This window comes from Sus scrofa, chromosome 12 (assembly GCF_054392235.1).
Source record: "Sus scrofa isolate SSC_HxYL_T2T_F1_AM1 chromosome 12, Sscrofa_HxYL_maternal_Yorkshire_Landrace_v2.0, whole genome shotgun sequence".
In the NCBI taxonomy this organism is placed as follows: Eukaryota; Metazoa; Chordata; class Mammalia; order Artiodactyla; family Suidae; genus Sus; species Sus scrofa.
Window position 1 is genome coordinate 34,648,756 of NC_139394.1, and position 144,179 is coordinate 34,792,934.

The following is a 144,179-nucleotide window of genomic DNA, read 5'->3' on the forward strand; positions in this document are numbered from 1 at the left end:
CTTAAAATGCTCTGTTTGATCTAGCCCTGACTGAATTCCTATCCACCACCTATCACTCTCCCACTCATTCAGTGAATTCCAATTGTCATTTCTCAGTCATTTAGAAGGACAAACTCTGTCTCAAGGAGTTTGCTCATGTAATTTTCATTGTCTGGAATAATTTTCCTTATATTTAGCTAAATGTCTCACCTTAAAACATCACTTTCATGTTCCTGAAAAATAAATTGAGTACTTCATTTTATTCTGTTGTAGGACTCATACTTTTCTTAGATGGAAATCGTGTTAATTTTTCTCATGTAGTGCCTTGTTTCTGCCCACTACTTGATTTATGTGTAGGACACATATTTGCATCTGTTTTCTTTGCCATTTTTCTATAGTTTCCTAGAATTGCCATAAAAAATACCAGAAATTGAGTAGTGGAAACAATAGAATTTCATTTTCACACAATTACAGAGGCTAGAAATCAAAAGACTAGAATCCTGTAGGTCAATGTGCTTACAGGATTGATTTCTTCTAAGGGCTCTCTGCTTGGCTTGTAGATGCTGCCTTCTCCCTAGATCTGAGCATGGACTGCTCTGTGTGTGTGTTTGTGGCCTAATCTCTTCTTCATATGAGGACATCAGTCACACTGGATTAGGACCCATCCAAAAAATTTCATTTTAACTTCATTACCTATTTAAAGACCCTTGCTCTAAAATGTAGTCACATTCTGAGGTCCTGAGGGTCCTGACTGCTTTGGCAGCGGGATGTAACTGAACTCATGATACCATTGTATTACTAGTGTGTTTCTTAGAACCTAGTACATAATATAAGCTTTTATTTATTTTTTTCAAGATACTTAGAAAAGATGTGAATAATTTAGTGCAATATATCTTTGTTCAAATAAAATAATTTAAAAAAAACACTTTTGGTGAAATCCTGTAAAACAACTTCTAAAAAACTGTACTTCCAATAAAAATAAAGTGATTTAAATATTAAACAGCCAAATTTTCTCAGATAGATTCGGGTAAATTTTTCTTAAATGAGCACCTCAAAAAGGGACAATCCAATAAAGTTTTCATCTGGAAAAGAAAAAGAGAAAAATCCTGAGGAAATAAGTCAATGTGTGATTTTAAAGATTCAAATAATTTTATTTTCATTTTTTAATTTTTATAATGATTTTTATTTTTTCCATTATAGATGATTTACAGTGTTCTGTCAATTTTCTACTGCTTAGCAAAGTGACCCAGTAATATACATGTATGCATTCTTTTTTCTCACATTATCATGCTTAATCACAAGTGACCAGACACAGTTCCCACTGCTATACAGCAGGAAACCATTGCTTATCAATTCCAAAGGCAAAAGTTTGCATCTATAAATCCCAAACTCCCAGTCCCTCCCACACCCTCCCACTCCCCCTTGGCAACCACAAGTCTGTTCTCCATGTCCATGAGTTTCTTTTCTGTGGAAAGGTTCCATTGTGCCATATATTCGATTCCAGATATAAGTGAAATCATATGGTATCTGTCTTTATCTTTCTGACTTACTTCACTTAGTATGAGAGTCTCTAGTTCCATCCATGTTACTGCAAATGGCGTTATGTTCATGTTTTTTATGGCTGAGTAGTATTCCTGCGTGTGTGTGTGTACACATCACAACTTCTTAATCTATTCATGTGTCAGTGGATATTTGCATTGTTTCCATGTCTTGGCTATTGTTAATAGTGCTGCAATAAACATATGGGTGCATGTGTCTTTTTCAAGGAAAATTTTGTCTGGATATATGCCCAAGAGTGGGATTGTCAGTTCATATGGTAGTTCTATGTATAATTTACTGAGGTACATCTATACTGTTTTCCATAGTGGTTGTACTAATTTACATTCCCACCAAAAGTGCAGGAGGATTCCATTTTCTCCACACCCTCTCCAGCATTTGTTTGTGGACTTAATAATGATGGCCATTCTGACTGATGTGAGGTGGTATCTCATAGTAGTTTTGATTTCCTTTTCTCTAATAATCAGTGATGTTGGTCATTTTTTCATCTGTTTGTTGGGCTTCTGTATAACTTCTTTGAAGAAATGTCTATTCATGTCTTTTGCCCAATTTTCAATTGGGTTGTTGGCTTTTTTGCTGTTGAGTTGTATAAGTTTTTTATATATTTTACAGATTAAGCCCTCATCCATTACATTGTTCGAAATTATTTTTGTCCATACTATAAGTTGTCTTTTTGGGTTTTTTAAATGGTTTCCATTGCTGTACAAAAGCTTGTCAGTTTGATTAGTTTCCATTGGTTTATTTTTGCTTTTATTTTTGTTGCATTGAGAGCCTGACCTAAGGAAGTATTTGCAAGGTTGATAGCAGAGAATGTTTTGCCTATGTTCTCTTCTAGGAGAGTGTTGATAGTGTTTTGTCTCACGTTTAAGTCTTTAAACCATTTTGAGTTTATTTTTGTGCATGGTGTGAGGGCGTGTTCCAGTTTCATTGATTTACATGCAGCTGTCCAGGTTTGCCAGCATCACTTGCTGAAAAGCCTGTCTTTTTCCCATTTTATATTCTTGCCTCCTTTGTTGAAGATTAATCGACAAGGTGTCTGGATTTATTTCTGGGTTCTCTATTCTGTTCCATTGGTATGTCTGTCTGTTTTGAAAAAGTACCACACTGTCTTGATGACTGTGGCTTTGTAGTATTGCCTGAAGTCTGGGAGAATTATGCCTCCTGCTTGGTTTTTGTTCCTCAGAATTGCTTTGGCAATTCTGGATTTATTGTGGTTCCATATAAATTTTTGGATTGTTTGTTCTAGTCCTGTGAAAAACATCATGGGTATTTGACAGGGATTGCATTGAATCTGTAGGTTGCTTTGGGTAGTATGGCTACTTTTACAATATTAATTTTTCTAACCCAGGAACATGGAATATCTTTCCATTTTTTGCATCCTCTTTAATTTACTTTATTAATGTTTTATAGTTCTCAGCATATAAGTCTTTCACCTCTTTGGTCAAGTTTATTCCCAGGTATTTGATTTTTTGAGGTGCAATTTTATAAGGTATTGTATTTTTGTATTCCTTTTCTAATATTTCAGTTATGGTATACAGAAATATGACTGACTTCTGAATATTAATCTTATATCCTGCTACTTTCCTGAACTTGTTAATCATTTCAAGTAGTTTTTGGGTTGAGTCCTTAGGGATTTCTATGCATAGAATCATGTCATTTGCATACCATGACAATTTTACCTCTTCTCTTCCAATTTGGATATTTTTATTTCTTTTGTTTGGCTGATTGTTGTGGCTAGGAAATCCAATACTATGTTGAATAAAAGGGCTAAGAGTGGGCATAATTGTCTTGTTCCAGGTTATAGTGAGAAGACTTTAAGCTTTTATCCATTGAGTATTGTATTTGCTATGGGTTTGTCATAAATGGCTTTGATTATGTTAAGTTCCATCCATACCCTCTTTGATAAGAGTTTTGATCAAAAATGGATGTTGGACTTTGTCTGCATCTATTGAGATGATCACGTGGTTTTTGAATTTTCTTTTGTGAATATAGTGTATGACATTCATTGATTTGCATATGTTGAACCATCCTTGTGAACCTGGAATGAATCCCGCTTTGTCATGGTGTATGATCTTTTTTATTTGTTGTTGGATTTGATTGGCTAAAATTTTGTTTAGAATTTTTGCATCTATATTCATCAAAGTTATTGGCCTATCATTTTCTTTTTTGGTGGTATCTTTGTCTGGTTTTGATATTAGGGTGATGGTGGCATCATAGAGTGACTTTGGTAGTGTTCTTTCTTCTTCAACCTTTTGGAAAACTTTAAGGAGTATGGGTATAATTCTTCTATGTATGTTTGGTAGAATTCACCTGTGAATCCATCTGACCCTGGAGTTTTATTTGTAGGCAGATTCAATTTCATTTCTAGTGATTGATCTGTACATTTGATTTATTTCTTCTTCATTCAGTTTTGGAAGGCTGCAAGTTTCTAGAAAGTTGTCCATTTTTTCTAGGTTGTCAAATTTGTTGGCATACACTTGTTCATAGTATTCTCTCATGATTTTTGGAATTTCTAAAGTGTTTGTTGTGATTTCTTCTTTTTCATTTCTAATTTATTTATTTGGGTTTTTTCTCTCCTCTTCTTGGTAAGTCTGGCCAGAGGTTTGTCAATTTTGATTACCTTTTCAAATAACCATCTCTTGGCTTTATTGATTTTTTCTATTTTTTTTTTTGAATCTCTATTTTATCAATTTCCTCTTTGATATTTATGATTTCCTTTCTTCGGCTGACTTTAGGATTTGTTTGTTCTTCTTTTCCTAATTCATTTAGGTGGCGAGTTGAATTGTCATTGTTAAGGTTTTCTTCTTTTTTTGAGGAAGGCCTGTAATGCTATGAATTTCCCTCTGAGCACTGCTTTTGTGATATCCCATAGATTTTGAATGGTTGTGTCTCCATTAGCATCTGTCTTGAGGTATTTTTTTAATTTCCTTTTTGATTTCCTCATTGACCCATTGGATTTTTAGTAGCATATTTTTTAGTCTCCTTGCAGTTAGTTTTTTCTTATTTCTTTCTTATGGTTGATTTCTAGTTTCATGCCATTGTGGCCAGAAAATATACTTGAAATAATTGCTATACTCTTAAATTTGTTGAGGTTAGCTTTGTGCCCCAGTATGTGATAGATCCTTGAGAGTGTTCCATGTGCCCTTGAGAAGAATGTGTATTTTGATTTTTTTGGATGTAGTGTCCTGAAGATGTCGATTAAGTCTAACTTTTCTATTGTGTCAATTAGGATCTCTGTTGCCTTATTGATTTTCTGTCTAGAGGATCTGTCCATTGATACGAGTGTGTATTGAAGTCTCATACTATCATTGTATTCCTATCAATTTTTCCTGTCATGTCTGTTAATATTTGTTGTAGGTACCTTGGTACTCCTATATTAAGAGCATATATAATGATATCCTCTTCTTGAATGGATTTTTTCCATTAAATAATCTCTTTCTTTGTCTTTCTTTATGGGATTTATTTTAAAGTCTATTTTGTCTGATATGACTGTTGAAACTCCTGCTTTCCTGTCTTGTCCATTGGCATGAAATATCTTTGTCCAGCACCTCACTTTCAATCTATGTGTGCTTTGCCCTAAGATGAGTCTCTTATAGACAGCAGATTGAAGGTTTTTGCTTTTTTATCCAATCTGCTACTCTGTGTCTTTGATTAGAGAATTCAGTCCATTGACATTTAAGGTAATTATTGATAGATATGTGTTTATTGCCATTTTAAACCTTGTTTTCCAGGTAATTCTATGTTTCTCCTTTCTTCCTTTCTTTTTTTTTTTTTTTTTTTTTGTTGGATGATTTCCATTTATTTTATGCTTGAGTACTTTTCTTTTTAGTTTTTGTGAATGAAATGTTTGGTTTTGATTTGCGGTTGCCCTGTTTTTTAAGTATGTTAACCCCTTCCTGTATCTGCTCACTTTAGCCTGATGGTCAAATAGGCTCAAATACATTTTAAAAAAAAAAAGAAAGAATCTATATTTTCTTGCCTTCCTTCCCCACATTCTGTGTTTTTGTAGTCCTTTTTTTAACATCTTCATGTTTGTTCTTTTGCTGTTCCTTGTGTTTTTAATCACTTTTACAGTAGTTTTTTTCCCCTCTTTTAGGTGTATATGCTGGCTTTTTAAATGATCACTTTCCAATTGTGGTTTCCTCCATCCTATTTCTTTTCTTTCTTTTTTTTTAGAGAAGTCTTTTCATTAATTCTTTCAGAATGGGTTCAGTATTTCTGTACTCTTTTAGCTTTTGTTTCTTGGAGAAATTCTTTATTTCCCCTTCTATTTTTTAATGCTATTCTTGCTGGATAACGTATTATAGGCTGCAAATTTTTTTTCATTTCAGAACTTTAACTATATCTTGCCATTCTCTCCTGGCCTGTAATGTTTCTGTATAGAAATAACTGATAGCCTTATGGGGGTTCCCTTATAATTAATGCTTTGCTTTTCTCTTACTGCCTTTAGAATCCTCTCTTTGTTTTTAACTTTTGACATTTTTATTATAATATGTCTTGGTGTGGGCCTATTTGAGTTCAACTTGTTTGGGGCCCTCTGTGCTTCTTTGCCTTCATATCAGTTTCCTTTAGATCTGGAAAGTTTTCAGCCATAATTTCATCAAATATATTTTCAATCTCCTTTTCTTTTTCTTCTCCTTCTGGAATTCCTATTATGCATAGATTGGCCTGCTTTATATCCTCCCATATATCTCTTATATTGCTTTTGTGTTTTTTCATTTGTTCTTCTTTCTGCTGTCCTAATTGGGTGATTTCCATTATTCTATCTTCCAAGTCACTAATTCATTTCTACACATTATTCATTGTGCTGTTTATTGCCTTTAGCTCAGTTTGCATCTCTGCAAATGAATTTTCTAATTTTTCTATGTTCCTCCTTATATTTTCTAGTTCCTTACTAAAGGAATCTGCAGTATTTTTATCCCCACTCTTTTTTATACATAATTAATTTTATTTTATTTTTTCATTATAGCTGGTTTACAGTGTTCTGTCAATTTTCTACTGTACAGCATGGTGACCCAGTTACACATACATGTACACATTCTTTTTCCTCATGTTACCATGCTCCATCCTAAGAGACCTGACTTAGGTCCCAGTGCTACACAGCAGAATCTCATTGCTAATCCATTCCAAAGGCAATAATTTGCATTTATTAACCCCAAGTTCCCAAGCCATCCTGCTCCCTCCCCCTCCCCCTTGGCAACCACAAGTTTATTCTCCAAGTCCATGGTTTTCTTTTCTATGGAAAAGTTCATTTGTGCCATTTATTAGATTCCAGATATAAGTGATATCGTATGGCATTTGTCTTTCTCTTTCTGACATATTCACTTAGTTTGAGAGTCTCTAGGTCCATCCATGTTGCTGCAAATGGCATGATTTTGTTCTTTTTATGGCTGAGTAGTATTCCCTTGTGTATATATAAAACACCTTCCGAATCCAATCATCTGTTGATGGACATTTGGGTTGTTTCCATGTCTTGACTATTTTGAATAGTGCTGCAATGATCATGTGGGTTCATGTCTCTTTTTCAAGGAAAGCTTGTCTGGATATATGCCCAAGAGTAGGATCAGTGGGTCATATGGAAGTTCTATGTATAGATTTCTAAGGTATCTCCAAACTGTTCTTCATAGTGGCTGTACCAGTTTGCATTCCCACCTTTTTTCCACACCCTATCCAGCATTTTTTATTTGTGGGCATATTAATGATAGCCATCTGACTGGTGTGAAGTGATATCTCATGGTAGTTTTGATTTGCATTTCTCTAATAATCAAAATAATTCATTGACATTCAGTCTTAATTCCTTCACTATCTCCCCTTTGAACTCAATATCTATCAGACTGCAGAGGTCTGTTTCATTGTTCACTACTTCAGGTGAATTCTCCTGTTTCTTTAACTGTGGATGGTTTCTGCACCTCATCATCTTGCTTTTCTTTTTCTTTTTCTGTGAGTTTAGGGAAGACAAACTGTAGTCTTGGGGAGCTTCTCTATGCAAGCTTCTCCCTTTGTATTTTGTGGTCGGTTACTATTTATTTTTGTTGTGGGAGTTTGAATATTTACTGTCTCTTTCTTTGGTGTGAGCAGGCTGTTATCCCCAGGGTGCTGAGTGTTTTTCCAGGGAGGAGGCAACAGGTAGGGCAAGCCATCAGTGCCTGGTTGCTGGGCTCTCAACAGCAAGAAGGACCTGTAGGAAGGTGGCACAGGCTGCTCCTATTTACAGGGCCCTGGTTAGTGGTACTGAGCCTTACGCAGATTGACACGGTGCCCAGAGCATTTGGCAGTAGCAGCAGCAGGGTGTGTGAGTGTCCAGGAGAGTGAGAGCAACAACAGATAGTGTTGACAGCAATGCCCTCCTCTGAGATGGTTGGAGCTGCAAGTGGTGCCTGTTCAGTGGCCCCTTAACTGTAATAGGCCATGCCCACTTCTGGAGTCAGTGATAACTGACTTGGTTTGCCCTTATCACCTATAGACCATGCAAAATGCACCCCATCTCACTTAGCCCACATAGGAGGTGTTACACAGGCTGCTCCTACTTGCATAATCCTGGGAAGTATCAGAGATTAAGCCTGAGGGAATTTCCCTGGGCATTCAGCAGTGACAGCAACTGGACTTGTGTGCCACTGGGGGTTTGAGAGCATAAACGGTAGTTTTCAGTCACAATACCCTCCTCTTAGGTCCCTTGGAGGTAACGGTGCTGCAGGTGATGCCTATTCATGGACCCCTAGTGGTTGCAGGGCACACCCACCTCTGCAGTCAGTGATAACTAGTGATTTGCCCCAGCCACCTGTAGACCATGCAAGAAGCACCTCATCCCACTTGGCCCCCTGAGGAGGTGCTGCACCAGCTGCTCCTACATGTAGGTTCCCAGGAAGGGACAGTGATCAAGGGACTAGGCACTGCCCAGAGCATTTGGCAGTGGCAGCAACTGCACGGATGTGCTCCCAGGGGAGTGAGAGCAACAACAGGTGCTGTTCCATCACAATGTCCTTTTCTGTGGTGCCCTCTGATGCGGTTGGGGCTGCAAGTGGTTCTTGGTCAATGATCACCAGTGCTAGTGGGGCATGCCCACATCTGGAGTCAGTGATAACTTCAGTGGTTTGCTCCTACCACCTGCAGCCTGCGCAGGAATCACCCAGTCCCACTTAGCTCATGCAGGAGGTGTTGCACCAACTGTTCCTTGTTGTAGGGTCTTGGGAAGGACAGTGATCAAGCATCTGGGTGCCACCCAGAACCTTTGGCAGTGACAGCTGCAGGGTTGTTGTGTTCCCAGGGGCATGAGAGAAAAAAATGTGTGGTGCTTGGTTGTAGTGCCCTCTCTTTTTTTTTTCACCCCCTGAGATGTCTGGGGCCACAGGTGGAGCCCACCCACAGGCCCCCTTTAGTGGCAAGCCACGCCTCCCTCCAACCTCCAAGACGACCACCATGGTCTATCCCTGCTGCCTATAGATCACACAAAAGGCACCACATTGTGCTTAGCCCTCTGCTGCCCCCAGCCCACACAAGAGGTGTCCAGCCAACCAGAGCCAGCACAAGAAGCTCCCAATCTCCCTTAGCCTAAGCAAGTGGATTTTTGCCACTTGTAGCCTGCACCAGAGGCACCCAGCCCTCCAAAAGCCTGCACACAGGTGCACAGGGAGTCTGCCCCTCCTTCTCTCACTCTCCCCAACAATGGCACCTTGGTCAGGGATCACCAGTGCCAGTGGGTCATGTCCACATCTGGAGTCAGTCTGCCCCTCCTTCTCTCACTCTCCCCAACAATGGCACATTGCTTCTTCTAAGGGCACAGACCTTCTCCTGGGTTCTCTCTGGCTTGGCATTCCACTCCCCAGCCCATAGCATACCATTCTCCCACCTATGACACACTACTCTTCAGCCCCTCAGGCTGTCGCCACACAGCCAACATCAGTCTTCTACCTGGGACTGACCTCTGGAGCCTGAGTCTCAGCTCCCAGCCCCCACCTGAGCATCTCAGGCTGTGGTGTCTGGGTGGTGGCTCAGATGGTCTGTGCAGCTCTCACTCTATTTTGCCCTTCTCAGTCCAACTGATGCACTTTTCTTAGTGACTTTGAGGTCCCTCCATCTCAGCTGATCTCCCCAGATCAAGATGGCAGAGGAGTAAGATGAGGCACTCATCTTCTCCCACAAACATATCAAAAAAAAACAAATCTACATAAAAAAATAAAACAAAACAAAACAAAAAACTCACACAGAACATCTACTGAATGCTGACAGAAGAATGTAAACCTCCAAAATGGGCAAGAAACCCTTGACATAACTGGGTAGAACAAAAGAAAAAAGAGAGAGAAAAGGAATCAGGATGGGACTAGCATTCCTGAGAGAGTGCTGTGAAAGAGAAAAGGAACCCACATCCTTGGAAGCCGCCTAAATGACAGGAAGAGTCAAATATTTTTAAGTACAGTGTTTCATTATAACAGACATTTGAAGAGCTTGTAAATTGTACCTCCCTTGTAAATTAAGTCATTGCTTCTAAATTTGTGAAGTAAATACACTTGAAGTTGGATCTTATTATTAGGTCAATAATCAGATTCCTCATGTTTTAGAATAATTATGGGAATAACCATAAATATTAATTCCTGTTCAATATGTATGTACTCTGGAATCCCGAGGTGTGAATAGCAATATCTTATTACAGGAACCAGAGTATTCATTAAGTGCTTTTGGTGAATCTTCAGAGAGTACATTAAAATTCAAGTGTTACTGTGCATGTGAGTAGTCTGTAAAACTCAAAGAAAGATTTTAGAAGTAACTGGTGAATAACTTCCTAGATACATTTCTGTATTAATGATTTTATCAGCATTAAAGAAAAGATGATCAAGTGCTTACAGGGAGCCAAGTCTCTTAATGAAACCAAAAGAAGAATATTTTGATAAAAGATTGCTGTCATGAACTATAATTACAAAATTCCAACAGTACTTACAGTGAAATTCACTTGTAAATTCTTTGTTGTTGCTGTTACACTTTTCATTGTTATTTCGTTCTTTTTTATTTTGTTTTGCTTATATGGTGGTGTTTATATAGGGTGTTTATATAGAGTGTTTTCATATATTTGGAAATATCAGAAAAGAGGCATTTCAGAAACACTACTATGAATTTTTATGATTTCAATGTTTTGAAATTTTATTTTTTAAATATCGCATAAAATATACATTCTCTTTTGATGTCCGGTTCTATGAATTTTAGCACATGTATAGACACATGTAACCATGCCCATAGTAGGACTGAAAGCAGATCCATCACCCCGAAAAATTCTCTTGTGCAATCTCTTTATCATCATACTCTTTCCCCAAACCCAACTCCTTGAACACGATGATGTTTTCTCTCACTAGAGTCTGTCTATTTGAGAATGTCATATAAATGGAAGCATATCTCATTCAGCTTCTTTCACTCAACATAATACTTTTGTTTCATCCAACCTGCATGTATCAATAGTTCATTATTTTTATTGCTTAATAGTTTTCCATTTTATGTATTTATCAAATGTTTACTCATTCTTCTATTGAAGGTCATTGTGTTGTTTCTGGTTTTGACAATATGAATAGAGCTGTTATAAACATTAATATGCAGTTTTATGTGAATGTAAATTTTAATTTCTCTAAGGTAAATGCTTACCTAGGAGTAGGATTGCTCAGTTATATGAATGGTGTATGTTTAAACTTATAAGAAACCATCTAATTATTTTCCAGAGTGTCTGTGAAATGTTGAGCTGTTGCTTGCCATGTCTGAGAGATCCAGTTATTCCACATGTTACTAGAAATTTTTGTCAGTATTTTTTCAATTTTAGGAAAATATTTCTAATAGGAAGTACAATGGTTTCTCATCCTGGTTGTAACTTGTATTTTCCTAAAGATGAATAATGCTGGACATCTTTTCATGTGTGTATTTACTAGTCTCATATTTTCTGTGATGAAGATTTTGTTCAAATTCTTTGCCTGCTTTTTCATACTGTTGGTTATTTTCTTATTGCTAAGCTTTATTTATCATTATATATTTTTCATACAAGTCTTTTGGTGGACATGTGACTTGCAAATATTTTATCTGATTTGGAGGCTAGCCTTCATTCCTTAAACATATTTTCTGCAAAGAAAGAAATTTAATGTTCATGAAATCCAATTTGTCATTTTTTATGGGTTACACTTTTGGCTACCTAAGAAGTTTTTGCCTCAGCCTAAGTCACAAAGATTTTTTTTCCTAAATCTCTCTGTAGGAGTTTTATGTTGTTATGTTTTATATTTATAATCCATTTTGAGTTAATTTTTGTATAGGTATGAGGTTTAGTTTGAGTTTTATTGTTTTAAATATGTATGATCAATTGTTCCAACATTATTTATTAAAAAAAAAAGCTAACCTTTTTTTCATTGATTTGATTTTGTACTTTGTCAAAATCAGTTGTCCATATTTGTTTGGATCTATTTCTTGACTATTTTCTCCCATTAAACTATGTCTTCAGAACTTTGACAATACTAGAGTATTTTGATTATTTCAGACCTTATAATAAGTCTTGAGATTGGTAGTATGATTCCTTCCACTTAATTCTTTTTTTCCTAAGTTATTGTAGTTGTTGCCATTATTTTTCCTTTCCATGTAAATTTTACAATCACCTGGTGAATATCTACAAAATTATCTCCTGAATACAAATATCCTTTCTTTCTTCTCAGACACTTTGAATAAGACTGCCACTTTCAACATACAAGGCTGTGTAAGAGAATCCAGTAACCAGTTGTTTCTTTTTTCCCAGAGAAGCGGTCTTTAACAAATGAGGGTTGTTATAGTTGACGTAATTTCTCTCCCTTTCGGATGACACCATGAGATCCGACCCTATCTCTCCAGTACTTTCAAGGGAAGGAAAGAAGACAATCCTCTCAAGCGACCAAAAACTCAAAAGGGGCTGTTGACTCCTACAAACCACATCTTTCTTGATTATAAACATATCCATGTTCAAAAGAATCTTCTAACCTGGGGTCAGTATTCATTTTAATCTATGATTTAGGAACATATTCTCTTTTCTAAACAAAGCTAAACTAAACAATTTTTTTATCTTTTCAAATACCCTGCAATAAATATGACTTAACTCTTTTGAACCATTTTATGGTCTTGAGATAATATACTACGAGGTTTAAATAAGCCACAAAAAACAATTCTTCAACAAATATTAACATATATGCATGGGATACATGAGATGCATGTTTCTATATATACATATATATATATACTATGTTATATGTTTACATTCATATTAAATGTATGATATGTATATACATATATATATAATATGTGAATGTATTTGTAAAAACTCTGAAAAACAGACACAATTGTACTTAATACAATAGGTCTCTAACTGGTGCTCAAAAATAATAAGGACCTTTTGAAAGAACAAATAAAGCATATAATAATACAAAGTCCCCCTCACATTTCAGGATTGTGTTAAAGACAGTAGAAAATGGATACAAGGCTCTTTAAATCCTTAAAGAAACTTTTGTGTAAGTAATTTTTGTATTTGCATACCCTATATATATGCTAATAAGAAAGTTTCTCTGGAGATGATTTTTCTGCTTGGGGCACTATATATTAAAAGTGATATCAAGTTATGTTTATCTTGTGAGAAAATAAATCAGCATTACTGTATCAAAAATAAAATGAAAATTCAAAAATAAGGTCACAAAAGAAGAAATGATGTATTATTTCAATAACACTTTACATTCTTATTGCACATTTCATCATAAAGATCAGTAAAATGTTCCAGCTAATAATAAATGCAGGAATTATTCAACCTCCAGTCTTAACAAATTGTCTCAGGAATGGAAGACAATAACTATATTATAACTCATCCAGCCATTCAATTAAATTATTTATGATAGAAAGTCAGAATCTCAAGAATTATGGACTTTTCAGGAGTCATGTCAATTAGAGTTTGAGTCAGGGAGAGATTGATGCAAGAAAATAACCAAAATCCACATACTAGGTTTATGCCTTTGGTTTTTCACAAATAAAAAATAAGATCTACAATTACTCAATGTAATTCTCTTAATTTTTAAAATGGGTATTTTACACGTGTTTCACAATTATTGACAAAGATGTAAAAGGGAGAGAATTGAGATCTTTTCCATGGTTAGCCTAACTTCTTTTAGAGAAAGGGGTGATATTTTTCCATGAGCTCTCCTAGCCCATAAAGAATGTGAGTCTTACACAATTTATCCATTGCAAAGATTTCCATCTTCAGCGAAATAATAAACTCCTTCAGGCATGTTGTTGCTAGGTTACTATTAAATAGAATTTCTGTAGTGCAGCATATTCATAAAGGAAGAGTCAGGAGATAAGTAAAGAAATAATTATAATAACTTTGTCATGATGATGCAACTTGATGCATTAATATATATCCAGAGGCATTATGCTAGGTGGAGGGAAGAAAGATTTATTTTCCTTCTTGAATAGAATTATTGATTCACTGAATATCTTTCATACATCCCAAACACCTTGAAAGCATTTAAAGAGACTACTTAATCCACAAGTCTAGGTCCCTGGGTTTCTCAATCACTATTGCAGCTGACTGGCCCAAAAGCCAACAGGGAAAAACAAGATGTTGTTATGGAGGAGAACTTCAGTTAAACATATTCTAGCCTAAAAACCTAAAAATAAGTGCAAAGTTCTTCCATTTAAGGGGTTATGGGTTTTATTATTGAAGTGTTCCATCAAATAATACTTCTGCAAAGGGCTGAGTGTAGTTAATACTTTTACTTGCATTTGCTATACAAACTAATGATCACTTATGTATTATGTTCATTGGATAAAATTTTAGACACGAGATGTCTAAGTTAGGAACTATTTTTTCGGTCTTTTGTCTTTCTAGGGCCATACCTGTGGCATATGGAGGTTCCCAGGCTAGGGGTGTAATCAGAGCTGTTGCTGCCAGCCTATGCCAGAGCCACAGCAACACCAGATCCGAGCCATGTCTGCGACCTACACCACAGCTCACAGCAATGCTGGATACTTAACCCGCTGAGTGAGACCAGGGATCAAACCCACAACCTCATGGTTCCTGTCAGATTTGTTTCCACTGTGCCAAGACAGGAATTCTGAAATTTTTTTGTCTTTTTTTTTTCTGTCTTTTCTAGGGCTGCACCCACAGCATATGGAGGTTCCCAGGCTAGGGGTCTAATCGGAGCTGTTGCTGCCAGCCTACACCGCAGCCACAGCAACACAAGATCCAAGCCGCATCTGCAACCTATACCGCAGCTCATGACAATGCTGGATCTTTAACCCACTGAGCAAGGCTAGGGGTCAAACCCACAACTTCATGGTTCCTAGTCAGATTTATTAACCACTGAGCCACAACAGGAACTCCCGAACTTTTTTTAAATGATTTTTGTATTTTTCCATTATAGCCCAACTTATAGATGGAGACTGGCATCAATATGTTTTTAAAAGTTCCATTGGTCAATTTGATGAGCAATTTGATTTGCAAATTAAAGACTGCAAGTCTCTAGTCTGTCAAATAAATAGCACATTCTTCTTTCAGAAGGTTTTAAGATGAAAGAGTAGAGGAGTGTATACCTTTAGAATTGTGCATCAATTTTGTTAAAATTAGTAAAATATTGGAATCACAATATATAATTTATGCTCAAGAGGAAAAAATTTAACTGGATTATTTCTTGCACCAGGCCTCTCCCATCTTTCTCATTCATACTCCAGAAATTACATTGTTTTAAAGAAAAATAAAAAGATAGATTGAGCAACTAATTCCATCAGTAATTTTACAAAGCACTGCTAAAACCAAAAATTCCACCTCTAAAGTATGATTTTTAGATTTGGACGTTTTTGCAAATGAAGGATAAAATAAAACCTGTCAGAAAATAGAAAATAGAATTTTTTTCCACTTACCACTTTATGGAAGTGATGGCAAAATGTAAAAATCACCATCAACATTCAGGCAACCCCTGGAAAGTAAGTTTGAGGAAGATGGAGGGTTAAATATGAACTAAATTGTGTTAATCATGCATCGCAAAAAATAATCCAAAAGGGTATAGAATGTACTGACTTTTTAAAATTCTATTTTCCTAATCTGATGGTTTAGAGAGCAGGGACAAGTGTTATAAAAATTTGTTCTCTACTTCACAGACACACACACATACAAACACAGTTTTATTGTTTGGTGTCTCATCATAGACACGTGGGCTAACAATTAGCAATGTATATTGATATACTTCATTTCAGGACAATTTGGAAAAGTCAAGATCTAGTAGGATTCTCAACATTTGAAAGAGAAATTTTTTTGAATTTCTACTTTTACAATCCTTAATTTTCTTTTTTAACATCTGGGCTATAATCCTGCAAGATAAAGACCAAGTTTTTTCTCTAATTCTTAGATAGGAACAATCAGTGTGTGATCTTCCCTTGCCTTTCCTGCCCACTGTCAACCTCAGGCTAACCAGCCAGCTGCTTCTGGAAGAGAGCTGAATTGTCTTGGGGCCCGTCGGGGTGGCCTCTGATTCCTCCAACCCTCAGGCAAAGTCTTCAAAGTCAACAGTCCCAGACTTGTTGCCATGTTCTTGCATGTTTTTGAGTATTTTCCCAAATTTGAGATGGAATTTTAGCATAAACCAGTTAGTGATGCCAATAAAAAAATGAGTATTCTTTACTGGCAACTGTTCCTAACAGGGAGCCATCTATGTTTCAGAGTTTGTTATGAACATTGAATTTTTATAATGCATAGAAAATTCTAGGACATTCCCATCATGGCACAGTGGAAACAAATTCGACCAGGAACAATGAAGTCATGGGTTTGATCCCTGGTATCGCTCAGTGGGTCAAAGCTCCAGCATTGCCATGAGCTGTGGTGTAGGTCACAGAGAGGCCTCGGATCTGTTGTTGCTGTGGCTGTGGTGGAGACTGGGGGCTACAGCTCCAATTAGACCCCTAGCCTGGGGACCTTCACATGCCACAGGTGCGGCCTTAAAAAGACAAAAGACAAAACACCAAAAAAAAAAAAAAGAAAGAAAATTCTAGAAGAATAATGACCTCACTGATCACTGTGGTTATCTCTGGGAAGAGAAATTAGACTGAGGTTTGTGGTCAAATGTTCCAAGTAACATTTGTTTTTTCTATAACATTTTAATTTTATGTAAATAACTTATAATTTTAAATGGGTAATATTTTATTTTATATAAATAGTTAATATGAATTTAGTGTAAATTAACATTTAATAGAATAAAAAGTTCTACGGAATATTCTGTAAAATGAGAACTCCAATACTGGAGACATAATTATTGCAAAGATAATCCCTTCTCTTTGAGAATGGGAACATATTCAAATTTATTATGATTGATTCCAGTCAGAATATATGTATTCCAGTCAGAATATATGGGTTGCCTAGTGACCCAAATGATCAGATACTGATTGCAGATTTACAACATTGCTAATCTGCTGAAGGTAACAGGGAGGGAGGATAAAAAATATGCTAAATTCTCTATTTCTGTGCCCAAGGTAGACAGCATTGAGATGGTACATGCCTTCAAAATCCTCTGTAAGTTTTGGCTCAAACTACCCTCTAACATCTCTGGAAGCCAAGGTTTCTTAATGAAGTAGACACTAAATTGCTGTACTGGGTCTTCTTACCATAATAGTGTATCTGAATAGCTTTCCAACTTATACTTACTCAAGTTCCAACACGGGAAAGTTTGACTTTGTATAAGTATGATAGGACCTTAAGATACACATGATGAAAACAAAACCTCCAGCTGATTCTGATGAATGGTTATAACTTGCAGTGTAATATAATTGCCATTATGAGTTCATCAATATTGCTGGTAGTGTAGATCTATACTTGTAACTGCAGATGATTTGGTTGTAATTCTGATCCTTAAACATATTAGCCTTGTGCATTATTAGCCTTAGGCAGTTATATAGTTGCCCCAGGGTAGGATTTTCACTGACAAATGGGGTTAATAATATGTTGCCTCTATTCCTCATGGTTCAAAGAATGGCCATCTTGGCTGCATACTATCTGAAGATGGATCACTGCACCTCCTTGTCCACAATATCTTCATCTTAAAAGTTGAGATTGTGTTACTGGATCAGTGGTTCCCAGTCTTTATTTTGAATAAGAACCCTCAAGGCCAAAGTAGGCTTTGGGGATAGAGGGTGGGATAAGGGGGAATATAATTAACATGTATCAAGGTCCCGAGTCTTCTTCCTCATTTCACCCACAGCATCTAAAGTTTGCATATTGGATCTTTGTATGAGTTTCTTTTGTAGCCAAATATAGTTCAAAGCACTGAACTCTAGGGTCAGATCTTGTTCAAAATTCTTTAAATCTAATTATCAGGAATGTTGGGCTCAAATTAGATAATTGTTGTTAATGTGTTTTGTTAAATGAAAAGCTATCCAGGTGAGTGGCCTTGGAAATATTATAGTATGGACTTAAATTTTCTCAGCTTATAAAGTAGACTAAACTTCATTGGATTTGTCATGATTTCTCTTGCTCTTGTACCCTCATAAAAGAACCCACAGTTTCCTAATCACACCCTTCACCAGACTTTGCTCCCAACCAAATGCTGGCCTCAGCCAATTTTAGCAGAGTAGAGCATATATATCCATGGTAAACCTGCTCCCTATGGTTTTCCATCTAGCAGATCTAAGAAAATAGCCACATGCCTCCACTGGGAATATGGGTATTCAGGGAAGATTGCTGGATCACCATATTAATGATCCTAACCTCTGTGGACACTTGCATGGACCGAGGCCAGACCAGGTTAAACAAGGCACTGCTCATTCACCTGAAGGTAGGCAGGCAGGTAGGCAGGACGGGGTATAGATGACTGGCTTTCCCTACTCTGAAGAGGGTGTTATCATATTGATCATTTTTGGAGTCCATAGAAGTTATTACTTTGAGCAATGTGAGTGACCAATTTTGTCTTGGGAATGGAATATCTTCAGGGTACTGCACAACCTGCCCTTCTCATGAGCTATATTTTTATACCCATAAGGCCTCACCCTGAGGATCCTCAATATGAAAATACCTAATTTTGAATCTAGCCATTGTGTACTAATGACAGTGACAAAATTATTTCACACATGTGAATTAGGAATTAATTATGAAGATTCAGTATAACAAGTATATAATTTATAATGTGCCTACTATGCATCAGATTTATGGGTTACATAGATGAATACAGTGATTGTCTGGATTAGCAGAAAAACTTGAGGAAAAGCCATACATATAAACCATTACTGTACATGCAATGGAATCCATAGAAAGAATCTATGTGGGATGTTATGAAGTATGGGGAGTCATTAGCTAAATTTGAATGCTTTTGGTAAATATCATGGAACTGCATGTTTATTCATGAAAATAAAAATAAAAAAAAAAGAATTAGCCAAAGAGTTGAAATGGATTTTTGTAATTTATTTTTTTATTTTTATTTTTTGCTTTTCAGGGCAGCACCTGTGGCATATGGAAATTCCCAGGTTAGGGGAATGAATCAGAGCTGTAGCCTCAGGCCTATGCCAATGCGATAGCAACTAAGGATCTGAGCTGCATTTGCAACCTACATGAACAGTGCAGGGCAATGCCTGATCCTTAACACACTGAGTGAGACCTGGGATCTAATCCACAACTTTATGGTTCCTAGTCGGATTCATTTCCACTGAGCCATGATGGGAAATCTGAAATGGATTTTTTCAATTGAAGTAATATCATAAACTATAAAGCAGGTAAAACTACAGTCAAATTGTTATTTCTAAAGCACAATATGTAAAGACTATGCAGAATAACTGGGAACTTCTTTGAAGAATGAGAATGTACCCTGGAAGGAGTTTATGCTAATGTTAAAGCATTTGGACTTTATTCTGCAAGTTACAAGATAACCCTGGAAGCATTTTAGGCTGAGAAATAATCTACCTCCACAAATTCTGCTTATTTTTACATATGTCTTGAAATGGTTGTTTGGGTAAACCTCTGCTTATAATTTGCTATTTATATTTGCACATCAAAAGATTTTTATGGAAAAGTATATGTAAATTATATGATACCAGTACTATAAATGCAACTACTCTGAAAACACTTTTCAAATACTGCTGTGGAATATTTTAAAGCATATAGTTTTATATTGAAATCCAGATTCCTAAATGTTAAACACTTTCTGAGTGTTTGCAGTGACAAACACATAGCTCATTTACTAAGGCTTATGTTTTAGTGATTCTGGCTTAATAAGGCACTAGAGGCTTTAGTTTACATTTCTCCTTAAAATGCTGTTAGAATTATGCAGCTCTTTCATTGTCACTACCATTGCTCTACCTAATTATTTTTTGCATATTCATTTAAATGCTTGATTCATTTTCTTCCAAATGTTCTCTGACTTTGAAGTGTTCTGACGTCCCCCCACATATTTTTGATATTTTTCTCCCAACTAGATTCCAAAATGTAGCAGTTGGCTACCTTTTATGAGGTGGTTTGACAGTTTTTTATCCTTTGCCTTTGTAGGTTGAAGGGATGGGGTCTCAATATCCTCTCATGTGTGTTAACAAGAAGAGGATGATAAATGTTCAGCCTAGTTCTCCCTCCCCTGTACATATTCCTATTCTTTTTTTAATCCCTGGCAGCCCTTCCCCATCTACTTTTGAATAGTATGAAAGAAGAATGATCTAAATTATTTCTTCCATTCCTTTTCCACATGTGCTCTGCTATTTGTTTCTGCTCCATTTAAGACTATCTCCTCAGAGAAGGGAGACATTGCAGTAGAGAAGAAGAAATCTGACTCCATATTTGATCTGTTTCTTTTACTTTAACCTTTGTATTCTATTGCCTTTATTACAAGTTAATCACTAAATTGATGCCATCTTTGGGAAACTGGTTTCTATACCTGAATATTAAGTTAAAATACTAAGTTCATACTAAGTTAATACTAACTTAACTAATATTAAGTTCAACTCACAGGAAACATCTTGACCCAGCCTACTTGAGAATATCTACAGGAAAGAAGAAATAAACACATCCCCTCTCAGAATCTGTGCAAAAACCAGGGATATCTGCCAATAATAATGGCCTATTCACTTTATCACCACACCTTCCCCTATCTTTGTTCTATAAAAGAAAGAAGCATCCAGACACTGGTAAGATGGTTCTCTAGGACAATAGTCCAAATGAAGTCATTATTCCTTACCCCAGCACCTTGTCTCCCGATTTATTAGCCTGTTGTGGGGCAAGCAGAATGAGCTTGAACTCAGTAGCAATATTTGGACTGACAGCAACACTGAAAGATTGGAAACACAAAAAGAGTTCATTCTTCTAAGCTACTGCTTTAAAACAGTATCTGAATAATTATCAATAATGATAGTAATAACAGCTGTCACAGATGATTGAGCAGGTATTGTTATGACATATAAAACTATCTCACTTAATTTTTAAAACAAAATTATGAGGATGTCATAAAAGTTGTCTTGAATTTGCAGAAGGGTAAACTGTATTTATTCAGATTGTATAATTTCCCCCAGATCAGACATCTAGTAAGTGGGATAGCTAATATTCATCCCCAATCAGTTTTGTTATCCCTACTCTATGTCAGCTCAGAAAACCACACCTTCAGACATTCATTGATTCATTCGATAAAAAACAGATAGCTTGCCACTAGGGACTGTTCAAAACCACAAAAGATATAGAGAGTAAAACCTGCATTTTTCTCATGTTTCCAAATGCAATTCTGGTGCACAATGCACAGTGAGGCCAAACAAATCAAAATTCTGGAGTTTGGAGCAGAGAAAAGTTAATTGCAGGTCATGCAAGAAGATGGGTCTCACATGCCCCAAAATCCAAAAGTCCCAATCTTCTTGAAGTACTTTTAAAGGCAAGGTGAAGGAGGGAAGTGATTAGTTGTTTCAAACTTCATGGTGTAGAAATCTTCTGTTATTGCACCTGCCCATATAGGTCAGGTCAAGATGTTCTTGTAAACCTCCAGTAAGACAAATATTATCATCTTATTCTCTGTTCTGTAACTATAACTGACTATAGCTATAGCTATAACTATATAACAACTATATAACTGTATAACTATATAATTATATAACTATATATATATAAAGAGAGAGATTCTCAAAGGTCATGACTTGAGAGTAGGTAATCTGTTATATTTCAGGCTATAGGCAATATAATTTTACAAAAGGTGACTAATGCCTTATCAACAATGCATTATTAAATATTAAATGAAAAAAGAAGATCACAAAATAACCCAGGTGATTCCAGTTATAAAAAATTCTAAAAGAGAAAAAAATCAAGCTAGTTTTGAAAAAAAAAAAATTAATGCTTTTATTAATTTTTTTTATTTTTTATCTTTTCTGGGGCTCCACCCATGGTATATGGAGGTTCCCAGGCTAGGGGTTGAATTAGAGCTGCAGCCTCCGGCCTACACCACAGCCAACAGCCCCAGCAACATGCCATATCTGAGCCACATCTGCAACCTATACCACAGGCCACAGCAACGCTGGATCCTTAACCCACTGAGCAAGGCTAGGGATCGAACCCCAAACCTCATGGTTCCAAGTCAGATTTGTTAACCACTGAGCCACAACAGGAACTCCTGAAAAAATTTTAAAGTATATTTGACTTACAGTGTTATGCACTCAGCTGTACAGCAACGTGACTCAGTTATACATATATACATATTATTCTTTATATTCTTTTCCATTATTGTCTATCCCAGGAGATTAGGTATAGTTCCCTGTACTATACAATAGGAAATTTCTATTTATCTTTTATAAATGTAATAGTTTACCAATTTCCTGTGTGATTCAAAGGGTTAAGCATCCAGCATTATAACTGCCGTGGCTTGGGTGGCTGCTGTGGCACAGGTTTGATCCCTGGTGAGGGAATTACTGCATGCTGTGGTCAAATAAATAAATTAATAAATATAATAGTTTACATCTACTAACTCTAATCTCCCAGTCCAACCCTCTCCCTCACCCCTCCCACTTGGCAACCACAAATCTATTCTCTATGTCCCCGTGTCTGTTTCTGTTTTGTAGATAGGTTCACTTGTGTCATTTTTTTTTTTTTTTTTTGTCCATTGGTGAAATCCTAAGTATTTATTGATTCAAAGATGAGATTTGAGCTTTGAGCTTGCAACCCAGGATCTCTTAGCTCATTTGTGGCATTTTTATTAAGAAACTGGACAATTTATTTTCTGCATAGTCTTGACATGTATGAAGATGTTAAAACAATAAATGAATCTAGAAAAAAGAACTAAAACCTAGAAATAAGAAATGGAAATAACCTTAGTGATACAATAATATGAAAAATGTTAAGTAAAATTATGACACATTAAGATGTTGAAATAGAGGCATCTTTAAGCCAATATTAAATTTTGTGACATCAGAACATGTTTAAAATGTATAACAGGGAGTTCCTGTCGTGGCGCAGTGGTTAACGAATCCGAATAGGAACCATGAGGTTGCCGGTTTGGTCCTTGCCCTTGCTCAGTGGGTTAACGATCCGGCGTTGCCCTGAGCTGTGGTGTAGGTTGAAGATGCGGCTCGGATCCCGCGTTGCTGTGGCTCTGGCATAGGCCAGCGGCTACAGCTCCGATTCAACCCCTAGCCTGGGAACCTCAATATGCCGCGGGAGCGGCCCAAAGAAATAGCAAAAAGACAAAAAAAAAAAAAAAAATTGTATAACAGGTAAAAACACAGATTAGAAAAATTTACATACAGGATGATATTAATTATTAACTGATGTGATATATAAAAGGCTACTTGGGTATGAGGATAAAATAGTTATTTTTAATTACACTTTGTATATATCCTCATTTATATGCTAAATGCTTGTTATAATTTATACTTCACTTTTTCTTTTTTTAAAAAAAAAATGTTATACGTGATTTACAATGTTCTGTCAATCTGCCATACCACAAAGTGACCCAGTCATATATGTATTCTTTTTCTCACATTGTCCACCATCGTGTTCCATCACAAGTGATTAGATATAGTTCCCTGTGCAATACAGCAGGGTCTCAATGCTTATCCAGTCCAAATGCAATAATTTGCATCTACTAACCCCAAAATCCCAGTCCATCACACTCCCTCTCCCTCCCCCAGGCAATCACAAATCTGTTCTCCATGTCCATGAGTTTCTCTCTTTTCTATAGATCCAGGATCATTTGTGCCATATATTAGATTCCATATATAAGTGATATCATATGGAGTTTGTCTTTCTCTTCCTGACTTACTTCATTTAGTATGAGAGTCTCTAGTTTCATCCATGTTGCTACAAATGGTATTATTTTGTTCTTTTTTATGGCTGAGTAGTATTCCATTGGGTATATGTACCATATCTTATTAATTCATTCATCTGTTGATCAACATTTAGGTTGTTTCCATGTCATGGTTATTGTGAATAGCACTGTAATGAACATAGTGGTTCATGTATCTTTTTCAATGAAAGATTTGTCTGGATATATGCAAAGGAGTGGGATTGCAAGATCATGTGGTACTTCTATATCTAGTTTTCTGAGGTACTGCCATGCTGTTTTTTATAGTGGTTGTACCAATTTGCATTCCCACCAACAGTGTAGAAAAATTCCCTTTTCTCCCCAACCTCTCCAGCATTTGTTATTTATGGACTTACTAATGACGGCCATTTCGACCTGTGTAAAGTGGTACCTTATTGTAGTTTTCATTTGCCTTTCTTCAATAATTAGTTATTTTGAGAAATTTTTCATGTGCCTGTTGGCCATCTGTATGTCTTCTTTGGAGAAATGTCTATTAAAGTCTTCTGCCCATTGTTCAATTGGGTTGTTTGTTTTTTTGCTGTTGAGTTGTATGAGTTGTTTGTATATTTTGGAATTTAGCCCTTATCAGTTGCATCCTTTGAAAGTATTTGCTCCAATTCAATAGGTGGTCTTTTTTTTCTTTTTTTAATGGTTTCCTTTGCTGTGCAAAATCTTGAAAGTTTGATTAGGTCCATTGTTATTTATTCAGTTAGTTAGTTAGTTAGTTAGTTAGTTAGTTAGTTAGTTAGTTTCTACTGCTTTTGGAGACTGACCTAAGAAAATATTTGTACAGTTGATGTCAGGGAATGTTTTGCCTATGTTCTCTTCTAGGAGTTTTATCATGTCTTATTAGTACTTAAGTCTTTAAGCCTTTTCAAGTTTATTGTTGTGCATGGTGTGAGGGTGTGTTCTAGGTTCATTGATTCACATGCAGCTGTTCAGTTTTCCCAGCACCACTGGATGAAGAGACTCTTTTTCATATTCTTGCCTCCTTTTTCAAAGGTTAATTGACCATAGGTGTCTGGATTTATTTCTGGGTTCTCTATTCTGTTCCATTGGTCTGTCTGTTTGTTTTTTGACCAGTACCACACTGTTTTGATTACTGTAGTTTTATAATATTGTCTGAAGTCTGGGAGAGTTACTCCTTCTGCTTTGTTTTTGTTCCTCAGGATTTCTTCGGTAACTATTGGTCTTTTATGGTTCCATATAAATTTTTGGACTCTTCATTCTGGTTCTGGGAAAAATGTCATGGGTAATTTTATAGGGATTGCATTGAATCTGTAGATTGCTTTGGACAATATGGCCATTTTAACTATATTAATTCTTCCAATTCAGGAGCATGGAATATCTTTCCATTTCTTTGAATCCTCTTTAATTTCCTTGATTAATGTTTTATAATTCTCAACATATAAGTCTTTCATGCTCTTGGTCAGGTTTATTCCTAGGTATTTAATTTTGGGGGATGCAATTTAAAAGGTATTGTATTTTTATATTTCTTTTCTAATATTTTTTGTTGGTATTCATAAATGCAACTGATTTTGGAGTGTTAATCTTGTCTCCCACTACTTTGCTGATCAGTTACTTTGTTGATCAGTTCAGGTAGTTTTTGGGTTGAGTCCTTAGGGTTTTCTCTGTATAGTATCATGTCATCTGCTTAGAGTTAAAATTTTACCTCTTCTCTTCCAATTTGGATACTTGTATTTCTTTTGTTTGTCTGATTGCTGTGGCTAGGGCTTCCAATACTATGTTGAATAAAAGGGGTGAGAGTGGACATCCTGGTCTTCCAGATTTTAACAGGAAGGCATTTAACTCTTATCCATTGTTATTTTAACTGGGAATGGTTCCTGAGATTCTTCATTTGCTTATATTTTTCTTTACTGTGAGTTTAGGGAAAACAACTACTGTAGTCTTGGAAGACTATTCACATGTGAGAGCACACTTGGGTATTTTGTGTAGGCTTACTATTTTCTTTAGGCCTAGGGCTGCTTTTGGTTTGGATGCTTGCTATCTCTTTCTTCATTGTGTGTAGTCTGTTATCACCTTGATAGTGTGTTGAGTATGCTTCTAGGGAGATGGATGCAATGGGCAATGCCAGGTTGCTGGGCCCTTGACAGTGGCAAGGACCCATGGGAAGGAGGTGCAGGCTGCTCCTAGTTGTAGGCCCTGAGAAGTGGCAGTGACATTCAGGCAGGTACAGGAAGCCCCTGGAACATTTGGCAGTGACACATGTTAGACGCACAATATGTTATTAATCAGATCACCTGAAGGTGGCACTTAGTGATTCCCAAAGTGAAGCATCTGAACTTCTACTACTATTCAATGAAATCATATGGCTGGTTTTACTTCTAAGAGTAGTCGCCACTAAAATCTAAGATAGAAGAAGCAATAATTGCTTCCTCACTTACCAGTTAAAAAAAATAAATAAATAAAAAAATAAAGGGCTTTGGAAGTATCATTTAAACTCTTTGAGATTTACTTGAATAATTTATAATACAAGTCCCTAATGGAAAAATAATAGCATAGTAAAAGACAAGGAAACCAACTGGGGAAGATTGGCTGGCCACAAGGACAAATGAATCCACCTCTCCCAAGGTCATGCATACAGTTGATCAGGCTTTATTCAATCTTTCCAAAATTCCAGAGTTGGTCATGATTTACACTAGCAAAACGTGCAAGACATAGAACACTGAAAACAGTTCGTGACAATGATATTATGAATGAGAAACAGTCCCTAAGTACAATGTAATCACCACAGAGTCTCTGTCAAAAGTACTGTTCATGCTATTTAAATGGTAAATTTCACCATATGTGCTCAAAATTTACCATGGGTTTATTCATCTTTTTGTGGCCAAATAGCATCCAGAAGCCTAATAAGATGTTACACTCTCTAATATGTATGCCCAAGCCAAAAACTTGTCTCTCCATTGGTGGACCTCTTCTGCTTACACAAAGACTGAACCAATACTTTGTAGTGACTACTTTTCTATACTTGGTCAACTTCAGCTCTTAGAGTGTCCCATAATATTCTTTGTAAAGAAGAATATATTGCTTCATTTTTAAAATATATTAACAATGAAAAAAATAAAAATAAACACAAGTATAGAGAATAACAATACTGAATCCTTCTGTATCTATCCACCCAGCATAAACAATTATCAACATGTGTCTGATCTCATTTATCTATAATCCCTCCACCCTGTTATCTCCTTTAATAGCCACAAAAAATACCTATGGGTTTTTGAGTGCCAGAATGACAAAGACAGTTCTGGATAGTCCAGAGTCTTTTGTTTGGTCTACTTTTTTGTACCCCATGAAAGTTAATGGAGTCTAGAGCCATATGCATTGCCATAGCAGTCAAAGTACTGCCATAAAATAGATGGCACACTTAAATTGGGTAATTTGAGGAAAGATTAATAAAGTGACTACTTATGAAAGATTAAGGAGGTTCCCGGAGTTGGTAAAGTCAAAAGGAAGTGTAATTAATCCTAGGCCCAGACAGGAAAGGGAATGAGTGGTTACAGGAATCTAGATTTAAAAATGGTTATGTCTATAGAGTTGCTCGATAGGAGCCCCTTCATAACGGACATAGTCACCATGGATGAGTCCTTAGAGAATGACCAGGGCTATCTTACACTCCCTTCCTTTATTTCTTTACCTCCAAAATGCAAATCCAGTCAAATACCCGAGGTCAGTGTTACCCATTGATATAGTCCACAGAGGTCAGCCTCCTTAGGGTAGAGAACTGAATGAAAATGGTGGATTTGTAGGGGACGAAATGTGATCTCCAGCACAAAGGTCTGTCTATAGGCAGGGAAGATATGGTGTGTTAATTTTACAGGACCCTATTCTTATCAGAAATTAAGGTACTTGATAAAGAGTAAAAATGACACTTATCTTTCTTTTTTTAAAAAGCCTTCATTACTTGTTACACGGATAAAGCAGAGAGAAATTATTCAATAATTTCTAGTACTCATTAAATCAAAATCTGAGTCAGCTACTTAAAAATATGCTTGCACACCAGACTTAAAGCAGCATTTAATTAACAGGAAAGTATGCAATACATTTTATGTATTAAGTTATGTACTTAATAAATACTTGTTGAATATATGTGGATATAGAATAGCCCAGTGGGGTTTGAAAGACCATGCTTATGATATCAGAGAGGAATAGAAAGAGAATATAGCAGTCCTGCTCCTTTCTTACAGGACCCTATTCACTGGTGAGCCAGTGGCAGGTGTTTACTGCAGCGGCCCCACCCCAGCTGCACTTCAGATGTCCTGGAGGAGGTTTAAAAATGTGAAGATGTTTAAATCCACCCAGCCGCCCCTACTCAATCAGAATCACCAGAGAGAGGGCCTGTTATATATACTTATTAAAACTTCGGATGTGATTGTCAAATATAATCAGGGTGAAGAAGCCCCGACTTATCTTTTAGCTCTTGATAATGAATTTATGTTGTATCTAAAAGTTTGAACGTGAAACAAGGAAAATGGAAATCCAAGATGACTGTGTTGGAATGTAATCTCTTTGGAGGTAGAGATCTGTGTCTTTTTTGTTCTCTCAAATATTCTGAATGCTTAGAATGGTGCCTGAGAAGAGGGTAGTGAGTATACAATAATAAAGTAGAGTAAAGGAATGTTTAATTCCAAAATGAGGAAATACATACAAATAATTTAGCACAGTGACCACCAAGTTATTGCATAATAACAATTAACTCTCATCTTTCTTTTTATTTTTCGTCTTTTTGCCATTTCTTGGGCCGCTTCTGCAGCATATGGAGGTTCCCAGGCTAGGGTTCCAATTGGAGCTGTAGCCACCAGCCTACGCCAGAGCCACAGCAACGTGGGATCCAAGCCGCGTCTGCAACCTTCACCACAGTTCATGGCAATGCCAGATCCTTTAACCCACTGAGCAAGGGCAGGGACCGAATCCGCAACCTCATGGTTCCTAGTCGGATTCGTTAACCACTGCGCCACGATGGGAACTCCCCCTATCTTTCTAATTAATTGATTACGCAACTAATATGCTGTTATTAGCAAACTATCCACATTCTCCTTTTGGGGATTTCTCAGACTAGTGATATATCCAAACACTAGGCAGGCAGAGAGAAATAAAGAATCATATAAACAGCTATTAATTCTCATAGCTGTGCTGTCATTTCGCAAGACAGCACTTTATAGTCAATGGAGTGGATACTATTTGCCTATTTCTGGGTAATGTGCTTGCTAGTCCAAACTTGTGCACTATGCACAAAGATTCCTCTTATCCATTTCCTATATTGAGTATTCTTATGCTTATCAACCTCAAAATATGCTGGGATGGCCAGATAATAAGGAGCATTAATGCTTCATTGAAAAGATCCCTTCTTGATTAAAGTTGAGAATCCTGTGCATCCTAAGTCACCAGGTCAGACACTCCTTTCCTATCTTCTTACCAATTTCCTAGTAAGTTCTTAACAAATGTTAATTAGCTTCCTCTTTCCTTTTGTCTCTCCCCTTCTACAAAAGAGCTCTCCTATTTTGTAGAGGCAAAAACTATTTGAAATATCTAGTGTTGACCATTATCTAGCAATGTAAGTCTGTAGTATATGCTGCAAAGTTTTTTAAATTTATTTTTTATTGTTATTTCCCCAAAAACTCTTTTTTTCCCACTGTACAGTGTGGGGACCCAGTTACACATATATGTATACATAATTTTTTCTCCCATTGTTGTGCTGGGTTGTAACTATCTAGACATAGTTCTCATATTTACACAGCAGGATCTCATTTTAATTTCATTCCATGAGCAATAGTTTGCATCCATTGACCCCAAGCTCCCAATCCCTCCCACTCCCTCCTGCTCCCCCCAGGCAACCACAAGTCTATTCTCCAAGTCCATGATTTTATTTTCTGTAGAAAGGTTCATTTGTGCCACATATTAGATTCCAGATATAAGTGATATCATATGGTATTTGTCTTTCTCATTCTGACTTACTTCACTCAGTATGAGAGTCTCTAGTTCCAACCATGTTGCTGCAAATGGCATTATTTCACTCTTTTTTATGTCTGAGTAGTATTCCATTGTGTATATATACCACATCTTCCTGATCCGATCGTCTATCAATGGACATTTGGTTTGTTTCTATGTCTTGGCTCTTATGAATAGAGCTGCAATGAACATACGGGTGCATGTGTCTTTTTTAAGGAGAATTTTGTCCTATTATATGTCCAAGAGTGGGATTGCTGGGTCATATGGTAGTTCCATGTATAGTTTTCTAAGGTACCTCCATACTGTTCTCCATAGTGGTTGTACCAGCTTACATTCCCATCAACAGTGAAGGAGGGTTCCCTTTTCTCCAAAACCCCTCCAGCATCAGAAATCAGTCACATTTCTGTATACTAAAAATGAAATATTAGAAAAGGAATACAAAAATAAAATACCCTTTAAAATTGCACCTCAAAAAATCAAATACCTGGGAATACACCTGACCAAGGAGTTAAAGGACTTATATGCTGAGAACTATAAAACATTAATTGAAGAAATTGAAGAAAATGTAAATAAATGGAAAGATATTCCATGTTCCTGGACTGGAAAAATCAACATTGTAAAAATGGCCATAACACTCAAAAAATCTACAGATTCAATGCAATCCCTATCAAATTACCCATGACATTATTCACAGAACTAGAACAATCCGAAAATTTATATGGAACCACAAAAACCCAGAATCAGCAAAGCAATCCTAAAGGAACAAAAACCAAGCAGGAAGCATATCTCTTCCAGACTTCAAAAAAATATTACAAATCCATAGTCATCAAAACAGTGTGGTACTGGTACCAAAACAGACAGACAAAACAATGGAACAGAATAGAGAACCTGGAAATAAACCCAGACACCTATGGTCAATTAATCTTTGACAAAGGAGGTAAGAACATAAAATGGGAAAAAGACAGTCTATTCAGCAAATATTCCTGGGAAACCAGGACAGCTGCACACAAATCAATGAAACTGGAACACACTCTCACACTCTGCACAAAAATAAACTCAAAGTGGATTAAAGACTTAAATATAAGACAAGACACCATCCAACTCCTGGAAGAGAACATAGGCAAAACATTCTCTGACATCAACCTCATGAATATTTTCTCATGTGAGTCTCCCAAAGCCACAGAAATAAGAGCAAAAATAAACCAATGGGACCTAAGCAATCTGAGAACCTTTTGCATGGCAAAGGAAACCCAAAAGAAAACAAAAAGACAATTTATAGAATGGGAGAAAATAGTTTCAAATGATGCAACTGACAAAGGCTTAATCTCTAAAATATAGAAGCAACTTATACAACTCAACAGCAAAAAAGCCAACAACAACCCAATTGAAAAAAGGGCAAAAGACCTGAATAGACATTTCTCCAAAGAAGATGTACAGATGGCCAATAAGCACATGAGAAAATACTCAACATCCCTGATTATTAGAGAAATGCAAATCAAAACTACCATGAGATACCACCTCACACCAGTCAGAATGGCGATCATTAATAAGTCCACAAATAACAAATACTGGAGGGCTGTGGAGAAAAGGGAGCCCTCCTACACTATTGGTGGGAATATAATTTGGATCAACCACTATGGAGATCTGTATGGAGATACCTTAGAAATCTATACATAGAACTACCATATTACCCAGCAATCCCATTCTTGGGCATGTAATCGGACAAAACTTTCCTTTAAAAAGACACATGCAGGAGTTCCCGTCATGGTGCAGTGGAAACGAATCCGACTTGGAACCATGAGGTTGTCGGTTTGATCCCTGGCCTTGATCAGTGGGTTAAGGATCTGGCATTGCCGTGAGCTGTGGTATAGGTTGCAAATGTGGCTCGGATCCTGTGTTTCTGTGGCTGTGGCATAGGCCAGTGGCAACAGCTCTGATTAGACTCCTAGCCTAGGAAGCTCCATAAACTGTGGGTGCAGCCCTAAAAAGATAAAAGACCAAAAAAAAAAAAAAAAAAAAAGACACATGCACCCGCATGTTCATTGCAGCTCTATTCACAAGAGCCAAGACATAGAAACAAACCAAATGTCCATTGACAGACGATCGGATCAGGAAGATGTGGTATATATACACAATGGAATACTACTCAGACATAAAAAGAGTGAAATAATGCCATTTGCAGCAACATGGTTGGAACTAGAGACTCTCATACTGAGTGAAGTAAGTCAGAATGAGAAAGACAAATACCATATGATATCACTTATATCTGGAATCTAATATGTGGCACAAATGAACCTTTCTACAGAAAATAAAATCATGGACTTGGAGAATAGACTTGTGGTTCCCAAGGGGGAGGGGGAGAGGATGGGGGTGGTTGGGGAGCTTGGGGTTAATAGATATAATCTATTGTGTTTGGAATGGATTAGCAATGAGATCCTGGTGTGTAGCACTGGGAACTATGTCTAGTCACTTATGATGGAACCTTATAATGTTTGAAAATAGAATGTGTACATGTATGTGTAACTGGGTCACCATGCTGTAGAGTAAAAAAAAAAAAATTGTATTTTGGAAATAACTATTAAAAATAATAATAATAAAAAAACTTTTATGGAAAAACCAAATTAATAAACTAAAACTGAAATGTCAAACAGATATGAGTTAACTACCAAATGAAGTGTTGAATATTATGAAGATTATTATACAAGTCATGTTATGACCACTCCCTGTACTTTTATGTCACCATTACAAAAAGGGCTGTGAAATTTCTGCATTATAAAAGAAATGTTTGTGGTATAACAAGAAACACAATTATTTGTACACCATGATTATAATTTGTGAATTACATAGGCAGGAACACCCTAAGATGTGCAGATCCTGGACAAATATTTTTTGCGGGTCCTTGTTTATGTAAATAATTTTATTTTAAAATGTTTTAGAAAATTCTTCTGTCTATGTGATATATAAAGATTAATTGATGATGATTTGGAATAATGGGTCAAGAAGAGGTTGCTATGAATTTATAATTATGTCATCAGTCCATGTCCAGGTACCCTACCTCTTCCCACTCAGGTTTTAACAACTATATCTTTGTGCTCTTCATTATTAAATACTCCTTTCTGTCTGCTTTCCCAACTCCTGTTTTTAGAAAAAGGTAGTGATGTTGTTATTGCTCACTATGACTGTGTTTGGCTGGACCCTCATTATCCCAGAACACTGACTCCATCCTGAGATAGCAAAAGAAAGCAAAAAACTCATTGGTAAAGATGAATATCTAGGCAAAGAAGACTGTGCTAACATAATGGCAGTGGAGGCATAACTTCTAATTATGGTATAAAACTTAAAAAGATAGGAGTTCCCGTCGTGGCACAGTGGTTAACGAATCCGACTAGGAACCATGAGGTTGCCGGTTCCATCCCTGCCCTTGCTCAGCGGGTTAACGATCCTGCGTTGCCGTGAGCTGTGGTGTAAGTTGCAGACGCGGCTCGGATCCCGCGTTGCTGTGGCTCTGGCGTAGGCCGGTGGCTACAGCTCCGATTCAACCCCTAGCCTGGGAATCTCCATATGCCGCGGGAGCGGCCCAAGAAATAGCAACAACAACAACAGCAGCAAAAGACAAAAGACAAAAGGCAAAAAAAAACTTAAAAAGATAAAAGTATTCAAAATATAAATTATGTTAAGTACAAAAATAATTAGATATATATTGTGATATCAATAGCATATAATGTGAGCAGGAAAGGAAAAGTGTACAGTTTTTGTATGCAAGTAAAATTAAATTGTTATTAGCTTAAAACTGTCTGTTATAACTAAAGATATTTTATTTAAGCCCTGTGGTGATAATTGCCCTTTATATTTTTTTTTATATTTTTCCTTTCAAGATCTTGACATTTTGTATTATACAGAAGCCACACACATAGCCATTGGAAGCCTTTTCAAAATCCCAAATCAAGGGCATTTCTTGGATTTTCCTCATGTTAAGTACTAACAAAACAATAGACATTAAAATTTTATAAAACATATATTCTATAGGAGGGAAGATTCATTTATTTAGTCTATATTCACTGTTCTAGATACAATGGATACATGAAGAAAAAAAAAAAAAACAGAACAAAAAAAATTGTGTGCTACCTGAAATTTACACCTATGGAAAGAGAGAGGAAGAGAGAGAGAAAGAGAAGGAGGGAGAGATAAAGAAGGGTCATAAGTGTGAAATAATTTGATGAGCAGACTCTGCACTGAAGAGCCTTGAAGGAACACTCATGACTACTTTTTACTTGAGGTTTCTGAAAGTGAGAAATTGATGGAATAACACAAGAGAAGGGAAGAAGGTATGGGCAAAATCACTTCTAATTCAAAGTCTCTCTGTGTCTTTGGGGGCCATTGAAAAGAACCTGAGCAGTTTGTATAGCTCCATGTAGAGCAACACTGGTCTGTGTAGGAAATCATAAAGCCAGGAAAGTGAATCTCCTACTCAAAGGACCGCTATTGGGTGATAAACGGTGGTGGCCAGACATCAGGGTGCTTTCTTCAAATCATATTAATTGAAATTTCCCATCATCTCTAAAAATTTGGAATAGTACTATAAAGCACAGAGACAATTTTTTTTTTTTTTTCTTTTTAGGGCTACACCTATGGAATATGGAAGTTCCTAGGCTAGGGGTCAGATCAGAGCTACAGTGACTGGCCTATGCCACAGCCACAGCAACAAGGGATCCAAACCATATCTATAGCTCAGGGCAATGCCAGATCAGCAATCCACTGAGCAAGACCAGGGATTGAACCCACATCCTCATGGATACTAGTCAGATTTGTTTCTGCTGTGTCACAAGGGGAACTCCCCAAAATTCTTATTTTTAGGAGAATCCATGGTGAAAGTATAAAGAAATTTCATTTCTCAAGCTCACTATTATACAGCAGGATGAAAATGGTGTCAGATTTCTTTTCAAGTTCTGAAGCTTGATCATAAAGGGAAACTTCAAACAAACAAAGAACATAATGGTAGCAACAAAAACTTGCACTTGGTTTGATCTTTGCAAAACTTCCCAGAAAGAAAGCAAAGGTCATAATTAAATTTGTCTTATATGAATCAATATTTTATGCTGTCTCTTGTACATAGCATGATTGTAGTAACAGCTGGTTTTTAAAATATAAATATTGGAACTTACATGATCAATTGAGTGTTTACCCAGCCAAATAGTGTTTTGCCAGTGTTATTTTTGAAATTCAGAATAATTTTGAAATTGCATTTTATAAATCTGGGCTACCACATACATTATCTCATTCACTACCTTTCACGAAACCTAGATTAGATATTATTATCATCATCCCTAGTTTGTTGCAGATGAAATTGTACCCCAAGGAGGCCATTGTGGCTGGAGTTAATGAATGAGGGCAAATTACAAGAAGATAAAAGCAAAAAGTAAATGTTGGAGGGGAAGATTTTAATAGGGCATTGTAGCTCACAGTAAGAACTTCAGCCTTTTGGCCTTTTCTCTGAGTAGAAACACAGTTATGACCTCTGTTTTTCAGGAGATAAATGTGGCTACTGTTAACTGAAAAAAAATGCACAATATAAAATTTGAGATGTTTTATTTAGGTCTTCACTAAGCACTATAGCCTAGGAGATAGCTTCTCAGATTGCTGTGTGGGACTGTTTAAAAGAGTTAAGGGAGAAACTAGGATATATACAAGAGTTTTTGCAAACAAAACAAAACAAGAAACTCAGATAGCCAAACATCAAAACATTACTACAAATGAAAGAAAAAAATCAGCAATCCCAAGTAAATGAATTTAGTGCTGTTCTATGTACAGGAAGATAGAGTCTGGGCCTCATTAAATTATTCCTTTAATATGAACCTTAACTATCTAGGGCTGTATCCTGTTTTTCTCCATCTTGAATCTCCTTGGGGTAATGATGGGGGTGGCTACAGTGGCTGAAGTCTTGATGGCTTTAGCATTCTTTGTTTACTGAAAGGGGAGGCAACATTCTATGGCCACACTACTGTTTTGAGGACAGGCTTAAGGGACAAGAAACAGAAGCAGGGAGATCAATAAGACCCTACTACAATAATCATGGTGAGAGATGACAGAGGCTTAGATCAGTGATGACAGTAGAGATGCTGGGAAGTGGTCAAATGATAAATATTTTGAAAATTTTAAATGACAGAATTTGCTGATTAATCATTTGAAGAGTTTGAGAAAAATGAGGAATTAAAAATGACATCAAATATTTCACATAAACAATTAGAAGAATGAAGTTGGCTTTAATGAATGTGGAACAGTCCAGAAAAGGCTATTTTTATGGGGGAATAACTCATATGGGGCTTAATTTTGGACATGCTGAGTTTGCTAAGTCTACTAGAGTCTTATAGAGATGTCCAATAGAAATGTAAAAGAGGCAAATGGAGGGGCAGACTGTAGTTTGGAGAAGTAGTTTGGGCTAAAGTTATAAACTATGAGTCATTGATATGCAGATTATATGAGCTTCCAGATGTTAATTAACTTGTTCCAGGCCCCACAGTAGTGTGTCTGACTTTGAAGCTCATGATCTTTCTATTAAAATAAAGCATGCTGCCACTTACAGAAATCTTAATATTTTTATCTCAAAATTCACCCACTCTGTTAAATCATTCACTCAACAAGCGTTTATTAGACCGTCCTATGTCCTGAACACTCTACAAATTGTTGGGGATGGAGTGATTAAAACAAGCTGTGTAATTCTGGACTCAAAACTTGTATAGTCTAGTTAAGAGTCAGTCTCAGACAATATGGAGAGGATCACAGCTTAAAAGAATCAATAAGCACTACAGTCTCAATGACAGAGAAGGTGACAATGAAGTGACTTTAGGCCAGCTGTTGTATTTTGGAGTCAAGATGTAAAATTAAAATTCAACACTTATTTTGATTGAATCAAATAGATGAATTCCTGGTGGTGAACTGCTTTTGGAAAATAACCAAGCTATCATTAAATTTTATGTTAACTATTAAGACGTAATGGTCTTACTTGAGTGAGATCCCTAACAAATAAGAATATCAATATTTATTAGGTGAAAATAAACAGTTTTATACACAAGAGGAGAATTTTCTTTGCTTTTGGATTAGTTCTGGGCCTTGGCATCTGGCCAAAGCTGTTTTTTCTCATGCCTGCTTTCTAGTTCTGTTCCTGTTTCCCTCCTACTCTCTCTCAGGGACTCTTAAATCCACATTGGCTGCTCTTTTTCTATCAAAATCTGTTCCAAAGAAATGATGAACATTTATAATAAATAACTGAATGTGCATTTAAGTAAGCTACCCCGTCCCTGGTGTTATATTTAGTTTGTAATGTGGCATCTCTGAACAAGTTTCAGGCTATTATATACAAATGTGGGGTCTTTGAATTGTGTTAACTCACCTGTGCTCTCCAGAATTTCCTTCCTTGTAGGCTTCTGTTTAGGGTGAACCATAGGCAGGTGAGGTTCTTGTGTGAGACTTGGTGGGCAGAACTGGAGCAGCAACCATATTGTAACTCACTCCTGCTATCATTTACCTACTGGCCCATTTCATTGACACAGCAGTGGACAAGCCTGCAATTCCCACCCCCCACCACCAGCTTCCTCAGGATCCTTCTCCAACTTCTCTGACTCATGAGCATGTGTCTGTGGCTCCTTGGTGAGGACCTCAAAACATAGGGCCCAGACAGGCCTATGTGACCTTCGAGGTCAAGGGCAGTAAGAACTGACATGTCTCAGGTCCATCTTTGTGTGTCACAGCTTATGCTGTGTGTTCCAACTCATTCATTCTTCTTTTTTTTAATAAACTTTTAATTTTAGAAACATTTCAGAGTTATGAAGTTATTGTGAAGTTAGGATTTCTACATACCAAAAACTCAATTTTCCCTATTATGAAGGTCTTACATTAGAATGTACATTTGTTACAATTAATAAACCAGTACTGATATATTGTATTAACTGAAATCCATGCTTTATGCAGATTTCTTCACTTTTTTTCCTATATTCTCGTTTTGATCCCTGGTCTCCTCCAGAATACCACAATATACTTAGTGTTAGTAAATTCTTAGTTTCCTCTTTGTTATAACAATTCCTCAGTTTTTCCTTGTTTTGGGTAATTTTGACAGTTTCAAGGATTACTGGTCAGGTTTTCCACAGAAAATTCTTCTTTTGGGATTTTTTTTTTTTTTCTAATAATTATTTTAGAGAATAATTATGGGTTCTGGAGAAGAAGAGCCCAGAAGTCATGCAGCACACTCATCACATGATTTCAAGTGTACGGACTATCAAAATGAGTTATCACCACTATTAACATTTATCAGCTGACTTTTGGTAGCATTTGTCAGGCTTATCCACTGTAAAGTTACTCTTTATTTTTTATTCCCTCTTCTATACTGTATTCTTTGAAAGAAGGCCACTATGCTCAGCTCACACTTAAGGGTGAGAGTTAGGCTTTACCTCCTTAAAGGCAGAATAGCTACATCTATTATTTGGTATCATTCTGAACAAGAAATTTGTCTATTTTCCCTTATTTATTTTTTGTTCAATTATATTCTTGTATTAATATGAACTCATGAATACGTATTTCATTCTTTGAGTTATAATTCAACACTATTTTATTTTATTGCCCAACATGTTCCAGTGTTGGCTATCAGGAACTCTTCCAGTGGCTCCTGTATCTCCCTAACATATCCCCCAAAGAGTGAATTTTCTTGAAGAACTTTATTTTTTGACACTAAAAGATGCTTCAGGATCGTATTGTATATTTTCTGTCGTGGCCCTAGAATAAGCCATTTCTTTAAGGAGTTCTGGTTCCTTTTATTAGAAAATGGTATTAGAAATCAAAGTCTGGGCACTTGGTATGCTCATTATCACTGAGGTGTTTTTGCTTCTTGGCCCTCACAACTGATTGGGCCAGAAGATATCTGTGTATATACTAACAAGTCTATGGAAACATACCTATAAATGTAGGTAACCTTCTGTATCTATGTTAGGCTAAACTTGAGTTCACATTGCTGTCACCAAAGATCGAGCTTGCTCTTGCTCTGTCCACTCTATATTCACCTTACTTTCCTAATCACCTGCCGTATGCACTTCAAGACTCAGCACCAGATAGGAAGATAACAGCAATATAGAGAACATTAAACCAGTTTTCATGATTGCATAAGGTTAAATCCCTGTAACAAAAATAAATGCATCCATCTATATCCATATTTATCAGGAAACACACACACACACACAGAGACACACACACAAGACCCTTAAACAATGTGAGAGTTAGTGGTACCAACCCCCTGTGTAGTAGAAAATCTGTTCTCTGTATCCATGGTTCCTTTCCTGCAGAGTCAACCAATCTTGGATCATGTAGTACTGTAGTACATATTTATTGAAAAAAACTTCACCTATAACTGGCTTTGTGCAGTAAAAACCCTTGTCAATTTTATACCTATGGAAAGAGAGAGAATGTATAGTGATTATCTTCATCAAAAGACTACAGGGGCACCTAAAGTTAAAGAAGTTTTATTGCTCAGTGCATTGAGAGAGACTACATACCACAGAGAAATGTGGGATGTTTCAGTAAGAGAATGTTAGGAAGATCTATTAAGGTATTTGCAATTCGGCTGAGTAATTTTTGGGAGGGTCTAAGGAAGAAAAATGTTCAATATAAACTGGGTGTTATTGGAAAGCAGAGGGAATTTTGGAACATAGAAAGGCAGGAATTAAGCTGTCCTTGGTAAAGAAGCAGTAGTCACTCACTTAATGAGTGGAATGTTTGCAGAGTGACCTTGTTTGAAGTAGATGTACTCTGATATGTCCAATGGAACAGCATGATTTAATTATAAGTATCAGATCAGTTTTTAATAACATTGAAGCTTAGCTATGAATGTCAGATCAGTTTAAAAAAAATCAGGTTGCTTTAAAAAAAATCCTGTCTGTGTTGTCTATCATCTATCTATCTATCTATCTATCTATCTATCTATCTATCTATCTATCTATCTATCTATCAATATTTCTTCTTCTTGAATTTAAACCTGACTGCTGTGATGTGAAAAGGAAAATCCCTGAATTCCTAGACATTATATTCTTCAGCTTTCCTGAGCTCTCTGCATTTCGATGACGAAGGACAAAACCAATCAGAATTATTGGGAGGAAAATCTTATGTGGGTATCCACTTATAGCAGGAAAGATTTGCAACCCAGCTCTAAAGCATATAAATGAGTGCCCAAGATTGGAATGGGAACCCAGAAATCTCCTTTTGGCAGGCACAAGGTGACACCACATTAGCATGGCATGTTCTGCCTCAGAACAAATATTAAAAACATTTGTAGTCTTGTTTATTGGGATAGAGGGACAACTAAAAGTATTCACTCTTGCAGCTCTGAAAGCTTTGGTCTTGAGACACCTGCTGGTTACCATCTGATAGGTTTTGCCCATTCAAAGAGGAAGTTTGAATGTTTTTAATTAGTGTGGGACTATGTAACAAACCAAGTTTTTGGGGGGGCATAACGTTATTTAGCAGAAAGAGGTCTGACTGGAAATGGCTAGAGATAAAGATTAACATTCACTCTCTCCAGCAAACTGTGAGTTTAGACAGATTATTTGACCTCCCTGCATTTCTGTTGCCCTGATCTTTAAAGTGAAAGGGCTTGACTTATTTCTGACATATGGGCTCTCTGACTCTGACTTTCTTGGTGCTTTTTATATTGCCACAAATTATCAACTATGAAAATAAAATAAATATTCCAGATTTCATTATATCTCTGGAGGAAGAAACAGAATTATAGTTAAAAGCAAAAATATAAAAATCAGGGACATTCTGAGATATTTGACAGGAAACTTAAAATTCTCATATTCCTAATAAATAACATTTGGGATTCCTAACTATATCTCTAGCACATAAAACATTTTCAAGATTTTTTCTGTCCTGAATAAGAAATAGGAAAAGAGGTGGGAAGTAGGATAAGGGGACTGTTTATTTTCATTTTTGTTTAAAACTAATGCAAAGCTTTTCTTGAAAAATTAGAATATACTCATAAATTGAAAATACTTTTTTTGTGGTCTTTTTGCCTTTTCTTGGGCCGCTCCCGCGGCATATGGAGGTTCCCAGGGTAGGGGTCTAATTGGAGCTGTAGCTGCCAGCCTACACCAGAGCCACAGCAACACGGCACTACACCACAGCTCACGGCAACACCGGAGCCTTAACCCACTGAGCAAGGGCAGGGATCGAACCCGCAACCTCATGGTTCCTAGTCGGATTCGTTAACCACTGCGCCACGACGAGAACTCCCTGAGAATACATTTTTTTATGTCTGTAACACTACCACCTTTTTAGTGAATATTCACCAACACCTTTATACATTCAAATATATACTTTTTACAAAGTGTAAACTACATAAACAGTATAATTGCCTTCTTTCACCCCAAGATTTATTGTAGCTCTCTCCACATCAATAAATATAGAATTGTATCATATTTTTAAAGTCTGCTTATGCGATCACATAGCTATGTGTAGGAACCTAGATTCACACTTTAACTTTACCTGTTCCTCTTGTGATATTTTGGACCAATTTATTAACCTCTTTCTTAGTTTCAGCATTTCATCTGCTAAAATAGAAGTACTTCTTTTATGAAGAACTGTTGAAAGGATTAAATGAGTTCTTGTGAAATATGTATATTACTTCCCAAACTAGTGTTTAGGAAAATGCCAGGGGGAAATTGTTAAGGATTTTAATGGATATAGTAAGACAAAACAAATAAAAAGTCTATCCATGTGCAAATTTGTTTAACCATACTTTATGTTTCACTGTAGGATTTTTCAGAACTTTTATTATGACAACATGTTTTAGTAATGAGTGCTTCCAAGCTTACTTATTAAAAGACATTTTTTTAAACACCATTTTTGAGATGTAATTTACATACCATACAATTAAGTCACATAAATTCACTGGCTTTTAGCATATTCCCAGATGTGTACCCATCACTACAATTGTTGTTAGAACATTTTCATTATCCCAAAAAGAAATGCCGCAACAATTAGCTATCACTCCCCCCTCTCCCTGCCAATATCCCCATCTCCATGGCAACCACTAATTTACTTACTTCTGTCTTTATAGATTTGCATCTCCTAGACCTCTCACATAAATAGAATCACACCATATGTAGCCCATGGAATCTTTTGAACACTGAGTACAAATTAAAGCCTTTCAAAATAGTGATAGATGGAACACGTCATCATAAACACTAACTTAGGGTATGTAATATCTGATGAGTAGTTAGCATTCAATAAATAAAACTTTGCAGCCCATACTTACTGGTGTGAGGTGGCATCTCATGGTAGTTTTGATTTGCATTTCTCTAATAATCAGGGATGTTGAGCATTTTTTTCATGTGCTTGTTGGCCATCTGTACATCTTCTTTGGAGAAATGTCTATTCAGGTCTTTTGCCCATTTTTCCATTGATTGATTGGCTTTTTTGCTGTTGAGTTGCACAAATTTCTTGTATATTCTGGAGATGAAGCCCTTGTCAGTTGCATCATTTGAAACTATTCTCTCCCGCTCTGTAAGTTGTCTGTTTGTTTTCTTTTTGGTTTCCTTTGCTGTGCAAAAGTTTGTCAGTTTGATTAGGTCCCATTGGTTTATTTTTGCTCTTATTTCTGTGGGTTTGGGATACTCACCTGAGAAAATATTCATAATGCCAGAGAATGTTTTGCCTGTGTCCTCCTCCAGGAGTTGGATGGTGTCTTATCTTATATTTAAGTCTTTAATCCATTTTGAGTTTATTTTTGTGCATGGTGTGAAGGTGTGTTCTAGTTTCATTGATTTACATGCAGCTGTTTTTTTTTTTTTTAATCCAATTTATCTTTGTATTTTCTCTACTTTTGTTTTTAATTTTTTGTAAGTTTTATTCATTCATTGATAATTTGGTTGTATGTAGTTATTATTTTCTTTAAGTCTTTGACTTTATCCGGTATACTTAAATTTCTCTTCATATCATAAATTAACAGAATGAACCAGAGCAGGCTCTCTCCTATTAGATATCTGTTAGATTATTTAGTTATCTCTCCTATTAGATATCTATTTGCCTTTTCCTTTTTTTCTGGTTTTAATACCAATTTTTACTGGTTCTACCTCTGCCAAATTTTGAACTTTTGAATAATTCTGGGAATTACTATAGTAAAATCTATATTTTATTTTATGCTAAAATTGACATTTCTTGCCCTTAACTCATTCATGTCCAGGAAAGCCCTTTTAAGCTTTGACTATAGGAAATTCTCATTCATTTTTAAAACTCATGCTCAGATATCACTTCCATCAAAGCCTTCCCTGCCCTTATTAAAAATTATTTCCTCAATCATCTCATGCCTCTGGTTTATAAATATCTCTTTTCCTGAATGTTTCTGTCTTATTCTCAGTTGGCCGTTTAAGTGAAGGAGGCTGGTCTGCTAGTAGGTTGTATTTCTAACACAGCACAATTTCATATCTCGTCAATAAATGCCATCTTTTGTAGGTTTTCCTCAGAAGAAAAAACAAAAATTCAAATCTATTTTCCATTCTGGTGACTTTCTTTTTCATTTTACTTAATTTTCATTTTAATTATACAATATTTTGATCAGCCACAAAAATATGATCATGCATGCATCTAAGCCTGAGATTAAAGAGATTTTAATATTTTGCACTCTTTGCTTTTCACATCTACCTAGTTTAAATAAATGAAACTTTATAAATATGACTGAAGCCTCAATATCTTTCACATCTCTTTTCCTCCTTTCCTCCCTTTCCAGATTTAATGCCCTGAAGTTTGTGCAGATCATTCTTATGCGTACAAAATGACATTTAATATATAGATATGAATCTATAAACAATGTAATTGCTGTGTTGTGTGTTTTTAAAAATATCAAAATACTATTTAGTAGAAAAAAATTAGTTTTTATCACCACCTTCCATTTTTAGACCTTCATTTAACATGGATGAACAAGAAAAACAAACAAGAAAATAAATCTTTATGCCTATAATCTTACCAGCTATATCCAAGCTTCTGAAATCATAAATAAATGTTTATTTATATCATGTATTAGTCATGTTTCTCCAGATAAACAGAACCAGTGGGTATGTGTGTATGTGTGTGAACAAAAAATTTATTATAAGAAATTAGCTCATGTGATTATGGAGGCTGGCAAATCCAAATTTTGTGAGTGGGTCGGCAGTCTGAAGACCCTAGAAAGGCGACATTACAGTTTGTTTCTGAGTATTGTCTGTTGTAGAACCAGGAAAAGCAGATTTTGCAAATAAAAGTTGAAGGCAATCTGCTGGAGAATTCTTTCATGTTCAGTGAAAGTCAATCTTTTTGTTCTATTCATCTGACTGAATGAGGCCCACTCACATTCTGGAGAGCATCTGCTTTTCTCAGCATATGCATATTTAAATGTCATTCTCATCTAAAAACACCTTCAATAATGTTTGACCAATATCTGGGTACCTTATGGCCCAGCCAAGTTGACACATAAATTAACCATCACACTTACCAAAACTTGTTTTCTTAGTTTCAGGTAAAAATCTCTGAACAGCATCTATCTTGTGTTGAGAAGTGCACTGTAGCCAAAGCATATTCCTTATAACATTTCTTTTGGAAGATAGTTATAGCCTCATATCTAATCATTACTCTAAACCTCAATCATAGTCATGATACATACTATCCAATCTCATATCTCTCTGTTGAGTTATAAACAAATCCATCCCTATAGGCCTTCCTTATTTTAACTAATAGTGATGACTAAAACCCAATCTTTTTCTATGAAATAATTACCCTTCCTCAAATTGGTCTTTGTTTCTCATGTGACTATTCCTCCTGCTTTTTTTCTCTCAGTGACCCTTAGGCTAAAGACCTAGCTTTCTACAGCCTTGTACTTCAGGTCATGCATGCCTAATTGAAGTGAAGTTTAACCCAGTTTGTGAGATTTTAATTAATCCTTCAAACTTTCCTTCAAGCAAATATTCCTACTTGAAGTTTTACTTCACTTATGTTTGTAAGATTTTAATTAGTTCTCCAAGGCTTCTTCTTTTAAACTTTCTCTTTGGCTCCACCATTTCTGCTGCCATTTTTCCTATATTCTAAGATGCCCTCTATTGTAAGATTCACTATGGATTAATAACCACTTTCCTGTATCACATGGAAGAATGGACAGCACTGACCTAAATGTGCCTATTCCCTTTTATAAAATAAGTTAACTGCCAAAGGAATGTGTTTGTCTACATATATAGCATTTTCTTTTTTAATGTAACCAAAATTTGAATTAAAAAAATCTTTTCCTTAGAGTCCACAGTCTTCTCATTCTTTTCAAGCCACTGGCAGGTAGGGATAATACCATAGTAACAAGTTCCTATTCACAACATATGTTTATGTCAATTTGGAGCCTTCTTCCTCTGGTCTTCTTCTATATATGCTCTATTCATGTTTGATTTTGGTATGCATGCAGTAAAACCTACAGCAATAATTTTGCAAATGATACTTCTTTTCTTATGCTATGGAATTCTTTCATCAAAAAATCAACAGCTCCATGTTGCTTGATGAAAACATTTAACACTGTTTGTAGGATGATGTTTAGAAGTAGAGATTCTTAATTTTGTGTTTTGGCCGTTTATTTAATCATATATCCTGAGTAATTTCATTCAGTTATGGTTTCCTTAAATTCATCACTTAATCTAGATGTCTAGACTCTTTGGTGTAAATTCATATAAGTATTATCTTATAGTCTTATTGCCAAGACAGCATTTCATTTTGTTTTTCAAGTTTATTTTCATTTTCCTGTGTACAATATTCTGCTTTTTCCTCTTTATGAATCTCTACTACTTTCTTTCATATTCTCTCTTTATCTTATTTTGTTGAGTACTTAATTTTAAATTTTTGTTTGCTAATATGGTAGGAGAAATTTGCAATGTTTTACACACCCACACACCAACACACTTCATTTATCATAATAGGACTGCTAAATCTAAAAGCTAAATCAAGACACACACTTGTGGAAATAACAAGCACAAATTTTAAAAAATTAATGAAAATTGTTATTATTTCAATTGACTCCAATTTGAGTAGATGAGAAATCAAAGATTCCACAATGCAATAAAGAAGTCCCAATGATTCTTAAGATCTTAGTAGGATTCACTTAATAAACATTTTTTCCTGGTGTGTATGCTACGTTAAAAAATCTTGCACATTAATTAGAGCCCCTCCTCATATTTATCCACCACCAAAATAGGTACAGTTGGGGGTGACAAGCATCACTGCTCACCTCATAAAAGCTGGAGAGCTCTTGTAGCCTGCAAGATTTCACTGTGAATATCTAAGCTACAACATGGTGACTATGGTTAATAATAATATGCACTTACACACAAAAAGGAAACTGTGTAAGTTGATGGGCATTTTAATGGACCCTACTGTGGTAATCATTTTGCAATACATACATGTATCAGATCAGTATGTTATTAACCTTTAACTTACACGATGTTGTACGTTAACTATATCTCAATAACGTTGGGGAAAAAAAAGCTAAAGAAAAAGATAGATGTAAATAGGAGAGTACCTTGTGTTTCACCTTTGGAATTTAGGTTAGGGGTGGAATGTGCAGAAAGGCCATATCCCGTCTCCAAGTATCTTTCTACTGAGGTTCAAGGAAAATAACACTATTTATCTTTTTTTAATCTGTAGATAATACCTCAAGAAATTTGTGTGTGTTAATATTGGCTCTTTGGGGCTTAATAAAATTTCTTAAATAAAATGATGTTGAAGGTGAATCTTGAAAAGCTAGTAAGCTTTAATAATGCTGGTGAGGAAGAAAAGAATTATTAAGAGGAAAAGGTAAAAACAAATGTGCTGTCATCAACTCTGAATACAAATTTGACTGAGAGAAAGACTTTGAGATAAGCAGATGGAGGTAGAAATATCAGTTTTTTTCCTGATGAAAAAAACTGGAGGAAGTGACGTAAATGTGTGACCATGAAACACGGTTTGTTTTTTTTTTAATGGCCTCACTCATGGCGTATGGAAGTTCCCAGGCCAGGGATTGAATCCATCCTACACTACAGCTGCAGCAATGCTGGATCCTTTAACCTACTGCCCTGGGCATGGGATCAAACCTGCACCTCTGCAGTGACCCAAACCACTGCAGTCAAATTCTTAACTGACTGCACCATAGTGGGAACTTCCCATGAAACACTTTCTGGTACTCCCCTGTGTTAGACAGTATGTTACAGTGCTCCCACTGGTGATGGCACATATCTTGTTATTCTTGGTTTTCAGGCCCTTGTATAATCCCAGTGGCTTGCCACCAATTGAGTACAGTAAGAAAAATATGCCTTTTCTTAGTTTTGAGTTATAAAGAAGCTCTGACTTGCATCTGCTTTTACTCAACTCTTTCTCTTCCTGGCTCTTCCCTCCTTGCTTTCTCTGGTGAAACTAGCTACCTTGCTGAAAGCTGTCCTATGGAGAGACCTGAGAGTCACTTCTGGCCAACATCCAACAATGATTTGAGTAATCTGGGGAGAAGATCCTTCCCATGAGCCTAGAGATGACCACAGGCCTGGCCAGTACTTAAATTTCAACCCTCAAGAGACAGCAACACAGAGGATAAGCCAAACCTTGATCACTGATCCACAGAACTGTGAGAAAGTAAATGTTTTTGAGTCATTAAGTTTCAGAATAATTAATTAGGCAAAAATAGATAACCACTATACCTCTAGAGAGAACAGTCTCACCTTAGAAATAAAGTTCACATATAAGGAGAGAATCCCTATATCCAAGGGTAGTCTGGGTCTGTAGGAAAACAATAAACAGAACATTATAAACCACACATCCCTGGTCCTGTTTCCCAAATTCACCAACGGGGTAAATATTTCCTCTTCCTCCAGAAAGTATTAAAAGAATTAGAATAGTCTAAACACAAGCCTATGTTATTTGGACTACAAGCTAGCTAGAATCTGGGAGGTCAACTTTCTCCCAGCTAAAGGTGAAACCTTCCATTTTAAATTCCCATGGAATTGGGACCAGTCTTTCATGGTCTAAAAGACTGCATTATCTCACAGAGCTCACATTCCAGGTGTAGGGTAGTTGGCTTTTCCAGAAAATATTGTAAACATTAAGTGCTGCCTATCCAGAATGCACAGTGGCAAGTAACCTGTGTATTTCTCCACTGACAAGGCCATTTTCTCTTGCTTATCCTGGAACAAGAGGCATTCACAAGGTTGGGGGATGTCATTCCATTGGAGAAGAACCAATCCTGGGTTTAGCTGATACCCAGGCTGGCAGGCCTCTTATTAGGATAATGGAGGAGACTGAGAACTTCATAAAACTATGTCTTATTGTCCCTTATGGGAGATCCATTTTCCCAATATAATCTATTCCATTATGTATGCTGTGAAATCATGGAATCCATTCCAACCACTTGCATGACAACCCCTCACCACTGGCAAGAGAGAGGAATGAATGAAGATATGTCATAAATGTTTCTTCTGTGTTTTTCCATCCTTTACGGTGAAAATGTGAGAAGAGAGAGTCCAGGATCCTTCACCACCTCTAACTCACATGCATATACACATGAAGAAATGTATTTACACAGATACCAATGAAAAGTAGAGAAGTACAGAAAGATAGGACAGATTTGGGAGATACAGGTGTGTCTGCAGAACAAGATAAAGAGGTAGACTCAAGGACACAGTGTGGTAGAGTGTCAAGATGCCACTTCAATAGGGAAAACCTGTTGTAAAACTCCATGTTGCCCAGCCCAGTAGGACTGGTGCCCTTTTGAGGTTGTGCAATGCAATGGCCTTGGCAGTGCCCTTGGATGACATCAGTCGCTCATATGTCCCTCTCTCCCATGACCTATCTTATTTTAGGAATGACAATTTTATAGGCATAAGAAACAAACATGCAAAAGTCTAAGTGAGTCCAAGACCTGCCACCAAGGTACTGAATTGTTTCTTACCTTCCTGTTGTATGTGTGAGGCTGCTCAAAATAAATCACAGGATGATTTATTTTAGCCTCTGGAAGGTGTCTGACAGTACCCTATTCCAGTGTCTCATTGAAGCTACTTATATCTTGTGTCACTTTCTGCAGTGACTCAGTTTCAAACAAAGATTAATGCAGTTAGAACATTTTGCAGAAATAGTAAATCACCCTTGCAACTGATTGAGGCTCTAGAGCTGCCTAGCCTGTGAGTTATTCATGTAGTTCTCCAACATAACTTTCATAAACAGATATTGTTTCATTGGTTGCTAATCTTACCTGCTGAAGTTAGAATAGGCCCAAGGCCAGAATAACAAGCCTTTATTCAAAGAAGCAAAAAATTTGTAAGATGCATAAAATGTCAAGCTACTCTGTGTCAGACTTTTCATGTGGTGATGAACAATGGACATACACCGAATATATATTTAGGTGGTATGTATTTAAAGGCACCATCTGTCCAGCTCAATTGAACAATCTTTTTTGGTAACAAATTCATTAAATTATTTAATTTTTCTTAAGTCCCTCTTTTACCATATTGGCTATGTTTGGTAATAACATTTTCCTGCGTCAAAATAAATGACCAGAGAGTTCCCCTTGTGGCTCAGCAGAAATGAATCTGACTAGTATCCATGAGAATGAAGGTTCAATCCCTGGCTTCACTCAATGGGTTAAGGATTTGTCATTGGCGTGAGCTGTGGTTTAAGTAGCAGACTCGACTTGGATCTGGCATTGCTATGGCTGTGCCATAGGCCAGTGGCTTCAGTTTTTATTTGACTCCTAGCCTGGGAACATCCATAATGCACAGGCATAGCCCTAAAAAAAAGACAAAATAAAATGACTGTCACATGAGTAAATACCATGAAGAGATTTACCAAGAAGACTAATCTCTCCTTTGTTCTTTTATTACCTATTCCCAGAAGATAATATATCTCTAAAATTTTAATTTGCAATATTGCACTCAATGCTCTACTATTTGTTTATCTTTTAACCATTGAAAATCTTTGGGGGTTATAGCAGTGGGTATACCTAAAACCCTTTTAAACACAAGTACCCAGAAAATTGTGCAGCATGTACAAGAGAGTTGAAAGATTTATTGAAGAGTAGACTTCAACATCCTGGCAGGACCACATGCCTTCCTTGAGCTTTTCAGTGATGCTCATTTAGATGTGGGAAAATTTACCTAATAGTAATAGATAAAGAAGTCATTTCATTTAAAGACCTCATTGCTCTCATTATGGGAACAAGACTTCCAGGTTCTTTATTCAGTGCTTCCAAGAAATTTTGTATTTCAGGTGCTCAACTGATCTCTGAAATAAAGTTGAGAGAAATCATCCCTGGAAATGTCAACCTAAAAATTGACTCTGCATCAGAAACCCTTTCATGCTTGGTTTTGCACAGTCAAGATATTAATGCACCTTTCTGAAGGTGAAATGTACTGAGCATTTCCTTACCTTGCTAATTGTCTAATGAGGTTAATTACCTAATTTAAAAGTTGCCTTGCTAGACAGGTGAAAGAAAAAGAGCTGCCTTTGGTAAACCACAAACAAAGGACTTCAGAGAAATATTTAGCTCTATGTTATGACACTGCTGACATCATGTCCTTTCACTCAAAATCATTGTAGTCATGTCCATCAACTCTTACAGGTTAAATCTGTAATATCTATGTTCACTTCCATTGCTGACTTACAATTTCCTCCCCAAATCCAGTCCTTTTCCTTCTTCCACAGATGCAGCGATGGAGTTATGTGTCCCATTCATCTTCTGTATCAACTGGGTGCTTAAGAAAGGGTGGACAAGGCTAGGGGCCTATCACATAATGGGTACAAGTGGGCTTAAGGAAGCATATCTCTTCTTCTTGATTATTATTAAGTTATAATTATTGAAATTAAGTTCAATTTAGGACCAAGTAGCATTAAAATTGTCAAGTTCGACTAAATACAATTGCCCTTGCCAATACAAAAGACCTGAACAGATTGTAGGAACTGAGGTGTGGGATCCAGATATTAAAAAAAGCTTAGGGGCAAGGTGGCCAAATGAACAAATGGAAAGTCATGGGAAATGATTCCAGAAGTACCAGATATCCCTGAGGATTTTTGTGTGGCAACCAATTTGCTATAGATTGAATGTCTGTGCCCCCCACTTATTTATATGCTGAAACCTTAATTCCAAGTATGATAAAATTTAGAAATGGGATTTGGGGAGATAATTAAATTTTGAGAGTGAAGTTCTCATTATGGTTATTAATGCCCTTATATGAAGAGACAAAACAGTGCTTGGTTTCTGTCTCTGTTCTCCACCATATGAGAATACAAGGATAAAGCCGGCTTCTGCTACCAAGATACGGGCCCTCACCAGACACTGTATATTTTGGCATTGGCACTTTGACATCTCAGCCTCCAGAATGTAAGAAATAAACTAATGTTTTTAGGTCACCCAGCCTATTGTGATTCTTTGTAGCAACCTGAAGAACCATTGGATTCCATTGGTTTGTTGGTCTCATTTAAGGACGTGATATGAATTCTCATTATAGCTCAGCAGAAATGAATGTGACTAGCAGCCATGAGGATGTAAGCTTAATCCCTAGCCTCACTCAGTGGGTTAAAGATCCAGTGTTGCTGTGAGCTGTGATGTAAGTCACAGATGCACCTTGGATCCTGTGTTGCTGTGGCTGTGGTGTAGGCCAGCGGCTGCAACTCTGATTTGACCCCTAGCCTGGGAACCTCCATATGCCATGGGACTGACCATTAAATAAAATTTAAAAAGACCAAAAAAAAAAAAAAAAAAAAAAAAAAAAAGGACATGATAAATAAACATTTGTCTTTAGGAAAGAGATAAATCAGTCTATGTTGTCATACAACGTGTTTTAATAACTTTTATTTTACTTATCTAATAGGGAAAGAGGAAAGCAGTCTTTAATATACATCTAGCCTTTTTTTTTTTTAAATGGGGCTGTAAGAATGGAATAAACTTGCCCTTGAAAACTGCTAAGGCAGAGTAATTTTTAAGTAGCATCTCTACATTTGTACTGTCTGAGAATGATCCACTGCTCCAATATTACTCCTCGCCAACTGCCAAGAAGTTAATATACTTAGTGCATAAAGTCTAAACAACCTGACATTCTACAATAGCACTGCTCAATATAACTTTCTGCAATGCAGGAAATAGTCTATATCTGCACTGTCCAATATATGGCTATTAAGCATTTGAAATATGGATAGTGCAGCTGAGGAAATGAGTTTTAAAATTGTATTTAATTTAAGTTAATTTAAATTTCAATATCCACTCCTTTTGGATATATTGGACAGTGACAGTTCTATAGTTTCAGTATTGTCTACCTTACGTCCTTACAGAGACATTTGAATTATTCAAGCCAGACAAAGTATGTCACAGGCCAGTTTTTCATCACTGCGCTGGCTTAGGAACCCAATTAGGACATCAGATCATAGATATTTATTTCACCTTTGATTCTTATTTGAAAAGTATCACCTTATACACACACACACACACACACACACACACACACACGAACACACACACCCTTCCAGCTTACTCTTAACATGTTTATATAAAAATGCACACTCTTAGTTTAATGTTAAAAAAAAAATCCAGAAACTTCAATGAATGTCTTATGGTTTCTAGGCAGCTAGAGTATTCACTCCTGTTTATTTTGAAAAAAGCTATTAGAGTCAGGACCAACTTTTATTCCGTAAACTTATCTTCTAAAATAGCTATAAAACTAGCAAATCATATGGGAAACTGAGTTTGTACAGAAAGAGAGAGCAGAAAAAGTAAGAAACAAGGCTTTGGAAAAATATAGATTCTGGTTCCTTGTGGATGTAGCTGTGAAAAGCCATCATGGCTAAGGGAATCAGTGTACTCCTAAGGATCATAAAAGCCTGCATTCCAGTCCCAATTCTACCACATATCTATGTGATGAAACTGGCCAAGTAAAAGAACTTCCTTGAGTCTGAGATTACTTATCTATAAGGAGGATATTCATTTCTGAATTTTAAAATAATTGGAAAGATTAAATAATATAATATATGCAAATATCTTAATATTTAACAGACTTTAAACGCATTAATTTCTTACCTTTCTATTTTAAGGTGAATATTTTGAAATATCTGAAAATGAATTCATTCTATGTATGTTCCAGAAACACTCATCAATCAGGCATTTCTGTGAAATAAAATTTCAGTGTGACTTTGTAGCAGGCTTTATAAAATCAGGTTATCTCCAGGCCCCAGGCAGATGGTCACATTCTGAGGGGGGAAAAAAGTGCTTCTTTTTCAGAAAATACTCTTCGGTTGATTCCTTCATTATTATGGGGCAAAATGCCACCTACAACAGATGGATATGAATACAGGCAACCAAAGAGGCTGTGCTTGTACCAAGTCTTGCATATGGCACCAGATTCTCTCACCAGGCTGTCAAAACAGCTGCTGTGCACTTTCCCCACCTGCCATTACAAAGCTCTGCAAACAGCATCTGAGTTTAGAGAAGAAATTGCCATCAGGTGGTTCTCCTGGGTTAGAAGTCACACCTTTGTCTTTTGAGCAGGAGGAGCCACTTTTCAAATCTTTCTCTACACTCCTTGGGAAAGAAAGAGATATTTAACTATTCAGATACATCTATCCTTTCATCAACATTGATGAGACAGCAGGTCTTGGTAGAAAAAAGTAGATAAAGCTGTTTTCAAATCTCAGCTGAATAGTTTTATTTAACATCTTTGATCCGTAGTTGCTTCCTTTTCAAGTGGAAATAAACACTACTTGATCAAGTGTGGTGACAATTATAAAGACTTATACAAAGGAGAGTTGTGGTGGTCACAGTAATATCTGTAGTTGTTACAGGAATAACAATAGTGATATCTAACATTTGTTGAGTTTTAATTTTATATATATATATAATTTATGGATCTAAATGCATTAATAGTGTTAGTCATTTAATCCTTACAGCTACCTCACAGACAAACAGATGATGAAACTGAGGCAGAATGAGTTTAAATAATATGCCCAAGTTTACAAAGCTAGAAAGGTATGGAATGGGGATTAAAATTCAGGCACTTTGGTCCCAGAGCCTGCAACATAAACATTGCTTCAGGTATAAACAAGAGTGGTAGCTAATTTCATGGGGAAGAAAATAAAAAGATACAAAGGAAATTGAGTATGTTAATGGAATCTCACTGGTGAAAAGCAAATGACAGCTATAGAGTCTTTGAATGATTTCTAACTGGCACTTCCTGCTTAGGCAGGGAAATTTGCTAAGAGAAGGACAATTCAAAGTCACTCCTTTTTATATGAACCCAGAAATAGTGCCACAAAAGTCAAAAATCATTGCAGGCATGTAGCAAAGAAGCAGTAAAATTTAAGCAACTAAGCACATCCTGAAAGAATTGTACTTATATTTTAATTGCTGACAGAATAAATTTAATTAATGGGTTTCATATTTTAAATATAAATTTGATATTACTTACATTTGATATCAATGCTAGTCTGTATTTACATGTGATTTCACATACAGCACATTAAATGCATACTGACCTGAGGAAATTGATTTTGTTAAATCTGGCAAAAATTAACCACTTGTTGAAACTAGTTTAGTCTCACATGTGTATCCGAAAACGTTTTAACCAGGTAGATTTCTTTTTTTCTCCTGTCAAGGACCATAGACCTCAGAAGAGGAATATTAATTGAGGACTACAACTGAGTTAAAAAATAGATTCATTAAGATGTATTTTTAAGCTTATTGAAATAAAGTCTTCACTGTGTTTACTTTGAACATTTAGAACATGCAATACTTCCTCTAGTTACAACTGCAACAAGTCCTAAAATATAAACTTCAGTGCAATATAAAGCCCGTAATGAGAAAGAATATTAGGTAACTGGAGACAGATTGAGATAGAAATACACACAGTTAGGCAAAGGGACATTAGTGGTTAATGGGAACAGATGAAAGAAAGAAGATGGACAAGGAACAAGGAGGAAAAAGACCTCAGCCTCCCTAAATTCTATTCTTCTTTCAGTTCAGATCTACTTGGTTTTTCCTTCCCTCTACCCCTCTCTTGAAAGTACACCTAGGCAAGAAACCTACAGCAATAATAAGGCTACCTTATATGGTATAAGATTTCACTCAAAGGTCTATCCTGCTTTTACTTTTGCATAGTATCTGCATATAATTGGATCATATACTTTACATAATTCCATAGCTATTTTTGTTGAATGTTGTAGTACAATGAATAATGGTTACTCAAAGTCATCTGTGTCCTAATCCCAGGAATTTCATCTATGTTACCTCATGTGACAAAAGGGAATTTGCAAATGTGAATTAACTAGTGTCTGGAGCTAAGGATAGGAGATTATCCTGCATTATATGGGTGGGCCCAATGTAATATCAGGATCTTTATGAGAGGAAAAAAAAAAAAAAAAAAGGAAAATCAGAGTCAGAGAGACAGAATGTGACAAAAACACGAAGGATATAGTCCTACAGGGCCATAAGCCAAGAAATGTGGGCTGCCAATAGAAACTGGAAAAGGCAAGGAAATAGATTCTCCGATAGAGCTTTCGGAAGGAAGGCAGACTTACTGACACATTTTGGACTTCTGACCCCCAGAAGGATAAGATAACAAATTCATGTTGTTTTATGTTACTTAGGTTTGTGGTAATTTATTTCATAAGCAATAGGAAACTCATACAGAAGGGCTAGCTTGGGATCAATTACCCATCACTACAAAATGTAGAAATCTCGGCTTAGAGATTTTTAAGTGCTCTTTTCCCCTCAAATCTTGAGGACCTAATATGGATAAATAATTAAGACAGAATCCCAGGGAGTTCCCACAGTGGCTCAGTGGTTAACAAATCCAACTAGGAACCATAAGGTTGTGGATTCGATCCCTGGCCTTGCTCAGTGGGTTAAGGATCTGGCGTTTCCGTGAGCTGTTGCGTTGGTCACAGACAAGGCTTGGATCTAGTGTTGCTGTAGCCGCTGGCATAGGCTACATCACAGGCCAGCGGCTACAGCTCTGATTAGACCCCTAGCCTGAGAACCTCCATATGCCTCGGGTGCGGCCCTAGAAAAGACAAAAAGACAAAAAAAAAAAAAAAAAAAAAAAAAAAGACAGAATCCCAAATAGGAAAAAGGGATCTAAGCTATTAGTGTTTAGCCAGGAAAAAAAATATGACAGTAACTAAGTGAAACTTTATTTTTTTCAAGAAATACCTTCCTTGAAAGATTCCACCTAGGTTGTAGAAAGCTAAAACATTGTTTCTCTTTAAAAAAAATTAAAGAATAATCTAGAAGGCATAATTTTTCTTGAATCTGTCCAGAGTTGGAGTTGCAGGACAAGGAGCTTGCCTGAAATTTAAAGAAATAAAGCATATCCATGAAGAGAAGGACAAAACTACAAGCTTACCTCTAGAAAAGTTGAGGCCAGCATACAGCTTGTGAGAAAATTCAGCTATAATTATTAATGAATTGTAATGGCCAAGCGTGTGCTGATATTAAGAAATAGAGCCTGGAAGATTCAGACACAAGAGGATTCCACACCAAGAGATTCTTCTCCATGGATCTTCATGAAGGGCAGAAGACCAGAAGACCAGAAAATCCCTCCTTCCATGGTTCAGGCCTGAAAAAGGCATTTAATTCCACATAAACTTTTGTCCCCTAAAGAGGAAAAAAATAAAAGAAACTTGAGTGGATGGGTGAGACAGCCAATTCTTTCATTTTCATAGCACAGACCCACTGCAGCAGGGAAAAGGAAAGGAGGGAGAGGTAGGAGGAGGAAGTTACTTTTACCTTTCCCATAGACGGTAAGAAGTTTCTTAACACTAGAGGAAGGAGTGGGATCGCTGAGAACCAGGGGTACGTGGGCTGTCTCAGATAAAGCTCAGCCAGAACATTTATAATGCATCTATTGACCCACCACCACCAACTAGGCCCTCAAATGCCAAATACCTTAAAAGAACTATAATGCTGTGGGGTGGACAATGGAGAAAGACCATCACAGAAGCACAGACACACAGTGGAGCCTTAAAGTCAAGGGTGGAGCAAAACCATTGAGAAAAATTCTTCTTACAAACCATCCAACACCTTAAACACAAAGTAAGGCTAGAGGAAATTGAAACCAGTGCCTCACTAGAGATAACCAACACTAACAATAAAATGAAATCTTAGCTCTTCTGACTAGTCTGATCCAACAGCCTATGAGAGGTTGCCAGTAAGCAAACAAATAAAACAACAACAACAACAACAACAAAAAAAAAAAAAACCCACAGATATACAAAGGAACAAAAATTACATTTGTAGAAAATAGAAACCATTAACAAATCAAAAGCTGTGCTCCTGAAAAGATCAATAATGTGAGTTCCCATTGTGGTGCAGCAGAAATGAATCCAACGAGGAACCATGGGGTTGTGGGTTCAATCCCTGGCCTCGCTCAGTGGGTTAAGGATCTGGAATTGCCAAGAGCTGTGGTGTAGGCCGGCAGCGACAGCTCTGATTGGACCCCTAGCATGGGAACCTCCATATACCACAGGTGCAGCCCTAAAAAAGACAAAAGACAAAAAGAAAAGAAAAGAGAAAAGAAAAGAAAAATCAATAAAACTTCTTTAAAAGTCTAGCCATTCTGATCAAGAAAAAGCAAAGCAAACAAACATTACTCTGTGAGAAAGAGGGAACATTGTTATAAATACTACCGACATTACAAGAAAAGAAAAGGAATATTATGAACATCTTCATGTTAAAAATCCACCAATATAGATCAAATGAATAAATTTCTTAAAAGATGCAAACTACTAAATCTCACTCAAAAAAAAAAAGAGATATCATGAATAACCTAAACCCATAAGACTTCTGAATGAAAATTTAGGAGAAATTTTTGTGACCTTGAGCTACTTACCTTGTCTACCACACTAAAAGCACAAGTCATAAGATAAATTATAAACAGAACTTTACCAAAATTAACAATGTTTATTTTTTTATTAAGAGAATGAAAAGACAGTCACAAAGTAGAAAAAAGATATTTGCCAATCACGTGTCTGATAAGATACCATTTTTATGACATTTTGTAAAAGGCAGAACTATTGGAACAGAAGGATTAGTGGCTGCAAGAGGCCTTAGGTGCAGAGAGGATCTGACCACAACTTCTTCTAAGATTGATTGTGGTGTTTGTTAGACAACTTTATTTATTTATCAAAACTCCCAGAACTGTACACCAAGAGAGTAAAATTTGATGTTTATATATGACACTATAAGAGTTCCCACTGTGGCTCAGCAGCTAATGAACCTGACTAGCATCCATGAGGACATGGGTTTGATTCCTGGCCTCGTTCAGTGGGTTAAGGATCTGGTGTTGCCATGAGCTGTGCTATATGTTGCAGATGCAGCTTTGCAGCTTGGATCTGGCATTGTTGTAGCTGTGGCATAGGCCAGTGGCTATAGCTCCAATTGGACCCCTTCCCTTTCCTCCTGGGAACCTCCCTATGCTGTGGGTGCAATCCTAAAAAAAAAAAACAAACAAAAAAAAAAAAACAAACAAAACAAACAAACAAAAAAAAGATATACCTCAATAAAACCAAGTAGAAACAAAACTAAATTCTCATTTCAACTGCAGAAATACACAAATCAGACAGGTCCCTGTCATTTTAGAGTACAAATTATACTGGAAATGCAGGCAACAAATAAGTAAATACATAAATACATGACATATTTTCATTTGGCTGAGTCATTTACACTAACGAATGTAATAAGCAAATAATAAGTAATAACAATATTTAACAGCTCATTGAGTTGAGCTAAGCCTGTTCCTAGTCAGAGGCAACTCTTGGTAGTTAGGGGACAGGAAGACACAGTCTCCCCAGTCATTGTCTGCCCATCCCAAGGGGATACATACCTGGCAGTGGATGTCATGTCACTTAGACTGAAAAATCATTGGACAAGAGACTGAATTGGCACTTAGCTTCAATTGTGCATGGGGGGGTTGGTCAGGTGAAACTTATGAGGACATTTCAGTGGAGCCCTTGATAAAGGAAGCAAGTCCTGAAAAAAAATTATTTGGAGAATAATTGTTTCAAACAAAGAAAGAGCAATCGCAAAGAACCTTATTTCTGTGAAAAGGAAGAAGTTTGGCAAATTAGGGAAAGAACCAGGACTATGAGGATGAAAGGTGTGAGCATGGGGCAAGGGATACATGGTAAATGTTAGAAGGTAAGTTCAGAGAGGTGATTGGAAGCCAGATCATTAAGACCTTTAGAGGAGTTCCCGTCGTGGCGCAGTGGTTGGCGAATCCGACTGGGAACCAGGAGGTTGCGGGTTCGGTCCCTGCCCTTGCTCAGTGGGTTAACGATCCGGCGTTGCCGTGAGCTGTGGTGTAGGTTGCAGACGCGGCTCGGATACTGCGTTGCTGTGGCTCTGGCGTAGGCCAGTGGCTACAGCTCCGATTAGACCCCTAGCCTGGGAACCTCCATATGCCGCGGGAGCGGCCCAAAGAAATAGCAAAAAGACAAAAAAAAAAAAAAAAGACCTTTAGAGATGATAGCAAGATAGTTGGAATTTATTTATGTATAATATCAAGCAAGGGAGCAGTGTGATCTTATATATGGTTTAAAAGATCATTGCAACTTTTGGATTAAGACTATTTCAGTGATCAGAAGTAAAAACAAAGAGATTGGTTAGATGTCTAGAATATTAGCCCTGGTGAATGAGATAGGCTTATTTTAGTATGTTAGGTGGGCAATGGGTGAAGATTGTTCAGATTAGGAAAGTCTAATTGCAGATGGATTAGATAAAGGTATAGGGGCAGAAATGGCATTAAATTCTTCCTAGATCTTTGGTCTGAACAACTGAGAATGGCGATATCACTTAGTGAAATGAGAAAGATCGGGGAAACACATTGGGACATTTGTTTCAGATATATTAATTACCATGTCTATTAAATATCAATGAGGTGATGTGAAATAGGCAGCTTGATTTGGAAAATATAAATTTGGAAGTCATCAATACAATGATATATGTTTACTCATTTATTTAAATCATTCAAGTAGATAAGATCACACAGATGTGAGAATATAGACCAAGAAGGAAAAATAGTGAAGCACTGAGTTCTCCATGCTGCAAAATTTTGAAGACAAAGTATAATTAGGGGTGCAAAGAGGCTCAAAATGAGTAGACAAAGGAAAAAGAGAAATACGATATAAATATGGTGTTCCGGGAGGCAAAGGACCAATATGTTTTCAAAATAATGTAGTGGCCAACTAAATAAAATGCTAATGAACATCTATTGTGACAACCGAGAACTGAATACTATGACAAGTTGTACAGCACAGTGACCTTGATAATTAGTGGAATGATGGGAACAAAACCTTACTGAAGTGGATTAAAATGACAATTGGGAGTCAGGGGTATAGCTTTTGAGTCACATCCTCAGAAGGGGAACAGAGTAGAACATGGTTAGATGGTAGACACTTCAACATCTTTAATGCTCATGGAAATAAGCTGGTAGAAAGGAAAAAAAGCATGATGCAGGAGAGAGCAGGGGTAATAACAAAAACTAAGCCACTCAGTGGCTACTGTGGATAGGATTCAGTTTGCAAATGTAAGAGCAGGAAAAAACTGGAGTAGAAAAAGCTGAAGTTAAGATCAAAGACAGGAATTCAAAGGCAAAGATGTAGCTGGGAACGAGAGAGAAAATCAAGAGCTAGAAATCCTGCTGATTTGTGAAAAGATCTAGTGGGGCTGGAGTTGTAGACTATATTCTTCACAGGCCTGTTTCACAGAGCAAATTCAGTAATTCTCAAATACCAGTTTTAAGTAAGAATTTTTCCTAGAAACTTCACATTGACTTTGAACAAAGGGCAACATTCCCCCATTGCTTCCTAAAATGCCTGAATAGATATGATTTTAGGTGACAGAGATAGATTACACTACCTCCTAAATCCATTCCATTCTTTAGGTTTCAATTAGAGAGAAGAGCAACATCACCAAAGAGTTCTAGATGTCTGATTAAATGGAAGTCTTCCCCCACCCCGCCTTTTTTCTTTTTTTTTTTGGCAGAGTCCTGGGACATTTGATTGAGATCTAGAATTGCAAAGAGTCTAGATTCAGTCTTTTCTTATTTCTCAATAAATTTCTTATGAAAACCTCTCTTCTTTCCAGAAATCGAATCCCTCATTTGGGGAAACTGCATCCCTTCTCCCACTAAATAAGCAGCATCAGTAAGAGTTGCAACCTCACTTTCTGAGGTCAGAAAAGGGTTGGTTGTTTTAGGAGTAAGAAAGGGAAAGATATTAGGAGGCTATTATTCAAGCAGAGTATTTTCTCAGAAATTTTCAAATTAAAATAAATTAAAAAAATATTTCCTCTGGAGTTCCCTTCATGGCTCAGTGGTTAACGAATCTGACTAGGAACCATGAGGTTGGGGGTTCAATCCCTGGCCTTGTTCAGTGTGTTAAGGATCCGGCATTGCTGTGAGCTGTGGTGTAGGTAGCAGACATGGCTCAGATCCCACATTGCTGTGACTGTGGTGTAGGCCAGCGGCTACAGCTCCAATTAGACCCCTAGCCTGGGAACTTCCATATGCCATGGGAGCAGCCCAAGAAATGGCAAAAAGACAAAAAAGAAAAAATAAAGAAAAGAAAAATGTGAGCCTGGGAACTGACAGGCTCGTTAAGAAGACAAATTCCAGAGAATAAGGCTGCTGAGGCAGGAGAAGCAGGATGAAGAATGAAGATGGAGTCCTGACAGCATTTAGCCTATAATTCAAGGACCCCCACATCTACCAAGTTTTGTTTGTTCAAAACAATAGATCTCAATTTTTCCCTAATTCAATAATAGTCTCTTCTTCATCTCAAACATAAAAAGGCCCCATTTTAAAATAGATACTGCCAAAAAACAAAAACAAAAAAAGTATTGCAAGTAATACATCCATCCTGGGAAATCTATGCATTAATAAAATCATTATTGAGACTACCATCTATTATTACAAGGACTTAGATATTGTGTTTATTATAGCCGAAGCTTTGGGAATTTGGTAGAAAGATGTCAGGTGTTGGAGTCTGTCATCTCCTTCTTGTGTCTGTCACCAAGTAGGATCCTGTGAGGACTTCCCAGAGTGGACCCCCCCACTCATATTCTCCACTTGCCTTTTTATCATAGAAAAACTTTAGTCAAAGAATAAATTTAATCAGATAAGTGGAAAAAATTCAGAGAAAATGAAAAACAGTAATAGTAATTCAGCCATTCAACAAGGTCAAGGACCTTCAGTTCTTTAGATTATAGAAAACATTCTGAACCATGTCCTTGAAACTACTGTATAGTTTCTGAAGCCCCCACTGAGTGGAAGAAGTTAACTGTATGCTGTTCATAAACAAGTAGACCCCAGACCAGCTGGAACCAGAAGGTTGATGACACTGACTCCCAATTACCTCACCACCCACCAATTAGGAAAATGTCCATGAGCTGAAAAGCCCTGCTCCTCAAAAAGTCCGACTCCACACTATCCTCTCTAAGGCGGAGGGGTGGGGGCACAGTCCTTGAGGCACTAGCCTGCTGTGTTTCCCTCTTTGTCTGGCAATTAAAGTTACTTCTTCTATTTCCTCCAACTCCATCTCTGCATTTCTATTTGGCACTGGTGTACAGAGGCAGCCAATATTTTGGTAACGTCCTTTAGTATGGGGAAGACATGCTTACCACTATTAGTGCAGATAGAAAAGAATAGGAGGACCATTTTGCGCATTTTTCAGACTACAGTCAATGATCCCAGATCAACTAACATCAGAAAATCAAGTGCATATTAAACTGCATGTGCCAGGGAGTTCCCATTGTGGCACAGCAGAAACAAATCCAACTAGTGTCCACGAGGATGTGGGTTCAACCCCTGGTCTTGCTCAGTGGGTCGGGGATTTGGCATTGCCTTGAGCTGTGGGGTAGGTTGCAGACATGGCTCAGATCCTGCATTACTGTGGCTGTGGCATAAGCTGGCAGCTGTACACCTGATTCGACCCCTAGCCTAGGAACTTCCATATACCGCGGGTGCGGCCCTAAAAAGAAAAAAAAAATTACATGTGCCAAATTCTCTTCTACATTCTCAATAGATGTGATACTCAGAAATGCAGACTCTAAAAGAGCCAGAGGAATTGGCAAATCCTGATCTCAGCAGACATCTACCAATCATCTCCTGCCAGGCAAAGGTAATAATGCCTCACTGTAAATTGCACTGATAAAATTTTATGCAGCCTAGGGACAGAGAGCAGATTAGCTCTGTGTCATTACCCCAACCAAGGCAGAAGGAAAGGCTGAGCCAAAGAAAAAATCTTTTAAGCCAAACCCATAAGGACTCAGGCAATTCTCCCAGGCCTGTTACTATTTCTAAGAATGAATGAGGTAAATAGAGTCAAAATAAAAGAATGTCACTAAGCAATAATAATTTGTAACTTATTTTCTGCCAACTGAAACTCACACAATGAAATCATCTCAGATTTAATTTGGGTTGGAGAGGATTGGTTAGATTGCTAGAAAACCTCAGACAGACCTGGCAAGTTATGTGTATGATTGTTCTTCCCCAGGCCAAGGCAATTCCCAGATATTTCTTTGTTCATCAAAGGAACTGAGTTGGTGGAACCATTAACCATGTATGGTTATTAAATTTAAATTTATTAAAATTAAAAATATTAAAGATTCCATTCCTTAGTCATAGTAGTTATGTTTCAAGAACACATGTAGCTGATGGCTAACACATTGGTACATAACAAAGAATTACAGAGACAGGAAATGTTATCAGCTGTGGTCCCTTCATCTAAGACCTTCTAGCCCACTATCCACAACACTATCACAGACCAGTGAGATATGATATATGTTCTGGATTAGTGAACATTATAAGCTACTTCTTTCCCTCTTTTATAGTTGAGAGAGCTTATTTGAATTTCTTTTTTTTCTTTTAAATTTCTCCACTATTAAATATTTGGGAGGCAATGCAAAGTCAGAAGATAAAGGATAGTGATGCATTCTAACAGGAAAGGAAAAAGAATTGTCAACAAGTATTTAATCAAACCACAAGAATGTAGGGAGGCCAAAGGCTCAAGGACTATTACTCGGTTACTGACCATTACTACATCACCATGATTAGATGACATAGAAATCTACATCTTCCATTGATTATAAGACTATTCTCAGAGTCATTTTAACTCAATGAATTTTATTACATTTATAGGTTTACAACAATCATCACAACCTAATTTTATAGCATTTCCACCCCAAACCCCCAATGCATCTCCCCAAACCTCAACCTGTCTCATTTAGAAACCATAAGGTTTTCAAAGTCTCTGAGTCAGTATCTGTTCTGCAAAGAAGTTCATTATGTTCTTTTTTTTTTTTTTTTTTTTAGATTCCACATGTAAGTTAGTGATTCCACATTTAATGTTGGTGCCTCACTATTTGATGGACTTCACTTAGCATGATAATTTCTAGGTCCATCTTTGTGGCTACAAACACAATTATTTCTTTCCTTTTAATGACTGAGTAATATTCCATTGCATATATGTGCCACATCTTCTTTATCCACCCCTCTGTCAATGGACATTTAGGTTGTTTCCATGTCTTGGCTATTGTATAGAGTGCTGCAATGAACATTGGAGTACATGTGTCTTTTTGAGTCATGGTTTTCTCTGGACAGATGCCTAGGAGAGGGATTGCTGGATCAAATGGTAATTCTATTTTTAGTTTTCTGAGGAATCTCCATACTGTTTTCCACAGTAGTTGCACCAATCTACATTCCTACATAACCAACAGTTTAATAGGGTTCCCTTTTCTCCACACTCTCTCCAGAATTTACTGTTTGTTGACTTGTTGATGATGGCCATTCTGGCTGGTGTAAACTCATAGTGGTTTTGATTTGCATTTCTCCAATAATTGGTGATATTGAACATTTTTCATGTGTTTTTTGACCCTCTGTATGTCTTCTTTGGAAAATTGTCTGTTTAGATCTTCTGCCCATTTTTAATGGGTTTTCTGATGTTTTTATTACTCACCTCTAAATTAAAAAAAAAAACCTGAATTTTACAATTCACAAGAACTAACTCTTTAATTCAAACTATTGCTTTACAATTTTTGTGTAGTGTTATAAATTTTAAAAATAATTTCAATAAAGGATATTATATTACAGACATGGTAATTTTTTCAATCTTTATTAAAGCAAAATTTACTTATGCCAGGGCTATAAGGTTTTGATAACTGTATAGCTCAAAACTGACCTGGGGGTCATATTTCATATTTAAGACAATTTCCAGGATAGGTTTTATTTTGTTTCATTTTATTTTATTTTTAATTTAGAAAAGCTAAATCTGATCCTCAGATTCAGTGTCTAGTATTATCAGACAAGCATGACTTAGATATGATCTTAATGTGAATCAATGAAAGAAAATGAAAGATTGAAAGATCTTAATTGATCACATCAGGGCCCAAGTACCTTTGATATAAAGTCAATTAAAGCTGAAATAGAAACCTGATATCATGTTTCACTTAAAATTTGACTGTATTAGTATTAAAGTGATGATGAGCTTAATGGGTTACTACGTGAAAATGTCAACAAATCAGTTACAGCAAATTTAACTTTTGTAAGGCCATAATATGGAACAAAGACAATAATTTCAGACCAAGAAATTATTTCAGACCTTGCCTCCAAAGCATTTTCACAGTGGCAATCAGATCATTTGCATTATCCTGTGCATTACTCTAGCTCTAGCCTCCTTCCTCTTAATTTCCACACTGTGTGATTAATAGTGAACATACAGGAAATATCTGGTGAGCTAGTGTTTCCTGTAGCTGTTGAATTTGTAAGAAATATTTGGCAAACCTGGGTGATATCATGCAGCAGAAAGTTTATGTTTAATAAATCAAAGTCTTTAGAGTTCACTTTTCTATTTCCTTACATATACCCAGATTGTTAAGCCCCAGATTACTTTTATTACCCAGATAAATAACTAAGAATTTCAAAGTTGGGTGTTTTATTTTGATTAGGCCAGGTCGCTATCATAGTTTGTAGCACCGACCTGGCATATCCAAGATTTTAATCTTCAAACCCAACCAGTGTTATGAGACACTACCAGAGCATAATGAAATTTTTTCCTTCTCTAGAGTTAATAAAATATAATCAGAACTTCACATATTAAAGAAAAAAATCACTTTAAATGATGGAAAAGCGAAAATTCCTAGTATTAATCCTCTTGGTTTGGAATTTATACTACCTTGCTTTCCAAGTTTATATTTTGAGAAAAGAAAGAAAATGTCTCTGTAAAGTTCTAAATTAAAATAAGGATTGTAGCTCCATGTCATTCTTGAACTTATTGTCATTTAATTAGGAGAAGTTTGGTTTGATGCCACTTTTGTGCCACAGCTTCTGTTCCAAGCAAGTATTAAGTGGGTCATATCATTTAATTTTCACTTCAAATGCTGTACCAGTATCTTGTTTACTTGTATAGACCTGGACTCTGCTCTGAGAACAGAATCTGTATCCATCCTGCATCACAAAATGATACTTACAAATTTGAGGTTTGGAACTATTCAGATTTCAAAGAAATCCAACCTTAGATGGAAAATTGGAACAGTGGAAGTAATACCTAAAGACAACTAGTCTTTCAATATATTTGAAATTACTCTAGAAACTTTTGTCTAAATCAAAGTTTAGCCTAGGTCTGAGAGGTAGATCTAATTTTAGTAAGATTCTAATAACAGTCCTGTGTATATGGGCATTATTCACAAACAAATTATACTTCACAGTCTAAGCCTGTATATCTTCACTAAACTAGAAAATTTACAAATGCCTTCTTTTGAGTAAGAGGAATATTATAATGAAGATGAACTTGATTCCATGGACATTACAGAGTAACCCCCAATACAAAGGATGTACTAAGTTTCCCATGGTGGTGACATTGGAAATATAGAGGTACTTAAAGTCTAAGTAAGACAGAAAAAATAGAAAGAAACATTGAGCGATAGAGAAACTCAACTCTAAAAGAGTATTGTATTTGGCAAAAAGTTAAGATCAAAAGGCATTTGGATTACTAATCTAGGGAAACATAGACCCAGTCTCCAACCTAAGTGTACAAACTATCTATTATGATACCTTAGATACCTAAGCCATGTCATCCTATAGCATACTTTAACATTTTATGACCTGAAATCTTAGGCAGCCTCTTTTATCAGTAACGGGAACTTCACCAAGGCAATAGCCTAAGTACACATGTACTCAAATGTACGGCAAAGAATATATAGTCAGGAGCAGCCCTAGAGATCAAGACTAGCCTCTCAAGACTAAAGGTATTTTCTACCAGTGCATCTTTTTTAATGATCTCCCTTATTTATGCCACATGTTCTTTTCAGATTCATTCATTCTAACTTATTAATACTCATTCTTAGTTACTTAGTGCAATGGTGGTAAACAGTTCTGCAGTAAATAAGAAAGCATGGATAACCTAAATATATTTATATTTGTCTATAGAACATATTTTTATAGAAACAGAAAATCGATCTTCTTCCTAGTTTTAAGTAATTCACTTCCAAGTGAATTACCTCGGCAGATTTGGATTAATAAAGTTCTAAGTGGCCTGAAAAAAAATTCTGGAAAATAAAAAATGTAATAAATATGGCAGTAAATCATTACTAAAATTGCAAAGTTTAATGTTCTTTAAACGTCTTAATAATATACTAATATATCCTCTATGAGGCAAACATTTTAGAGTACTCTGAAGTGTAATATTCTCTGCTTATCTCAGAGTCATCTTATGTTAGAAATGCAAACAACAGAAATTGTCTAGCCTAGCATTTCTGAATGAATCTTCCATAGTCCCTTATAATACTACATGAAAAAATATATATCCGCTAGTTAATACCTGTGAAAAGCTCTGCATAATATTTGTCTCTGTGTTAGAGATTTGTCAAAGGAATGGAAAACTTGTAATGAGGAAATCTATTTAACTTTGAATGGAAATAAAGTATGATATTCTAAAATAAAATATTCTATTGACACATAAAAAGTCTTTCACAAAATCCAACATACATTTCTGATAAAAAGCCATCAAAAAGTGGCATAGAGGGAAACTACCTCAACATAATAAAGTCTGTATATGACAAACCCATAGCTAACATCATTCTCAATGGTGAAAAGCTGAAAAAATTCCCACTGAGATCAGGAAAAAGACAAGGATATCTGCTCTTGCCACTTCTAGTCAACATAGATTTGGAAGTCCTAGCCACAGCAATCAAAGAAGAAAAAGAAATAAAAGGAATCCAAATTGGAAAGGAAGAAGTAAAACTATCACTATTTACAGATGACATAATACTATATCTAGAGAATCCTAAAGACTCTACCAGAAAACTGTTAGAGCTCATCTGCGAATTTGGCAAAGTCACAGGATACAAAATTAACACACAGAAATTGATGGTATCTCTATATACTAAAAATGCAAGATCAGAAACAGAAATTAGGGAAGCAATCCTGTTTACCATCACATCCGAAAGAATAAATTACCGAGGAGTAAACCTACCTAAAGAGACAAAAAGACCTGTACTCTGAAAACTATAAGATACTGATGAAACATATCAAAGATGACACAAATAGATGGAAAGACACACCATGGTCTTGGATTGGAAGAGTTAATATTTATCAAAATGACTATACTACCCAAGGCAATCTACAGATTCAATGCATTCCCTATCAAATTACCAAGGATGTTTCTCACAGAACACAAACAAAATATTTTAAACTTTGTTTGGAAGCACAAAAGACCCAGAACAGCCAAAGACATCCTGAGAAAGAAAAATGGAGCTGGAGGAATCAGGCTCCCTGACTTCAGACTATACTACAAAGCATCAATCATCAGAACCACATGGTACTGGCACAAAGACAGAAATGTAGATCAGTGGAACAGGATAGAAAGCCCAGAATTAAACCCACGCACCTACAGCCAACTCATCTATGACAAAGAAAGCAAGAATATACAACAGCGAAAAGACAGCCCCTTCAATAAGTGGTGTTGTGAAAACTGGACAGCACATGGAAAAGAATGAAATTAGAACACTTCCTAACACTGCACACAAAAATAAGCTCAAAATGGATTAAAGACCTATATATAAGACCAGATACTATAAAACTCTAAGAGGAAAAACAGGCCAAACACTCTCTAACATAAACAAGAACATCTTCTCAGATCCACCTCTCAGAGTAATGACAGTAAAAACAAAAATAAACGAGTTGGATGTAATTAAACTTAAAAGTTTCTGCACAGCAAAGGAAACCCTAAACAAAAAGAAAAGACAACCCACTGAATGGGAGAAAATATTTGCAAGAGAAGGGATTAATCTCCAAAATTCATAAACAATTCCTACCACTCAATACCAAAAAAAAAAAAAAAAAAAAAAAAAAAAAAAAAAAAAAAAAAAAACCATCCAAAAATGGGCAGAAGATCTAAACAGGCAATTCTTCAAAGAAGACACAGAGATGGCCAAAAAAACTCATGAAAATAAAAATGTGTTCAACATTACTCATTATTAGAGAAAAATAAATCAAATCCACTATGAGGTACACCAGCCAGAATGAACAGCACCAAAAAGTCTGCAAACGATAAGTGCTGGAGAAGGTGTGGAGAAAAAGGAACCCTATTACATTGTTGGAGGGAATGTAAGTTAGTGCAACCACCGTGGAAAACAGTATGGGGATTCCTCAGAAAACTAAAAATAGAACTACCATTTGATCCAGCAATCCTGCTCCTGGGCATCTATCCAGAGAAAATCATGACTTGAAAAGACACATTTGCTCCGATGTTCATTGCAACACTATTTGCAATAGCGAAGACATGGAAACAACCTAAACATCCATCAACAAGGGAGTGAATAAAGAAGAAATGGTACATATACACAATGGAATATTACTCAGCCATTAAAAGGAACAAAATACTGGCATTTTTAGCAACATGGATGGACCAGGAAATTATCATGCTAAGTGAAGTCAGTCAGTCAATGAGACACCAACATCAAATGCTGTCACTTACATGTGGAATCTGAAAAAAGGACACAGTGATCTTCTTTGCAGAACAGATCCTGACTCAAAAGACTTCGAAAAACTTATGGTTTCCAAAGGAGACAATTTGGGGAGTCAGGGAATGTGCTGGAAGTGTGGGATGGAAATCCTATAAATTTGGGTTGTGATGATCATTGTACCACTATAAATGTAATACACTCATTGAGTAATAAAAAAAAGTAAAATAAAATACCGTGAATTCTAGAATTGAATTGTGTAGAAGAAGCCATGCTTTGCTACTTAGTCGTTTTGTGAACTTGAGTTAGTTGCTTAATTCTCTCTGTGTTTGCTTCCTTAAATAAAAATTATTATAACACCTTCAAATACTTCAAACACTATTTTGTGAGAATTTAAAATTAAATAACTTAATATATATGGAAACACACTTAATATCTGACATATTATAAACATCTTAGAACATTTCATTTGCCATTTCTCAAATTTAATTTACTGTGTGTGTGTGCTTGTGTGTGTGTGTGTGTGTGTGTGTGTGTGTGTACTGTTGACATAAAAAAAATACATAACCTTAAAGTTGAGAATTAAGTTTTATTTGGGACAAAATTAGGACTTAATCTTGGAGGAAGCATCTCAGATAACCCTGAGAAAACTGCTCAAAGGAGATAAGGGTGGAGTCAGGATATATAGGAGTTTTTTTTGCAACAAAGGCAGGTAGTAGGAACAAAAATAACAGGAAACCAGATATCTCAAGTTAAGGATGATAGGTTCCCAGGAGGATTGTGACAGACCTATCCCCTGGAATGTGGCTGTTCACTTTGGAGACCTGCCAGGGACATGAGTATGAGCCAAAGCAAGATTTACACCCTTTCCCAGAACATGGATGCTCAAGTTGTGCATCAAGAAACAATAGCCTATTGAAAACGACTGTCTGCATAGATTAACCACCTACAAATATTAACTGCCTTCCCTCATGGCACTTGGCCACCTGCTCTCCCCTGACCTTCCCCTCTTCCTTCTTCATTGTTCCCACCACAAATTCTTGCCATAAACTCCCTCCCACCACAGATTCCTGCCACAGTTCCTTTATAAGCTTAACATCTCGTAGCAGTCAGTATTGACATCTTCTTTAGCTCAGCCCATCCATTTATGATGCTTTAATTAATTTCTCTTTCTTTACCAGCTTGGCCTTGCACATTTCTCCCTCAGCAAACCTAACAAAGGAATTTAGCACTTTTCTATGGGAAGATGCAAATGCCTGGGTTAGCTGAATTCATTCCTTTGATATGCACCTCAGGTATCTGGGGCCAGTATCCTCTGTTTTCATAACCTAAGTTTCTTCAGGGCTCTGTGTTAGGGGTTGCTGTAGTCTTTTGGCTGCTAGATGGCAGGTATTCTTTGGTTACCTCTTGAGTTCCTCAGGGCTCACCAACTCACCCTTGGAGATGGCTGCACTGGCTTATGACTGTGACGTCTTTAAAAAAAAAAAAAATAGCCCGGGCGTTAGTATTTTAGATAACTCTGAAATACCACCACAAAGATGCAGGGGAAATAACATCAGTGTATTAGATAAAAGTAACAGGGGAGGTGCATACAGCCATGCATACATTTTACAAAAATTTGCTGCTGGCTTCATGAAGGTTACTGCTAGTCACAAGGAGCAGATACCACCATGAAGGATTTTAGTGCTTTTCTAGATATGAAATCCAAGAGTTGCACACATAAAATCTTCTCCTAAAAATATTTAACTATCTGAAGACCTGTTCTGCCAGTATCCTCAGAGCACACAGTGCCTCACTCCTGACTTCCACCCTGAACTCCCTCAGTAGAGTGTTTCAGATCAGCAGAGCAACTGCAGTGGCTCATGATTTGACAGTATGTACTTTTTTTTTTTTTTTTTTTTTTTTGGTGGCTGCACCAATAGCACATGGAAGTTCTTGGGCCAGCGATTAAATTTGAGCCAATCTGTGGCAACACTGGATCCTTTAACCTACTGTGCCAGGCTGGGGATCAAACCTGCACCTCCACAGCAACCTGAAATTGGAATTTTTAATCCACCGTGCCACAGCAGGAACTTCTGTATGTATACTTCTTAATACCCCAAAGAACATGGTCTTTTCCAAGATCTTTTTAAAATGAGAAAATTACACTTACAGAAACAGACTCTTATTTACAGAGTTCACAGTGAGTAGTTGACAGATAGGACTAGGGTTCAGATCTTCTTCATTCCTATGTGTTGTGGCATTACAATTTTAAGTAGCTCTCTTCTAGACTAAAGCACCTTTCTGATTGCTTTCACATCCTCCTTAGGAAGTCAGTTTGATTCAAAATCTTCCCTGAAACTGTTATGATCAATTGATAATATTGATCAGTAATAGAGGAAAAAATTTGTGTATGAATTGTAAAAGTGTCTAGTCTCTATATTATAAATATATTTGGAAGTATATATATTTATATTTATATAAAAAAGAAACCTAAGTATTCTTTGTAAAGAAATTTTAAAAATAGAAGTGTCATTGAAGTAATAGTTTTGGTTTTGTTTTACAATTTTTTTCCTCAAAATCTAGCTTTCTTTTCTTTCTGATATTGTAACTTCTTCCAGTGTACCTGAGACCCAGGCTTCAGATAAAACAGCAGCTTTGAAAAAAAACAAAGAGAGTTGTTGCCCTGGCAACGGGAACCATGTGAAGTCCCAACACAGCACTTCCATCTCTAGCAATTCCCTACTAATTCTGTAAAGTTTGAACCTAGATAGCATGGAGAATAGAGCTCTGCCCTTGGCCTCTTTCAATAAAAGAATTCATTGAATTTCTTATCAGGATTAGGCTGTTTCATGTGGAAACAGTGGCAGGTCTCAGATATCTACTATGAATGTGACAAATGTAGATTTGTGCAAGTGAATCACATTTACTCATCTGACCAACTCCAGGTAAACATCTGTTCCTTTCTTTCTTTTTTTTTTTTTTAATGGAAACTGAGTTTTGGGAAGTCTTACACTTCAGGCTGTAAAAAATAAAATCTGTGATACTGAAAAACTCATCATATGTCTTCCACTCATTTTCTTTTTCCAGGGTAGATGCAAGCCTTTATTCTTTTTATTTATTTATTTATTCATTCATTCATTCATTCATTCATTCATTCTGCTGTACAGCATGGGGACCAAGTTACACATACATGTATACGCAATTTTGCCTCCCATTGTTGTGTTGCAATGTAAGTATCTAGACATATTTCTCAATACTGCACAGAATGATCTCATTGTAAATCCAATCAAAAAGCAGTAATTTATCCATTCCATGCTCCCTCCCACTCCCTCCCTCTCCCCCCAGGCAACCACAAGTCTATTCTCCAAGACCATGATTTTCTTTTCTGTGGAAATGTTCATTTGTGCTGTATATTAGAGATTCCAGATATAAGTGATATCGTATGGTGTCTGTCTTTCTGACTTACTTCACTCAGTATGAGAGTCTCTAGTTCCATCCATGTTGCTGCAAATGACATTATGTCATTCTTTTTTATGGCTGAGTAGTATTCCATTGTGTATATATACCACTTCTTCCGAATCCAATCATTTGTTGATGGACATTTGGGTTGTTTCCACGTCTTGGCTATTGTGAAGAGTGCTACAATGAACATGTGGGTTTATGTGTCTTTTTTAAGGAAAGTATTTTCCAGATATATGCCCAAGAATGTTATTTCTGTGTCATATGGTAGTTTTATGTATAGATTTCTAAGGTACCTCTATGCTGTTCCTCATAGTGACTGTACCAGCTTACATTCCCACCAACAGTGCAAGAGATTTCCCTTTTCTCCACACCCCTTCCAGCACTTGTTATTTGTGGACTTATTTTTTATTTATTTATTTATTTTTATTTTCCCACTGTACAGCAAGGTGATCAAGTTATCCTTACATGTATACATTACAATTACATTTTTCCCCCAGCCTTTCTTCTGTTGCAACATGAGTATCTAGACAAAGTTCTCAATGCTACTCAGCAGGATCTCCTTGTAAATCTATTCTAAGTTGTATCTGATAAGCCCAAGCTCCCGATCCCTCCCACTCCCTCCCCCTCCCATCAGGCAGCCACAAGTCTTTTCTCCAAGTCTATGATTTTCTTTTCTGAGGAGATGATCAGTTGTGCTGGATATTACATTCCAGTTATAAGTGATATCATGTGGCATTTGTCTTTGTCTTTCTGGCTCATTTCACTCAGGATGAGATTCTCTAGTTCCATCCATGTTGCTGCAAATGGCATGATGTCATCCTTTTTTATGGCTGAGTAGTATTCCATTGTGTATATATACCACTTCTTCCGAATCCAATCATCTGCTGATGGACATTTGGGTTGTTTCCATGTCCTGGCTATTGCGAATGGTGCTGCAATGAACATGCGGGTGCATGTGTCTCTTTTAAGTAGAGTTTTGTCCGGATAGATGCCCAAGAGTGGGATTGCGGGGTCATATGGAAGTTCTATGTATAGATTTCTAAGGTATCTCCAAACTGTTCTCCATAGTGGCTGTACCAGTTGACATTCCCACCAGCAGTGCAGGAGGGTTCCCTTTTCTCCACAGCCCCTCCAGCACTTGTTATTTGTGGACTTATAAATGATGGCCATTTTGACTGGTGTGAGGTGGTATCTCATGGTAGTTTTGATTTGCATTTCTCTTATAATCAGCGATGTTGAGCATTTTTGCATGTGCTTCTTGGCCATCTGTATATGTTCCTTGGAGAAATGTCTATTCATGTCTTTTGTGATTTTTCCATTGATTGATTGGCTTTTTTGCTATTGAGTTGTATAAATTGCTTATTTATCCTAGAGATTAAGCTGTTGTCAGTTGCATTATTTGAAACTATTTTCTCCCATTCTGAACGTTATATTTTTGTTTTCTTTTTGTTTTCCTTTGCTGTGCAAAAGATTCTCAGATTGCTTAGGTCCCATTGGTTTATATTTGCTCTTATTTCTGTTGCCTTGGAAGATTGACCTGAGAAAATATTCATGAGGTTGATGTCAAAGAATGTGTTGCCTATGTTCTGTTCCAGGAGTTTGATGGTGTCTTGTCTTATATTTAAGTCTTTGATGGTGTCTTGTCTTATATTTAAGTCTTCCAGCCATTTCAAGTTTATTTTTGTGCATGGTTTGAGGGTGTCATTTTTAAACTTAGTTCTTAAGTTCCCTCACTCAGGGCATAGGATGGCAAAAAATATATACATTATAAAATCTGTAGTAGAATAAAAGTAAAAGTGTTAGTCCAAATTCCCATTCCTTTAATTATTCAGTATCATACATTATCATTTAAATTTGAAGTTGAAATTTTGGGGGAGTTTCCGTCATGGCACAGTGGTTAACAAATCTGACTAGGAACCATGAGGTTGCGGGTTCTGTCCCTGGCCTTGCTCATTGGGTTAAGGATCTGTCGTTGCCATGAGCTATGTTGTAGGTTGCAGATGTGGCTCAGATCCCATGTTGCTGCAGCTGTGGTGTAGGCTGGCAGCAACAGCTCCAATTAGACCCCTAGCCTGGGAACCCCCATATGCCACAAGTGCAGCCCTAAAAAGACAAAAAAAATAATAAAATAAATAATAAATTTGAAGTTGAAATTTTGAAATTCAGCCATGTTGGAGGTACCCCCTCTCTCCACAGTCAATCATATGCCAGTGGTTAGAGTTAATTCATTCATTGATTAATTTGTTTGTGAACATAAAATGAAGTGTAAGTACCTGTTGTATTTGCTGCATTAGAGATTCAACATAACAATAAGCTCCTTGAAAAGCTTAAGCTGGATGGGAGTTGAGGTAATCAATAAACATGAAGAATATTAAAAATTTAATAGAAAGGGGGTTCCCATCATGGTGCAGTGGAAATGAATCCAACTAGGAAACATGAGGCTATGGGTTCAATCCCTGGCCTCTCTCAGTGGGTTAAGGAACTGGCGTTGCTGTGAGCTGTGGTGTAGGTCACAGATGCAGCTTGGATCTAGCATTGCTGTAGCTGTGGCCAGCAGTTGTAGCTCAGATTGGACCCCTAGCCTGGAATCCTCCATATACCATAGGCATAGCCCTAATAAACAACAACAACAACAATAAAAATAAGGGAAAAATATCCTTACAGGTAGTCATCTAGGAATAGTTTAAGTTTTCTATGCCAGAAATTTGTAGAATCATCCTTTATTTTTTTTTAATATTGATTTTTATTTTTTCTATTATAGTTGGTTTATGGTGTTATGTTAATTTTATCCTGTACAGCAAAGTGACCCAGTCACACACATATGTATATATACATATTTTTTCTCACATTTTCCTTCATCATGCTCCATCACAAGTGACTAGATATAGTTCCCAGTGCTATACAGCAGGATATCATCACTTAGCCATTCCAAATGCAGTAGTTTTCGCCTATTCTATTGCACTCCCTTCCCCTCCTCCTTGGCAACCACAAGTCTGTTCTCCAAGTCCATAAGTTTCTTTTCTGTGGAAAGGTTCATTTGTGCCATATATTACATGAGAATCATCCTTTCTTTAGCTCACTTCAATATCATCCTTTGAATTCATCCTTGTAAACAGCAATCTAATTAATTCCTTCTTCTCTCATCTTATTTTTTTCCTCCTCCTTCAGGTTCTTCCTATTACTTTCATTAAGGCAGTAAATGCTTGTATCCCTGCTATGTACCAGACACTATGCTAGGTTGTGGAGACAAAAGAAAAAAAAAAAAAAAAGAGAAAAGAAAATAGAAGGAAGTTATAATCCACTGGGTGAAACAGATATGCAAATATTAGTCATTACAAATAGTTATAAGATTACCTAACACTCCTGCAGAGCAAATTTTCAAAACTCAAATGTGCTCATAGCAACTCCTTGATTGATTACCTCTTCTGACTCCATCACTGATAATAAGGTTAGTTCACTTTCTATCACCATCTCCTACATACATGTGGTTCCAGTTATACTGAATTACTGCATCTATAAAATGAGTTATATTCTATGACTGTGTGTTGGAAACCTCATCCTTCAATCTTGGTTGCTCAATCCCACTTGTCTACCTAGGAATCTTGTTATTCTATTTTCATAGGAAACTGTAACTGGCACCCCAGCCCCTAAAATATCTCCTTAATGTCCTAGTCAAATGTAAATATTCATTTTTCGTATATATTAATGTTTATGAGCACATTCATACATGGTAACTTTTCTTGTCAATTTTTTTAAGGGCCACAACCATGGCATACGGAAATTCCCCAGCTAGGGGTCCAATCAGAGCTACAGCCTCAAGCCTATACCACAGCCAGAGCAATGTGGGATCCGAGCTGCCTCTGTGACCTATACCAGAGCTCATGGAAATGCCAGATCCTTTAACTCACTAAGTGAGGCCAGGGATCAAACATGTCTCCTCATAGATATTAGTCTGGTTAGTTAACTACTGAATTAAGAGGGAAACTCCTTTTTGTCAAATATTAAAACTGTTTATGAATGTAGTCCATTCTTAAACTATGAGCTCTCTAAGCCTAATTAACATAATCTGCATCTTTAAGTCAGTGATTCATAAATATCAATGGCCAAATGAATGATTGAGGGAAATGTTTGATCAGAATTAAACATATGCGAATAGGATCTTAAGATCTAGAGAAGGATATAATCTCTCACAAGTTGTTTTAATGCATGGTGGTGGTTGTATCTTAACATTCTTTTGATGTTTTTAGAAAAAAGTATGCAAATGAATATAAATTCTTTCACTATCTTTCTAACCATTGTTACAGATTAAGCTTGGCCTATGGGTCAGCGAGGAAAATAATTCTTTTCTCTTTCAAGGCTATTAAGGAATATTTTTCTTCAAATGAAAGCTGTGTTCTGGAATTACTTGTTAGCATAAATTAAATTCAAGTGTAAAATAAATTAATTAATGTTTCATATTCACATAGCATAGTTAATATTTTCACTTCTAATTAATCTAGTTTTAATGGAAATTATAAGGTTTTTCTACATTGCAGTCCAAGGCTTGGTTGGAAAAGAAATACGTAACTTACAAGGATTTGGGTAAGGGGGGGTGTGGAAAAAGTCTTGCCATCAATTACATAAGTCTCCTCCTGTTCAGACTGTGAGAGATGGTGATATTACTAAAGAATGTGGATAGAAACATGCAGGAAATATGAGTTAGGGCACAAGTTCAATGTATAGAACCATCAGACTTTAATGATAGGGCTCAAACACACTTAGCCACTTCATGAAATTTGTTGCCAAAACTTGGCCTCTGTCCACTATCCACTCCGCTGAATAGAAAATTGGTGAAAGAGTTTTGGGTAAAAAAGAAAAATAGAGTTGTTTTTTTTTTTTTTTGCTTTGCTAGGCTAAGGACGCTACAGCAGGCTAACGTCTTATAGACTGTGACCCCCTTGGGAGAGATTATGAGGTGGTTTTATAGTTTGAGGAATGGAAAATAGGGCCACAGATAAGGATCAGGATAGAGGCAAGCTTGCATTGTTTTTCTTTTCTTTCTGTCTCTCTCTCTTTCTCTTTTTTTTTTTGTTTTTGTTTTGTTTTGTTTTGCTTTTAGGGCCACACCTTTTGCACATGGAAGTTCCCAGGCTAGGGGTTGAATCAAAGCTACAGGACAGGTGCTGGCCTACACCACAGCCATAACAACATGGGATCTGAGCTTCGTCTGTGACCTACACCACAGCTCACTGCAATGACAGAGGCCAGGGATCCAACTCAAATCCTCATGGATACTAGTCAGATTTGTTTCTGCTGTGCCACAATGGAAACTCCATAAATTGATATTTAGTGGCCCCAGGATTGGTTCTGGTGGTCCTCCTTTCCAGAATGAAGATGCTCCATCAAGTAGTTAACATCTTCCATTTGTTGGAGTTTTAGTTTTGCAGAAGTGCTAAAAGATATTATGTATATTCCTTAAAGAGGAACCAGGACTCTACTTCAAGGCTGCTGTCTCTTGACGGCTCCTTCCTGGTCTCTGCATCCCCTCCCTTCCCTGATTAGCAACTGTTTAAACCTGCCCTTTGGAACTCAGGGATGGTCATGGAGACTGAATCTTATTCCCTAAAAGCAAGAATTAGGGGATACAGAAGGGCTTGTGTGCCCAAGAGACCCACAGGGCCCTGATCAGTTTCAGAATCACTAGTAAAACTGATCCCAAAAATCTAAAACCCCTCCTCTCTTCTCCACCTGCCACAAACCTTGAGACATGTTAGAATAGAAAGTGTCCCATGTTCCTCTTACAATTAAGGAATCATACCCAGCTAAACCAAGAGAAAGAGCTTAACTTTCCTTTCTCTCTTATAAATTTTCCTTCCAAGGCTGGTCTGTCCTTGCTTGGTGTATTAGTTTCCTAGGATTGTTATAGAAAATTGCAAACTGGGTGGACCAAGCAACAGAAATTTATTATCCCACAGTTCTGGAAATCAAATCTCAAATCACAGTATCAGTAGAGCCATGCTCCCTCCTGTAGGTCTAGAGAAAATCTGTCCCTTTCCCCTTCCCAGGTTCTGGGGGTGCCAGGTACCCCTGAGCTTATGACTGATTTACCCCAATCTCTGCCTCAATATTCATGTTGCCTCCTCTTCTTTCTCAAAATGATTTCTGCCTGCCTCTTATAGAGATACATGGGATTACATTTATGATAATTAGAGCTGCTTATTTCAAAACACTTGCATCAAAGACATTTCAATGCCATTATAATGTAATATTTACTTTTTGGCCATGTAAGTTTCACAGGTTCAGGGGATTTAAGGCCTGACTATATCCTTTTTAGAGGCCACCATTCAGCTCACTATACTTGGATATTTTGCTAGAGAAAGCAATTGTGTCAATGACGGTTGCTTTCACTGGTACACACCTTGGGGCAATGGGCCTCACACTCCACACAGTGAAGAGGATGTCATAGCTTCTGGACTGCAATGCTGGACACCAGCCACAACAGCTTTCTTTGACCACTGACCCTTTGGAAGCCTGAATGGATACTGAATACTGTATCAGGTGACAAAGTAATTATAACTGCCTGGAATAACAATTTCATGTTGAGTGCCCCTTCCTTGCCGCTATATCCCCCAGAACTCTATTATGAATTCTGTATTTGCTGGGTATTATGGATTGAATCTCCTCTTTGAACTTCTTTAGGGCAGGAATCATAACATCTTCATGTTTATATACTTAGCGCCTCACCTAGCACTTGATCCATTAGTGTGTGTTGAACTCAACTAAATCAGATATCTAGATATTTAAACTAGGGAAAAGCAGAAAAAGTGTGGGGGCCATTGTGAGGATGACATTAGAGAATCTCTTGTCCTTTTACTCCACAATTTAAAATTATCTTTCTTCTCTTCCTAGGATACACATGGCATTAAATATGTTCTTGTCTCTTTGTGTTGTTCTGTTTGTTAAGGCTTATTGATTGCCAGTCATTCTTAAATTGCATGTGATATATTTCTCTTACCAAACACATTCACTACACACTCATGAAAATTATCAAGGAATGTATTGATTTTGTATTTTTAAATATCAGTTTCCCTTAAGTCACTTGGAAGAAGTTCCTTCTTGAAATCTTGATTGTAAAGTGATAAAAAGAGAAATCCAAAGCTGCAGACAGCCTTCCTGCCCCATGCAATCAGCCATGTCACAAATGTCTACAGTTTCTTTAAAACATAGCAAGTTTTGGACAGAGGGAAGCAATAGACACCGGCTTCCAAAGAGAGGAAAGAAATCTCGAGGCCATTTTCTTTCTTTTTTGAATTTGAGGTTTATTTTTTGATTGAAATAACATTGGTTTAATAATTATATCTGTCATATGTACATTTTATTTCTACCTCTGTATACCTTACAGCACACTTACTATCAAAAGTTTAGTTTCCATTTGTTACCATACAGTTGATCCCCTAACATTTTACCTTCTTCCTCCCCATCTTCTCTGAAAATCTCTACTCTGTTTTCTGTTTTCATGTTTGTTTCTGTTTGGTTTGATTTGACCATTTTCATATATAAGGGATAACATACTTCTGTTGAAGTAGTCTTTATTTTTTTCTCTGCTAATTATTTTAGTGTGTTATTGGGCTCAGTTATATAATTGGACAAATGTAATTCAAAAGGAACTGAACAAAAATATTAGCAGGAATTTGAATTTATTCTTGCTAAAAATCACTATTTAGAGCCCTTGGATACCTTCAAACTTATAATTAGCATTCAGAATAATTATACAATATACCTAATTTGTTTTGTAAGAAGTGAAGCACTGTAGTGAGATTTGAGCTTAAAAAAATATATACTGACATGTTTATTTTCTATTCAGTACAATATTATGCAAACTAATTTGCATTCCCAAGTGCTCCCTTAGATGACCCTGCCCCCAACAGAAATGCTGTCAGGGGAGAAAACTAATATGAAGCCTGCAGCCCTTGACTCACCAGGATCTCATATTTATTTCTACACAAAGCTGCAGTCATTTTAACAACCTGGGGGTCTGGAGCAATTCTATTAAGTGATGATATCCATTTCCACAACGCTTTGCTCATCAATCAGTCTTCTCAATTTGTTTGTATCATGTGGCATTAAAGGCACCTATTTTATGCCTTACCTCACATACCTGGGAGATTAGGCTTAGGTGGAACAGTCAGAAAGAGATGAGAGAAGAAAGACAAAGATGAAAATGTACAGGCAAAAGTTTGGATGCTAAGAGATTGCAGACAGGAATCTGAAATTAATTCAGATGACACAAGTGGAGCTATGTGCATAGGACAATAAAACAGGAAATGTCTGATCCAAAGAAGACAGTGTATAATTGAAATATGCAGGCAAGTTCTGGGTTAAGCTAAGGGCAGATGATAAGAGACTGATATGGTAGCTAGGTCTGGGAAACAATAGATATATCTGGTTGGTAGGCTCCATTTCTCCTGAGCAAACAAATATTGCAGGAAGCCTGCATTTATTTGGAAAAGCATTTCTGTACTCATATGCATTGTTGTCCATGACACTCAAAACCAAACTACCCATCACCACTTCACAGAATTTCATAACAACTATACACTATAACAGAGCAGTCAGACTCAAAGTCTCCATGGATATTTCCAAAACTTCTCTTTCATACTCCACTTATTTCCCCTTGAAGCCAGATATTTTACCATTCTAAGTCCTTCATTTCCAGACAAAACTCTGTGGAGGAAGTTGTTCTAATTTAACCATTTCTTCTCTGAGCCTTATGTATCACTGTTTTTAAGCCAAAAAAGACTTCTTTCCCCCCTAATCTTAGAGGTATTTTATTTAGGCTTCAAGTATTCTCTTTTAATATTGACATTTTGGGACTCACTGAATACTTCCATGTTTACTGATTCACATACTGCATGGTTTCATAGACTTTTTTTGCCTTTTATAATTTTTATGTTTTTATATAATGATCTTTATTTTTTTCCATTAGAGCTGGTTTACAGTGTGCTATCAATTTTCTGCTGTACAGCATGGTGACCCAGTTACACATACATGTATACATACATTTTTCTCAATTATCATGCTCCATCATAAGTGACTAGATATAGTTCCCAGCAGAATCTCATGGCTAATCCATTCCAAATGCTGCATCTATTAACCCCAAGCACCCAATCCATCCCACTGCCTCCCCCTCCCTCTTGGCAACCATAAGTCTATCCTCTAAGTCCATGATTTTCTTTTCTGTAGAAATGCTCATTTGTTCCATATATCAGATTCCAGATATGTGATATCATATGGCATTTGTCTTTCTCTTTCTGACTTACTTCACTCATTATGAGAGTCCCTAGTTCCATCCATGTTGCTGCAAATGGCATTATTTCATTCTTTTTTTATGGCTGAGTAGTATTCCGTTGTGTATATATACCACATCTTCTTAATGCATTCATCTGCCAATAGATATTTGTGTTGTCTCCAGTTCTTGGCTCTTGTGAATAGAGCTGCAATGAACATGCGGGTGCATGTGTCTTTTTCAAGGAACGTTTTGTCCAGATACATGCCCAAGAGTGGGATTGCTGGGTCATATGGTAGTTCTATTTATAGATTTCTAAGGTATATCCACACTGTTCTCCAGCTCAGTGCAGGTGGGTTCCCGTTTCTCCACACCCCCTCCAGCACTTATTTGTAGACTTATAAATGATGGTCATTCTGACTGGTGTGAGGTGGTATCTCATGGTAGTTTTGATTTTCATTTCTCTAATAATCAGGGATGTTGAGCATTTTTTCATGTGCTTGTTGGCTATCTGTACATCTTCCTTGGAGAAATGTCTATTCAGGTCTTTTGTGATTTTTCCATTGGGTGGTTGGCTTTTTTGCTGTTGAGTTGTATAAGTTGCTTGTATATATTAGAGATCAAGCCCTTGTCAGTTGCATCATTCGAAACTATTTTCTCCCATTCTCTAAGTTGTCTTTTTGTTTTCTTTTTGGTTTCCTTTCCTGTGCAAAATCTTGTCAGTTTGATTAGGTTTAGTTTTATTTTTGGTTTTATTTTTGCTTTTATTTCTGTTGCTTTGGGAGACTGACATAACAAAAGACTTTTTGGCTTTGTTATTCAACTAAATCACCCTGAGCATATTTGATAAGGAAATATTGTGGTTTATTAAGGGTACCCTTTCACTCCTCATTTTGGATGATTGTCATATCGATATTTTTATTTCATTAAATAAAACTTTTGGGAGTTGCTGTTGTGGCTCAGCGGGTTAAGGATCTGTTGTTGCTGTGAGCTGTGGTGTAGGTCAGAGAAGCACCTCAGATCCAGTATGCTGTGGCTGTGGCATGGGCCAGCAACTGCAGCTCCAATTCAACCCCTAGCCAGGGAACTTCCATATGCCATAGGTGCAGCCCTAAAAACCAAAAACAAAAAGAACAAAACAGCTGTCAACAATTTTGCTAAATATTTTAATAGTGGTGATTCTAGAATACAGTATTTCTTCTGGAGAACTGCTGCTGTTCCAAATACCTCAGACTATCTTGAGATTGCAAGGCAAAGAATCAGATTGAAACTACAGTGAAGTTCCATGGAGAACTCAGTTTCTTTTCATTTAAAGACAGGATTCTAGCAGATATATAAATGGTTTTTAGTGACACTAGAGTGAAGTTTGCATATGATCAATGGAGAAAATTCTAATACACAATGACATTTTCACCAAATATTTGACACTTTATCCACTAGTTAATAGTTGGGCTTTGGTAACATGAAATGTACTTGGATAAAACATATTGTAAGAGTCAAGGCAATAACAGATCATTTTAAGGCAAAGGAAAAAGAATGCTTTGTTTCAAAACAAAAAAATGCCCAGGTATAGATTAACTCCATAACAAGAAGTTGGAATTGGCTATAAGTTCTACCCAGTTTTTGAACAAGTTTAACATAAACTTTAAAGGTTTAAGTTTCCTCTCCTTCATCTTCTTCTTTTTTTTTTTCCCTATCTGATTTTGATGAGAATGGGAAGATGGATCTTAAGAGGATATATTGCTTTTCCATAATGTACCTGGACCAATGAATTTTAAAACTCCTGGAGACCTGTGAAATAGTTAGGTTACCTTGCAAGTAGATTAAAAAATATCTATCAGTGAACGAATATACTTCCGTAATATTACCAGTTTCAAAACCAAATTGAGGATGATACAGGGAATGCTAGTACCCAAAAAATATTGAAAGTCATTACTGAAGCTTGGATTCAGCCTTCCCTCTTTCTGCCATTCATCAAACACATGAATATTTTCTTTATGATTTTTCATTAACCATCCTCATGAATCACTAGACCAATCCTAGTTTATTCCTTATCTTTACCCTTGGGGAAGAAAAGCTATATATTCTTGCTTGAGCACTAATATTCATAAATGCTAAAAATCACAATTTAGGTCATTATAATAATATAAACTACTACAGCAATTGTATTTCAGTATATCAAATAGACTTATTTGCCTTATACATTATGTTGAGCTAATGGATATCTTCACACATGCAGTTCTTCTTGGTCATAACACATTCCTTGCTTGATTTGTTAGTGTAATGGGATGACCTCTTTTAATTTGAAGGAAATAAAATGGTCCAATAGCAGACATTTTTAACAATTTATCTTTTAAGTTTCATTAGTAGTTAAAAATAAATGAAAATAAAATACTTTTTTTTTTACAAAAAGCAAATCAGCTTTAAGTCTGAATTATCATTATAGTTAACATGGGAAATATTTTACTTTCATAAATTAAACTTTATTTTTCCTTTTTTCTTTTTTGTTTTTTAGGGCCCAACTTGTGGCATATGAAGTTCCCAGGCTAGGGGTAACCCTGGAGCCACAGCTGCCAGCCTACACCACAGCCACAGCAATGTGGGATCTGAGCCACATGTATAGTCTACACCACAGCTCACAGCAACACTGGATCCACTTAGCCCAAGGCCAGGGATCAAAATCATATCCTCATGTTCATGTTTGTTACCACAAGCTACAATGGGAACTCCATAAATTAAACTTTTTATATTTCCAATCATCTAACTTGCTATTTATCACAGCTCTCCTGGTCAGAAGAATTCAGAGTAGGACTTCTGATCATAAAGAAATTTCAAAAACTTTGCAAATACATTAAACATAATTCCCCCTTTAGAATAAGCAGTCTATCTGCACGGGGACATGGGCTGTGTTCAAACATCTGACAGGTTTCTGCACTTTACTAAGTAATATCAAATGGCACTCCTGGCTGAGCTTTTACAGATGTAAATTCCTGTTTGCTGAGGACTCGTTCAGAAAATTTTGAAGGTGAATCTTCACATCTTTTAAAAAACACAAAATACTTTGCCAAAACAATATATCACAGGACAATTCATTTTTTAATTTTCCTCATTTATGTTTTGTTTATGTGTTTTTGTGTTTTGCTTTTAGTATTGATAAGAAAGTGTCAGTATTTGGCTAATAAAAATCCATGTGATTGCATGGGATAACAGGGTAGCAAGAAAAAAAAAATAAGTCTAGCAGTATTCCTATTGTCACCATAAGCACTTTCCAAAAATATAGCCATATATTTATAACCTATGTTTCCATCAGTCTTTTTAGTTGTCCTTATTGCAATAGAGCATGGTACTAATGAGTTCTGTTTACTGCTTGTATTCAACATGTGACAGTTTTCTTCACTTTACTTCAGTGTCAAATCGCACACCTAGCTTGATATTCACAGATACACATTGCTGGTCACTCCCAAAATTTTGGATGCATCGGTAAAAATTCATTAGTATGTATGTCTTGTGCTAGAAAAAAAGAAGGAAAAACCCTCAAAAGACAGCAGTGGCACTTTATATTCATCTCAAATTACAAAATCCTTAAAATAATTTGAGAATTTAAAATTATGACTTACTCTTTACTTCTTAATAAAAATATAAAATTAGCTTATTACAAAAATAAAAAATGAGATAAATGACCTGATAATGCAGCAGAAGCAGCAGATCTAGGATATACTGGATACTAGTTATTTTGATCCAATTACTAAGCTTTGCAGTTACAAAAAAATATATGCACAAAGACCTCCCTTATTCCTTATCTCTTATATTTCAACATGTTCTTTCACTTGTAATCTCAGTATCAATCTCCTTTTATTATTTATGGTCCACTATGCCCTCAGGTCTTCCCATCCAAAGCAGAGCATGTCATACCAGTTGTTTTCCAATCTAGGCTTAACATCTGCAAAGCCTTGTTACAACACAAACTCCTGGGCCCATCCCAGAGACTCTGGATCAAGAATTTGATTTCTAACAGGTTTCCAGTGATGCAAATGCTACTAGTCCAGAGACTACACTTTGATAACTGCTGTCCTATACATTCATGGACTATCTTGGGTTTGGGAAGGCAGACCTAGTTTCAAATATTGTCTCAAAACTATTGTTTCATATCATATTTTAAAATGGTAGGGTAAGGTGGGGGGTTCATAAAATGAGGATAGGAAACATAGGACATAAGTACTTGAACAAACTACCTTCTCATTTGTCCTGTCTCCCCCTCCTACCCAACCCTATAGATAGTCAGTTAAGAAAATGGGATCTAAATCATACAATTCACACAACCATGTAAATGGCTGAATTTGAGTTATGTGAAACCAGTTAATCATATGTGATGTTAAATGAATGGATCCTTCAATCCTAAGTATTTCAGCCATATAGATTGTTAGGGTTGGGAGGCCTTTCTTGGATACAACTTCAAACATCTCAATTTTGTCCATAAGAAATTTTTTTTGGAGGGGTACTTCCCATTTACTTATTCTTGATATAAATAACTCAGTGGGAACTAATTTTTAGCAATGCCGCTAGTGACAATAGGAGCTATTGAATTCCTAATAGTGCCTATGACAATAGGCACAATTGAACTTTCTTGCTCCTTCTGCACATCCACTGGGATGTGGGTGAAGTGAAAGTGATATCTATTATAATATCCTTTTGGACTTCTTTCTCCCTTGAGAAAGCTCAATTAGTTCTGCTTTAAACATTAATTAAGAGCTGCTCTATGCCCCAATAGAAGAAAGATGGTGCAATTTAAAAGGATAAAAACATACATGTAAAAAATTCATTAAATTAATAAGTGAAGAAATAGATAAAGGTAAATGATGATAGATAGGTAGATAGATACATAGATACATAGATAGACAGGTAGATACATACATATATAAAATTTCTTTTCTCTATATACCTGGGTAGTTAGTTTCAAGAATTAAAATTCAAAAAGAAAACTTCGGAAAAATTTCTTGCTATGGAAACAAAAGGCATGGAACTTTAAATATCCTCCCAAGTGAAAAGGATCACAAAAATAACTAGGTAATCTTTATCAACTTTTATAGAAACTGGCTAACAAAATATATTTGCTTCATATATTTTATACATAAAATCAAATATAAAATACAATCAAGTTGAAATTCTCTTTTCTTACTTTTCCAGCCCTTCTTTCTCTAGAGGAAACCACTATCATAAATGCACTAGATACCCCATTTATAATTTTATTATATTTGTGTGCATCCATTGAAAATATATTATTTTGTTAATGATTCATATATTTCTTAAAATATTATTCTCCATAGTTTTTCAATATTGATCTCTCCCACAAACGCACACACACACAAGTTCCATATAAAATAAAAGGAAAAAATATATCTTTATCAAATTTTTCTTTGGTTGTTTTCTCATTAGGGTCATTCTCAAATGTGCCTTTGTCTGGTAGAGAGAACCACTTTTATGGAGCTCCAATGTTCTTAGATTTTGTGAATTTATATACAAGTTAACATTCCTGGTCCTCATTTTTATTTATTCTACTTTTGTATTATTCGGTTTATTAAAAAAAAAAAACTAGAATACATCAAAGAAAAGCAAGCTACATTTAGCAGGGGTCTTCTCTACTTTTCTGGGTATTTAGGTAATGCTAAACTTATTAGCATATAACTTTCTACAGAAAATGTTGTATCAGCTGACAAGAATAAAAAGGTGTAAAATTTCCCCCTTTCAGGCCCAAGGCTGTTGACTGCACCCAAGACACACCTAGGATAGAACTAAGTCTGTTCAGTTACCAGAGAAATGATTGTGAAAGCCTGCCTGTGAAAGTCAGGCATGTGCATGACTTGCTAAAAGTTCCACAAAATAATTCTGGAATTAGAACTTGGAATTAGAGGAACACTTAATTTGAATGAAAGGTGCCAACTAAAAATTGGCACTTACGATCTGCCTCTACAAGAGTTAAAGCACAAGCTGCTGCAACCACTGACCTTCAACACAACTTGAAAGGAATTCAGAACAGAGATCAGGAATGAGGCACTATGCATTCTGAGAAAAACTGGCAGAACATGCCTTCAGATATATATTTTCAGGAGAAGATTTTATAAGCCCAGGTCTTACATCTTTTAATATCTAGAAAAGCACTGAAATCCTTCATGGTGATGTCTGCTCCTTGTGACTAGCAAAAACTTCTAAAAAAAAAAAAAAAATGTGTAGCTGACTGCAACGTACCCCCTTCTTCACCAAAAATGTATATATACTGACCTCCCTCCCTGCCTCTTTGGATCAGTTTCTTAGAGCTGTATGAAATTCTGCCTCCCAGGCTATGGTCTTTATTTGCCCCAAATAAAACTTAATTCACAATTCTTACCTTGTGCTTTTTTTTGTTTTTTGTTTTTTGTTTTTTTTTTTCAGTTGATAATGGAAATAAATTGCTTGGTCTAATGATTTCTATGTTAATCTAACAGAGTTTATTTTAGGGAACCAAAAATGTGGATTTGTCATTTCTAACCTACCAAATGCACCTATGAAGAAATTGTGTCATAAATAACGGAGCACGTATTTTCTTCCTACTTTCGCTAAAATCATGAAGTTAACACCAGCTTCCCTTTCTGCAAAACTCATTCCTAGGAGAATAAATGACAGATTCTTTAGGTATGAAGTAAAAATATGCACCAAATTCATTTTTCATGTATTTAAAGTTACAAAGAGCTCTATATGAGAGGGTAGGTAAATCCTATACTTGTTCATTTGGAGTTGATATTTGGGGAATGTTAAGTTATTATACCCATTTAAGAAGTTTTATTCATGTGGACAAAAATTTGAAGCAAAAAATTTAACGATTATGTTCTGTTCCTAAGTTTCTCATTGACCATTTATCTCTGTGATAATAATAAAATTACTATTTTAATAATTATAAAATGTTAATATTGTAGTGTTATTTTATTACAATGTGTTCCTTATATGAAATGAAACTTATCAGTAAATAAATTTTTCTGTGTTGTGTCTATAGCAAGACATATAACTATTTGGACTTCAGTTGCTATATCTGATAAAAGGGCTCAGATTGGACAGATTGAGTGACTGACCTCTCAGACCCCTTTAGGCATTACCAAACTTTAGTTTTAACCCACAACTCCATCTTTCTCTGATCTCCATATGGTTAGTGAAATTAAATGCTCTAAACTGGAAGAATAGAAAACTGATCAATTTTACTGACATAATAGTAATAGTAACAATAACCACTCTGTTGTTAAATGTCTGTAGTGTGCCTTGCAACATTATAGCCAATCCTCATGAGCACCCCTACAAGACAGTTGTAATTACACTTATTTTATAGATTTTGTTTAAAATGGAAGCAGAGGAGAGGGGGCAAGGGATGATTAAGTGGAGCACAGAGGATTTATGGTATCTCTGAAAATACTCTGTATGATACCACAATGATGGATAACTGTCATTACACATTTGTCCAAATGAACAGAACATGACACACTAGGAGTAAACCCTAAGGTAAACTATGGACCTTGAGTCCTATGATGTACAAATACACTACTCTGGCAAGTGATGGGAAAGACTACGCATGTGTGGAAGAAGTGGATATAAGGGAAATATTTGTGCCTTCTTCTCGCTTTTGCTGTACACCTAAAACTGCTCTAAAAAAATATTTTTTTTATGAGATTACAGTTCACCATCCACTTTTGCCATATTTCAACACACACACACACACACACACACACACACACACTCATAGTATTGCATTGTACAGATGTACTCCCCCTAACTCCCTCCTAGGGCATTTATTTTCCCTCTGTTGTGGTTCGTCAGTCATGATGAAATCCATGTTCATATAACCTGACCACAAGATCATTTGCCCCATGCAGCCATTTGTTTTCTTTGGACTTTGTCTTGGTCTATGCAGAGATATGCAGAGGTAGTTTTTTCTTTCTTTCTTTCTTTTTCTTTCTTTCTTTCTTTGTTTCTTTCTTTCTTTTTTGTTTCTTTCTTTCTTTCTTTCTTTCTTTCTTTTTCTTTCTTTCTTTTTCTTTCTTTCTTTCTTTTTCTTTCTTTCTTTCTTTGTTTCTTTCTTTCTTTTTTGTTTCTTTCTTTCTTTCTTTCTTTCTTTTTCTTTCTTTCTTTCTTTCTTTCTTTCTTTCTTTCTTTCTTTCTCTTTCTTTCTTTCTTTCTTTCTTCCTTCCTTTCTTTCTTTCTTCCTTCCTTCCTTCCTTCCTTCCTTCCTTCCTTTCTTTCTTATTTTTTTAGGGCCACACCCACAGCATATGGAGGTTCCCAGGCTAGCGGTCAAATCCGAGCTACGGTTGCCAGCCTACACTACAGCCATAGCAATGCAGGATCTGAGCTGCATCTGAGACTTACACCACATCTCACAGTGACATCAGATACTTAACCCACTGAGCAAAGGGATCAAACCTGCAACCTCATGGTTCCTGGTCAGAATTGTTTCTGCTGCACCATGACAGGAACTCCAAAAAAAAAAAAAGTCTTAAAAAAAAGAGACACACAATACAGATGAAATGCCAGAACTGGCATTTTACAAAGTTTGATAAAAATGTTAAGACCAAATAAAAACAAAATTTTTCTTTGTGTAAATTAAGATGATGGAATTTAAAAACCTGAAAATATGCACAGGAACACAAAGAACATCAGCACGTGTGTGTTCTTCTAGTAGGTAATTCAGATGAATGGACAATTTCACAATTTCATCCACATGAGAAATTACTCAGATTTAACTTCTACACATGTAGATCTATCACAATTGTGGGGAAGGTTTGTGAAATAGTAAACTGTTGGACAGCTTTGAAACAAAATTCTTCTCTGAAAACATCATTAGAGCAAATGTTACATTTACTTCACTTTATTAACAAAGATCACACTGTAAATGAAGTTTATTTTAATCCTCTGACAATGTCTATTTGTTTCCTCTAGTTCCTTGATATAGACTATAAATTCAAAAGCAATAAGACATTCTCAATATAACACAAAATATATTTAGTTGCTTAACATTTTTTAAGCTAAATTTACTAACTTCAGAAGTTTTCACACTTATCAAATTTGTGTATACCAACATGGTATCAAAGTCTTTGTGGTAGATCAAAGATAACTAAGATCTATTTGATACTCAATCCCCTGAAAAGTGGAATTAATTCTTCAACCAGAGGATCCAAACTGACTTTAAAGACTTGCTTGACCAATAGAATGTGATGGAATGGGTGTCCCAGGATTGCTGAGGTTAGGTTATAGACAGACTTGCAGTCTGGGCCTCTTGCAATATTGCTCTTTTAGTCTTGAGCCGCTGAGTAATAGGTGCAATTCCCCTGAGGCTGCTGTGCTAGAAATTGACAGAAAGGAGAGAGAGAGAGATGCCGCCCATCAGTATCTGCCCCCATCTCTGTTTATGGATATCCTAGAGCAGAGATAAGTCTATTGTGCCTTTAGTTTCAAGTGTAAATCCTTGACCCACAAATTGCAAGAAATAGTAACAAAATGGTTGTTGTTTAAAGCTAAAAAAAATGGAAGTTAATGTAAGTAATTAATTTTCCCAATGTCATACAAATAGTAAAGAGAATAACCAGCATTGGTATATGGCCACATCTTCCACCTCTCATGCCCAATTTTTTCCTCCAGAATACTGCCATCCTTCATACCTAGCCTCCAAACTTCTACAATATACTCTATTTGCTCATGAGATTTTTAATTCTCATTCTTGCAAAAAACATTTACTGAGCACCTACCACTGTTCCTTAGACTTGAGAAGCAGCAGGATTCTAAACCCTCATCAGAAATGCAATTTATACTTGTATTTGGAGCCTAGCAGATAAAAACATGTGAGGAAATGGAACACTGTCAGATAATCTTCCTTAAGCCTCAGTTGCTCTACAGTTATATAGTGGACAGAAACAATAACTAGGACTTGAAAAATACAAAAGAGGTGATGTAATGTATAAAAAATGTCTAAATCGTATTGAGATGAAGGGAAGTAAAACATCATTTCATACTAAAAGAAGGGAGATGTTTACAAAAATAGTGATTTTTATATATAGTTTATTATAGTAATAATAACATACTTCTATAGTACTTTATAATTCTTACAGCCTTCATTACTATAGATAGGATCTTATCTGTTGATGGTTAGAAAATAAAACTAGTAATAACGGAAAAAATAAGAACTGAAGTCACTTTTAAATTTTTCAGGAAATTGGTTCTATCAAATTCTTTTTTTGTTTTCAACATAAATTCATTAAAGGAAGTTATTGGACTTACCTTTCCAAATATCAAACTAATCATAATATATTTTAAATTTATTAACTTCTGTTTTCTTTATTCTCAGTTTGATGTCACACATCAAAGCAAGAGAATATGTAAGAAAGACCTAACTTATCTATAATAATTAGTACATTTGTATTCTTCTGGGATTTTGACCCATTGTAATTATTGTAATTAGCAGAGTGCAGTATATATGAACACTAATCTGATTTACTACTGAGAATGTGATGAGACAGTATTTAATTGTTTGAGGGAAGAGAATACACTGATCCTCCCATGTAGTGTGTATATGATGTACCTCTTTTTCTTAAATGTCATAAATTAAGCAAGAGGCAAGGGGAGTATAAAGGCGCAAAGTAAGCAGCATTTGAACTTCCTTCCTCAAAAAGATTATACTTTCACATAAATTATAAATAATGTGCACACCTGTCTTTAAAGTCTGGGGACAAGTCACCTCTCTGCTGAGAAAGAACATATGAGAATAAAAACTCTTGCCCTACCTGAGCTATGAGAGAGTTCTCTGCCTAGAACTATGGTCATAAGAAGCCCTAAGGACAAAAGCCAACTCTAAACATGATGGGAAAAAGGAGAGAGTGTGAGAGCCTTATTCAGCTTTGTAATTAATCTACTCTGGTCCCATCTGGCTCTGGACTTCTTGATGTAGGAAATAGTAAATCCATCAAACTTTAAGTCATTTTCAATCATTTTTTTTTGAACTGGCTGTGAAAAGCATCCCATGTATATAGTGTATCTTAGAAAAAAATAATAAAAATGTATTTTACTGAAAACCTGACTTTGTATAATCATGAGATCTATATCAATTACATCTGTTTTGTTCTATTTCTAATCTATACATACTATATTGATAGAAGCTGTTTTGGCTCATTTTCTTAAAAAGTGTACAATACAGGAGTTCCCTTGTGGTGCAGCAAGTTTAGGATTGGGTGTTGTCCCTGCAGCGGGTGAGGTCACTACTGTGGTATGGGTTCAACCCCTGGCCTAGAAACTTCCACATTCTGAAGTTGTAGCAAAAACAGAAAAACAAAAATGTATACAATACAAAATTTCCTGATAGAATTACCTCTTAATGCTCATGAATGGCTTCCCCTCTGCTCTTCTATTACCTCTGCATCCAGTCCCTGAATGACTGGGGTAAGCATGGCTTTTAGGTAGAAAGTGATACTTTTTAGCCTAAAGACTATGTCAACATATGTTTCAAAATGACGACTACTACATTAAGTATTAGGGAAAAAAAAAAAAAGAGGAGAGAGAAAGGAGGGGGAGAAAGGAGAAAGAAGAATATGAAGCTGGAAGGAAGTATATTTATATATTGTGCCCAGTGGGATATTTCATCAGAAATTCACTGTCAAGGGTTTTTACATTTAACTATATTACCATCTAAGTTACTCAGGGGAATAAAAAGGAGGTGGGAAGACTTGGCCCTACATTCAAGAAACTTGCAAGCATTCCTCTTCAACATAGCAAATAATGATTTGTTCTTGACAGCTTATACAACAAAACTTTGTGAAGTAATTGGGCAATCTATCACCCTGAACTAAGTGAAATTACACATTTTTTAAGTCTAAGTTTATGGGCAAAAGCAGAATGCTAATTAAGTTGTTTATTTATGAGAAAACATTTTGAAAGATCCAAATAGCAAATCAATTGTATTAATATTTTATATTTCTTTCTTTAATATTTAGCACTGAACTGCAATAAGCAAAATTAGTTTCATTATTTTGTCTTCTGCTCAAGTGCACTAATCACTTGATCATGACAAGTATGTATCTGAATATCATTTGTAAATCTCAATTATTAATTTTTCTTTAAAGCTGAGTATAAATTCATCTGAATGTGTGAGAAATATAGTGAGAGAAATATGATTGTGACAAAATGTTCTCATTATGGGAGGATATGCTGCTTCATTTATTATAGTCAATAGAATAACAATAGGGGTGAAAGAAAAATTCACAAGTTGTTATGTTTCACTCAAACTCTGGGGCATCTCTCTTTAGATTATCTCTTTTGATGAGAAAGCATGAGTTCACCCTCCTTGAAGTCAGGAAACATATGATATTTAACTCAATCCCTCACAATATCTAACCTATGCCTTGTAAATTAAGTTAAAACATAAATTATATATTAGTTTAATTGGATCTATAATTATTTATGAGTTTACATAGTTCTATAATAATCCAGACTATTAATTAGCCAGCTAGAATCTTGAGACAAGACTATAGGAGAAGATATCAGAGTTATCAGTGGAATTGCAAGTTCAGCTCTCAGGCATAATTCAGATCGTGTATACATGATTTGAGATTTTTTTCAGCATCCCTTTATTTTTTTTTGTTATTACCTCAAAACTATTTTTTCCACAGTACAGCATGGGTACTCAGTTATACATACATATATACATAATTTTTTCTCCCATTGTCATGCTCCGTTTTAAGTATCTAGACATAGTTCTCAGTGCTACATAGCAGGATCTCATTGTCAATCTATTCCAAAAGCAATAGTTTGTATCCCTTAACCCCAAGCTCCCAATCCAACCCACTCCCTCCCCCTACCTCTTGGCAATGATAAGTCTATTCTCCAAGTCCATGATTTTCTTTTCTGTTGAAAGGTTCATTTGTGCCATATATTAGATTCCAGGTATGTGATATCGTATGGTATTTGTCTTTCTCTTTCTGACTTACTTCATTCAGTGTGAGAGGTTCTAGTTCCATCCATGTTGCTGCAAGTGGCATGATTTTGTTATTTTTTATGGCAGAGTACTATTTCATTGTGTATATATACCACATCTTCTTAATGCATTCATCTGTCGATGGACATTTGGGTTGTCTCCATGTCTTGGTTATTGTGAATACTGCTTCAGTGAACATACAGGTGCATGTGTCCTTTTCAAGGAAAGTTTTGTCTGGATATATGCCCAAGAGTGGGATTTCTGGGTCATATGGTAATTCTATGTATAGATTTCTAAGGTACCTCCATACTAATCTCTATAGTGGTTGTACCAGCTTACATTCCCACCAATAGTGCAGGAGTATTCCCTTTACCCCACACCTTCTCCAGCACTTGTTATTTGTGTACATATTAATGACAGCCATTCTGACTAGTGTGAGGTGGTATCTCGTGGTAGTTCTGATTTGCATTTCCCTAATAATCAGGGATGTTGAGCATTTTTTCATGTGCTTGTTGGCCATCTGTACATCTTCTTTGGAGAAATGTCTATTCCGGTCTTTTGTCCATGTTTCAATTGGGTTGTTGGCTTTTTTGCTGTTGAGTGGTATAAGTTGCTTGTATATTTCTAGAGCCCTTGTCAGTTTCATAATTTAAAACTATTTTCTCCCATTCTGTAAGTTGTCTTTTTTTTTCTTTTTGACTTCCTTTGCTATGCAAAATGTTCCCAGATTGCTTAGGTCGCATTGGTTTATGTTTGCTTTTATTTCTGTTGCTTTGGGAGAGTGACCTGAAAAAACATTTGTAAGGTTGATGTCAGAGAATATTTTGCCTATGTTCTCTTTCAGTTTGATTGTGTCTTGGCTTATATTTAGGTTTTTCAGCCATTTTGAGTTTATTTTTGTGCATGGTGTGATGCTGTGTCCTAGTTTCATTGATTTGCATGCAGCTGTCCAGGTTTCCCAGCAATTCTATATGCCAAGAACTATAAAGCATTAGTCAAGGAAATTAAAGAAGATGTAAAGAAATGGAAAGATAGTCCATGCTCCTGGGTTGGAAAAATTAATATTATAAAAATGGCCATACTACCCAAAGCAATCTACAGATTCAATGCAATCCCTAACAAACTACCCATGATATTTTTCACAGAACTAGAACAAACAATCCAAAAATTCATATGGAACCACAAAAAAAAAAAAAAAAAAAACAGAATTTCCAAAGCAATCCTGAGAAACAAAAACCAAGCAGGAGGCATAACTCTTCCAGATCTCAAGCAATATTACAAAGCCACAATCATCAAGACAGTATGGTACTGGTACCAAAACAGACATACAGACCAATGGAACATAATAGAGAACTCAGAAATAAACCCAGACACCTATGGCCAATTAATCTTTGACAAAGTAGGCAAGAACATAAAATGGGAAAAGTCTTTTCAGCAAGAATTGCTGGGAAACCTGGACAGAATCCCTTTAAATAGTGTTTTTTACTTTAAATATCTGAATCATCAACAATTGATCATGCTGTCTCGTGTGTCCAGAACTGTCTTTCAATTCTCAGGTTTCAAACATTTCTTTAGGAGAACTTCTATTATCTCTTCAACTAGGTTAGACTCTTTTATGAAATACTATTAATATCATATACTCATTTTAAATAAATACAAATCCTGATAGTACTGAGATAATGATTCATGTGATTTATTTTCTTCAGTAGATCATATGCATTCTGAGCACTCAGATCACTGCTTTCTGGTTTATGACTCTATCCCCAGAGCCAAACACAGTGCCTTGTATCTTGTAACAGATCAATTTACTGAATGAATGAATACATAGAAGAAACAAGCCCTCATATAAGCAGAAGAAGCTAATTTCTATGAGTTATCATATATTTTATAAATAACACCAAGGAAAATGTTCAAAATATAAGAACAGAAACATAAGCCAAATATGTAGTATGATCTGATTTTTATAAAAACTACAAACATAAAATGTTAAAGTACTTCAAGATGTTATTTCTATTTTGTAGTATTATAGTATTAAGCTTTTCACCTTAAAATTTCTCATATATTTTTCCTATTTTAAACTTAATTTTTGTATTTGTAAATTTGTTAAATTAATTTATGGATATAACATCTTTAAAAATCAGAAGAAATTCAGACTTAGAAACATTAAGTAAGAATCCAAAATGAGAGTTCCCATTATGGCAGAGCAGAAATGAATCTGACTAGGAACCATGAGGTTGAGGGTTCAATCCCTGGCCCAGCTCAGTGGGTTAAGGATCGGCTTTGCCATGAGCTGTGGTGTGGGTAGCAGACACGGCTTGGATCTGGCATTGCTGTGGCTGTGGCGTAGGCTGGCAGCTACAGCTCTGATTAGACCCCTAGCCTAGGAACTTCCATATGCCAAAGGACAAAAAGACAAAAAATGTTATTTTATGGATATAACACTTTTAAAAATCAGATAATATTCACAACTCTTATGTAGAATAAACAGCAGTCCAGATATAACTGTTGAATTATTTTATTTACCTACAAATTTATGGTTAATACTGGTAATTCATTATTTTTAATTTTAGATAATTATTGAATTAACACTGTGTGTGGAAATATACCGAGTCCTTTCAGAAACAAAATTACAAAGTCAGAATTGTGATTCTCTTTCTAAGAAGCAAATCAGTTTTTGTTTTGGGCTTTAAATATCCCATTTTTTATTGATAAGAAAGCTGAATTTATGGCCTGTAAACAAAGCAAATATCCATTGAAAGGGTTAGAAAATACAAGAATAAGTTGAACTTACCAAATCAGTTAAATTTGACTCTTTTCTCTTTTCCACTGAATAAGTGACAAGATTATCATATTAGTTACATATATGTATGTACATATTTAAGAATAACTGTCAAAATGTTTTAATTTAAAATCATTATCCTGCATTATCCTTCAGAAATGTAAATATCTACAATTATACAGCAGTCAAAATTATTAAAAAATATTTTAGAAGATTGAGCAAAGTCACAAAGTATGATTAGGGCATGAAAGAGTTCATAAAGTCGATTTACAGCTAATCAACTATGTACAAAATGAACATAAAATGTAATCATTTATTTTTATTTTTCCATATTAAATCATTTCTTCCATGTTTCCTACAAAAGTATCAATATTGTTTTTTAAATGTTATCATTTTTTCCCATTTTTATTAACTTTACTTTGTACCTATCACTGAATATTTAACCATGTTTGCCAGTAGAACTGTAAAGTACTGCCTCTAATAATTAATTATATCAGGTAATTTACATTGTTTCCTTGTGAGTACTCTCTTGGATCTGTCATTTTGTTTCAATCTAATCCATTTTTTCTCTACGCCTACTATGTAGATATAAATCTGGGTATTATTTTCACAATCATTGTGGGATCATTCTACTTTTTTCATTTCCCTATTTTCTGGAGCCTATGTTGTATCTGATAATTCATGACCTCATTTTTATAGAGGAGATATTCCAAAAAATTTCAGATGAAAGAAACACAGAGGTACCTTTGAGATTTTGCTGCCTACATATTCATGTTAAAAAAAAAAGTTATTAGGGTATATTTCACTCACAAAGTTGTGTTGTTTCAGGTGGACAGCAAAGTCAATGAATCAGTGATGCATATACATATATCCATCCCTTTTCAGACTCTTCTCCCATATAGGTTATTACACAGTATTGAGGAGATTTCCTTGTCCTATATAATAGGTCCTTGTTGGTTATCTATTGTACATATAGTAGTGTATATATGTAAATCCCAAAATCTTAATTTATTCCCCCTTGACATTTTGGTAATCCTAAATTTGTTTTCTATGTCTGTGGGTCTATTTCTGTTTTGTATATAAGTTCATTTGTATCACATTTTAATGTTCTATGTATAAGCACTATCATATGCTATTTGTCTTTGTCTGGCTTACTTCACTAAGTTGTTGCAAATGACATTATTTCATCCTTTCTTATGGCTGAGTAATATTCTATTGTATATATGAACTACATATTCTTTATTCAATATTCTGTCAATGGACATGTAGGTTGCTTCCCTTTCTTGGCTATTGTAAACTGTGCTGCGAATGAACATTGTGATCTATGTATGTTTTGCAATTATGGTTTTTCTCCAGATAAATGCTTAGGAGTGGGATTTCTGGGTCATACTGTAGTTCTATATGTAGTTTTTAAGGAATCTCCATACCATTCTCCATAGTGATTTACCAATTTACATTCCCACCAACAGTGTAAGAGGTTTCCCTTTTCCCCACACCCTCTCCAGCATTTATTTTTTGTAAGCTTTTTGATGATGACCATTCTGACTGATATGAGGTGATACCTCATTGTAGTTTTGATTTTCATTTCTCTAATAAGTAGTGATGTTGAGCATCTTTTCTTATGCCTTTTGAGCATCTGTCTGTCTTCTTTGGAGAAATGTCTATTTAGATATTTTGACCAGTTTTTGATTTTTTTTTTTTATTGACGTAAAGCTTCATGAGGTGTTTGTTTATTTTGGAGATTAATCCCTTGTCAGTTGCTTTTTTTGCAAAGATTTTCTCCTATTCTGTCAGTTGTCTTTTTATTTTGTTAATGGTTTCTTTTGCTATGCTAAAGCTTTTAAGCTTAAGTAGTTTCCATCTGTTTATTTTTGTTTTTATTTTCATTACTCTAGGAGGTGGATCAAAGAAGATATTGTTGTGATTTATGTCAAAAATAGTTCTGCCTATGTTTTCCTGTAAGAGTTTTAGAATATCCAATCTTATGTTTAGGTCTTTAGTCCATTTTGAGTTTATTTTTGTATATGGTGTAAGAGAGGGTTCTAATTTCATTCTTTTATATTTAGCTGTCTTTTTTGCCCAGCTCCACTTATTGGAGAGACTCTCCTTTCTCTATTGTACATTTTTGTCTTCTTTGTCATACAACAATTGGTTTTATGAGCATGAATTTATTTCTGGGTTTTCTATGCTGTTACATTGATCTATATTTCTGTTTTTGTAGCAGTATTATACTGTTTTGATGACTGTAGCTTTATAGCATTGTACGAAGTCTGGGACCTGATTACCCCAGTTCCATTTTTCTTCCTTTTTAGGATTACTTTGGCTATCTGTTTTGTAAATCCCCTTGTATTTTTGTGGCTTTCCATAGAAGAAATGTAGACAATTGTTTTGTAAACCTTCCCGCTCTTTTTGTTCCCACATCTGCTTCCCCTTGTACTAAATGTTATAAATATCTCTCATATACTGAATACTTCTTTTTGTCTATTTATATATTTTTGTTTTATGTGGGGCTTACAAGGAACAGAGAAAGATGCATGTTTAATCTACTGCATAATCAGCAGTATTTTGCCAGAACCTATGCCTTCTCTGTCTTCTCTTTTTCTCTATCACTGTCATTTAAATCAAAGTTCTTAGGAAAGGATTCAACATCAGAATCATGTGGGGAGATTTTTCCTATCTTGTGAGATCTGGACATTATAGTTTTAAATAACTTAGGGTTTTATATACATATGATTAGTAAAATACTACTGATTCTGGTTATTTGTTAGCTGGCTCAGGTCATTAATAATATGACTATGGATTTGTTAGTGGAATTACATTTTAGTCATCGCCACATATCATCTCATCTGATACTCCCAGTAGCACCTGTTTTTCTTGCCTAATACTTAATATTGTTTATCATTTCTTTCTTCATTATACAACCACAGTTTTTTCAATATGATCAAGGAAGGTGGTTCCATCTGCAAGTGTACAATTATGGTTAAACTAAGCCAACTGTGGTCCTCTTCAATGAATTTGGTATCCATGAGTGTGTGCTACAAATCTGGTGAATGAAAGGAGGCAAAATACTTTGAGATTTCTATAGAATATTTTTTTCCTCCCTGGTAAATATAATTGGATAAGATGACACAACAGTTCTTGCTCTTGTCATATAGAATCAACAGTTGTTGGTGTTATAACTGCCATCATGTGATCATGAGGAGAAAACCAATGTACTTGTATAGAAGTTGACCATTAGCCTCCACATCATTACACTATAAACCCCATGAACTTTGGAGCCATCTGATACCAAATTTTTACATGATATAAGTGTCTATACTTTTAAAGCCAAAGTCAGTTGGATATACTATTATTAGAAGCCCCAAATCTCCTACTGATATACTGAACACCCTCATTAATACTTACATAAATAAAATACTCTAAAATATATTTCTTCCAGCCATCTCAATTTAAATCTGGGTTTATTCAACTTGATTTAAATATCCTGGATTGAATTAAAGGGCATAGAAGCTTCTCTTATGTTTCTTAACTATGGCTATTTGATTATTCTTGATAAATTGCAATACCACGTTTATTTAATGTGAGGATATTCAGAAGAAATGAGGTCATTTTACAAAAAGTATCTTTTCTGAATTAATAAGAAGATACCTCTACTATTGCTATTTTTAAAAGTGAAAAATGCCTTAGCTGACATCTGACAACCACTAAAATGTTGGATGTCAATTGCTGTGTGGTGGTTTTGTCACAGTTTTACTTAATTAGCTGTTTTTATCTTATTAAACTTCCTGTCATGCCCAAATACTGAGAAAATTCTGTGCTTGTGAAGAGGTGTTGAATTGCTAAGCTGACTCTATGAACTGCTGAATGTGTGGGTGGGGAATAGGAGGAGAATGGAAAAAATGAAGCACTCACAGGCACCTTGAACTCCTTGAACTCAGGCACCACTCCCGGTGCCAGTCATGCAATAGAAATATTTGAGGATATTCTTAAATGACCTGTAGATTCAGTGGGACATTTGGAAAGTCAGGCTTTTTAATGAGACCCAATCTTGTTATGCTATGCACCCTTTCATCAATAGCAAGCTTTCATCAAATATGTTTTGAATATTCTGTGGAGTAAATAAGTATTTGTTGTTGTGGTTCAGAAGCCTGAGTTTTTGACTTGGGTTGTCATTAACGATCATGTCATTGGATTAACCTACCCCCAATAAGACACTCAATAGGTATGTGATGTTTTGATTTCAGCTCTGTAACAATTTTGCTTTCTAGTAAGTTTCCTTATAGAATGTCCCCAACAAGTTTCTAATGTATTTTTTCCTTCATATAGAAAATATTTTCATGAAGGAATAAGTTTCTCAAGAGCGATGGAAAGTCAATCCTATAAATGATACAAGTAGCTATATCACCCTTCTTCAATAAAAAAATCCATTATACAACTACAGATGTGATAAATTCATTTGAGTAATAAAAAAACCCAAAAATTAAAAAAAAAACCATTCAGTAATATAACTTAATAAGCTTGGTCCATATTTACAGATTGCCTACCCAGAGTCTGATAAAGATAAAGCCACTTCTGGGTGAACCTATAATCTGAGAGGAAAGGTATAGTTTATACCTCTGTAGAACCATCCATCTGCTAGTGATAAGACATATACCAAGAGCATAGATTTATAGAAAGAATTAAATTTGGACTAAAATTTTTAATGGTTTAGCTGAAAATCTATATCCTTAATTCTTCTCTGCTTGTTCTCATATTTATCTCTCCCTGAATAACTTACATATCTGTTCATTAAAGAAACATGAATAATCAACTACTAAGTTCCAGGCATAGTTCTAAGCAGTAGACAAAATCTTACCAGGCCACACTGTGAGAGCTGCCTAAGAGGATGGCAGTCATAAAACAACTAATTGCAGACTTGCTATTTTGAATGGAATGAGACTATTAAAAGAGCACTCTATAATGTGAGACTGGGAAGGCTTCATGAATGAAGATAATTAAGCAGAATCTAAAAAGGAAAGGATGAGACATATTGGTGATATCTCATAAACCTCCATGACTGTTTTTTAGCATCATTGAATGTGAATATTCTTAACCACAATGTAGTCATAGAGTTAGTGAACAAAATGGACTTAATATTCCCTTCAGTTTAACTCTAGACAGGTTTATTCCTAATTACAGGCCCCTGAGCTCCCTTTTCTTAGAGTATTTCTACCTCCCTTGAAATACAGATCTTCTCAGAGTTCCCATCGTGGTGCAGTGGTTAATAAATTCAACTGAGGAACCATGAGGTTAAGGGTTTGATCCCTGGCCTTGCTCAGTGGGTTAAGGATCCAGCATTGCTGTGAGCTGTGGCACAGGTCACAGCTGTGGCTCCGATCCCACGGTGCTGTGGCTCTGGCGTAGGCTGGCGGCTATAGCTCCGATGAGACCCCTAACCTGGGGACCTCTATATGCCACAGTTGCGGCCCTAGAAAAGGCAAAAAGACAAAAAAGAAAATATATATATAGATCTTCTCCAAGTCACTTTCCAGTTTTACAAGCCAGCAATGTCTTTCTCAATGACTTGGGAGTCAACGTTTTGAAATTTAATCAAGAAAGGCAGTGCCCCTATCTCCCAGTCTCTGCAGGAGGGAAGGAGCCCAACTTCTATTAAGTGCCATTTAGCAAATGAGGATGGTCTAATGATACTGACCACCCTTCTCCTAATTATCTGTGGCACTTTTCCTCTAGATTACTCCAGTGCTTAAAAACCTCTCCTGCCTTTTGTTTCAGTGCAGCTGAGTTTATTCTCTCTCCTATTTCAGTAGTCTTGAATAGCATTTCCCTTGCCTATTTGCTCCATTCAGCACGATTTTTCTTTGAAATTACAAGCCTGGGTTGCAAAAAGAGTAGTGTGTTTGAAGTCACAAGACCAAGATGTAAGTCATGTGACCTCAAGGAAAACAGCTAAATTTTCTGTTCCTTAATTAGTACAACTGTAAAAGGAGTGCAAAAATTCCAAACTTATTATGTCATCAGAAGCATTATTTTTCCATTTCTTTACATCTTCTTTAATTTCCTTCATTAATGTTTTATAGTTCTCAGCATATAATCTTTCCCCTCCTTGGTCAGCTGTATTCCCAGGTATTTGATTTTTTGGGGTGTAATTTTGAAAGGTATTGTATTTTTGTATTCCCCTTCTGATATTTCATTCTTAGTATATAGAAATGTGACTGATTTCTGGATGTTAATTTTATATCCTGGACTTGGAAAATAGACTCATGGTTATCAAGGGGGAGGGGGAGGGATCAGGATGTATTGGGAACCTGGGGTTAATAGATGCAGACTATTGCCTTTGGAATAGATAAGCAATGAGACCCTACTGGGAACTGTATCTAGTCACTTATGATGGAGCATGAAAATGTGAGAAAAAAAGAATCTGTACACATATGTATAACTGGATCACCATGCTATATAGTAGAAAATTGACAGAACACTGTAAACCAGCTATAATAAAAAAAAAACATTTTATTAAAAAACATTGTATTAAAAAATAAAAAGAAAGATATTGGAAGAAAAAACAGAAGCATTAAATGAGATCATGTTGTAAAAGCATCTTGTAAATTGTTGTATGATTTGTACATGGGAATTTTATTCTGCCTTTAGCATCTAATATAGATTTGAGAGAGTGGGGGCACAATGGTTGAGCATATGGGCTCTGAAATCAGAGTGACACTTGGTGAGCTTCATAACCTCTCTTTGCCTCAGTTTCTCAAAATGGAAATGATAACAGAATTTCCTAGAGTTGTGAAAAACTAAACAGTCAAGTGTTTAGAATAGTCTATGACGGATAATTAGCATGGGTGAAAATATAACATATATATATACTAGGTCTTCCTTCTACTGGGAAGTACCTTGTGGCTTCTCAGTGTTTTTTATTTAAACACAAAGCTTTATTGTAAGCCACTCTCCCTGATAACCTAAGGTCAAGTCCAGATGATGTTTTAAACAACTTTATTCAGGTATATTTGATCTACAATAAACTGCATATATCTAAAATGCATTATTCAATGATTTTATATATATATAAACACATATATATACATTCTTTAAATCACCAAATCACATTATTTTATGTATTTTATTATTAAAAGAGTAGAATTCTGTGGGCCTCAGATAATACTTTTGCATAACCCTGGACTTCTTTTATTCTTGCTTTCCCCCACTCAACTCCAGAAATTTTAATCAGAGTCCTTTTATCCTTGAGATCAACTCACATGCTACTTCTTCAGAGAAGCCCTGCCTAACACCCCAGACTTAAACATCCAGTCACATAGCTCCCCAAATGTTTCATTCATATGATTTCTCAGAGTCTTGAACTTATATAATTAATATTACATGACTGTTTCATTCTCCCTGACTGGTCTGGAAGTTACATGGTAAATATTGTATTACTAGAGCTGAGGATATAACCTTTTGCACCTAATTGAAAATATAGCCTTTTGAGTCTAATATTTTCCTGTTAACCATGTTTATAATATTTTAGCCATGCAAAGCTTTTTAAGCTTTATAAAGTGAACTGTGTCAGCCTTCCCTATGGAGATACATTGATGTCTTCAGGCCAAACTCTTCCCCAGATATGTATGCATAGCCTCATCCAGGAGGCTCTTTACACAACCTCCCAGGCTCCAATCTGGGCCACAGTGGGAAGTACTCTGCAGGGCTCCCCACTGAAGTGGACAATTGTCTTGATATGCCGGGGTCTGCTGAACAGTCTCCTAGGACATGGAGTTCTAGAGTTAAAATCAAGATAGCCTTGGGCAAACCAGTACTACTCCCCACCCAAACTCTCCCAGAGGCAATAATCTCAGCAGATCTTTTCCAGGAGTGGAAGCCTGGTTGAAGTTGGGAATGGAAAGAACACAAGATTCAAACAGATCAGGTCACTATCTTCCCTGAAGTATGTGCATATACCACTTAGCCTGGCACAAAATAAACATTTAAAAAATATCTGCTGAACAAATGGATAAATCTGATTTTTCATATAAGGTAGATATAAGATCCACAAAACCCCAAAAGTTCTTGGGAAATTATCATGCACCTCATTATTGACACCACCAACAGCATACGGGATTCATAGAATTCAGGGCAATGGATATTATTTTCCCTATAAGAAAAACTCCAACAGAAGTATTAGGAAGAGATTTAATTAATATTAAGCAATCCATTCACCAACACATTTGGAAATTATATATAGAAAACATTTTCTATTGAACAAAATTTTCCCATTCCTCATCCCCCTCCCCTCATCTTCTGGCAATCACTATTCATAGAAATAGTTCTGGGAGTTTGACTGTTTTACATATCTAGAAACATGAGGTATATAAAATAGTATCTGTCCTTTTGTTATTGACTTATTTCACTTAGCAAAACATCTCCAAGTCCATCTTTGTTGCTCAATGTTCTAAATTTACAGTCATACAAGATAAATGAACTCCAAAGATCTGCTGTAGAACATAGTGCTTACAGTTAAAACAGTCTTGTCTACCTAAAAACTGGTTAAGAGGGTAGATCTCACCTTCAAGCCACCAAAAAATAAACAAATAAATAAAGATGAGGGACACGTGTATCTTTTGGAAGTGATGGATATGGACATGTTTATTACCCTGATTTTGGTGATGAAATCACAAGTATATGCATGTGTCCAAACTCATTATATATGTGAATTTTATGTGTATTAAATATATCTCCATAAAGCTGAAAAAATGAAAGAAAACCTTCTTGACCTCAAAGTTTAAAATCTATTTTTCACTCTGTCACTACACAGGTAGAAACTTTACTATCTGGACCCCAAATCTTATCTTCTCACCTGAACAGACACTTCCACCGTTAAACTTCCTTCATTCACCTACCTGTTGTGCCTTAGGACATTTGTCCTAAATTCTTTGGCTTTTTCCAAACCCAAACAGTGTGCTCTATACTCATGAATTCAAAATTTCATACTTGTCTCCAATCTATTCTGTACTCTAACTTTTTGTTTTTCTTCTTAGTTACTGCAAATTCAGATTTACTATTTGGTAAGTATACCGACAGGGATGTACCAATTGTTGATAACTGTCACCTGTTTATATTGGCCTTCAGCTGTACTAATTGTTAAATATTTGCAATAATAACAGTGATGCTACAGTGGCTGACATTTCACAATCTCTCTGCCTCCTCCTCCTGCTGTCATATTATAAAATTCAAATCCATCTGGGATAGGCAAATCACTAATATAATGTTCACTAATATATGAGCAATTGATTAAACTTTTTTTTGTCTTTGACAAGAGAGGTACACCAAAAACAAGTTATTGAGATGGGAATAGGCTGAAGTCAAAATAATTGGAAGGGGAAGAAAAGCCAAAAAAAAAGTCATTATCTTTGTATTCCTTATGTCTTGTGATGTGTCTGACAAATCATAAATACTCAAAGACTTGAATGAATACATGAATCACTAAATGAATGCATGAATAAATAAATAAAACTTGCCCAAAATAAATTTTGTCGCACTCATATTTGTATGTAGGGTTATCTCAGAGATAATATGTAATTGTTCCATTTCTTTAGAGATACATCTTTATAGAAACATTTTTGGTCCTCATTTTAATTCACATATTAATTCCTATTTTTTTGGATTTCTTCCTACCACATATCTAGTGAGAAATTGCCAAAAACTTCTGCTTTCCTGATCCTCACTCATGCTAATTTACTATTCAGTAATTTTGACCTCATTATTTAAATTTTTTCTCTATTCCCCATTCTCTTCCTCTCTTCTTTTCTTTCCCTTTCCTTCCTAAACAGTTAAGTCTTAAAGAAGGTGAGATGAAGCCACAACAGCTCAGAGTAGTGTGAAGGAGGTGGGGGCAAGCATTTGGGATTGGCAATAGGAAATTGATTATGTACTAGTACAGTGTGCCAATAAGTAAGTAAATTGGGGATAATATGAGCCAAATTTCTCTCTGTTGAAGGAAGTTACAAATATGGAAAAGGGAAAAAAATATAATATACCACTAGAAACAGGGTGTTGGATTTAAATTAGAAATGTCAGAGTAAACTTACATGTACACATATATATCACATATATATATAGAGAGGGGGGATGGATGGATGGATAGATAGATAGATAGATAGAAAATAGATAGATGAGGAGTTTCCATCTTGACTCAGCAGTAATTAACCCAATTAATATCCACAAAGAGGTGGGTTTGATCCCTGGCCTCAGTCAGTGGGTTAAGGATCTGGTGTTGCTGTGAGCTATGGTTAGGTTGCAGACATGGCTTAGACCCTGCCTTGCTCTGGTTGTGGCATTGGCTGACAGCTGCATCTCTGATTCAATCCCTAGCCTGGAACTTCATATGCCATGGTGTGGCCCTGAAAATAGACCCCCCAAAAAATATAAAGATGAGTGTATGTTTATACATAGACACTCTGGCTCTGTAAATCAAATGACTTATGTGCAGTGATATCCCCAAATCAATAAGCACATCTAGCCCTAGATACTTTTTTTTTCTAAATGTTATGATCTACTTAAAAGGAACCAATGCTTTTGTAGAAATTGCTGATTCAAAATATAGGATAAGTAAAATAGAAAATGACCCCAAAACATCTTATTGTGCCAGAAAATAATTGTTGTGAGGATGACTAAAGACACAGGAACCAGAATGAAACAGCTCCTACTAGACAAATCTAAAACATTTTGACATCAAAATAAACAATTATAACTCACAGAATAAAATTGGAATCCATGATTCTGCACAGATACAAATATATAAGTGTATTAACATTCTGGTGAGAAATCAGATATTTGCATATTTTCAATATTCAATATATTTCACACAAAACGTTTATAATTTCAAATGGAAAATGAGTAGCTTTATAGTAGATAAGATTAACAGATTCTTAGATTAATAGTCAAAGTTAATATCACCAATAATAAAACACACTTCAATTGTGTGAAACATGGTAAGACTTTAAAAAAAAAGAACACAGCATCACTCTAGTACTATTCCCATCAGGGATGTATAATCTGAACATAATTGTGAAATATTACCAAGCTGAAGGATATTCTACAAAATAGGCTCTACCTTTTAAAAGTTTCGGTGATATAAAATTCAAGAAAAGACTGAAGAAAACTGTCCCAGATTGAAGGAGACTAAAGGAACATGGCAAAATGCGATGTTTAAATGAATGATTATGCTAAAAAGGACATTGTTGTGCAAACCAGAAAAACTTGAATGAGGTCTAAAGTATATCTGGTGAGAGTATATCAATGTTAATGTGCTGACTTTTATGTTTGTACTTGGTAATATAAGTGAATGCCTTTGTTTATAGGAAATAGGCATTAGATTATTCTAATGTAATTGAGTTATATGGCAATTTATGCACAAATTGTTCAAGAAATGAAGTCTTCCTTGTATGTACATTTCTGAAAGTTTAAGATTTTGCCACACTTAAGAAAAACATATTTTAAAAGAAACATTTGCAGGTGCTCCTCTTTCTTGTCTGTCCTGAGTTGACAGGTTGTCTCCAGACCATTCTCTGTTATCCCTCCTTCCCCATTCCCAATAACACTCATAGCCATTTAACTCAGTATACAATTTTTTAAATAAAACTGAAATAAACAGCACTGGAATGGAGAAGGCTGATTTCACAGAAGCATGATATGACAAAACTCAAGATTAGATCAAATGGACATTGTAATCTCAGAAAAATTTCTTCTACCAAATGCAATTGAAAGAATTTTCTTTTAAATATTGCTGACCTGGCTGCCTATGAATCCCAGTACTATGAGCTTCTCCTTGGACCACCTATTTTTTCTAGCTGCTCTCATCTTTTCAATGCATGCATGTCTTTGTGTATATCTCCATACTAGCAAGCCAAATCCAAACCTATTATGGACACCCAGGGTGCTCCATTATTACAACCAAATAGCCCCACTTATGTGTATTCCTGCATATTTCCATTCCACAAAAGAATGTTGTAGTAAGCTTCCCAAATAAGAGTAACTTCCATCTGCTCTCCACTTAATATTGACTGTAAAATGCAATGACATGTAATAACAGTGTTGCCAAATTAAATTAATGTTAAGAGAGCAGATCTTGGGAGTTCCCATTGTGGCTCAGTAGTAACAAACATGACCATTATCCATAAGGATGTGGGTTTGATCCTTGGCCTTTCTCAGTGGGTTAAGTATACAGCATTGCCATGACCTGTGATGTCAGTAACATGTGGCTCAGATCCTGCATTGCCATGGCTGTTGCATAGGCTAGCAGTTGTAGATCTTATAGAGATTAAACTCCTAGCCTGGGAGTTTCCATCATATACCACAGGAGTGGCCCTAAAAAAACAAGGAAAATTTAAAAAGAGAGATTAGATCATAAAAGTTCTCATCATGAGAAATAAATTAGGAATGGGATCAAATGTGGAAGAGGAGTAAGACATGGTGCTCACCTTCTTCCACAAACACATCAAAAATAAAAAATCTACATGTAGAAGGTTTTACACAAAACACCTACTGAGCACTGGCAGAAGACCTTAAACCTCCAAAACGAGCAAGAAGCACTTCACATAAAAACTTCATAGAACAAAAAGGAAAAAAGAGAGAGAGAGAAAGTAATCAGGACAGGACAAGCACCACTGAAAGAAAGCTGGGAAAGAGGAAAGGAATCCACACCCGGGGAAAGCACTTAACTGACAGGGAGATCAGCCAAAATGGAGGGACCTCAAAGCCACAGAGAAAAGTGTGATAGCTAGACTGAGGAGGGCAAAGCAGAAACAGAGTTGCAAAAATCATTGGTACCACCATCCCTGGACACCACAGACTTAGAGGTTTGGGCAGAGGCTAGGCCCTGAGATTCAGGCTCTGGAGGTCAGTATCTGACAGAGAACTATGGTTGGCAGTGTGGAAACAGCAAGGGAGAGGACTATGCTTGGCAGTGAGGGAGCTAGGGAGTGGTGTACCAAGGGCTGGGGAGCAGAGCTCCACAGCTGAAAGAACCTGAGAGGAGGTCTTGGCCCACAGGAGAAGCAATGTGCCAATGTTGGGGAGGGCAAGAGAAGTAAGGATGGAACATCATAGGAATATCTTCTGCTGTGCACACTGCAGATTTTCAGAAGGTGAGGTCAGGAGGTGCCACTTGCACATGCTACAGGCAATGGCCCCTCTTGAAATAGCTACAGGCGGTGAGTGACACCTCTTGCATGGGCTAAGCAGGATGGGGGGCTTCTTGGTGCTTCTTGGATGGTCTATAGGCAGTGGGGGCAAAACACAATAGTTATCTCTGACTCCAGAGGGGGCATGGTCCACTGTCACTATAGGTCCATGAGCAGGCATCACCTGAAGGCCCAAGCTCCTCAGAGGTCAGCACAGAGTAGGGCACTGCAACTGAGCACCACCCATTGTTGCTTTCACTCCGCTGGGAATGCACACATTCCTATTGCCACTGCCACTGCCAAATGCTCCAGGCACCAGCAAGAGGCTAATTGCCACTTCCTAGGGCCATACAAATAGGAGTAGCAAATGCCACCTTCCAGTGGGTCTTTGTTACTTTCAAGGCCCCAGCAACCAGGCATCAGCTATTAGCACTGCCCATTGCCTCCATCTCCCAGGAAGGGGAGATATCAAGGGGATAACAGCCTGCTACACTGAGAAAGAGACAGTAAGCATCCAATCTTCACACCAAAAATAAAAAATTAGCCCTCACAAAATACCCAGGTATGTTCTTGCATTCATAGCTCTCTAAGAATGCAGTAGTTAGTTTCCATAAAATCACAGAATAAGAAAAATATAAGTGAAATGAAGATGCTCAGGAACCATTCCCAGTTAAAAGAACAGAAGAATTCCCCTGAAGGAGCAAACAATGAAAGAGGACTCTGCAGTCTAACAGACATCTAGTTTAAAAAGCAAATAATGAAAATACTGAAGGAATTAAGGTTGAATATGAAGGAATTAAGAGCAGATACGAATAGTGATGAAGATTACTTTAGAAATGAAATAGAAAATATAAGAAGAATCCAAGAAAAATTAGAAAATTCATCTGCAGAGACACAAATGAGTTAAAGGCACTGAAGAGCAGGATGAATAATGCAGAGAAACAAATTAGTGACTTGGAAGATAGAATAATGGAAATCATCCAAGCAGGACAGTAGACAGAAAACCAAATGAAAAAAAAAATTGAGAGAAATACAAGATACAAGGGAAAATACAAATCAGGCCAATCAGCACATAATAGGGATTCCAGATGGAGAAGAAAAAAATATATATTTGAATAAATTATGGTTGAAATCTTTCCAAATCTAAAGGAAACAAATAAAAAGATGGAGGGAATTCAGAGAGCCCCAAACAAGTTGAACCCAAACAGGCCCACACCAAGACACACTGAAATAAAAATGACAAAAATTAAAGATGAAGAGAGGATTCTAACGGCAGCAAGAGAAAAATCAATGACACTAAAAGCTGGTTCTTTGAAAAGATCAACAAAATTGATAAACCCTTAGCCAGACTTATCAAGAAAAAACGAGAGGACTCAATAACATTAGAAATGAAAATGGAGAAGTAAAAAAGGACATCACAGAAATACAATGGATCATAAGAGACTACTATATGCAAGTATACACCTATAAAATGGAAAACCCAGAAGAAATGGACAAATTCTTAGCAAAGTACAATCTTCCAAGAATAAAACCAAGATGAAATAGAAAAGATGAACAGACCGATCACAAGAATTGAAATTGAAACTGTGATTTAAAAACTTCCAATAAACAAAAGACAAGGACCAGATGGCTTCACAGGTGAATTCTATCAAGCATTTAGAGAAGACCTAACACCTATCCTTCTGAAACTTCCAAAAAAAACACAAAGGAAAGGACACTCCCAAACTCATTCTATGAAGCCACCATCACCCGGATACCAAAACCAGACAAAGTGACCACAAAAAAAAAGAAAATTACAGGCCAATTTCACTGATGAACATAGATGCAAAAATCCTCAACAAAATAGTAGCAAAACACATCAAAAATATATTAAAAGGATTGTACATCATGATCAACTAGGATTTATCCCAGGGATGCAATGATGCTTTAGTATCCTCAAATCAATTGGTATGATACACCACATTAAAAAACTGAAGAATAAAAACCATATGGTCCTGTCAATAGATGAAAAAAAATCCTTTCACAAAAATCCTACACACATTTCTGATAAAAAAAAAAAAAACTTCAGAAAGTGGGCATAGAGGGAAACTACCTCAATATAATAAAGGCCATATGTGACAAACCCACAGCTAACACCATTCTCAATGGTGAAAAGCTGAAAGAATTCCCACTGAGATCAGGATGAACAAGACAAGGATGTCCACTCTCACCACTTCTATTCAACATAGTTTTGGAAGTCCTAGCCACAGCAATCAGAGAAAAGAAGAGAAATAAAAGGAATCCAAATTGTAAAGGAAGAAGTAAAACTATCGCTATTTGCAGATGACATGATACTATATCTTGAGAATCCTAAAGACTCTACCAGAAAACTGTTAGAGCTCATCCACGAATTTGGCAAAGTCACAGGATACAAAATTAACACACAGAAATTGATGGTATCTCTATATACTAAAAATGCAAGATCAGAAACAGAAATTAGGGAAGCAATCCTGTTTACCATCACATCCGAAAGAATAAATTACCTAGGAGTAAACCTACCTAAAGAGACAAAAAGACCTGTACTCTGAAAACTATAAGACACTGATGAATGATATCAAAGATGACACAAACAGAAGGAAAGAAATACCATGCTCTAGGAGTAGAAGAGTTAATATTATCAAAATGACTATACTACCCAAGGCAATCTACAGATTCAATGCATTCCCTATCAAATTACCAAGGATGTTTCTCACAGAACACAAACAAAATATTTTAATCTTTGTTTGGAAGCACAAAAGACCCAGAATAGCCAAAGACATCCTGAGAAAGAAAAATGGAGCTGGAGGAATCAGGCTCCCTGACTTCAGACTATACTACAAAGCATCAATCATCAGAACCACATGGTACTGGCACAAAGACAGAAATGTAGATCAGTGGAACAGGATAGAAAGCCCAGAATTAAACCCACGCACCTACAGCCAACTCAATCTTTGAAAAAGGTAGCAAGAATATAAAATGGGAAAAAGACAGTATTTTCAACAAATATTTCTGGGAAAACAGAACAGATGCATGCAAATCAATGATAAACTAAAAATGGACAAATGACTTAAATATGAGACAAGCCACCGTCATACTCCTGGAAGAGAAAACAGGCAAAACATTCTCTGACATCAACCTTACAAATGTTTTCTCAGGTCATTCTCCCAAAGCAACAGAAATAAAAAGCAGAAATAAACCATTGGGACATAGTCAAACTGACAAGCTTTTGCACAGCAAAGGAAATAAAAAAAAAAAAAGACAACTTACAGAATGGGAGAAAATAGTTTCAAATGATGCAACTGACAAGGGCTTAATCTCTAAACTATACAAATAACAACTCAACAGCAAAAAAGCTAACAACCCAATTGAAAAATGGGCAAAAGACCTGACATTTCTCCAAAGAAGATGTACAGATAGCCAACAAGCACATGAAAAAATGCTCAACATCCCTGATTATTAGAGAAATGCAAATCAGAACTACCATGAGATACCACCTCACACCAGTCAGAATGGCCATCATTAATACGTCCACAAGGAACAAATGCTGGATGGGGTGTGGAGAAAAGGAAACGCTCCTGTGCTGTTGGTGGGAATGTGAGCTGGTACAACCACTATGGAGAACAGAATGGAGGTACCTTAGAAAACTATACATAGAACTACCATTATGACCCAGCAATCCCACTCTTGGGCATATATCTGGACAAAACTTTCCTTGAAAAAGACACGTGCACCTGCATGTTCATTGCAGCTCTATTCACAATAGCCAAGACATGGAAACAACCCAAATGTTCATCGACAGATGAATGCATCAAGAAGATGTGTGTATGTATACACGGTGGAATAGTACTCAGCCATGAAAAAGAATGAAATAATGCCATTTGCAGCAACATGGATGGAACTAGAGACTCTCATACTGAGTGAAGTCAGAAAGAGAAAGACAAATACCATATGATATCACTTATATCTGGAATCTAATATACAGCACAAAGGAACCTTTCCACACAAAAGAAAATCATGGACTTGGAAAATGGACTTGTGGTTGCCAAGGGGGAGAGGGAGGGAGTGGGTTGGATTGTGAGCTTGGGGTTAATAGATACAGACTATTGCCTTTGGAATGGATTAGCAATGAGATCCTGGTGGGTAGCACTGGGAACTCTGTCTAGTCACTTATGATGGATCATGATGATTTGAGAAAAAACAATGTATACATGTATGTATAACTGGGTCGCCACACTGTGCAGTAGGAAAAGAATATATTGGCGAAATTAAAAAAAAGTAAAGGAATGTATCTGTATTTAGGACTTTGTTGTACAGCAGAAATTGACACAACATTGTAAATCAACTCTAATAAAAACAATAAAAGAAAATAAAAGAAAAATCTTTAGTCAATTGATGATAGTAAACATGAAATTGGAAATTCATTTCCTCAGTTCTGTACCCTGCAATATCATTTGTTCTCTGTGATTCAGGTTTCTTATTACTTTAACCTGATTTCCAATGTGTCCCAGGTGTAATTGCCCTGTTTTGGCTCCTACCAGCTGAAGCTGAACTTCAGCAGTTTTCCAAAAACAATTCTACATCATCACCTTTTCCGTTCAGGGGCCTCTTTTTCATTTGTATGCAAAGCTTTTACAAGGAAACTGTAATATAGGGTATCATCCAAATGTCATACTTTTTTAAATAGCTATAGTATATTTGATTCATAGCTACTTCAGCAAACTGTCATAGTCATTATTGTTGTAAGTTACGGCACATATACTCTTTTGCTTTTCATATGCCCTGTGTTAATTGCAAATTTTAGGAGACTTTAGTGATATATCTTGAACAAAATCAGAAATGCATTTACATTTTTCATTCTTTAATTATTCAAAACTGTATATAACAGAGATTATGTCTCAACACTGCCAAGGTAATCAGACTAATTCTTAAAAATTAATTTTAACAAAAGTTAGGCAAATGTTATTCTAACAAATTTAATGTCAAATGCACATTGTCCAAAACATTTCATGTACTAATGCTAGGAATAAAGCTAAATATCTGAAATGTCTGCCTATAAAAAACATTGATCTAAAGTTTAGAGAAATATCTGTATTCACAAGAGACATAGCCTCATTAATTAGATGGCATGCATGTTTACATTTCATTAACTGAAAAGGTAAAAGTTCAGCAACTAGCAAACCCAGAGATGAATTAATTCACATACCAAATGATCTATGGGTAAGTCTTCGAAAAATCTGATTGATTATTTTTAATTGTCTCACCTTGCCTACTTGATTTATAAGCAACATCACAAATTCACTGAATAGAGAGATTGATCTGGAGAGCTAAATCTTTATATGTGTTCAGACCAAAGAATATCCATTCTTCACTATGTTCTGGAGATCTACAGTGCAGCATATTGACTATACTTAACAATATAAAGTTGTATACTTGAAAGTTACAATGACAATGGAACTTTCTTTTCTCACCATGAAAAGAACAACAAAATGGTAATTATGTGAGATAAATGATGTGTTAACTAACATTACAGTGGTGAACATTTTGCAACATACACATGTACCAGATCATCACACTGTATACCTAAAACTTACATAATGTTATGTCAATTAAATCTCAATAAAGCTGGGGAAAAAAGGACATCCCTTCTATATAATCTGTGGTTCCTGAATGTAAATTATTTCCAGAATTTAAATTGATAAATACTTTAATTTTGGTATTTCAATTTCATTAATTAAAAAAATATTGAGATATAATTGACATATAACACATCAGTTTTGGGTGTTAAATATAATGAGTCAATATTTGTAAATATGCAAAATGATAAATACAGTAAGTTTAGTTAAGTTCCACTACCACACATAGAAATAATTTTTTATTTTTTACATTTTTATTATACTTGATTTACATGTTCCGTCAATTTCTGCTGCACAGCAAACTGACCCAGTTATATGTATATATAGTTTGCATCTATTCACCCCAGATTCCCAGTCTATCCCTCCCCTCTTGCCAACCACAAGTCTGTTCTCCAAGTCTATGTGTTTCTTTCTTCTGTAGATAGGTTCATTTGTGCCATAAATAAGATTCCAGATATATATGTGATATCATATGGTATATGTATTTCTCTTTCTGACTAACTTCACTTAGTATGAGAGTCTTTAGTTCCACTCATTGCTGCAAATGTCATTATTTTCTTTTTATTACTGAGTAGTTTTCCATTGTGTACATGTACCACACCTTCTTAATGCATTCATCTGTGGATGGACATTTGGGTTGTTTCCATGTCTTGACTATTGTGAATAGAGCTGCAATGAATATGTGGGTGCATGTGTCTTTTTCAAGGAAAGCTTTGTCTGAAGAGATGCCCAAGAGTGGGATTCCTGGGGCATATGTTAATTCTATGTATGGTTTTCTAAGGTACATCCATCTGTATGTCCTCTTTAGGTCTCCTGGGCATTTTCCAATTGGGTTTTTTTTGGTGCTGTTGAGTTGTATGAATTATTTGTTTATTTTGGAGATTAAGCTCTTGACAGTTGCATCGTTTGAAACTATCTTCTCCCATTCGGTTGGTTAGCTTTTTTTAAAATTTTTCATTGACTATATTTATTTATTCTGTATATAATGACTTTTGTTTCCATTATAGCTGATTTACAGTGTTTTATCAATTTCCTACTGCACAGTGTGGTGACCCAGTTATACATACATGTATACATTGTTTTTTCTCAAATCATCATGATCCATCATAAGTGACTAGACAGAGTTCCCAGTGCTACCCACCAGGATCTCATTGCTAATCCATTCCAAAGGCAATAGTCTGTATCTATTAACCCCAAGCTCACAATCCAACCCACTCCCTCCCTCTCCCCCTTGGCAACCACAAGTCCATTTTCCAAGTCCATGATTTTCTTTTGTGTGGAAAGGTTCCTTTGTGCTGTATATTAGATTCCAGATATAAGTGATATCATATGGTATTTGTCTTTCTCTTTCTGACTTCACTCAGTATGAGAGTCTCTAGTTCCATCCATGTTGCTGCAAATGGCATTATTTCATTCTTTTTCATGGCTGAGTACTATTCCATCGTGTATACATACACACATCTTCTTGATGCATTCATCTGTCGATGAACATTTGGGTTGTTTCCATGTCTTGGCTATTGTGAATAGAGCTGCAATGAACATGCAGGTGCACGTGTCTTTTTCAAGGAAAGTTTTGTCCAGATATATGCCCAAGAGTGGGATTGCTGGGTCATAATGGTAGTTCTATGTATAGTTTTCTAAGGTACCTCCATTCTGTTCTCCATAGTGGTTGTACCAGCTCACATTCCCACCAACAGCACAGGAGCGTTTCCTTTTCTCCACACCCCATCCAGCATTTGTTCCTTGTGGACGTATTAATGATGGCCATTCTGACTGGTGTGAGGTGGTATCTCATGGTAGTTCTGATTTGCATTTCTCTAATAATAAGGGATGTTGAGCATTTTTTCATGTGCTTGTTGGCTATCTGTACATCTTCTTTGGAGAAATGTCAGGTCTTTTGCCCATTTTTCAATTGGGTTGTTAGCTTTTTTGCTGTTGAGTTGTTATTTGTATAGTTTAGAGATTAAGCCCTTGTCAGTTGCATCATTTGAAACTATTTTCTCCCATTCTGTAAGTTGTCTTTTTTTTTTTTTTTTTATTTCCTTTGCTGTGCAAAAGCTTGTCAGTTTGACTATGTCCCAATGGTTTATTTCTGCTTTTTATTTCTGTTGCTTTGGGAGAGTGACCTGAGAAAACATTTGTAAGAATGTGTTGCCTGTTTTCTCTTCCAGGAGTATGACGTGGCTCGTCTTATGTTTAAGATTTTTCTTTAACCAAAAGAAGAAAATGTGGGTCTGACTTTAGATTCATATGCCAGTCTTTCTTTAGCAATTGATCAGGATGCAGGGTGGGGAGATATAGCAAAAGGAATCTGCTCTAGCATTTATGGCCTTTGTTCATAGTTTTAAAAATATTTTTTCTTCATGTTCTCCAAGTAGAAACATAGTTTTAATTCTTTTTATTGACTTTTCCTTAAGGAGGCCACATAAATTCAATCGGAAAATGAATCCATCACTGAAAAAAGTAAAGAAGTAGAAATTAGATATTGGTAAATTTAAGTCGGATATCTTCTTTTTGGTTGTATTTTACTTTCAAGTGGAATGAGATGTTTTCTGGTTTATGTTGAAAATATGTTTATTATCTTTAATAAAAATTAAGCTCAATAGCTTTACATTCAGATGGTATTTTAGAAATAGTAAAAACTGGTTATGGAGCAAAGACAGATTCAGGAAGAAGTTTTGGACACATATTCATTTTAATGGAAATACATTGCACAAAATGTAATATCCAGTTTTTGTCTATGAGATCATTGAAAACTACTAGTGCCCAGATGGATCAAACCTGTCAGAGAGTTACCAGATAAAGCCTAAGGTAGATTAAACAAAACAGAGCCCTGGATACATTTCAGTGGAGAATTCAGACTGCAGCTGGAGGGACAATGCCAGGTGTCAAACAGATTATTACATGGCAGTAGGAATCAGGTTTTGTTTGATGGTTCTGGGGAAGTCATCTAGATGGATATGATTCTGGGCTAAGTTTAAGACATCATCATAAACCATGTATGGCTTTTGCTGTCTTCTTAGGTTAAGGCAGTTATGTACGTCATTTCATCCAACAAATACTTACTGAATACCTGCTATATATCAGGCTTTATAAAAAAACAATGGTATATAGCAGGAATCAAGATGTAAATGATCTTTGCTCCTTACTTTATAGTGGGGGAAGCCAATGAAAGCAAATAACAACACTGTATAACAAGTGCAATGAGGGCACAGAAGACTGATATTTTACCTGGTCTTAGGAATGGAAGGAGGCTGGTCAAAAATCCTGTGACAGTTCTTTTAAACTTTGCCAATGTCTAAGTAAAGTATTTAAGACTCTTTATTTTGAATTTACTAATATATCCCATTGGCCAAAGCCAGCCACATGTTTAAGCCCAGATTCAAAAGGTAAAGAAATAGACTCCTTCAATTAATATGTGGAGCTGTAAAATACTCACTATTACATTTTGTTAAAAGAGGAAATAACTTTACTCTCTGTACAGTTTTCTTGATAAAACTTTTCAACTCCCCATTAACTTATGATGAAGTTTAAACTATTAACATTGACCTAAAATGTTCTTCCCTGCCTAACCTTGTTTTTGTCCATTCCCTAGTATTAAAACTTTAAATAGTTACATAAACTACCCTTTCTTTGCTCTCTGCAAATGAGATTGCTCATCATTCAATGCTTAGATAAGCTCTATTTTTATGTCCAGGTTTTTCTTATTACTCTGAATTAAAATGACCTGGTGGCTTAAATTCAAATCTCTTATATCCAACTTGTTTTCAAGGGAGTGGTCAGCTACTAATTTCCCTAAATTCAGACAGTTCACTGCAGCACATATTGTTGCTCTTAATTTTAAACTCACTAGGATCTTATTTAACTTCTTCTTTAAGGTTTATCTTTTCTCCCTAATCAGAAAGCAAACCCTTGAGGACCAGAAGTATTTATTTTAAGGTTTATCCCTCAGTAGTTTTCCTTAAGTCCTTAAATGCATGTCAACTTGAAGTATCCTTCCATAAAATACCATATATGATTTTTTCATGATTTTACTTATAAAAATATGCAAAATGAGATACCCATTAACTTTTTATTTACCTCAAAATAATTTCCATTTTTTTCCTAATATTTTGATTTTCAGGTAAGGAGACCAAAACAATAGATTACATGGCTTAAAAGAATAGAGAATAAAAATAGGTAAAACAGGGGAAGATTGTGACAGATAAGGAACCAATAACCATTAAAAAAATTTCAGCAAACATTCTTAGTGAATGTGCCATTTTCTTCTTTGCAAAATCTTTTCTTCATTCATTATGACATCTGCTGAGACTTCAGGACGGGGTATACGCCATGTAGTCAGCAAAGCAGATACTGAGTGTCTGAGGTAAAACAAATGGTCAGGTGGTAAGCCTCTGCAAAGAAGTATGAACTTTCCTCCATGTGGATATCAATGTTTCTAACTTCATGTTGCATAGTGGCACACATGTGTTAATAAGATGGCAGAAAATCTGATTAAAAGGGAAAAAGAAGCCAATTATCTTCATGCTTAGTACATAGAATATCAAGCTTATGGATGCTTAGAAACATCTGAATCCTTGGAAAAATTGCTTTGCCTTAGCAACAGCATTGAATAGATAGAGACTTTATATCTACTTATAAAAACATCACATTTCTCCATGTGAGTAAAAAAATTCTGAACTGGAAAGCAAGTGACCCATATGACTGATCCAGGATCTTCTAATTAGCTCTATGACTTCTCTAAGGCTTGGTTGCCTAATCTACAAAATGGTGGCAAAAATATCTATCTTTACTATTTTATAGAGAACTGAGATCACAATCAGATAACACATAATTTTTTTAATCATTATGCAATTATTGTGTGAGGAGTTATACCAAGTTGTATTGTTACACAAATTACTATAAAGTGTATTTTAAAGTTTTAAAATACTTTTTTATAATGATTTTTATTTGTTCCATTATAGCTGCTTTACAGTGTTCTGTCCATTCTCTACTGAACAGCAAGGTGACCCAGTCACCCATGCACATATACATTCCTTTTTTTCTCACATTATCATGCTCCATCATAAGCTGTAAAGACAGTATGGGAGAATTTCAGTATTACAGTATTACAGTATAATACCTAAGTGCCCCCACTGCCTACTCAAATGACTCATTCTAGGTAATCCTAGACCAGAATATTCCAATGATTGACTATGTAACCTTTAAAAAGTTAGTCATCTCTCTAGATTACATTTTTTCTTATCAGGTAAATGAGGGAGCTTTACTAGATAATATTAAGTTTCTTTCCATCCTTTAAACTTCTGTAATAAAACAATATAAGTTACAAAATCTATTATGACATGTTTTTTTGGGAAAACATTAGGAAATAATGTGAGCTTACTTTCCTTTAATAAATGTCTTTGCAAAATTATATTTATAGTTTTATAAATGTAATTTTGACTAGGTTAAGTACTTAATCTTTGATCAATTGATTAATTATATTAGGTCATTAGATTAAAAAATATATTAAAACCCAACTTCTTATAATAGTCTAAAAGGCCCCTTATTCTCTGGCTTCTGTCTGTGTATAAGTCTTTAAAAATGACTCCAAATTATTTGAAACTTCTCCTATTGAGAGGCAAGGGTCCATATCCCCCTCCCTTGAATCTGAATGATTTCTTCAAGCAAAATATTGAAATGATGCTATCTGATCTCAAAGGCTGAGCCATCAAAGGCCACACTATTTCCACTTAGATCTTTGAAATTCTTATTCTATGCATGTTGCCTTTTGGGACACTCCTTAGAAATAAGACTCCTTAGAAATAAGAAATGAGATGTGGGATGTCCAAGCCGCACAGAGGGGGCATATGTATACACTTTTGTTGACAGTCCCAGCAGTGTCCAAGTCTTCCCAGTCCAGGTTTCATACATGGGAATAAATAAATATTCAGATGATTGTAAGATGAAGCCCCAGATGTGGTGGAGCTGAAATCAACTGTATGATATCTCTGGGTCAAAACTTTGACCTATCAACCTGAGAGCACAACAAAATGATTATAGTTTTATACCACTGGCTTATGGATGCTTTGTTATACAGCAATAAATAATCAGATCATAAATGACTCTCTCTCATGTGTTATGCTCTAGATACTCTGACTTCTTTTGGCATCTAGACTATGAGAGGGGTTTCCTACTGGGAGCTTTTTTTTTTTTTTTTTTTTGCTGTGTCTTCTGCACAGAATCCTTTCTGTGTACAATCTCCGCCTAAGTGTGGATATTTACTTATAATCTTTGGTGGCTCAAATAAATGGATCCTTCTAAGAGAGGTTTTCTTCTAATCACCTAGCCTAGAGTAATCTTTCTGCACACCATTACCAGAGCTTTCCATCATCTAAAATTATCTTATATATCTATCTGTGCATTTATTATTCATCTTACTCCTATACTAGTCATCATATAAGCAGAAAGATTTTGCTATCTTGTTCAAAGATATATACACAACTCCTAAAACACTTTTAGTGGATAATGAACATAAAGTGCATAAGGAATATCTTTCATATAGTCTTAAATGTATATTCCTAAACCCAACACTTACAATTAAAATCAAAAGTTTATAATGGGACCTGTTCCTCGGAATTTCTAACATGCAATTCATATCATCCCAAAGAAAGCATACTGTGGACATTGTTTTAAAAGAATGCGTTCTCATGAGTTCCTGTTGTGGCTCAGTGGTTAAGGAATCTGAGTAGGAACCATGAGGTTACGGGTTTAATCCCTGGCCTTGCTCAGTAGGTTAAGGATCCAGCATTGCAATGAGCTATGGTGCAGGTCACAGAAGTGGCTCGGATCCCGCATTGCTGTGGCTCTGGCATAGGCTGGTGTCTACAGCTCCGATTGGACCCCTAGCCTGGGACCCTCCATATGCTGTGGGTGCAGCCCTAGAAAAGATTAAAAAAAAAAAAGCTTTCGCTCTACTTATGACCATTTCCTCATAAAATAAAAGTGTAAGACATTATAGTGTAATCCAGAAAATACTATGTCATTGATTCTTAGCAAATATATCCCATTAGGATAAATTACCATAAGAAAGTATAACTAAGAAATACATTTCCATTGTGCCTCTCCTCACTCAGTACTGATTTGTCCATGATTTTCATTTATTTTCTTGCAGTTATAATTGATGGTATGAACGATAAATTGAAAATCCTCCCTTTATCTTAATAATCCTCTTTCTCTGTCTGGTGAAATCCAGTTCTTCCTTATAAATGCTTCTTAAATTAAGCACCATGTGCCTAGCTGTATTGCTACTCACCTTTTTGGCCCATGTATGTATTTTTAAGCAGATAATACAGAGTTCTCACATTTCCCTTCTCCCCACAGAGTCTCCCCTATTATTAACATCATGCATTACTGTGGCACATTGGTTACAATTAATTAACCAATATGAACCCCTTATTATCAAGTAAAATCCTGGTGGGCCCAGGGAAGGGCCTCCTCTGGAGCCTCCTGGCCCTGTTTTCTTCTGACCCTCAGGGCCTAGGAGGCAAGAGAGAGCTCACAGTTCTCACTGAATGTCTTCCCTTCACTGTCACCTCCTTGAGGGATTAACCAAAGGCCAACCTGATTTTCTTTTCATTGACACACAATAGAAAGACCATTTACTTAAAAAAAAAATAAGACTTACTCTTTGTGTTTTGTGTCTTGACAAATGTATATTGTCATGTGTATGCTATGACATTATGATAAAGAATAGTTTCAGCATCCTAAAATCCTCTGTGCTCCATCTCTTCATCCTTCCCTTTTCCCTAACCTTGGAAACTACTGATCTTACCATTCCTACAGTTTTCTCTTTTCCCAAATGTTATATAGTTGTAATTATTTAACATTTAGCCTTTCTTTTCATACTGGCTTCTTTCACTTAGCAAAATACATTTAGCATCCATCCATCTTTTTTGTGGCTTAATAGCTCATTTCTCTTCATCACATGGATATACTGAAGTTTGTCCATGTATTCACCTATTGAGGGATGTTTTGGTTGCTTATAGTGTTTGGGGACAATAAATAAAGCTGTTATAAAATGTGCATGTAGATCTTTGTGTAGTATATTATCTTGTTATAAGTTATTATGATGATGGTCTAACTAGTATCCTTGTGTCCAAGTGTTTGAATCTGCATAATCCTTCATTCATTCTAGCATGAAAGTTATCTTTCTGAAATGTAAACTTGTCACTGTCACCATTCTGCTAAAAGCTTTCACAATGTACTCAGTGAAGTTTAAATCCTTAGTATGGCATCCATGGATTTTTATCATCAGATCCTGGAAGGCCTCTCCCAGTTTATACCACTGCATCACATATTCCCTCAGCCTTCCAGACATGGTAGAATGCCCAGCTTCCCAGGGTGTAGCCCTTATTCTTCTTGGATCTGCTCATCTCTGAGCCTAGAATGCCCTTCCATATCTTCACTTTTTATTATCTTTCTTTCTATGATGCCTTTGTCTGTTCCCAGAATAAGCTCTACAACCACAGAGCACCTGTAGCCTACGCCTATGATAATATCCACCCAGTATGTTGCAGGGATTTGCTGGTTTCTCTCCTTGACTAGATTGTGGTGGCAAATTGCATGTTTTATGGTAGGCTGCTTAGGATGGAAAATGAACCATGAGGTTTTGGAAGGAGTACTAGAGGCATTAGCAGAATAGATTTTGAGTTCCAACTTTGCCAATTATTAGCTTATTATGTAAGCTCTTATGTCAACCAATATTTCAGAAATAAATTTCTATTTGAAATTTATGCTATTATTTTCCATTTCATGATTACTACAAATATTAGTGTCTGCTGATTTTGTAAACTATAAAGTGCTAAATTATGAAATATCTCTTAAGTACATAACTTTAAGTTTATTTTTATTGAAGAGAAAAATGGATTACCTAATTATGAACTCTCTATTGTCAGAACACACCATAAAGCTAATTTCATCCAACCCTTTAATTTTACAGCTGAGGAAAGTATGATCTACCTAAAGTCAGAGAAAAGGCATAGTTGAATTAGAGGTAGAATTCAGCATGGCCAAGGTAACAGTTAAAAAATATGTTATACTAAAAGTGGATAAATCTTGAAAATCATTAGAGCTTAAAAATTTGTTTTAAGTCTCTTGTCTCTGTACAGTTTAAAGAAAATTTACTTTTCAGAGAAGATTAAATTCTGAGAAAAATTTCAATTTTGTGTTTTTATTAACCTGACTACAGATGTACTTAAACTTCTATTGGAGTCCTTCTTGATAAAGTGGACAGATTAACCATGGTTGGTGAGTAGCCTTTCAGCAATAATATATCATAAAAACATATGTCTTACAACTTTATGTATTTATTATGAACTTAGGATCATAGAAGAGCCCAAACATTTAAAGTAAATATGCCCACCACCCCCTCATCCACCTCTACTCACCTAGTTTTATCCTTTTCAGTTAAGACCCTTGATCTGTATTGCAAAATAAACACCACATGGGAGTAAGGCACTTTTAGCAGAGGGCTAAAAATAGAAATATGGGGACAAATAGCGGACAAAAGAAATGGAGTCTTGTAGAGTTACTTTCTTAATGTAGGGAAGGAAAATATAACTGTTAACAATCTGACTGTGGCTGCTTCTGTCTGGCAAAATAATATAATAGTATAGGGTTATAGCACAATGTTCAGAGAAATAGACTGATGGTTTATGATGGTTTAAGTTTCAAAAATGGTTTAGGAGGCTTGGAACAGATGCTGGGAAAGAAAAGGAGGAACCCAAGGGATAGAGATGCTCAGCAACTTGCACAAGGCCAGGGCCCTTAATTGATGGAGTGGGTTCACGTGAGGTTAATGCTGAGACAGAGGACAAAGATGCAAGAGAGGAGATTCTTGAGGGAGAACAAGAACTTAGCAGGAGAAACAAACAAAATATCAAAATGTAAGTTTTTGAGGCCAGGAGAATTCCATTGTCCCTGGAGTTATTTGGAGTAATGTCAATGTAATACCTTAGGTGATATTCAGGTTCAAATCACTTCTCCTTAATCTTAAAAGACAAAGTAACTCTAGTCCCTGGCCCTCAGGCTGTGCCTGCATATATTTTATATCCTTCAAGTGATTACTTTCCAATTCAACAATAGGAGCTATACTTGAGAATATGAGTGGAAATTTATTTCTCTGAACTTTACCAAGTATACATGACTCAAGTTTTTTCTTTCAACCTCAAAAGGTAAGAGACTAGAAATGTAGTGTGATTGAGTAAGAACACAACTGCACAAGAGGTGAGAGAACCCAGGTGAAGATCCACCCTTCGCCAACCAGGTGTGTGACCTGGGACAAGTCACAGTTTCTCTGGCATTTGCTGTCCTCATCATTGAAGCGAGGAAATGTGGCCCCCATAAATGGTTTTCAAATATTTTAAAAGTTATATATGGTACATTATGTGCTTAATAGATATTATTGCTTATGGAATTAATAAGCAGGCAAAATTTACATGGTAAGATTATAATATGCACACTCAATATTTTTTGGTTTTAATAACAAAAACAGTGATAGTAGTGAAGATTTGGGGTGGGAGGAAGTGTGTTAAAGTAAAATTTAAATTCTGACAAAGTTTAGGAAGAAGTGAGAAAATAATTCTGAATTTTAAATACATAAATTCCATTTTTTGTTTATTTAAAAATGCAATTTGGAGCGGTAAGCACCAGCTTATGAGCCTCTTATGAATGTTGCCACTGGATCAAAAATAATGCACGCTTGACCTTATAATACCAATTTGTTTTCTGTCTCCAATTATTTTTCACTTCACACTTCATTTTCAATTTTTAGTACTGTTTTAAAAGCCACATAACCTTATTCTATACTCATTTTCATCATTAATAAAAGCAATTTAAATTAATCTCTTCTTGATTTTGGGAGGCAAGGTAAGGACTATTGATATAAGGGCAACTCTGTGGGTTGTGGTGTAAGATGGAAAGGGTTGAGCTGGGTCATCATTCATTAAATAATTCTTATCTTCAGCTAAAATGTAATTAAATCTAAAGTAAAATTGTGTGAAGTCTTTTGGATTCTGGAAACCAGGGAACCTAAGCCTCCATTAGGAGACCAGATATGAAGACTTTTGAGAATCAGAAATATTTTCACTCAAGAAACTTACTTTTAATTTTTTTAATTCATAATTTTATCCCAATTCAGAAATCTACTTTATATATTTTGCATGGGTATGGAATAATGTAAACATGTTACACTTGGCATTCCAAAATCCAGATTCTAATCCTGAATATGCAATATGCTGATATGTAACCTTGGACACATTATGAAACTTTTCTAAAATTTAAATTTTCTGCCTTTATAAAACTTATGCTGTGACTTCTAGATACTAGGACTATTATATATATAAAATAGTTCATTTGATAGGTATTCATTATATTCCCTGCACGAACTAAACACTGCTGTGGGCACCATGGACACAGCAGAGACTGATCAGATATAATCATCTCCTTTCTACGGTGCTCACCCTCTAGTTGATGGACAAGGTCAATAACACTCAGAATATGTCCCTTCTACAAAGTAAATATATTAGATTAAGCAGCATAGAGAGTAATGGAAGCAAGGAAGTTTGTTTATTAAGGGTAGTTGGGGACAGCCTCTGTAGCAAATATATTTGAACACTAAAGTCGATTTTTGTTACAAATAGCAGAAACCGACAAATTTTCAAGTCCCATTGCCCCTCCCAATAAATGTATTAATTGTGCCTGAAAAGTCCAGAAGGGCCCTTTATTCAGAACCATTCAGCAGTTCAAACCATGTCATCAAGATTCTCCCACTCACTTTTTTTTCCCCCAGTAGTTCTAAGAAAAGTCTCAAGGAGAGGTTTTCCCCTGGCTTGGCTTACATCATGTGTCCATTTCTGAATTAATCATCATGGACATAAAAATAATAATGATGATTTATAATTATGATATTCACTTTTAAAGGCAATCCTAAGAGATATGATTCTTTAATATTTCTTTCCCCTGCATTTGTTCATTCAAGTTTTTTTTTTCTAAGTCATTTGCTGATCCTGAACTTCTCTGATCATATTTATAAATGAAGAACCTGGTTGATTACCACAGTTCTTGTGATGCATTTATAGTTAGAAAGCTGATCTCTGCAGCAGGCCTCCTTAAATTGGAGCACCTCCTGTGAATTCTTTGTAAGTGACCTAGACATATTCGGGGAGGCAGCTCTCCTTTTAAGCTGCATTGATGCAGCTTTTATTTATTTAGGACATTCTCATTGCCTTAGTGCAGCGGCAGACTGCACTTTCTGTGTGATCAGGAAGGAGTGGGGGATGGTTCACTGACTCTAAAGCATGTGGTCCTTGGACTATGGAAGAGTTTTGTCTCTCTCTATGCCTCACGTGTATCACTAGAGCTTTTGGAATAAGAAAGTGCATAGGAGGGACAGGCAGATCATCTTGTTTTGAAAGCTGTGTTTTGGCTGAGGATGTTTGTCCCTGATGAAGGTTCTGCCAGCCCTTCTTAATTATTTGGGGGTTTGTCTCTGTTGCCTCTCTCTAGATTGAATTCTCCCTGGATGCTTGTAAAAAAGTTTAATTAGCTTATCTCTGGAGACCTTGAACATATTCCAAAGTATAAGGATTGTGGGAGAATTGAGACAGGAAGGAACCAGATACTGTGACTCTGTTGGCTACTGTAAGACTCAGTACCTAAGACAAGGGTAGAAGAAAGTGATGTGCCTCCTGGAAATTCCTCTGGCTCATGAAGGCATCTCATGAGGACAATCTCATTTCCTTAAGGTCCATTCCTGCCTCAGCTCTTCCAACACCTCCCTTCTCTTTGCTTACTGGTTTTCTTTTACTCCTCATTTAATCTCCTTTATTTTTATTTTTTTAATTAAAGAATAGTTGATTTGCAATGTTGTGTCAATTTCTGCTGTACAGCATAGTGACCCAGCCATATATATGTGTGTGCGTGTACATTCTTTTTCTCATACTATCTCCCATCATGTTCTATCCCAAGAGATTGGATATAGTTCCCTGTGCTATACAGTAGGACCTCATTGCTTATCCATTCTAAATGTAATATTTTGTGGAGTTCCTGTCTTATCACAGCAGAAACAAATCTGACTAGGAACCATGAGATTGTGGGTTCGATCCTTGGCCTTGCTCAGTGGGTTAAAGATCTGGCATTGCCATGAGCTGTGGTGTAGGTCACAGACCCAAGCTCAGATCTGGCACTGCTGTGTCTCTGGCATAGGTCGGCAGCTAAAGCTCTGATTAGACCCCTAGCCTGGGAACCTCCATATGTCATGGGCGTGGCCCTAAAAAGACAAAAGACAAACAATAACATAAAAAAGTAATAGATTGCATCTACGAACCCCAAACTCCCAGTCCATCCCACTCCCTCTTCCCTTTCCCTTGGCAACCGCAAATCTATTCTCTATGTCTGTGAGTCTGTATCTGTTTTTGTAAATCTCCTTTTGATTCCTAAAGATACCACAGACAAAACAATCCCCAAATATCATGAATACCATATCTTTTACATAGTTCTGCTGTTCTAGGTGGAGGAGGGCATTTGTTGTAATGGAAAATAGTGAATGCACTCTTTCTGCTTATGACTCACACAGCTATTCACAAACACACACACACACACACACACACACACACACACACACACACATGTGTGCAGAAAGATGAGAGCTCATTCCCTAGGGACCCCAGGGGAGAACTTTCACTGTATGGCCAGTTTCTCTGTGAGTTTCTAAATCAGACATCTTTTCAAAAAGAAGATAAATTTACTTCAGAGAATTCACAACCACTTTACAACAAAAATATCTACTTCTCACATTAAAGTCACTTTGATCCTTTTTCCTTTGTACTAATTTCCATGGTCTTTTTATAATGAGAGAGTATCCCTCCTATCGGCACTGAATTACTTTGCAAAACACCTTGTATTACCTGTTAATGAACATTGCTTTACCAGGACTACTTCTAATTACATAGCCTCCACTACAGTATTAGAGATGACCCCTTTCTGAAACCTGCTAATTTCTCCAGAACCCTTCTAAGATGAGTATTTCTCCCCTAAAACTAAACATTTTTTTCATTTAATAAATATTTATTGTGTATTCACTAAAACCCAACACTGCGCAAAAGGTTAGAGGGAGAATGAGATCAAGTCTTTGTTCACTGAAAGATTAATTATAGTGAGAGAAACATGAGAAACAAGTAAATAAACTATACTCTAGATTGGGTTGTCAGAAGAGGCAGTAGATTTTGGGTTGAGGTCTGAAAAATAAAAGATCAGTTATGCAATTAGTCGAGGAGAGAGCCTTTCCAGATCAAGATTACAGCAGATGCAAAGTTCCTACAAAATCACAAACACTTAGTATTTTCTTAGAAGTGTAGAAGGCTTTTGAAATAAAGCATAGGGGAAAAGAAGAAAAAGAGCATTAGGCAGGTAAGATGGCAAAGTTCTACAGAGGTCAAGTGGTTCAGGCTTTGGTAATGAGCTGATGTTATTCCAAGTTCAAGAGGAAGCTATCAGAGGAATTTTTAAGGGAGGAGGGTAGATGTTAGAACCTGAATTATGTTTTTAAAATCTATCTGACTGTTTTATGGAGATTGAGTTTTAGGGGAATAGGAATGAACTTGGGAGATGAGGTAGGATGCTTTTCCATTATTCAAACATTACAAGGTTATTCAAACAATATAAGTCAAGAAGACTGGCACTAAAGCGGGCAAGAAATAGAGCAAGTTTAGATAGATTGTAGAATACAACAAACAGGACTTCCTGACAGGTTAAATAGGAGTGACAAGGTAAGGAAAAAATCAAACATCACTGAACTATAACCTTTTCCTCTATCTCTAGTATAACTATTTCTAAAGTTGTTTAACCTCTCTATGCGCCTTGTTTCCTCAACTTTAAATTAGGAAATTTTACTTCCTTCATAAAATTGTTACTAATTTAATCTTAATGAATGTATAACAAGGATTGATGTGTAGTACGTGCTATATAATGATGGATTCTATTATTATTAAACTGTATTATTTTCATCAGTAGTAGTATTTTAATCAGATCAAAGCTGCTCTATATTTTTCAGAATTTTCTGTGCCCTTCCCTTCCCTGTGTTTTAGCACTGTTATGAAATTATTCTTTACCATATATCTTTTTTCTGACATTTCAATTTTGACATTTTTTTCCCTAAGGAGAATAGAAAGATAGATTAAGCTTGCATGCTCTGGATACTATCTTGAATTGGAAGTTATTTAGAATTTTTTCTATTACTGAATGACACACACTACTCCTGAGCCCTGAAAAAGTAATGAAATATTCTGATTCAAGGAGTTATACTCCTAGCAATTATACATATTTTCATGTTGGAAGACATTCTTTCTCACTTGGATGTGGGCTAAATTAGCAGGACTGGGTTTGTGTTGGACATAATGCTAAAGATAACCTTTTATTTAATGTTATTCAGAAAAGTTAGATATGAAGAACAATTTTTAAAACAAATGGGCACCAGAACTAAGATCCAGGTGTCAGAAAGAAGGTTTGAGTTGAAAGATAAACCTAGGGGTAGTTATAGGTACTGATGAAAATCAAAGGATACTGCAAAAGTTTTAGGACTGGCAGGATTGTAGGGGACAGTAGTCTCCAGATGCCTTTGAGTCTTGATTTTAAATAATAATGTATAGGTTAATTAGCCTTGCTTGAAATGCCTAGTTTCTTACACTTAATTATACTATAGATTCCAATTAAACTTGGTCATTGCTTAACATGGTATCTCTCATGACATTTTATTGTCATTTATTCTCTCTGTTACTGAGCCTTTCCTTCCCAGAACCAATTCTGAGCCTCTCCTTCCTAGACCTAATCTCCTACTATTCTGCTTCATGTTAATATAGGTAGTGAAATCTGGAACACTCATATTACAAGAAAAAAGCATAAAGAAAATGATATGTTCCTAGGATATTATCTGGAACTGGCTGTCAGCAAAGGCTGTCATTTATACTGAAACCCTTTCAAGCCAACACTACCTTTTTTAGTTCAACATATTGCTGAATGGACCATGCACACTGGTATTCTGCAGCTGTTGGTTATTGTATTCTATAAATATCAAATATGTTCTGTTCATTAAAAATATTCAAATATTCCGTATCCCTACTGATTTTTGTCTGTATGTTTTATCATTTATTAGCAGTGTTAATATTTCCAAATATATATTTATTTCTCCCTTTACTCCTGTAATTTTTTACTTCATGCATGTTGAAGGTATATTCTTAGGCACATGAATATTGAGGATTATTTTGTCTTCCTGATGAATTGACTGTTTTAGTATTATGAAATGCTTGTGTTTTCTTCTGAAAATACTTCATATTTGAAGTCTACTTTCTTTTTTCAATTTTTATATGATTTTTATTTTTCCATTACAATTGATTTACACTGTTCTGTCAATTTCTACTATATAGCAAAATGACCAAGTCATATGTATATATGTATATAAATTTTTCTCACATTGTCTTCCATCATGTTCCATCACAAGGGACTAGATATAGCTCCCTGTGCTATACAGCAGATCTAATTGCTTATCCACTCCAAATGCAATAGTTTGCATCTATTATTCCCAAACTCCCAGGCCATTCCACTCCCTCCTCCTCCCCCTAGGCAACCACAATTCTATTCTCTAAGTCCAGAGTTTCTTTCCTGTGGAAAGTTTCATTTGAGCCATTAGATTCCAGGTAGAAGTGATATTATATGATATTTTCCTTTCTTTTTATGGCTTACTTCACTTAGTATGAGAGTCTCTAGCTCCATCCATTTTGCAGAAAATGGCATTATTTTGTTCTTTTTGGTGGCTGAGTAGCATTACATTATGTGTATATACACCACATCTTCTTATCCATTCATCTGTCGATTGACATTTAGGTTGTTTCCATGTCTTGGCTATTATGAATAGTGCTACAATGAACATACAGAGGCATGTATCTTTTTCTGGATATATACCCAAGAGTGGGATTGATTGGTGGTAGTTCTATATTTAGTTTGCTGAGATACCACCATACTGTTTTCCATAATGATTGTACCAATTTACATCCCACCAACAGTGTAGGAGGGTTCCCTTTTCTCCACAACCTCTCCAACATTTGTTATTTGTGGATTTGTTAATGATGGCCATTCTGACATGTGTGAGGTGGTACTTCATAGCAGTATTGATTTCAATTTCTCTAATAAATTAGTGATGTTGAGCATTTTTCATGTGCTGCATGGCCATCTGTATATCTTCCTTGGAGAAATGTTTATTCAGGTCTTTTGCCCATTTTTCAAGTGGGTTGTTCTCAGTTTTTATTTTTATTTTTATTTTTATTTTTTGCTGTTGAGTTGTATAAGTTGTTTCTATAGTTTAGAGATTAAGCCTTTGTCAGTTGTATCTTTGAAACTGTTTTCTCCTATTCCATAGATGGTCTTTTTTGTTTGTTTGTTTGTTTGTTTGTTTGGTCTTTTTAGGGCTGTACCTGCAGCATATGGAGGATCTCAGGTTAGGGGTCTAATCAGAGCTACAGCCACCGGCCTATGACACAGCCACAGAAAAGCTGGATCCAAGCCATGTCTGTAACCTACACTACAGTTCATGGCAATGCCGGATCCTTAACCCACTGAGCAAGGCCAGGGATTGAACCTATAACCTCATAGTTCCCAGTGAGATTCTAGTCAGTTTCTGCTGTGCCATGACAGGAACTCCCTTTTTGTTTTTTTAATGATTTCCTTTGTTTTGCAAAAGTTTGTCAATTTGATTAGGTCCTATTGTTTTATTTTTTTTTTTTTAATTTATGTTGCCTTGAGAGACTGACCTAAGAAAACATTTGTAAGGTTGATGTCAGAGAATGTGTTGCCTATGTTCTTTTCTATGTCTTGTCTTATGTTTAAGTCTTTAAGCCATTTTGAGTTTATTTTTCTGCATGGTGTAACAGTGCTTGCAATTGCATTCATTTCCATGTGGCTGCCCAGTTTTCCCAGCACTACTTGCTGAAAAGATTGTTTTTTTCCCATTTTATGTTCTTGCCTCCTTTGTCAAAGATTAATTGACCCTAGATGTCTGGGTTTATATCTGGGTTCTCTATTCTGTTCCATTGATCTTTATGTCTGTTTTGGTACCAGTACCACACTGTCTTGATGACTATGGCTTTGTAATATTGCTTGAAGTCTGGAAGAGTTATGCCTCCTGCTTGGTTTTTATTCCTCAGGCCTGCTTTGGCAATTCTGGGTCTTCTGTTGTTCCATATAAAGTTTTGGATTGTTTGTTCTAGTTCTGTGAAAAATGTAATGGGTAATTTGATAGGGATTGCATTGAATCTGTAGATTGCTTTGGGTAGTATGGCTATTTTTATGATATTAATTCTTCCAATCCAGGAACATGGAATATCTTTCCATTCCTTTACATCTTTAATTTCCTTGATTAATGTTTTATAGTTTTCTGCATATAAATTTTTCACCTCCTTGGTCAAGTTTATTCCTAGGTATTTAATTTTTGTGGAAACAATTATAAAAGGTATTGTATTTATGTATTCCTTTTCTAATATTTCATTGTTAATATACAAAAATGCAACAGGTTTCTGAATGTTAATCTTGTCTCCCACTACTTTGCTGAATTCGTTGATCAGTCTGTGTAGTTTTTTTTTTGTGGATTCTTTAGGGTTTTCAATATATAGTATCATATCATCTGCATAGAGTAACAATTTTACCTCTTCTCTTCAAGTTTAGATACCTTTTACTTCTTTTTTGTTTGTCTGATTGTTGTGGCTAGCATTTCCAATACTATGTTGAACAAAAGTGGTGAGAGTGGGAATCATTGTCTTGTTGAAGATTTTAGTGGGAAGGCTTTCAGCTTTTCTCCATTGAGTATTATACTTGCTATAAGTTTTTCACAAATGGCTTTTATTATGTTAGTGTATGTTCCTTCTATACCCACTGTGGTAAGGGTTTTTATCATGAACAGATATTGGGCTTTTTCAAATGCTTTTCCTGCATCTATTGAGATGATCATGTGGTTTTTTACTTTTCTTTTGTTAATGTGGTGTATGATGTAGATTGATTTGCATATATTGAACCATCCTTGTGAACCTGGGATGAATCCCACTTGGTCATGGTGTATGATCTTTTTATATCTTGTTAGATTTGCTTGGGTAAAATATTGTTGATAATTTTTGCGTTTATATTCATCAAATATATTGGCCTATAGTTTTCTTTTTTGGTAGTATCTTTGGTATTGGTATTAGGGTGATGGTGGCTTCACAGAATGCTTTGGGAGTATTCCTTCTTCATCAAATTTTGGAAACATTTAAGATGGACAGATATAAGTTCTTTGTATGTTTGGTAGAATTCAACTCTGAAATCATCTGGTCCTGGACTTTTGTTTGTAGGTGGTGTTTTTTTGGTTTTTTTTTTGTTTGTTTTTTTTTTTTTTTCTTTTTTTTTTTTTGCCATTTTCTTGGGCCGCTCTCGCAGCATAGGGAAGTTCCCAGGCTAAGGGTCGAATCAGAGCTGTAGCCACCAGCCTACACCAGAGCCATAACAACGCAGGATCCGAGCAGCATCTGCAACCTACACCATAGCTCATGGCAACACCGGATCGTTAACCCACTGAGCAATGCCAAGGATCGAACCTGCAACCTCATGGTTCCTAGTTGGATTCGTTAACCACTGCGCCATGACGGGAACTCTCGTAGGTGGTGTTTTTATGACATATTCAATTTCATTCTAGTGATCAATCTTTTCACTTGATCTATTTTTTCTTGATTCGGTTTTGGCAGGCTATAAGGCTCTACAAAGTTGTCCATTTCTGCTAAGTCGTCCTATTTTTTGGCTTATAAATTGTCGTAGTGTTCTCTTATGGTTTTTTTGTATTTCTGCAGTATCCATTGAGGTTTCTCCTTTTGCATTTCTCATTTGGTTTAATTGGGTTCTTTCTTTTCTCTTCTTGGTGAGTCTGGCCAGAGGTTTGTCATTTTGTTTACCCATCCAAAGAACCAGCTCTTATTTTTATTAATTTTTTCTACTGCTTTTTAAATATATATTTTATTGATTTCCTCTCTGATTTTTATGATTCCCTTCCTTATGCTGACTTTAGGTTTTGTTTATTCTTTTTCTAATTCATTTAGGTGGTGGCTTAAGATGTCCATTTGAGATTTTTATTCTCTGTTGAGGAAGGCCTGTATTGCTATGAACATCCCTCTGAGCACTGCTGTTGCAACATCCCATAGATTTTAAATGGTTGTGTCTTCATGATCATATGTCTTGAGGTATTTTTTAATCTTCCTTGTTGATCCATTGGTTTGTTATTTAAGCATGTTGTTTAGTCTCCATGTAATATGTTTTTTTCTCATTTCTTTTCCTGTGGTTGATTACTATTTTCATGCCATTTTGGTCAGAGAAGAAACTTGAAATAATTTCTATCCATTTAAATCTATTGAGGTTAGCTTTGTGCCCCAGTATGTGATCGATTCTTGAGAATGTTCCATGTGCACTTGAGAAGAATGTATATTCTGATTTTTTTTGGATGTAATGACCTGAAAATGTTGATTAAGTCTAACCTTTCTATTGTGTCCTTTGGAATCTCTGTAGCCTTACTGATCTTCTGTCTAGAAGATCTGTCCATTGTTGTAAGTGGGGTGTTAAAGTCTTCTACTGTGATTGTATTCCCATCGATTTCTCCTTTTATGTCTGTTAGTGTTTGTTGTAGGTATCTGGGTGCGCCTATATTAGGGGCATATATATTGAGGTATGTGATATTCTTTTCTTTAATGGATCCTTGTACCACTAAATAGTGTCCTTATTTGTCTTTTTTTGATGGCCTTCATTTAAAAGTCTATTTTGTCTGAAATGAGTATTTAATCTCCTGCTTTGCTGTCTTGTCCATTGCCATGAAATACCTTTTCCCATCCCCTCACTTTCAATCTATATATGTCCTTTGCCCTAAGGTGAGCCTCTTGTAGACAGCATATTGTAGGCTTTTGCTTTTTTATACAATCTGTCACTCTATGTGTTTTGATTGGAGCACTGAGTCCATTGGCATGGAAGGTAATTATTGATAAATATGTATTTATTGCTATTTTAAACCTTGTTTTCCAATTGATTCTATGTTTCTCCTTTCTTTTTTTGATTAGATCATTTCCTTTTATTTTATGCTTGTGTTTTCTTCTTTTCAGTTTTTGTGAATGTAATGTTTGGTTTTGATTTGTGCATGCCCTGTTTTCAGGTATGTTAACCCCTTCCTCTACCTGCTTGCTTCATCCTGATAGTCATAGAGGCTTGAACACATCCTTAAAAAAAGAGAGTTTAATTTCCTTCCCTACAATTTATCATTTTGAGGTCATTTTTTGAAAACTTCATATTTGTCTTTTCACTATTCCTTGTGTTTATCATCCCTTTTACAACAGTTTTTTTTTTTTCTTTTAGATCTGTATACTGGTTTATTTAAGTGATTGCTTCCCAATTGTGGTTTCCTCCATCCTACTTCTTCTTACTTCCTTTTTATTGAGAAGCCCTTTTAGTATTTCATTTAGAATGCATTTATTATTGCTGTACTCTTTTTACTTTTTGTTCATTAGTGAAATTCTTTATTTCACCTTATTTTTTTTAAATGTTATCCTTGCTGGGAAAGTATTTTAGGTTGCACTTTTTTTTCCTTTTAGTAATTTGAGTATATCTTGACACTCTCTTCTAGCCTGTAGTGTTTCAGTAGAGAAATCAACTGATAGCCTTAAGGGGGTTCCCTTATAATTAATGCTTTGCTTTTCTCTTGCAGTATTTAGAATCCTCTCTTTATCTTTAACTTTTGCCGAATTTACTATAATATGTCTTGGTGTGGGCCTTTTTAGGTTTGACTTGTTTAGGGCCCTATGTGCTTCCAGTATCTTGATATCTGTTTCCATTAAATTTGGAAAGATTTCATTCATAATTTCTTCAAATATATTTTCTATCCCCTCGTCTTTTTCTTCCTCTTCTGAATCCTTTTATGTGTAGGTTGGCCCATTTTATAGTATCACATAGATCTCATATTGCTTTCATGTTGTTTCATTTGATTTTTTGTCTGCTATCCTGTTTGGATGATTTCCATTATTCTATCTTCCAAGTGACTAAATTGTTCCTCTGCATTATTCATTCTGCTCTTCATTGCCTTTAACTTAGTTTGTGTCTCTGCAAATGAATTTTCTAATTTTTCTTGGCTCCTCCATATATTTTGTACTTACTTTATTTTTTTTAATTAGTCCATGATTTTATTACATTTATAGTTGTACAATGATTAGCACAATCAAATTTTAGAGCATTTCCATCCCAAACCCCCAGTGCATTCCCCCCACCCTGCCACCTGTCTCATTTGGAAACCATAAATTTTTCAAAGTCTGTGAGTCAGGATCTGTCCTGAAAAGAAGTTCATTGTGCACTTTTCTTTAGATTCCACATATAAGTGATAGCATACGATGTTGGTGTCTCACTGTCTGACTGACTTCACTTAGTATGATAATTTCTAGGTCCATCCATGTTGCTAAAAATGCCAGAATTCCATTCCTTTTAATGGCTGAAGAATATTCCATTGTGTATATGCACCACATCTTCTTGATCCACTCCTCTGTTGATGGACATTTAGGTTGTTCCATGTCTTGGCTATTGTATAGAGTGCTGCAATGAACACTGGATTACATGTGTCTTTTTGAGTCATGCTTTTCTCTGGATAGATGCCCAGGAGTGGGATTGCTGGATCAAATGGTAATTCTATTTTTAGTTTTCTGAGGAAACTTCATACTGGTTTCCACAGTGATTGCACCAAATTACATTCCAACCACCAGTGTCATAGGGTTCCCTTTCCTCCACACCCTCTCTAGCATTTATTGTTTGTAGACATTTTGATGATGGCCATTCTGGCTGGTGTAAGGTGGTACTACAGAGTGGTTTTGATTTGCATTTCTGTAATAATGAGTGATGATGAACAAATTTTCATGTGTTTTCTGGCCATCTGTATGTCTTCTTTGGAGAATTTTCCGTTTAGATATTCTGCCCATTTTTTTGATGGGGTTGTTTGCTTTTTTGGTATTGAGCTGCAGAAGGCATTTATAGATTTTTGGAGATTAATCTCTTGTCAGTTGCTTCATTTGCAAATGTTTTCTCCAATTCTGTGGGTTGTCTCTTTGTTTTGTTTAGGGTTTCCTTTGCTGTGCAGAAACTTTTGAGTTTAATTAAGTCCCACTTGTCTATTTTTATTTTTACTGTCATTACTGTAGGAGGTGGATCTTAGAAGATGTTGCTGTCATTTATGTTGGAGAGTGTTCGGCTTATGATTTCCTCTAAGAGTTTTAGAGTGTATGGTATTATATCTAGGTCTTTAATCCATTCTGAGTTTATTTTTGTGTATGGTGTTAGGAAGTGTTCTAATTTCATTCTTTTACATGTGGCTATCCAGTTTTCCCACCACCACTTATTGAAGGGGCTGTCTTCTTCATTGTATCTTCTTGCCTCCATTTTCATAGATTAGTTAACTGTAGGAGCATGGTTTTAATTCTGGGTTTTCTATCCTGTTCCACTGATTTATAATTTCTGTCTTTGTGCCTTTACCTATGGTTTTGATGACTTTTGCTTTTTAGTATAGTCTTAAGTCAGGGAGCCTGATTCCTCCAGCTCCATTTTTCTTTCTCAGGATGTCTTTGGCTATTCTGGGTCTTTTGTGCTTCCAAACAAACTTTAAAATATTTTTTTTGAGTTCTGTGAAAAATGTCCTTGGTTATTTGGTAGGGATTGCATTAAATCTGTAGATTACCTTGGTAATATAGTCATTTTGTTAATATTGGTTCTTCCAATCCAAGAGCATGGTGTGTCTTTCCATCTGTTTGTGTCATCTTTGATTTATTTTATCAGCATCTTATAGTTTTCAGAGTACACATCTTTTGTCTCTTTAGGAAGGTTTATTCCTAAGTATTTTTTGTTTTTTGTGTTATGGTAAATGAGATAGTTTCCCTAATTTCTCATTCTGATGTTTCATTGCTAGTATATAGAAATGCAGTTGATTTCTGTGTATTAGTTTTATATCTTGGGACTTTACCAAGTTCATTGATGAGCTTGAACAGTTTTCTGGTAGCATCTTTAGGATTTCCAGGTATAGTATCATGCCATCTGCAAATAGTGATAGTTTTACTTCTTCCTTACCAATTTGGATTCCTTTTATTTCTTTTTCTTCTCTGATTGCTGTGGCTAGGACTTCCAAAACTATGTTGAGTAGTAGTGGCAAGAGCAGATATCCTTATCTTGTTCCTCCTGATCTCTGCAGGAATTCTTTCAGCTTTTCACTATTGAGAATGATGTTTGCTGTGGTTTTGTCATATATGGCCTTTATTATTTTGAGGTAGGTTCCCTTTATGTCCACTTTCTGAAGTGTTGTTTTTTTGTTTTTAATCAGAAATGGAATTTCCCTTTGCCTTGCCCTCCTCAGTCCAGCTGCAGTGCTTTTTGCAATGACTTTATGGTCCTTCCATCTTGGCTGATCTCCCCATGGATAAGGTCACTTCCTGGTGTGTGGGCTTCTTTCCTCTTTAACAGTTCCCTCTCAGGAGTGGTAGTCCAGTCCTGATTCCTTTTTCTCTTTCTTTTTTACTTTTTCTTTTGTTCTACCCAATTGTGTGGAGGGTTTCTCGCCCTTTTTTTTAGGTTTAATTTCTTCTGCCAGGGTTCTGTATATGTTCTCTGTGAATCGCTTTACATGTAGATGTGGGGTTTTGTGGGGGTTTTTTTGATGTGTTTGTGGAAGAAGGAGAGTGCAGTGTCTTGTTCCTCTGCCATCTTGATCTTTCTCTGAGGTATACTTTCATGATATTAATAAAGACAATCCATCTTTTATAATTAATGCTTTCATGATAATATTTTCCTATCTTTTTAATTATCTGTTATGTTATATATAATGACCGTCTTTTGTATAGAGCAGTAGTTAGTTGGGGCTTGCTTTATTATACAACTAGATAATCTCTGTCTTTCAATTAGATAGTTTTATCTATTTGCACTTAATATAAATATTGTCATTGTTGGCAATAAGACCACTGTCTTGCTGATTTCCACTTGAATGATTTATCTTCTTTGTTCCATTTTTCCTCCTTCTCTGCCTTTTCTTTGTTGTGTACATTTGTTTAGTGTTCCATTTTATCTCCTGATTTTATTTTTTGTTACTATTTGCTCTACTATTTGCTCTAGAGATGACAGTATATTACTTTAAGTTATCAGTGTTTACTACAAATTAATGTTACATCAGTTCACTAAATAACAATCTGTGAATATTATAACAGTATAGTTAATTTACTACCCCACACTATCTTTTCTGCTACTTTTGAAATAAACCTACTTTATGCATGTGTTTTAAACTCAATTATACATTATTATTTTCACTGTTAACAAGTAACCATGAAATTTTTAAGAAGCAAAAATCTGCCTTTTATATTATACCAACTTTTTGTGAGTTCCTCCTCTCTTCATTTCTTTGTGCAAATCATTTCTCCAATATCAAGGACTCCCTTTAGCATTTCTTAATGGCATAGAAATCCTGCTGATGACTTCTCAGGGCTTTTACCTGAAAACGTCTTTAATTCATTTTTATTTTCTAGAGAATATCAATACTGTAAATAGAATTCTAGTTTAAGAGCGATTTTTTAGTATTAAAGAATATGATCCATTAACTTATGGGTTTTATTCTGATGAGAAACCAGGAGCTTATACACTCCCCTTGGAATATAATGCTATTGTTCCTCTGTTGCTTTAAATTTCTCTTTGTTTTTGGTTCTCAGAAAAGAAATATGATATTCCTAAGTCTGGTTCTCTTTGTATTTATCCTTGTTGATGTTGCTGGGCTTTGTAGTTTAGTGAGTTGACATTTTTAATAATATTTGAAAAAGCTTTTGCCATTATTTCTTAAAATTTTTTTCTGTTCCAATCTTTCTTCTGCTATAACTTCAGTTATACATATATTATAATACTTGACATTGTCCCATACATTGCTTAGGGTCTTTCAGTCTTTTCTTTTTCTGTACATCACTTTGAGTAGTTTCTATTATTCTACCTTCAAGTTCAAAATTTTCAACTTTAATTTTTTTTTCTTGTTGGATTTCTTATCAATTGTTAAACATATCCACTAAACTTTTCAATTCAGACTTTGCAGTATTTAGGTAAAAGATTTCTGATTTTCTGCTGATATCCTCTATCAATTATTATGTTCATATTTTGTCATACAAATTTTAAACATAGTTATAGTCATTCTAAAGTCTTTTTTCATAATTGCCAGATCTCTGTCATCTCACTGTATGTTTCTAAGTTTTTTTTAATTCTGTGAAATCATACTTTTTGAATCATATTTTCCTACTTCTTCCCATATCTAGTAATTGTATGATACATATTGTATATGCTACATTGTTGAGAATATAAATTTTGTCACCTTCTTTCAAAGATTGTTAAATTTTGATTTGTTAGAAAATTAATTTATTAGCATGAGAGCTTCATATTTTATTGTATTTTTCTTTTTTTGTCTTTTCTAGGGCCACACCCATGGCATATGAAGGTTCCCAGGCTAGGGGTCTAATCGGAGCTGAAGCTGCCAGCCTATGCCAGAGCCACAGCAACACAGGAACACAGGATCTGAGCCACACCTGTGATCTACACCACAGCTCACAGCAAAGTCAAGTCCTTAACCCACTGAGCAAGGCTAGGGATCAAACCCACAACCTCATGGTTCCTAGTTGGATTCGTTAACCACTGAGCCATGACAGGAACTCCCCTACTGTATTTTTCATGTTTGTTAGTTATAACTCCAAACTGGATTCCTTAGCTGAATCTCAGGTTATCTTAGAATCAGTTCATCTCACAGACCCCTATTATCTATTATATGCAAAGTCTATAGACTGAAAAATCACCCCGGACATAAACTGTTTAACACTTAATGGATGAATCAAGTCAATTTCTATGGAGATTTTTAGATCCCCTTCTTTGTTCAGCTTCCTCCTTCCTGGAAGTCTGCCCAACAGCTAGATATCCAGTCTTCTCAGTAACTCCAAATTCTGATCTCTGTCTTCTCAGCTTAGCAAGATATTGTGCATACTGTAGGCTCCAC